Raw genomic sequence first — 144,179 nt, forward strand, 5'->3', positions numbered from 1 at the left:
ACAATGCTGAATAAAGTCGTAGTTTTTGTATGAGGGTGAGTCATTAATGACATAATCTTCATTTTTGGGTGAACTAACCCTTTAACTGATTGGTACGCTGTAAAAAATTATATGACCAATAAGTTATGCCAACATATATTTCTACATTGCTTTAATTCATCAAAACTAGTTAAATAATTTTCAACTTCTAGTACATTTTTAGTACATGTTGTTAATTAATATTACTTAGTACTTTATTGGTGATAAGTAAGTTAATTGATGGTATTTGCTTCTGTTGAAGACGTCAGCCCGCTCTATTTAAACTTTTTTTTAAATAATAGTGTGTAACAGCAGAATTTGTGGTGAAAATCTACATTGCCCATGATGCTGTATAGAAAATTACACCAATCAGAGAGTCGCGACAAGCAAAATGTGCCAACATAGCTCTTTAGCTCCGCCCACTTCCTTCCATCATTAAAGCCGTTGACAGGCTTACCTTTGTATTTTTGTCCTATTTTTAAAAACTTTTTTGCCCTAAAATCAAAGTTTGTATGTTGTGATTCACTTCGTAGCTGGTTGGCTTGATTCATGGCTTATAATGAAGACTTTTTTAAATACTTCTGGAACCAGCAGCGATGAAAAAAATGGGCGGGCACTGTTGCACTGCAGTGACGAGCATGAGGCGTCACAATGGAAATAATAAGGTAATACATTCTAAAATAACAGTCCCCTTAAAAAGAAACTCACACTGGGTGCTCAGCCGCAATATTTAAAATGTCTGCGTGAAAGGGTTAAAAAAAACTATAATTAAGAAATGAGAAATGTGTGAGTTTGTAAACCCTTTGTTATGGTGACAAAATGTCCCCACAAAGATGGCAATATCTAAAATTCTTGTCCTTTTGGGAGACATTTTTTTGGTTCCCATAAGAAAAACGGCATAATAAATCATACAGAATGATTTTTTTTTTTTTTTAAATGTAAAAATGCAGAAAGTTTTCTGTGATAGGGTTAGGGGATAAAATATATACTTTGTACAGCATAAAAACCATTATCTCCATGGAAAGTCCCCATAAAAAATGAGAACCCAACGCGTGTGTGTGAGAGAGAGAGAGAGAGAGAGAGAGAGAGAGAGAGAGAGAGAGAGAGAGAGAGAGAGAGAGAGAGAGAGAGAGAGAGAGAGAGAGAGAGAGAGAGAGAGAGAGAGAGAGAGAGAGAGAGAGAGAGAGAGAGAGAGAGAGAGAGAGAGCGAGCCAGTCAACTCACTTAACAATGTTCCGGTGAATGAAGTGAAACCTGGTAAAGTCACTTCTCCCTTATTAAGACCAATTTTAACATTCCAAAGAGTTTTCAAACCACAGTTTAGACATAATTGATTACTTTTGATTGATTCCATATTAACTATTTTATTCATAATCTATGAACTCAAAATGTTTGGCACTTTTAATGAAACTCAATGCATTGCTCTTGTGGCATCATCCAATGACCTATTGATGCCACTGAACAACGAACAGCACAGAAACGGCTGAACTTTAGGATGACTTGTGTGAATACATGACATTATGTATCCCACACCAATCTGTAAATCAGTAAGAAGCTCTAAAGATGGCATATGAGTGCTTCATGTTTCTGTTGTGTCTGGGGAAGTGTGTTTTGAGTAAACAGATACTTCTGAATATGGACCACAAAAGACCGGCGTTTCTGCTATTTACCGCTATTACTGCTATTCTGCAGTGTTTATGCTGCAGGTCTACTCATATCTTAATCTGTATTTTAGTTTAATTTATTCGGGAATCTGTCAGGAATATGTCCAGGTCATATTTCACAAAAAAAATAAATATATATATATATCAACTATAATTACATAAACAAAGAAAAAATGAATAAAGACTCTAACAACTATGTAAGTAATGTTCCAAGAACAACACAGGTTGAGCTTGTCATGAAAATGCAAAAAAAAAAATTAAAAAAAAATGCTACATTGTCATCAACCAGATGTTATAGTCTTGATTTACTTTGCGCAAAACATTATTGTTTGTTTGGGGGGTGAAATATGATGTGTTCGAATTTAAAACATGGCATCTTGTAATGCTGTCCTGTGTTTTGAGTTATTTTGATGCTTGCATTTAGTCAACATCAACAACATTCATATGTATTTATTTCCCTGACTGTGTGCAGACAGACAGTCTATAAGTGATATGCACACATCAGTAGCACTGAACCTTTGTGATGTTGATCTGGCAGTGTCTCTCACTACACAGGTATTGTTCTGTTGTTCAGAGACAGGATCTCACCTTAACCTTTTACAAGCTGAATATAACATGACAAGAGTCATCAGGACATTCAATGGAAGAAGGTTTGTGGTGCATTGAGTCTCTGTGGAGATGCAGAAAGAGGTTGTGGGAAAGTGGATGTGAAACACCTGGTAAATCAGGTTCACCAGAACAAACACGGATTTGCAGTTTCACATTTACAAGCTTTACCGTTAGTGAGTATTAAAGATCACACAAAATCCTCCTGCTGTACAGATGGTGTCACGTGTTCCTTGACATATAGCTGTCATAATCTGTTATAACATACCTGTGTGAGGAAGAAACCATAATTTGGAAACCAATATTTTGGTCAGCTATTTTACTACATCCTGATATGAACAAGCCATGTTTAGGCAACACACTGGAAAAACATGCCCCACAAAACCCTTTGTTGGAAACTCAGAAGCGAAGACCAGGAGATGTGGTTGTTTCTTCAGCAGGATTCTTTATTGAGAACACGAGCTGTCGGTAGCTGCAGTCATCAAGTCTAACTAGGGGGACTTTACATTGTAGTTTATATACCTTTAAAGGGGGAGGGATTTACATACAGGTGGCACGTAAATTAAGTACAGGAGTCAGCTCGTTACCTGATCTCATCAGCATAACAGTTTCATTCAAATGCATAGATGCTAATCCAATCAGCCTGACAACCATACCTTCACATTAGCAGAGCTTAACTTGGGACAATGACACTGTTCAGGAGGTGCATACAGACAAAAGGTTAATGTCAGACACCTGGGTTGGTTGACTTGATCTTCTTTGAATCTCATCATCTATGCCTCAAAATGTAAAACAGTGTACAGAACCTTCTCAGTTTATGTACTATTGTATTGGAACCTAGATGTAACATTTTATAAATTTGTAATACAACACCTTAAAATATACCTATATACACAATTTACAGTTTCCATCTGAAATAAACACTATAGAGGCAGTCAAAAATATGATTACACGAGGCAGATTATTGATTAGTAAATACTTTCACTCAGTTCTTTGCACAATTCTGTTATGACCCCAAAACACTTAGTGCATGATCTATAAACATTATGACGTTTGTATCTCATAAGAAGCTACATATATTTGGTATTTCTGACGTGGTAAACTTGTTCGGAAGCTCATCTGGAACAGCATTGCACGGCTTTAAGCAGTTGATTGAAACTAAGGAAACTACCGGGTGAGGGTAGAAAGCTGCTAGTGCTATAAGATTAACGTGCTGATGCCGTTGTCAAACAACGGTAAACATTTTAGCTCTTGAGGCTAACGTTAGCTAGCATACTGTTAACCGATATTAAAATTGGCTGTTAAATCTCTGGCATGTTAATCTTAATAACATATTGTATGTAATGCAACAAGATTTTCAAAATTTGTTGATGGTGCATGTTTGAGATTTGAGAGAAGACAATCTGTAAAGATTCTCCTTATGTGCGTGATGCAACCAGATTTCATAAATGGTTGGAATTTAAAAACTCCATGTCTTTGAATCTATATTTAATAAATAAACTTTGACAAAATCCTTATCACGAGTGGGTGTAGAGATGCGCACAACGAAGGTACATCATCGTGCCATAACTGACCAACTGAGGAGGGAGGGTATGGGCTCTGCAGGAGGACGAGGGACTGGGGAGGGCCGGAAACCAGTGGAAATAAGAGAGCGAGAGACCAGGGCGGCAATGAAGGTGGGAGGAGCCTGGAGCAGGAGTAGCCAGGCGGGGACCCAGACTGCAGCCAGGACCATAGAGACAGAGCGACACGCGTCATAATGTCGACCCAAAAAAACAAGCGTTAAAAGGACACAAAAGTGGACACATGCAATTAAAACAGAGCGAAAACAGTCATATAATTCTGAGAAACTAACCCCCACTGGAGGGGAAAGTAATTGGCGACAGGGATAGCTTAGCTTACAGAAATCTAATATATAAAACTAACATTTGGATATTTGACTTACGAGTGATAAAATGTTTACTGCACACGTAGTGTATTTTTAGTGCATACTGAGTGTCAGGATCCCACAATTTACTCATTCTTCCAGTTGATGCTTTACGTCTTATTGTCTGTATCCACTTTTGTCTCCTCAAAGGCTGGCTTTTATAGTTCGGTAACTTATAAAAACTTAGTTCTGGGTTTTTTAGCTTGTTTGATGTACACCCTGTCACATAGCAGCTTTTAGACATTGTTTTGTTTTTTGTTATAAGTCAGAAATGACAAGGAGGCAGCTTCACGCAATACAAATTCAATGAAGACTGTTGGATTGTCTCCCCCCCCCCTCCCTTCAGTGTGGGCGTGGCCTAAATGCACTCTGTCTCTATGGCCCACGGTGGAGTCGAGGGAGGGAGTGGCCATTGTAGAGGCGTGGCTGTCGACACCAGCTATCGTCGTCATGTATCGTGTGTCGATGGAAGAAGATGGAGCTGATGGATGTGGAGCCCAGGAGAAGACATAACAGATGTGACTGGGCGACATCCAGGATCTGGGAGTCCTAGGTGGAGCCGCAGTGATGAGCATCCGAGGTGGAGCCAGGATGCCAGAGGACTGAGTAGCTGGTGTACCTGGTGGGACTGAGAACTGAGGTGGAGTCGGAGGGAATGTGGAGCCAGACGGAGCCAAAGCCATGGTGTAGGTAGGGTGACCTCTGACCAAGGCTGAGCCGGAGGGACAAGGCAGCCCGGTGAAGCCATAAGGATGATGGTCCCAGGTGGAGCCGAAGGGAAGGAGGAGCCAAGTTGGAGCAGACATGTCGACATGCCAAGGTGAAGAAACCGGATTAGCGGCTGGAGGTGGATCCTCTTAACTAGGCAGAGCTGAAGACCGGAAGAAAAGAGGCAATTCCACAGCATAGAGTGGCATTAGAGGAGAAGCGGAGGGACTGAAGGTAACAAGCGGAGGTGGGGCTGAGGAACTAGAACTGGATGTCATTGGAATAGGAGGCAGGAGAGGGAGGCTGGTTGGGAACTCTGGAGACAGACAAAACATTGAGGCGCTCGGGCTGACTTTGAGCTGTATGGAACCAGCAGAGGCACAGGAGACTTCGAGCTGGATAGAACCAGCAGGGGCACCGGAGACATCGAGCTGGACAGAACCAGATGGGGCACATGAGACTTTGAGCTGGACGGAACCAGGAGTGGCACAGGAGACTTTGAGCTGGACGGAACCAGGAGGGGCACAGGAGACTTCGAGCTGTATAGAACCAGCAGGGGCACCGGAGACATCGAGCTGGACAGAACCAGATGGGGCACATGAGACTTTGAGCTGGACGGAACCAGGAGTGGCACAGGAGACTTTGAGCTGGACGGAACCAGGAGGGGCACCGGAGACTTCGAGCTGGATGGGACCAGTGGGGGAACAGGAAACTTTGAGCTGGACAGAACTAGGATGGGCACAGGAGACTTTGAGCTGGACGGAACCCGGAGGGACAAAGGAAACTTTGAGCCGTATGGAACCAGGAGGGGCACAGGAGACTTCGATCTGGATAGAACCAGCAGGGGCACAGGAGACTTTGACCTGGACAGAACCAGCGGGGGCACAGGAGACTTCAAGCTGGACAGAACCAGGAGGGGCACAGGAGACTTCGAGCTGGATGGGACCAGCAGGGGAACTGCAGAATTTGAGCTGGACAGAACCAGGAGGGGCACAGGAGACTTTGAGCTGGACGGAACCAGGAGGAGCACAGGAGACTTCGAGCTGGACAGGACCAGCGGGGGATCAGGAGACTTCTAGCTGGACAGAACCAGGAGGGGCACAGGAGATTTTGAGCAGGACGGAACCAGCGGGGGAACAGGAGACTTTGATCTGGACAGAACCAGCGGGGGAACAGGAGACTTCGATCTGGACAGAACCAGCAGGGGCACAGGAAACTTTGACCTGGATAGAACCAGCGGGGGCACAGGAGACTTCGAGCTGGACAGGACCAGCGGGGGATCAGGAGACTTCTAGCTGGACAGAACCAGGAGGGGCACAGGAGATTTTGAGCAGGACGGAACCAGGAGGGGAAAAGGAGACTTTGAGCTGGACTGAACCCGGAGGGGGACAGGAGACTTCGATCTGGATAGAACCAGCAGGGGCACATAAGACTTTGATCTGGATAGAACCAGCAGGGGCACATAAGACTTTGATCTGGACAGAACCAGCAGGGGCACATAAGACTTTGATCTGGATAGAACCAGCAAGGACACAGGAGACTTTGATCTGGACAGAACCAGCGGGGGAATAGGAGACTTCGATCTGGACAGAACCAGCAGGGGCACAGGAGACTTAGATCTGGATGGAACCAGCAGGGGCACAGGAGACTTCGACCTGGACGGAAAGTGCCGGTAAGACCATTTCTACTCAATATGAGGGTCTGGTATTTATGCGTGAGTGTAGAGAAAGGAGTGTCCAAAATAAACAGTTTATTTAATCCACAAAAGAAAACTCAGGAGATCACAGGAGAAATACATACAAAATGTCAAATTAAGACGATACCAGACTATGAAACACAGGAAACAGAGGGCTTAAAAGCACAGAGCAGGAAGTCACAGACAGTTGCACGTCAGGTAGAATTCAGTTTTACAGCACTTCTCATTCATTTCTATGGTATCCACAAACAACAACTGTCTCGCTGACACACAACTCTGACAGAAATTCAATGATGTCAAGGCTCCTGTGATTGGTTATCATGACACAACTTGATGCAAGTTAGCCGTAATGTTTTATCCAATGTTAGAGCCACAGACCCTCGTATCTCCCAATAATAGAGTGCTGCAGGGATGACATATTTTTGTAGGCCACTTCCGGTTCCATCATCATGAAGTCTTTGGTTTTTGGTTAAATGCCTGGTTTACTTGTCTTGAAAAGGGTGGTTGCTAACAAGTGGCTAAATTGGTTGCTATTAAACATCATTCATTTATTTATCATTTATTCACTAGTCGCTTTCGCCTTGTTGTGGTTAGAATTGTGCTCTTGCTAACTATTATAATTCAAACTTTCAGGGAAAATGTTTTTAATAAAGACTCAAAAAGTTGTCGAAGCTTAGTGATGATGACGTCGAAGTCATGTGGCCGAGGTGTTATCATGATGAATAAAACGTGTAAGAATCCTGTTCAATTGAAAAACCAGTCACCTCTCATTTGCATGTTTGACTCTTGGGATTGACATGCATGCAAAAGGTTAAACATTGGGAGAGTAGGAAGACTTATCATCAATAACGCCTGCATGCATCTTTACAATATGGGGATGTCCCAGTACGATTATGTAATTACAAAGACTTGATATGTGGTGGAAAAAAACTACATGAAAAAAGCAGCAACAACTACCATAGGGTTAATCCCTCATCTGCAACAATATGCAATTTTTGATCTACTCATTAGCATTTGGTAGTGTAGCATTTAAGTATTTTTAGATATTTAAAAACAATCAATATTGTGTAGTGCTCAGAAAGTTTCTGTAAAAATGCTTTGTTTCCTGATTAATATTTCTACTGAGCTGTGGGTTGATGCTGCAGACATGAAGAGTGATCACGAGCGTGTTGTGCAACCATTCAGTTTAGTCAACCTTAACAGAGAGAAAAAGGCAGATACTCTATGAGGATTCCCCCTCTGCGCTTTTCAATGGTATTTAAACTTCCTAGAGGAGTAATATTTAAGCACTTTAAACACATACAGTTCGGAGAGAATATATATATATATATATATATATATATATATATATATATATACACTATATAAAATCTATACATTCTCTAAATTATACTCATGATTTATCCATGAAGAATTTGTTTTGATCTTAAAAAAAGTATCTCTTGAGAAATAAGAGGGGTTTGATGATGTCAGCTGAAAAGGAAAATCGCTTCAGAAATGAACAAATATTATATAATTTGCACTGATTAATTGCTTTGAACCCTATCTCCCCCAAAAACAGCAGTTTTAATGTGTGCAATTCAGTCAAATTTCACATATTTCATATAAAAATGTATGATTTGTAGACTGTAAAAAAATATTTTCATGATTTTATCACATCTCTTTTTTTTTCAAATCAACTTAGATCATTAATGTGGCTCAGATAACATAATATTTTCAGTTTCTATTTATTAAACCAATCTCCTTTATTGTATTAACAATTTTTTTTTATTTCAATGAACTCAAAATTTTAAGGCAACCAGCTAACTTGCTTTTTTAAATTAAGCCAACAATATTTTTTTACAGTGTGAAAAAATATAAGTATTGAGTTCTTGCCTAAAACGTAAACAAAGAGAGAATGAAAAGGCGTAGCGCCAAGCACTAGTCCCAAACAGATGAATGAACAAACTTCTTGCGGTGCGTAGATCCAAAAAAAATGGCATGGCATTTGATGAAGGGTCGAACCCAAAAACGTTTTGCGCACTTTTGCACTTTATTTGTGGCCTGTGGACAGTAAAATCTTGTGAGCTTTTTGGCCAATTTTCATGTGCGTATTTTTTTTCTTATTTTTCAAACAAAGACATACAAATGAGGTTGTACAAATTCATACAAGTCTGCACAAAACAAAATAGCAACGAACTGAGGTGAGACTGTGTTGACTGTGATTTTGTACATGAGGAAAGAAAATAGGGACAATTTGGGTTTCAATTTAACCCAAAAAAATGTATTGTAGCTTTTAAATTTGAATGATTTGACATTTCACAATACGCGGCCCATGTCAGAAAACATTAGAAAATGGTGTGAATGGAGACAACAGGATTGTGAATATGAATTTGATTATTCGTGTATAATCCAGATATCTGAAAATGTGAAATAGTCCCCTTCAGGTTGAACTGTTGCCCTCCCTCCTCCCTCTTCCCTCCTCCCTCCAGCCCCCCACCCGCTTCTCTTCGTCTCATTGTTTTTCTTGTGGGCTAGTCTTCCTGTGCACCTGTGAATCAAGCTTCCTGTGTCTTTCTCTCAGTGCTCACACTGTCCCCTAAAACCACTCTGCTCGCGACTGCTATCGCTCAAGCGTAACTAAAAGCCAACTAGTAGTGTGAAAACACAGACGGCAGCACTACAGTTCATATCAACACACAACCGTACAAATATGGTTTTGCATGGGGCGCCAAGTGTGACCTGCCTAATTTTATGGACGAAAATTCATTTTGTGTCACAAAATGCTGTATTTCATGACTTTCATGTTACGCTTTAATGCATTTTACACACAGAAATTCAAACGCCAGTCACATTTTCTCAACTGAAATAATAAAGTTGGGTTATGAAAAAATGCATTTTGTGATCCCCTTTTGTGGATAACATAAATATCACATTTACAGAATGAATATTTTGTGCTGCTGTACATTCACCATTATGTCCACAAAATTCAGAAAATGAATTTTGGAAAAACCGCATTTTTTAATACAGCTTTTTGTGTCAGGAACTGAATATCGTCCATGAAATTAAGCAGGTGACACTTGTATGGTGCTATAAACATTGCCCTATGTGTTTGAGCACCCCGACCATAACAACACTGACTCAGCCAATAGCATGAGTTTGGGGGCACTATGAAAGTGTTTGGGAAACTGGTTTGAAAACAGCTGTTATATTTGCAATTCTTTTTGGTTCCACTGATGGATTAGAAATTATGGAAGCTTTGTTTTCACCCCGGAATGAAAAATAAAAAAGGTAATTGCAACTTTTTTTCGTCACAATTCAGACTTTATAACTCGCAATTGCAAGTTTTCATCTCACAATTCTGGGAAAAAGTCACAATTGCGAGATACAAAGTCAGAATAGTGAGATATAAACTTGAAAAATTATTCCATGCCGGAAACAAGCTTCCATAAGAAATGACACTTTTGCCTTTAAAGCGGTCATAACATGGATTTTTTACATTTATTTTAATATGTTCCTTGAGGTTCACTTATAATGTTAATAAAGTGTTTGCACAAAAACAAATATATATGTGGAAAAATGATTATTTATTAATTGTTAGTAAAAAAAAAACAGTCTTGGAAATGGAAATACTCTTCCATTATTCCTGCTGTCGAGAGACTCAAGCGCGTGGAGTACATCAGAAACTGAACGCGCATCTGTATACTGCATCCAGTGTAGACAGCGTCAGTCATTATAATGGATTATATCTGCTGCACATGTAACATACATGAATTAACCCCCCGACAAAGCAGGAGACAAGACATGAGAAAAGTGCAGAGCCGTTCCCCACACAAACATCTTTCCAGATAAATCCCAGCCACTCTAGATTTTGAGTTTGGAGCACAGTTGTGCAACAGCTGAAAGAGACTATTGCTATACATTGGTAAAGCAACTTTTCACTCTGCACACTTACACAGGTTAATAGAAGAAATAGACAATAAAACCATACACGTGCTTCTGAGTGAGGAAAACAAGCTGCTGCATCGGCATTTATGCATATATTTGTACATATGAATGAACATATGACAGAACGAGATTGAAGTGAAGTGACTTGTAGTGACATGTTTCCCCCCTGAAATCAACCGCACACATTAACATATAGCTGATGAAAACAATGCCCATGGAAATAAATGAACGCGTCATTAGTGTAGCAGCTAAACATGGTAACCCTGTTGAAAGCGCAAATGAAAAAAAACATTTGTGTCATAATTTCTTGAAGTTAAACCAAACTTTTATTGCGACGGTTTGTCGTGAAGATCTTTCAGTTTTAGTTTCAGTTTCAGTGTGTATTTGACAGTAGTTTTTCTCAAATGAAGTTTGTGCTCTGGGGATAAAGTATTAATGTTAAAGTGTTAATGTCCTCATATAAGGAGATGGCAGATGCTGGAAATACTGTGAGATTCACATGTGTGTGAGTTTGAAATCACTTATTAGCTGTTATCCCACTGCGCAATGTGACGTCGGAGTGACATCTTTTCTATGTAATTTTTGGACGTCCAATTTCAGTCCACTGAAGGGGTTGTTTTGTTACGCCAGACGACGCCTTTTGACGTAACACCTCTGTGTAAGGGTTATTTATAGTCCAAATGTGGTCGTTTGTGGACGTCTTTTCAACATCAAATTTAGACTAATTTTAGACGTCTTTATACAACTTCTATAACTGTAGTCCCATGTTTCAAAAGGGTGGAGGATATGTTTTCTGTACCATGTATTTACATTTATGCATTTGGCAGACGCTTTTATCCAAAGTGACTTTTATCCAAATGCAACTAACATTGCATTACACATTTACATTCCTATCAGTTCTTGCTTTAACTAGGAATCGAACCCATGATCTTGGTGTTACAAGCGCCAACGCTCTACTGTTTGAGCTACAGCATTACACCTTTGCATGCATCTCCAGTTATCACCTGCTGCTGAGACAATCAAATGGAGTTTTTGGAAAACAATCTTAAATAATTATAAATAATCTGTATTCATATATATTAATCATGTTAATAACAACAATGTTGATATATGTAAAAAAAAAAAAATTACATTATCATGTAAATTTCCTGCACCTGTCATAGACGTCCAAAAAAATGACCCAGTTCAAAGGTCAAAGGTTGAACGTCAAAATGACGTCCAAGTTGGGTCATGGTTGGACGTCCAAATAGTGGACCTAGTTTGGACGTCAAATAAATGTCCAGAATTGGTCATGGACAGATGAACCCAATATAGACATGATCTGCACGTCTATCGACGTCCAATGTTTATTGTGTAGAGTAATCCATATTGAGAAAAAATCTCCAGAGCTTATCATCGTTATCGGCGTAAATTTGTTCGCAATCTCGATGCAATTTATTGCCTAGTCCTAATGCAGATTAGTCAACTTTTTATAATCTAATTTCACCCTTTTTGAATAATAAGTTTGCTATCATTCATGTGAATGTGACAACGCAAGAAACGTTTTACGCAAGAAACATTTTGCAACGTTTTTCAACTAAAACGAAAAACGGAAAAATTTTGTATGCATTTTGTCCTATTCATTTACACGACAACGCCGTTTTGTGGACCTGAAAACGCAAACTTTCAGTCTATAGGCGCAAAGTGTTTCTTTACAAAGTGACATCGCCAACTACTGACCTGGCATTGATAATACAGCGTTTTCAGTAGTTTTTCGGAAATACTTTTCCGTGTTTACTGCATCGTTGTCGTGTAAACATACCCTAAGATTGAATGTGTGCACTTTAAAATAAAATATTATTTGCAAATAGTTTAAATTGATTTCTTCACAAATACAGTAAGACCTTTCCTTTTTTGTATTCCCTTAAATTGCTTTGAATACTTTTCAGTTTGGGCTAAATACCCAAATATCCACTGTCCCTAGAACCGGCCCTGGATTCTCAAGAAGATTTATTCTTATTAGCGAGCTCATAGATAACCGTGAATGTGTGAAAAAAAAATCTACATTCTGCAAAATTTTTGACGCCAAGAAGAAGCAAACAATATACAGGAGGATAATAAGAAAAATATCTTTATTTGACTTAAAAAAAACATCCAGATTTGAAATCAACTAGACAAAACAACAATAAAAAGACAATAAAAACAGTTAAAGCTGGAAACAAGAAAATTTAAAAGGTTTTTCTCTTCATGCCTCTTTCATTCACATCTGACATCATCACAGTTTTGTGGGCAGTTACCTGCTCTCGTGCGACACACACTCTCTCTCTTTCTCTCACACACACACACATACACAAGCAGATCTTGAATTGATAACATTTGCAACTTAGATCTTTACTCGAAGGCAGATAACAATCACACACACACACACACACACACACACACACAACCACAAACTGTTTCTTAGTATTTAGCATTATATAACTTCTTGTCAGATGCCATTCAGAGAAATAATTACTTTGATTACATTCAAGATATCTATACACCTATACAGTACATTCGGCTTTGCATTTAGACACCTACATGCATGCTATATAAATACTCACATGTTGCCGAGTTAAAAACAATGAGAAAAATAGAGAATTGTGTTAGGAAAGCAGTGTAATACAGACTGGAAAAAGAAAATCTTTGCAAATATACAGCAATTTATCAAAAATATTTGACCCACTAACAAACAATTCTTACTATATTTTGAGAGAAAAATAGTAACATTTGTAGTTGTTACTTTTGGTAAACTTCTTTCTGAAATGTCCATATGAAACATTTAGAAGTCCAGTGGGGTCCAAATGTCTCGAGTCCACTAAAACCTGCTTCAACTTTTCTAATTTAATACAACATGTTTCACTACTAAAGCATGACGATTTGAGTGAAAAGTTGAACTTGTCTTATAGCATTTTGTTGTTTCGCTTTCATAACAGCCGACATGAACAAAACCTGATGATCATATTTTGAACATAAGAAATCTGACCAAGAATCTCATATTTTCCATGCGTTCTCAGACTTTTGGACCGCACAGTATATTGAGACATAATTTACCAGCAACTTCGATCATCATCAAAATTACAATATGTTCATTGTGTCCGAAGAGCTGTTTAGATGCGCATGGTAGCTTTTGGGATGTGAAAGTGGGTACTTGGTCAGGCAATTGCAATACGATTTCAAGTCTTCATTACCATGTTAATGATCCTCCATTTGGCAGGCTCCGGGAACATGAGCTCTTTTATGTGACGGTTACTCTTGCAAGTGTTGGATGCTCCTCTGATACTCTTCTACAGGTAAACCACCTTGACTCTGAAGCTCGTATCCGCGCAAGTAGTGACCGTTGGTCTGGCCTGCAAAATACAGGAGCTGCCTGGCAAACATGGGCTCCACCTGTGAAACAAGACAAGACATGTTCAACAGATCTCATCAGACACGTTGGTTTGGAGTGACACTCTGTCTACACCAGATGGAAAGAATAGCAGATTTCACACCACAACTACTCTTAGTTCTGGCATGAAACTCTAGATGGCGCAGGCTGATAGGTCTTTAACTCATTCGGTAGAGATCACATCATTATCTACATAGCGCAGCTGATTGGTTGCTGTTGTTGCATCAGAGGCCAATGAGCTGCGGGCCAACATTCAAATACTGATGTGTTGCTGGTAGCATTATGCAGTGAGCTTTCAGAAACCCTCCACCTTCCCCAGCTCCACCTGTATAGATCTGCTACGGGGTTATTTCATGTATGTTACATGTGCAAGCATGTCTTACACAATGTCTGTGAATGAGTTGGCAGTAGAAAGTCTCGGTAGCAGATCTATTACGTCAAGACCAAATACATTAACATTGCCATATCCATAACCATGCCAATCTCTATTACCATACCAATCTCCCAAGAGTTGTCATGACAGAATAACCGTAACGTCGCTGAAAAATATAGTTGGAAACGACAAAACTGCAGTGCGCGCTTCTGATCACACCTGACGCGTTTTTTGCAGTGAGAGGTGCCTTTTTTCAATTGGTTTCCTATGGCAGTGAGCGTTCTGCGCGATGTTTATGCGGCCCTCGCCTCGCGTTTTTGCAGTTGAAAAAAAAAAGCAACTCCGAGCAGAAAAATCGCCCGACGTCATCGTGTTTTTTCCCACTGTCCAATCGGATGAATGGAGAGATGGGCCTTCCGTTTTATTGATGAAACTACAGTTGCTTGAACGCCCGGAGATTGCGATGATGGAGGATAAACTTGTGGTGCTCTCGCGGGTTACCAGGAGCTTAACGACTTCACAAACCGTAACTACCACAATGTTAACAGAAAGTAAATAAAGTTTTAATAAAAGGCTGATTTGACGTTTACTTGACTGACAGGACAGCGGTTTCAGTGGTTGCCTAGCAACATAAAAACGACAAAACTGCAGTGTTCGTGTTTTCGAGCCTGAAAAACACGTTAGGTGTGATCGGGGCCTTAGGATAAACAGATTGTTATCGTCCGCTAATGTGGACACTAATACAGATATCATTATATTTATCTTTATTGTTATCGCTCTTAGTGTGAACTGGCTTTAGTGAGGTAAAGAACTACAATCCCCTGAAGTATTGCGAACAGCATAAGAGCTCTTTTGGCCGGTTTGCTTGTCATGACTCTCTGATTGATGGGATTTTCTATACAGCATCATGGCTAATGCAGTTTTCACCACAAATTCTGCTCTTAAACATGATTTTATATATATATATATATATAAAAAGTTGCATTCTATAGTTGCACTCTATTGCAGATCTTCCTTCTCATCAAATTGAGACGTCCTGTAAATCTTATGCATCATAAAGCAATTTTGTTCTCTACAGTTACCAAGATGATGCTGACATTTCATTCTAAACATCACATCTAGGTATTCCTCACTGTTGGTGAATTATGATTATTTCAATCATGACAACTCTCGTAATAGTTTTAGCATGGCAATGTTAATGTATTTGGTCTTGGCAGACTAGATCAGCTGTGCTGTTGATTATTAATAGATACAAAGACACGCTGCTGTGAGCAAGTAAGATAGGATGCTGCTGCTGCTGCTGCATAAATACGCATACATAAATCCCGTAGCAGATCTAGGCAGGTGGAGCTGGGGGAGGTAGAGGGGTTCAGAGGAACTCTGATAAAAGCGCCGCAGGACCAGCTCACAGCAAACACTGAACCAGGCCAGTCTAAGGTAATGATGTGCTTGCAGATTTAATTCAAAGGACCAGCCTGTACCCTCAAGAGTTTCATGACTGAACTAGATATTTATAACACATCTGAATACAGTGTTCGTAGAATATGCATCTACTGTGTTCACACTAATACATCTAAAATCCCAGACCGCAACATAGTGTCGGCCCAGATCCAGCCCACATCTGGTACATGTGGATTCCACGTGTTTCGGATGTGGGCCGGATCTGGGTAGACACTATGTTGCTGTCTGTGATGAATCATGGTACATCAAGCTGCGGACTGGCTAGGATCAGTATGGAGGTGGCTGTTTTTACCTGAGCTGTGATCATTTTGCTCTGCCGCTGGGGGTCCGGGAACTCGTCTCCAAAGCACAGCACCACCTGAGAGCGCGGCATAGGGCGGCCGTGGTGAATGAAACCCTGCAATTCTGTATTGAGGAGAACAACAGATCACATCATCAGTAAACAGATAATAAAGTCGAATTTCACATATTTAAGGGTGACTCTCACACAAAAAAGCTCATCCCACTATCAAAAGAAAAAAAAAATTTATCATGAAGAACATGAAGCCATTTTGGATCATTGAGATTATTGCCTTATTTTGCATTTGAAAAAAATTTTATGTGAAAATTTCCCCACTAAATTATCATTACCGAAATGCATGTTTTGACTATTGTAATTATTTATCAATGGTAGGTTGTTCTCATTATATATTACTATAATACACTGTAAAAAAAAAGTTGTGTAAATAAAACAAACATTATTGGAGTATGTTCAACAATAAAATACTATTTAAAAACTGAATCAATGTGTTACTCGCCATTTCCTTGTAATAATTGTGAAATTTACTAATTGTTTTTACATAAACAAAAATGTCAGCGTTCATTTTTGCATAAATAAAAGGCAGTGCAACAACCATGATGCAAACTTTTTTCATTTAAATAATTTTTCAAATTGCAGTAATGAGAATGAGATTTTTTTTGCCTTTTATTAATCCAGCAATAACAATTGTGATGGGGTGGAATGTGTTTAATATGATTTCGATAATAGAACTGACAGATTGAAAAGATTTCAAATTGATTAAAATTGTAATGCTTAAAATGTAATTTAAGAAACAATAATATTTTATATGCCTTACAAAATATGAAGTGGTACAAAAGTGTTTGAAAAAACTGAAGGGTAATTTTAATGCCATTTGACATCTTTACAGTCATTACTCTTCCCATCAAAGATTAAAAAACTCCTGATGAGCAATAATGTGAACACTAGACCCCCATGTTCACATAAACTGATGACTAGTAGAAAGCTGAAATGCAAATGAACTTTAGCAGGTGCTGATGGAGTCCGAATGAATGTGTGTGATGGCCAGGAGCACTTGGTGGAAAATCCCACAGTGTCAAGCACAGAGTGAAAAGTGTGACATTAGAGACAGACCTAATCATGACATGTGGCAGAGCACACAAAGGTTAATGAACACACCGCTTAACTGCCACAAGTTAAATGACAGGCCTTTCCCCTGATATGATAAAAGAACATGGGCTAAAAGATGCTCACACATCAAAACACTTCTTCAGCATATCTACAGACAGGCAAACATCTCTGAAAGGAGTGCCATCCGATACAGATTATTTATGTTGCACTGTTTCCCATACACTCTTATAAATAAAGGTTCTTTATAGGCATTGGTGGTTCTGTGAAGAACCTTTTCACTGATCAAAAGGTTCTTTATACTGGAAAAAGGTTCTTCATATTATTATTAGAATATTCTCCACACTGTGAAAAGGTTCTTAGAGGAACCAAACTCGGTTCTGGTGGTCCTGCAGAGTTTGGCTCCAACAGTTTCTAGTCTGCCTAGCAAGACCTTGATTAGATGGTTCAGGAGTGTTTAAACTACTCTGAACTCTGCAGGACGGTGGCCCTACAGGAGCACGATTGGACACCCTTGATCTATTGCATTGCAACATTCTTAGAAAAAAAGGTTCAAAAGGGGACCTTGACTCAATTTTAGGCCCCGTTTACACTTGTCCGAAAACGCATGTCACATGAGCATTAATGCACACTGAACAAGCGTAAGCAGTTGCCGATTGCTCTAATAATAGCTAGCCTCTAGAGTCTGCACATGTAGGCAGCTGCAGGATTATTAAATGCAGAGTTTAACTGCACAATGGCTGCTAAAAAGGACAACAAAATCAGCAAAGCTTGCAGTTCCGTCTCCATGTTATTGTTTCCATGGTCGTCGAGGCTGGTCTGTTATTGTCGTGTTGCGGTAGCGTAATGGCCATATGACAGGGGCTTGACGAATCAGGGAAGGATACACAATGATCCGAATGTGGGCAATGGACAGCCATGCTCTCATTTTCATAAGTCTCCGTTTTGGTCCGTCTACACTGAAACACAACTCCAGAGTTTTCAAACTAAAACAGGGTCTGCAGCGTTTCCAAAAGTCGAGTAGTGTGGACGCCAGGCATAACCGTAGCAAAAGTTATGCGTTTTAAAACAGAAATGCACTAGTGCAAACAGAGCCTTAAAGAGCTCTTTATCCCAAAAAGGTTCAATATAACACTATAAAGGTTGTTTTTTTTTGTAGTGATGCCATAGAAGAACCATTTTGGATTCCACAAAGAACCTTTCAATGTACAGCTCTTAAAATAAAAAAAATTGTTCCCCTAGTGTGTCAACATTTCATTCATTGTGAATCATCCACACAGTAGTGATTCCTTAAATGGTTGCATTAAACTGAATGTGATAGCTTGTGTAAGAATGGTTTCGCGAACGAATTACACAGAAATCCGTTCTGCACGATGCATAAATTAGATATGCATGGAAGCATGTGCGCCACATCGCCAACCCAAACAATCACACAAATGCAGCGGATAATTGTGTTCAAAAAGATCTAATCATGCTGCATCTTAATTAAAGGGACTTTAGTCAAACTGGACTGATTCTTGGACTACACACAAAACACCACTGGCCTGAGATCTTCAAAATACACCATGAACTCAAGTCAGAACCAAGCACTTCTCTAGTAATGTAGCAGTGAAGAGTGAAATCTCCTCTAACCTGACAGGAACTGCTGCGTGTCCATCAGCTTGCAGGTCTGCTCTTTCTCCAGCTTGTTTGGCTTGTCTGCATACGGTGCCAGTGGACCTTCCCAATACACCCTGCCTTGGCACAGGCGCTTGGCGTACAGCCCGTCCGGCGCCAGCCACAGCAGGACGCCACGCTCCAAGATGTTGGGCAGCTTCTCGGCCCCGCGCCGCTGGGACTGAGGGTATGGGAAGGGAAAGAGCACGGGCTCTGCCCCACCATAGAGCCTTTCCTCTGGGCAAGGAGAAGAAGGGGACGAAGGGGATCCCGGGGACGAGGAGGACGAGATTCGACAACCTTCAGGGCTGCTGGTGGTCACTTCCTTCACAAGTGACTCCCGATAGTACAGCGAGACGTGCAGGCGACAGTCTACGGAGGACAGAACATAGAATGGTTTAGAGTTTAGTCATGGTGACTGGTTTTACATTTTTAAGCAAAACTTGCTGCAATGCACAATTAAGTGTTTTATGTGGTTTCTAGGTGGTTGCTTACTGGCCCAATACACAGTACCAACCCTTTTATCGCATATAATCCTATAATAACATCATATAATGCTCCCTGTGTGTGTGTGAGAGTCATGTTCATTTACCTGAAATGGCCATGGCTTCAGCGGATCTCATACTGGGGTCCATTGCCACTGGATGGGTTTCTGTCGGTGAGTAGGTGTAGAAGGAGCCAGATATCTGGTATCCTGGAAAGTGTACCAGCATTAAAATAGCTGAATTTACCACAGCTGACACTAATCAGAGCACCATCAAAAATAATTATACATTGTGATGCCAAAAGTGCCTACAACGTTAATTATATAAAATATCACAGCTAACAAACATAAGAACCTTTTTCTAAAGTTCCCATTATGAAAACGTTATTTCTGAAAGGTCTCTGAATGTTCATTTTTTAAAAATGTTTTGGTTATGCAAACGTTAAGCATTCTATTTCATCATTTTGCAAACATTATGGGAACGTTACTTTTAAAATACAAAATAAAAAAATAATTAAAAAAAACGGAGACGACCACCCAACTAAAATGTTCAGGAAAAAATAACATTCCATGAACAATGTACATAACGTTTTTTTGTCCTTGCATTTTGAGAACATTATTAAAGACCACATAACTCTAACCAAACATTCTATTAACTTTACCGGACGAATGTTTGTTCATAACTTTGATAGAATATTTGCCAAAATTCTAAGAACATTCCCTGTTATCTGGTTATCTGTTATCCCTGACCTGCTAAGCACAGATGAAGACTAGACCAAGGCCTAAACCAGAAGCCCAGATCAAGACTTGTCAGTCCAAGGACCAGCCATCCTTCATTTTAAAATTTAGAGCCTAAAAATTTAGAGGTTAAGTAGCATTTCAGGACCATGCAGTTCTTGTAAATTCTGTAATGGTGATTACAATTATCAACTTCAGTACAATTATCCCTGAAACAAATAATGATAAAAGCCAGTTCTGGACAAAGACTCTACATTTTGAGATTTGATCAGGGCACTCTTTCCGTCATCTTGAGAGTCCTCAAGACCAAGACTCCCAATACAAAATGAGTTGCAGACAGTCAGAAGACCGTCTGTGATGCAAATTTATTGGTACACCTTGAGTTTGCCGTTTTGCAGAGTGAGAAGAGACATTAATAAATAACCTTTAATACAGACACAGTGTATCATAAATATGGATTTCCTCTTTCTTTTTAAAGTTACAGGAACAAGCGAACAAGAGAGAGCTTCTAGCGCCAAGAATAAGTTCACTAATCATTAATTACTCTCAGGTCTTTCCAAACCTGTAAGACTTTCGTTCATCTTCAGAACACAAATGAAGACATTTTTGATGAAATCCGAGAGATTTCTGTCCCTCCTTTGACAGTCTACGCAACTACCACTTTGACGCTTCAAAAAGTTCATAAAGAGATCGTAAACTAATCCATATGAATTGAGCGATTTAGTCCAAATTTTCTGAAGAGACTCTGTCACTTTAAATGATGAACAGATTTAATTTAGGCTTTTATTCACATATAAACATTGATCAGCGAACTTAAACAGAAGGTCAACTAACACGCGAGAACGAACCTAACGGGTTCTTGCGGAAGATCAAACGTGTGCGTGAACCTCACTGGTTCTCACACGTCAAGCAAACATGCTTGAGCTTCCGTTTTCCACAACTGATGTGTAAGTTGATGAAAATGTTCTGAGAATTTTGGACTAAACCACTTAATTCGTATTAACTTTCGTATTAAAATGTATTACTTTCACAATATCTTTATTAACTTTTTGAAGCATCAAAGTGGTAGTTGTGTAGACTGTCAATGGAGAGCTCTAAGATTTCATCAAAAATATATTCATTTGTGTTCCGAAGATGAACGATAGTCTTATGGGTTTGGAATGACATGAGGGTGAGTGAATGACAGAATTTTCCTTTTTGGTGAACTATCCTTTTGATGTCGTCAACTCATTTTGTAGTATTGTAGAAGCTAGAAGCCGTTACCGTTGTCACAGGGCGATGCATGCCAGGATAAGGAGCGAGTCGAGGGATACGGACACTGGCCGTACGGTAACTCCGCGTGAGGCGTCTGGGCATGAGGCTGGTCTGCACTATATTCCCTCCAATCACGCCTCTCCTGGGGGAGCATATATCCTGGGATCTGCAGGAGACAATGGGGAGGTCTTTATCACTAGACTACTAGAAAAACAACATGGTCACCAGCATAGGTTTAGTTTTGGATACTGGTACCCAGCATGGAATGGCTATTAGAGTTCTTTAACGGGATTTACTTGGACAACCAGCTTTACCAGTCATGTTTCATATGGCTATGCTGGTTCACCAGCAATAACCAGTCTGGGCAGCATTTCCCAAAAGCATCGTAAGCCTAAGTATATCGTAGAATCATTGCCACCAATGGCGTCTCTATGATCAAACTTACAGTAGCTCACGATTCTTTTGAGAAATGCAGCCTTGAACCAGCTGGTCTTTTCAGCAGGGTTGATTGTGCACTTTCACTTCAGGGTTATAATAGTAAAACAAAACTAGAGCTAAAACTAAAACCATTAAAAAACATAACAAAAAATTGGTGCACTAATTTAACTAAAACTACTGCTATAAAAATAGACTTATTATTAAAAAACAAAGAAATTACTAAAATTGTAACTAAAACAATAAAAAAAGAGCTCATTTTAAATATTAACATGAAAACTATAACAGTATCTCAATGATACTAAAATAACTGTTTCACTTGGAAAGCGTCTGCTAGGAAAAAATAAGTAGATGTACATGTAGTTGATGTAGATGCAATGCTAATAGGACACTGAATACGATAGGAAATATCTCTTCACATGAGACGTCTGCCATGGATATTCATAATTTGAGAAAAGTGTGACATCATGGCATCTTACCTGAGGCTGTAGAGGTGGATAAGGAGAATGCATGGGATAACTAATAGGAGTCACGTGTGCCGTGTTGTCCTCCATACTACTGGCCTTAGAGCCTAAAATGCAAAAATAACAGCTCTTCATACCCTTCGCAGAGAATAACTGCACAACAATGTTTATCAATCTCAAGCTGCAAAGCTTGCACGTTATTTTTTCTTTATCTCTCATTGTGATCTTGAATAAGAATAACTTCCCCCCCCTCTTCTCTTCTCTGATGATGAGGGCGGGGCAACCTGTCACTCACATGAGATCAGCCAATAGCAAACCACAACCATCCAATCAATTCCCCACGGACAAAATCAAGCCCTGTCCTACTATCACAACTTCTATTTCATGTTGGGTTTTATTTTGGTTTGCTCGACCAGAAAGCAAGCATAGATTTCGGAAAGCTGTTAAACAGCCAACCCGATCTCATGAGAAAATAATTTTATAAGTTAGCGATTTTGTATGAATTTGAACCAATTCGCCAAGATGTAAAATAGTTACGAATTACCACAAATGCACAATTCCTTCCTGTGTTGATGTATTTCTCGTTTAAACAGAAGCTTTTCTGGACATTGATCTGTACATTTTAAATGTGTATATCTACTTAAGCATTTACTCAAAGATGCACGTTCTCTTCCAGCTCAAATCTTGCCTCTACTTCACAGGTAGTTCACAAGCTCTAAGAATAGCAACTAGGTGTGAATCTATTTTTTATGTCACCTTTTATGAAATTCTTGCTCTTGCACAAAATAGATTAGATATTTCAGGGTCCAACCAGATGTCTTCATGGTCTTGACCCAACCTCTCAAAAGCACAAGCTTGAGTTATGCAAGGTCTGAGGGGTGATTTTGTTGCTTAGCGCTGTGCACTTGGTAACCGAAGCTCTCTATAAAAAGCTTGAGGGATTTTAGCACATGTAGCGGCTTCCTCTTAGCTTCCTGCTACACATACCGAAGGCAAGAAGCAATATTGAATGTGAATGCAGAGCATCCGTGTGGCAAATTAGCTCAGCTCAAAATTGTGCTTACTTTTCAGAAAGAGCTGGTGAGTTTCAATGCATCAAACCAAGACCAAAAACTGCACCCTTTAAATAGGTGACTTCCTATTACCAAAAAGTGCATTAGAAGGCAACCAATAAATTGGTAATAAAAGACCTTCTATTCTTTAAACAAGAGAAAACCAAGCATCCAAGTAAGGAAATTACCTCTCTTTGCTCCTTCTGGTATGATCCTGTAGACCTTGTAAGGATCAGATATGTCTAATTGGCTTCGCTCCACCAGTTCATCAAAGTCATTGCTTTTGTTCAGGGCACAGCGGAGTCTCGTCTTCCATGTTGGAGGGTCTGGTTTGTCCAAGCCTTCCCTGTATTTGCCTTTGAACAGAGCCCATGCCTACAACAAGCATGAAGATAAGATGAGATGAGAAGAAGCCATGAAGAAGGAGAACTTTAATGCTCACATCTACCAATTATGAACAGATAGGAACCCCGTATATAATGTATATAAGAGACGATGAATGTAGGAATGGATAGTCATTACGATTCTTATTAATGATAATAATATAATAAGGAAATTAATAAAATGCTGTATACTTAGTATATTTGATTGATTGAACTGTCAATGCTGTTGTTTCTAAAAAACGCTGTGCCAATCCAGCCATTCAATAGGCTTTTTCAGCTCAGTGCAAAACTAAAGCATCTTCTCTGACTGACATAAATCATCCAACAAAATATGAAGGTTACACTTTATTTTAAGCTGACGTACTTACATAAGTACTGAGTAATATTAATTAACTACATGTACTATAGTTATAGTTACTTGTAATTATGCATAATTTACTGTTATTACTATAGCAAGTACATGTAGTAATGTGTAACTATGTGACCTTGGATTAAAGTTGGACTGAATATGATTTTTTTTTTAAAGTAAGATAAAATAAAAACAGCCTAACATAAAATTTATTACAGACACTGTCAAAACTGTGCCTTTATGTATTTACTATTACAATAATGCCTATACATTATACAGTTGCCCCAGAACGTATGTGGACACTGAAGCCACTTAGAGGTGCATGGTTGCATCACATCAGATAACAAAATATCAAACCATGTGGCTGCAAACAAATGCGTTTTTCTCAGAACAAACGGCACTTTTCTTCAGAAATTTGACTTTGGATCAGATGGTGTTTTTAGTGGACGTATGAAGTCAGTTCTTCTCATGTTCACACAAGTGTCCCATCACATTAACTATAGGCATTATCTAATGTTTGCAACCACTTCTCTCTTCATTTTCAACACTAGATCTATTGTTGCGTATCATTTAGAAGCTAATCAACTTCTGTCGGTATTGTCTTGCTTGGAAAAAAAGTGAGTTTAAAAGACAACTTGGTTTGATAACTACTCAGACTTGAATAAGGTCTAAAACTAAATAAAGCTGCCTTCAATTTTTAAGTACAATCAACTTGGATGTTTAAGTCATTACAGCTTAAATTCGGCTAAAATTAGTTGAATCTTGTATAACTTAAGTTGAAAATTACTCATCTTAATTTGATGAGTTAAAGCAATGCAAAACATATGTTGTCATAACTTATTAATAATGTTTTTTTGTTTTTTTTACAGAGACATCCTCATCATCTTCATCATCAATCACCTTGAAGAGCGCCGCGTCCTCATCGCGATTGTAGTCCTGCTTCCCCGCGTGTTTCCAGGGAATCCTGAAAATACTTTTCTCGTCATTTTCCCAAACCAAGCCGGGATACTCCCCGCTGTCAATCTGATCGATGAGCCACTGTCTAAGTTTGCCATTCCCACAACTGACTGACATGCTGCAGTCCCCATCTAAGTTCATGTCTGTCCGGGAGCAGGTGCACATGCAGTGAGCAGAAGAGTGTTTCAGATGAGTTCATGCATGCATATTCCTTAATAACAAACAAAATAATAACTAATGCAGGCGTTCAGGTGAAGCCACCAGACACTGTTGTAGGCTATAATGAAGCTTCATGCAAATAAATAGGCTACACACATGCATGTGTGTGTGTGTGTGTGTGTGTATGTGTATATATATATATATATATATATATATATATATATATATATATATATATATATATATATATATATATATATATGTGAGTAAGTGTGAAGCATATGCATCATAAATACACAGGCTACATTTTTATAACTGTATTTTTAAAATCAAGTAGCATTCAGCTCATTTAGGCTGATCAAGGCTCAACAAGTCTTACCTTAGTGAATGCAGACAGCTTGACTTCACTTTCACAGCCGACACTTCTCAAGTCATGTCAGAGGAAGGTGTTTAAATAATGTAAAGTGCACTAGGTAGAAGGGGTGGAGCGTTACGTGGAAGCGTTTTTCTCCCTCAGCAACATTAAGAGTTGAAGACTTCAGAGAAACACGACACAACCGCAATAAACATCCAACATACGGGAAATCCCTCGTCCGAGACACACAGATATACACACACACGATGGAACAAAAATAATTTCGATAAAATATGCCAGAAAATCTCCCAGCACTCGTCATCAGAATTATCCTGGTGTTTGATGTTTGTTTATGAAGGTTTCTTTGAGGAAATTCACAGTCGTCGCAGTCACGGAACAAGACCTGTTAAGTTATCTGAGAGAGTGTGTAAAGAGACTAATGGCAAAGTAATTGTGACTTTTCAAAACACTTATAGAAAGACACAGAGTCGTACACTGCTCGAGGTCATTTAAACCCCCAAATAATAGAAGCAAATCATACATACGATATGTAGGCTAGATATGAAGTTCATCAAGCGTTTCATATCAAGTCATTTTAAATCTGCTATCAACGTGTGGCGAGTGTTGAAAATGCCGCCACCTGCTGTCAATGTGTCATTATAGAAAATAAATAGGAACATTTGCCAATTTAGTTGTTACAGCACAAAAATTTAAATATTAAAAGACGGGTAAGATATATGAATGAATGTTTAAATGGCTTTTTATATAATACTTATTAATATTCACACACACACACAATTGACACTTAATTTAGTGTATGTATGTGTTTGTGTGTGTCAATGTAAAATACTAAACCAACTACTCTATTTAAAATGTTATTTTGACAATTTAGCTGATAATAATTGAATAACAGATGACAGACAATGCAGAATACCAGTAAAAGAGATTCATTTGTAAGGTAAAATTAGTCTGACATATACAGGCATATGAATATTTACATATTTAATTGCCCATATTGAAGATATGTCATAATAGAACCACTGAAATCAAATTGAATAATTTCACTCAACTTGTAGGTTTTAATGAAAGCAGTGTTTGAAATGTACATAATTTATGGAAATGTTAAATAATAACCCCATTAAGATGAGTACTCTGAATTTGGCTTGAAAAAGCCTTGTTTGAAAGTTTGAAATAACTTTCATAGGCTCAAAGTTTGAATTGAATTGTTGAAATTGAAGTTTGGGACAGCATTGTTTCTAGCATGAATTACCCAAGCGGCAACCTTCAGGGTTCGTGTCTGTCTCTTGAATCCAACACGGAAAGGACTTAAACTGCAATTCGTCGACTGGCTGCTAGAGACAGGCTCCAAAAGAGAGTCAATCCCATATACCCCCCCATGTTAAACATTTTACAGCAGAATTTTTTTTTTTACAGCCTGGTGCAAAAAGTGCTTTTGGTCTATATAGCTAATTTTGCCCTTCATGACAACTGTGAGGGGGGTGCATTTTTTTTAAATAACTTATCCGTTTAAATTATATTAAGCCTTAAAGTTCTGCATAATTAAGGACGTGGATTGCCGCTGCTGTCAGTACTAGCCATTTGTCTGCTGTCTGTTAGGGTTACGTCACGTCAGCTAATCCGCCTCTTTGCCCATTTTCATTTATCCGGGACTGCCAAAATGGCGACGACCAGCTCCGCCCACTTTGGGCTTCAAAAATGCTCTTCAGAAACATACGGGTGACGTCACGGACACTAAGTCCATATTTTTTTACAGTCTATGGAATTACCACATGCTAACATGTTTTATCATGTTCCTAATATGATTTAACAGGATGTTAACATGTTTTGACATGTTGTTAGCATTAATTAGCATTTTGCTAACATGTTTTAACTTGTTAGCATAAATTAGCATGATGCTATCATATTTTAACACGTTGCTAACATGAACTAGCATGTTGCTAACAGGTTTTAGCATGCTGTTAGCATTAATTAGCATGTCACTAGCATTGTTTAACATGGCTGTTTCTCAATATGCGTTCTTCAGCGATCTCGCGTCCTTGTACTTCGTCATCATCAAAGTTCTATTCCAATACTCAAGAACGCAAGTACAGGGGACGCATGAAAGTGCCAGGATGTGTTCTTGGTATCGAGGATGCATCAAATGCAGACTTGAGAGAATCGAACCATTAAAAATCCAAGACGACGCTGCGGGTGGTCGACATACGGAAGCCTGTAAGCTTCAAACTTCTCGTTTCTCACCATAGACTGTGGTTCTCACTTAAGAGATCCCCGCTGCAAGCTCGCAATGCGTGACGGCTCGTGAAAGTAAACATTTGTCCGTCTGTTTTGCTTAATTTTAATAAAGTGATAAAGACCTTAAGAAAGTGGCAGTATTTTTATTGGAATATTAAAAAGAATCGTAACATTGACAAAGCATGGCTACTCTTTTTCATATACACACAGTAAAATAAAAAAAATATATATACATTGATATGAAAACAATGCCTATAATAATATGAAAGAAATGTTTAATAGGTTGTGACATTTGTTTGTGATGTTATGTTGTATTTATTGTGCTTTGGTCATGCTGAGATGGTTAATCAGCAAGATCGTAGCACATCTCAATTCTCACAAAGATGGGTTCTGTGTGCTCGCGTCCTTCCAAGTTCGTTCTTTTTAGGTTGTCTGGCAAGACCGGTCTCAACGAGAACGCAAATCCGTTCCTTGTGTTCTTGGAATTGAGAAACAGCCGTCGTTTACATTAATTAGCATGTTTCTTACATTATTTAACACTCTTTTAGCATGCATTAACATGTCACTAACATGAATTTACATGTTGCTAGCATTAATTAGCATGTCGCTAGCATGATTTAACATGTGGTTTACATGAATTACCATCCTGCTAACATGAATTAACATGTTGCTAGCATGAATTAACATGTCACTAGCATTATTTAGGATTAGCATGTTGGCTAACATGATTTAACATGTTTTAACATATTTTAACATATTGCTAACATCAATTACTATTTTGCTAACATGATTAATCATGCTGTTAACATGAATTAGCATGTTGCTAGCATGATTTAACAAGTTTGCTAACATGTCCTAAACTAGTTGCTAGGCTTTAGCCCTATTCGGACGGGACTAGTTTCACAGGGGAACGTTAGAGAAATTTCTGTTTCACAGACGTACGTTGAGATTTTAATCCTGTCCGAATCTGCCATGTCTGTCTTTTTCTCACACGACCTCTGTAAAAATTCCAGAGCAAATTACCTACTGTTTTTCATCAAACTCGGCGGTCCTCAGAGAAATCTAATCCCGTCCGAATGCGAATGGCTGTGATTGCCGAAAATGTTGTTTTTTTCCAAAACGCTTTTTCTTGTGTGTTTTGGTCAACGTGAACTACCGTACAATCTCTCGCTATCGCGCCGGTATTCAAGTTTCTGCTTTTTGCGCACCGATAATGGATGTGTTCGGTACACTGCGAATAAATAAAAAAATGAAATCAACAAGAAGAGCCAAATCACGTAAACTGATAAGACTGGCTACTGTAATATCAGTTTCAGGTAAGATTACTTTCATTTCTGCACTTAATTACATAACGTGTAAATTATATAAGTTAAAACTTTTTATTCCAGCGGGTTTATTATAAGAACCCAGTTCTATAAAATCATGATGCAAATAGGGCTTTTGTTAACGATAGATACATAGTGGACAAAGCTTAAATGCTTTATTAGAGTTATGAAGGTCGGACCCGAGTCTGGTGGTTGTAGCTTTAAAGCTGTAGGAGGAGATACAGTCTAAACTTTTGGTTTAAAGTAAAAACTGTAACTTTTACTCCACAAATCCCCCAAAAATTTGATGCGTCCACAAATCCCTCATTAACAGACACTAGGGCTGTCAAAAGATTAATCGCGATTAATCGCATCCAAAATAAAAGTTTGTTTAAATAATATATGTGTGTGTACTGTGTATAATTAAATTTGTATATATAAATACACACACATTCTTGTATATATTTAAAAAAAACGTGTAATTTATATATATAAAAAAATATTTATATATAATATAAATATATACAGTATATGTATGCAAATATTTCTTAAATATATACATGCATGTGTGTGTATTTATATATACAAATTTAATTATACACAGTACACACACATATATTATTTAAACAAACTTTTATTTTGGATGCGATTAATCGCGATGAATCTTTTGACAGCCCTAACAGACAAGCAAACCTTTGACATTCAACATCATAGATCATTATTTTCCAGAGATCAATTCATCATAAAACTGTTTCAACTGACTAGATCTGTAGATATTCAGATGAAATGACAAAATTAAAAAAAAATATCGTAGTAGCCATTCATTAAAAGTGCTGAGATGAGATTGTGTCTCATCTATGGTCAGGAGAAAAAAATAAAATAAGGCTCATCTTATCCCATGTTACCCTTCCACTACAAAAATACCCGTACATTGATATTAAACAACATGTGCAGATATTATTATTTAATTACTATTTCTACTCTTTCCTTAAATGACTTCAGCATTAAAACAGCGCCTCGGCCAGCTTTGGTAATCCAGCTTCGCACATTCCCAGCAAGTGTAGAGGAAAAATACAAACAGTCAGTAAGAGACCATAGTATAAATCAAAATTTATAATAAATCTGTGAATAATTATTTGTCTTTAACATCAGTAGTAATCATTAAAACCTTGCATATTTACACGAAGAGTCCTTAAGTAAAACAGTGCTGTGCCGTAATAAACACCATGAGCTGTGGCATTGAGACGAGAGTCTTGAGGAGTGAGGTCAGGCGTCCTGAAGCTCGTCCTCCTCGGGAGTCTGAGCGAGAAGAGTGCGGATCTCCTCCTCGTCGTTCAGGGGGTTTTCCTTGTACTCCTCCTTCAGCCACTCTCTGAACTGAACACACACATGAACAACTATCATCCAGCACTTCATTCACACATGCACAGAAAGTTGAGTGATTCTGATTAATGCAACCATATCCCAGCTGTGTTCATATAGAAATCGCCATTTGGATCACGCATTTACATTAAAACAAACATATTAACCCTATAAAGCTACTGTATTTGATATGCAAATTTTGGTGACACTTTATTTTAAGGTGTCTTTGATAGTGTAATTATATATTTAAGTACTGAGTAATAATAATTAACTACATGTACTTACAGGGTTAGGATTAGGTCTAGGTTGAGAGTTAGTTGCATGCAATTATGCATAATTTATAGTTAAAACTATAGTTACTACATGTAATGTAACAATGACACTGTAAAATAAAGTGTTACCCAAATTTCCAAGGCCTCTAAATGATTAACACGATGAAATCTTTGCTGAAAACCCTGTTGCTAACATGTTTTAGCATGAAATAGCAGGATTTGAACATGTTGTTAGCATGAATTAGCATTTTGCTAACATGTTGACAACATGAATTAACATGTCATTAACATTTAATATGCTGTTAACATTAATTAGCACGTTGCTAGCATTGTTTAACATGTCGCTAGCATGATTTAGCATGTTAACATGTTGCTAACATGAATTGCCATGTCACTAGCATTATTTAGAATAAGCATGTTTGCTAGCATGACAATGTAACATGTAACAATGACACTGTAAAATAAAGTGTTACCCAAATTTCCAAGGCCTCTAAATGATTAACACGATGAAATCTTTGCTGAAAACCCTGTTGCTAACATGTTTTAGCATGAAATAGCATGTCATTAACATTTAATATGTTGTTAACATTAATTAGCACGTTGCTAGCATGATTTAACATGTTGCTAGCAAGATTTTAGCATGTTAACATGTTGCTAACATGAATTGCCATGTCACTAGCATTATTTAGAATAAGCATGTTTGCTAGCATGATAATGTAACATGTAACAATGACACTGTAAAATAAAGTTAGCCAAATTTCTAAGGCCTCTAAATTTTCAACACAATAAAAACTTTGCTGAAAAACCCTAATGCACACAATCTACTACAGTCCTTCTGTCGTCTGATTGAGAGTTTAGACTTTTTTAACATGTAAAAGGTCTTTCAGTATAATTGTACAAAAATTCAGCTCCAGCTTATGCTTCACGTGTCTTTTTGCAGTGATCTCTTCACAGTTTTAATAAAATAAAGGTAAGAATCACTTATAATTTCAGTAATATTTCAAGATGAACACTTACTGGACTGAAGCAACTTAGCTTTACTTGATTATCCATAAATTATTTTGTTTTAGAAAAATCATGTTCAAATGTGAGTCTCAAATATGATCCATCAGGCTTTTGGGGAAGGTTTATTTGTTCATCTCTCAATCATCATTGCATTATAAATTTTAAAACTACAGAGCTTTGATCATAAAACTAAGCATTTAAATTAGGGCTGTCAAACGATTAATCGCGATTAATCGCATCCAAAATAAAAGTTTGTTTTTACATAATATATGTGTGTGTACGGTGTATAATTATTTTCTATATATAAATACACACACATGCATGTATATATTTAAGAAATATTTGCATGTATATACTGTGTATATATATTTATATTATATATAATTTATATTATATATAAATATGTTATATATAAATAACACATTTTTCTTAAATATATATGCATGTGTGTGTATTTATATATAGAAAATAATTATACTCCATACACACACATATATTATGTAAACACAAACTTTTATTTTGGATGCGATTAATCGCGATTAATCGTTTGACAGCCCTAATTTAAATATCATCTTACGAAGATATTATTGGAAGATATAGAGTGACGACTGATATTTATATGATTTTATGCAAGTAGTCACTATACACTTATAAAGATCTCATTGATTTACATGACAAACTATCAGACTTTTTTATCCATATACATATCAGCATTTTCACCAAATTGCATATTTTTGCTCAGTTTGGGCAACTGAGCTCCCTAAGTATGAGTTTCATACTCTCACTATATTAACTTTGAGCCATAAAAGCCTGATGTACCAAATATATATGCCAATTTTAGATTTTTCGGACTATTATTTAATGTCTGGCTTTACAGGTGTAGCATCTGGACCAATCAGACACACACACATTATTCATTATATTTAATGAATAATCCAGCAAACTCACTCTCCCAACAAAGGCCTGTGAAACTTCCCCCAAAACTAACATCACAAATGAAGCTAACACACTGGCAGAACCCGGTGTCCTGTTATAGGACACATTGTGACTGATAAGAGTTTTACGACCCCAAAAGGAATTTCCAGAGAGTTGTGACACTCACTTAATTCTTGCAGAGGAGGAGACATAAACCATTTTAATCCTATATATAACCACTTGAGAAATGTGTAAACATGTGTCTAAATTTCCCATCTCATGATTTTCCTTTTATGTGGTTTGGCCTATGTATTCATTCTCAATTTTAAACTCTTTTGGATTAATATTTCAGACTTGCATACTATGGTTTACCAAAATCATATGTGTGGCATGTTTAGTCTCTATAAACTCCAATCTTCGTCCGCCATTTGATAATTAACATTACATTTTGCTAACTTTGTGACACATTAGTATTATAAGCATCTTGAAGATTCTTGTGTTAAACACCCAATCAAATTACATGTTCAAATGCCCTGCTAGAACAAAAGGTCGTAAATAAATTCCCTCCAATGGGAACAACTTCTTATTGGCTCACACACCTCCAGAGGGTGTGACATCTTCACGCTTTAAAAATCACTGATCACAAGATCACACCTCTTACTCTCTTAGTCCCTTTCTGAAATGCTGACGTGAAGATGATGCTGAACTAGAAGTTCCTAAGGACCCCCAAGCTTGTGCCAGGCTGTGGCCTTGTCTTTCCATTCACAAAAGATCCTCTGACTCCCACTGGTTCTCTCTCATCAAGAACACATCAGCAAAGATCAACTGGAGCCTCAACAAATTGCATCAGGACAGTTTAATTCAAATGGTACTTAGTCTCATTATTTGATACATTAAGTATCCTTACCCCTTTTAAAGAAGGGCGTGTTAGAACTAAACTGATGGTTTGCTCAAGGCTGTTGATCTGCTGAATTTCAACAATGCTATAACTTCTTGCTTTCCTGTATTCTGCTTCAGCTCTCTTTCCCTTGGTATACATGCATGTATGTGTATGTTAGAGTAATAAAGTCGTGTTCATGTCACACGTAAAGTTGTCCGTGTCTCAAGCTCATACTGGAGTCCCTAATCATGCAGATTACAGGCTCTTAGTAGTACTGTACAGTAAGAAAGACATTTCCCATACCCAGGAAAAGTACATTTTTATTAGAATTAATAAACAATTAACACTGTGTTCACGGCACAAACAGGTTAATTGATTGTAATATTAATTTTACTACATTAAGTTAATTCTATTAACTACGGAAGCCCTGAACCACAACGTAAAAAAAAAAAAAAAAAAAAAAAGAATTCTAGCATTTCGAGAATAAAGTCGAAATATTTCAACTTTATTCTTCAAAGTCTCTACACGATCCCAGTCGAGGAATAAGAGTCTTATCTAGAGAAACCATAGCTCATTTTATAAGTTTTCAGCTGCACTGAAACTCACATTTGGACCTTCAACCCGTTGGACCCCACTGAAGTCACTATATGGAGAAAAATCCTGGAATGTTTTCCTCAAAAATCGTAATTTCTTTTCGAAAGACATAAAGATCTTGGATGACATGGGGGTGAGTAAATTATCAGTAAATTTTTATTCTGAAGTGAACTAATCATTTAATACCCTTTCTGGACGAATGCCGCATGCAATGTGTTCACATAAAGGCTCTCGCATTGCAATCCTCATATTATATATTGCCGACTCACTGTAGTGTTAGGTTTATTAGGCTTAACAAAACCAGCCCAACTGCTGTTCAAAACCCGCCCAATCACGGCAAAAACTAGCCCAAAACTAACCCACTTTACACATGTAAAACGTTCCTTAACCTCGGGTTAGAAGCAGGGTGTAGAACGACGATAACCCGGGGTTGCACATAAACATGGCCATTGACATAATTCCAGGTCAATGTTTAAGTGGTCAGGTTTGTAAAGATACTGCCACAATAACAGCAAACCTATTTGATTAGGATCATCCACCTTCAAACATGAACTCATGAGGTTCAAAAGGCACTGTTGGCTTAAGCTGAACTCACATCTTCGTTTTGGTGCTGTTAGCCACTGACAATGTCATTTCATTCATCACATGTGGAGGAATCACCTGCTGTAGTTGAGTGCTCTCAAACTCCTTCAGCTGGGTCTGGAAGCCCACATTAGGTGAAGCACAGGGTCTCGCCAGCTTCACCGCGGCCAGAGCGTCCTCCCATCCCAGAGTAGTGACGGTCATAACGTACGCCACCACCAGCGTCACGCTGCGCGACACGCCAGCAAGACTGGATCACAGGAAATCAAAAATCAGCCAGTCACTAACACCATGTCCACACTAATACGTTTTTGTTTGAAAACGCATCTTTTTCTCTCCGTTTTGGCCTTCCGTCCACACAGAGACGGCGTTTTTATTAAAGGAGTGGTATAATGCCCTTTTCACAAGATGTAAAATAAGTATTTTATGATCCCAGAGTGTGTATGTGAAGTTTTAGCTCAAAATACCCCAGATATTTTTATATAACATGTTAAAGTTGTCACTTTTTGAAGGTGAGCAAAAACACACCGTTTTGTGTCCGTTCCTTTAAATGCAAATGAGCTGCTGCTCCCAGCATAGAGGGCGGAGCTTCAACAGCTTGCACTCACACAGACATTCACGCTAATTAGCTGAAAACGCTAGTGTGGACAGAGAGTGTATTTAAAGGATAAAAGCTGTTTTCAAATGTATCCGGATTAATGTAGCCTAAGTTTCTTTTACTGATTTGATTCTATATTTTCACAAAATGTTGACATTAAAATAACTACAGGACGATGTGACAATGATTACTGCCGTTTGTTTAGGTTAGGGATTAGAACGAGCCCCAAACCCTAAGCATTCAACTTCGTTGGCGTTGCAAGAGGTTCACATTTCAAAGCTCAAACCTCATTATGTTTTCCAGAATGAAGCACTCTACACCAAGGTTATAATCGTTAACGAAAACTAACGAAAAAACGAAAACTAGGTGGGAAAAAACATTGTCGTTAACTGAAATAAAAATAAAAACGAGGCATTACAAAAAAACTGTAATGTGTGTTTGGCAAAACTAACTAAAATAAAATAAAATTATAGAGTAAATGTCCTTAGTTTTCGTCTTTGTCAAGGTCTTTCATTTTTTAACGCTATTTAAAACACGCAGCGTATTCGTTCAGCTGCATTTCCTTTCCCTGCTCTCCCTCGTCTCTCTGTCACTCATGCGTCTCTCACTTGCGCGCGCGCACACACACACACAGCCCCTCCCCTCCGTGCACACCGCGTCTCCATGAGAACGAGTGTTCGTTCGACGTTGAAAGCAAGTTCGCTAAAGGTTAGTATCTCTATCTCGTGAACACCTTACAATCACACATTAAAAAGTGGTATCAAAATATTTTAAATTCTGAATATAATTTTGTCAGTGTGTTAATGTCAACCCGAGAAGCGATTGCGCCTTTTTTAGAAAGTTAACTAGTCGCAAGTTTGAGGTAAAATGCACTTTTTGGTTGTCGTTGTCGATGTCAAAACACTATAAAAGCTTTGATTCAAATATTAAATAATATTATGTCATTTTTTTACTTTTACACTTTATGTTTGCTGCTTCAATCCAGATGAGTAGGCTATTTGACTGTAGGGAAAGTGGGGTGAGTTGTGCCAGTTTTTACTCAAAGTGACTTTAAAGTGAGGCCATGGCAGTAATTCCTTCAACTTAACGATGTACATATATTTCAGGATGTGGTGCATCCCTGAGAACAATAACTGATCTGAAATAAATTGTTTCAGAAATATAGCTTTTGGGGAAAAAGTGGTCTCATGGCACAACTTGCCCCGATGCGGGGGAAGTTGTGCCTTTAGGGGAATACATTGGGGTAAATTGTGCCAGTGATTTCTGAAGTAAAACATAACATTTTAATGTTATGAACTGTAATACTATATGAAAGCAAGACAAATTCAATACAAAATTACTCATTTAAGGTTTATTTAGATATTGTCACCCTGGAATACCATAGCATGCGTTTTTCCTACTATGGTCAATTGCATAGGGATATTGTATTGAACATAACTCTGGATCACAGTGTCATAGAGACAAGGGGGCGGGCTCATTTTACTCAGACGACCAATCAGTCTCTCAGGATCATTGTGAAGCTATCAAGCTACGCCCTAGCAACCATTTAGAGCACCATAGCAACACAATATATGATATTTGTGACTCATTTCAGGCAAAAAGGCTTTGGCAATAGATGCCTGTTGACATAGCGCTGTCTGTCAATTATGTAACATATAAGAATAAAGTGACTAGGCTAATTTCTAAACATCCTATTGTGACATAGGCCACTTAAAAACGGAATAAAACTTCTCTTTAATAACATAGTGCAAACTCAAAACTGAAATCAGTGTTAGCTAAATTAAACAAATAGCAGGCAGGCCTAAGTCAAACAATGATGAGGCATGCCCATCTCCTCACTTCTCAAGATTATCTCCTGTGAGAATGTAGGTCTAGGTGGTCTGGATCTGGCACAACTTAACCCAGGCCCTTTGGCACAAATCACCCCAGACCCACAAGTTTGAAAAACTAGCATGATCCAGCAGTTAAGAGCTAACATCATGCTAACTGTAGAGACTCATTGTGTAGCCTACTAAAGCACTAAAACATGTGTGAAATGTTTTCAAACTTGTCTATAATTGTTCAGACACTACAATCAAAAAACCTTAATCATAGAAATTTTACTTTGAAAGGGAAAAAACAGTTTTTTTGCACTAAAATGTGCTTAACTCTCATGCCATGTGTCTCTCTTCTTTGGAGGATGAGTAAAAGTGATTGCTTTTCAAAATTATGTGGTCACATGACCAATTTCTTCTATGGTTTTCCAGAAACAAGGGGTGGAACTACTTCCCCCCTGGCACAAATCACCCCACTCTCCCCATAGGGTAAATTTAGTATAGGGTGTGAAAATTGTACAGCTGTGGTATTTGTATAGGGTGTGAATTCTGTGTAGAAGATGTGTAGATTTTTGGTACAGCGTGTGGATTTTGTAAGAGGTAAAGGAATTTCAATGGGGTGTGAATTTCTTTCTAAAATTGTATTATGTTTTTATTATTACACAATACTTTTTCTGACTTTTTTTAATCTTGCCCCTGACAAATAACCCAAATTACAAAAAAAGACTAAAACTAACACTAAAACTAATAAAAACTAAACTAAAACTAAGCATTTTCAAAAAATAAAAACTAAACTAAACTAGCAAACCCACTTTAAAAACTAATTAAAACTAAACTGAATTTGAAAACAAAAAGTCAAAACGAAATAAAAATTAAAACTAATGAAAAATATAAAACTATAATAACCCTGCTCTACACATATGCTGCATTATATTCTCATATCAAACAGAGAGGCCTGTGTTTACTGTTGTTTTTGGGAAGTTCAAAAATAGCCCACCCCCCTTGACACCTAGTTATCAGCTGTTCACATTATCACACTGTGCTCGATTAGGGCTGGTATCTTGGTTGTGTGCACATTTTGCTTCCTCTTAAGGTAGGCTCTTGTATCTTGGTGCATGCAACCATAAGGGTCTACTAACATCAGTTCATTTACAGTGTAGATCTCAATTGTTAGAGGACATACAGTACAAACAGGGCTTGACATAACTTTTTTGCTCACCAGCAACTGTGGCCACTCAGCATTTTCACTGGCCAACAATTTGGCATCGATACCATGGGGGAAAACTGCATATAGATATCTTTAATATTATCTCATAATTTGGCAGCAGGATTATGAGGCTGCTGTCATGGACCCATTATACTGTTACACATGCATTTTCTTTCTCAACCGTTTACGTTCTCTTAAAACATAACAGACTGTGTTTACGTGAATACTCGCCAAGACTGGCATTTTGCCATTCTTTTGTGCGTATTTGACCGTTTAAGCGCAATACGCAGCAAAAATAACTCAATTTAGTACTGAGAGGCGGCTTTATGTTTGCGCCCTTTAGGTGTGAGCCCAAAATCTGCGGAAAATGAGTATTGGAAGCATTTCAGATATTTCATTATCGATAAGTATCGTAAAAACAATATTTTTGACAACACTACATTGCACTTAATTATTTCAGATGCCCTTTTAAAAGACTACAATTGAAAAATGTATATACTATATATAAAATTAAACACGCCAAAGTGGCTAGTAGGAGTGAAATGTCAATGTCAAGCCCTACATACAAACCCCTCACTTACCAGTGAACTAGACAGCCCTCCCCTTTCAATCGGGACTCGTGCATGAACATAATGCTCTTCTTAAAATGCTGAATGCTGTGGAAGGGAAAGAGACCAATTTTTTCAACCACATGTAGGTCTATACAGAGGTGACACAAATGTGAAGGATGCTGAAATGAAATAACTTCTTTTAATGCAGTAATGTCATATTTGGACACTGAAGACACACTTAATGTATGAATGTCAAAGATTTGTTTTGACATTTTGTTATCTAATGCTTTGACATTCAGGCAGTAAGTGTGGCTTAAAAAGATTTCACCAAAAGATATTTTGAAGAAATGTTTTTTTGTTTTTTTAACAATGAAAGTCAATGGGGTCCAAAACAACTTTTGCTGTATGAGGGGGAAAAAACACTGATGCATTTTTCCAAATATCTTCTTTTGTGTTAGACAGAAGAAGAAAAATCATACAGGTTTGGAACAACATGAGGGTGAGTAAATTATATAAATGTTTGGGTTATATTTTGTCAGTTTTGGTTCATCTACATGTCGTTGAGGTCTGAGTTCACACGACGACGCTGACAGCGCTGTTCCTCCAGTGGCGGGAAGGTCGTAACAGTAAACACAGAATTACGAGACATCCAGTATAAATGATGTTTTCCAGATCCAGATTGCTCAAAGCGGCTGGCCGGTCTACAATACATTTTATTTATTTTTAAACTTGAATTTTTACTCCCTTCACAGTTCCAGTCAAAGTTTATGTAGGCTTGATACTGACACTCAAATGAGTATGTATTGAAATGCTCAAAACATTTCAGTGATGAGTTCAAGCTGAGTCAGTATTGTATGTGAAACAGCATTAAAACACTGGCTGAAATATAAAAATTGTTAATTAGAAATTATAAAATGTATCGTTCTGGTCCTTGATTTTGATTGGTTGTCGCATTTGAAGACACTGTAAATTACTCTACAAACATACACCCAAATAAATATTCAGTGGAATTAAGTATTTGAGTAAAGGTAATTAGTTACTGTACTTTTTGTCTACCTTGTAGTCTTTACTCCAGTACATGTGTGATATTACCAAGGGGCAACATTCTAATCTGAAAAATGAAGCCTACCCGGAAGTGCGAAAAACTGCAATACATTGAAAATCCGCTAGGGGAAGGTCCCAAAAGGGAGCAAATGTCCATAGACCCCATGTTAAAATGTCTGTTTTCACAGCATAAATTCATGTTTTTACAGGTTGGTCCCATGGACTTTTATTGTATTTTTCGATAGGTTCCGAATGCCTGACAACTGTGAGGGGGGTGAATTTTTTTCTAACTCGTTAGTTTAGATCGTATTTAGATATAAAATGTATGACAAATAAGGGCGTGGTTAACTTTGATTGACAGCTGATAACGAGCATAGGCTGCGCCAAGGAGAATGACAACATAAGAAGCGCCATTTTTTTAATATACAGTTGAAATATAATACTACTGTTTCTGTATCATGAAATGTAGTTTTAAGAGTTTTTCAGGCGAGAAAGTAGTTGTTTAAAGCTCAAATCTGTGGTTTATTTAAAGATTTATGAAAATTTTATCCAGTTGTGAGATCCAGCGATGACCGGGCGCTCGGCGCTCATGTACCCCGCCTGGAACAGCCTTTCCTCTCTGTACTGTAGTGGTTAAACATGAGATATAATTCGTCTTGTGTATATCTAATGGGCGATTTTTGTTCTCGTGAATCTATAATTTGTTCCCTGGGCAATCGTTTTGGCTGAGGGGAAGTTTCATAACTTTATAAGCTATTTAACTTTACCGTTGTATGGTTAGACTAGAGCGCTGACTTTTTATGTTTGACTGAATTGTTTGCTTTATTTGTATAGCTTCTTGTACCTTTTACTTATACTTTTATAATGGCTAATATTGATAAAACTGAAATTTAACAAAAAGAGACTGGGTTGAGTTTTGTCATTTTAAATTTTAATACAACGAAGATGATCTGTAATGTTGTTTACTGCAACATCTGTTGTTTAGTACAAATCCACATATTGCCTGGACCATATTAAAATGTTTAATATCTTTATATTATATTTAAACGAAAAGAAGCAGGGTTGTGTTTTATATCTCGTTTTGTTATAAATAGGCTAACGTTATATGCAGTGAATGTAATCAATACGTGTTGCCTGAACCACATTTGTGTGGCTATAATGTTTAAGATTTCTTTAAATGAAAACGAAAAGAGGCAGTGTATTGTTGCCTAAAATATACATACAGAGATAACTGGAGTAGCAGATCGAGCTGAGTGACGCGCGCTGTTCCATTTGCAGAATAACCGGACTCGTGTCCTTTACCCATATATGGATTGGCCAGAAGGTGGGCGGGGTTAGGATTTCCCGAGATTTTCAAAGATGGCGCCGCCCATACCCCCCATAAACGGCTTCAAAACCGTTCTTCAGAAAGTCTATGGGTGACGTCACAGACGCTTTGTCCATATTTTTTACAGTCTATGGATATTACATTACTCGTTACATTTTGCATGGCACCTAACGTTTTCTGAATTTTTTTTCTACGTTTATTTCAGCTACAAAATAAGTGATATCGCCATCTACAGGGCATTGGAGGTCCTTTATCGTGTGCATTTTGCCTTCACTCACATTTACTCACCCAAACTTGTCAACAAGGCTACGTTACGTGGATGCGAGTGCATTAGCAGATAGTTGTGAATCACAGGTGTTTGATATATGAGATGAGAGCATGACTACTTATGGCCTCTTTGAGCACTTGAGCTTAACAAGAGACTTGAGTGTTTGTAGACTTTAAGAGGCTGTTGTGTCGACCTTTATTTATTGCAATATTGTGGTGTTCAGATTTCTTTTAATTTTAGAAAATAAACATGATTGCTCTCCTCACAAATGAACTTGGCATGTCTCTTACATTCAGACAAGGCTTAAGTCTAGTCCCAGACTAAAATGCAAGTTTGAGTTGTTTAAACTGAAAGCAAATTGGACTGACATTCCTTAAAATATGTCAGTGCCACTGTTTTGTCTCAAGATCAGTAATGTGCTTTTTTTTAAAGGCATGTTTATTTAAGATACTTAAATGCCCTAATTGAACGAATCCTGGCTTAATCTCAGCCCTGTCTTTGAAACCGGGCTATCAGTTTCAGTGCTCTACTTGTTCTTGGTCCCACACTGTTTGACCAATGAAATTCCAATACTTAAAAAAAAAAAAAAAAAGACACTGGTATTTCCATTTTTATGTAGGGTACCAATCTTTTGATTTGATATTTTTAAGTGATTATGCTTTTTAATGCACAAAATGAGCCAGATGGACAGAATGATGGACAAGTTCTGCTCTACACAAGCACTCGCAAAGATAATTTAGAGCAGAGCAAAACTGGAAAATCAGATTCAATACAGATATGTTCACAACTTGTTTAATTATAAAATTCCCTGGTACAATTTATTTACAGAATTTACAGGTTATTTACAGGCATGATCTGGACAGGTTGGTCAAGTCTCCACAACATTATGCCATGACTGATAAAGAGGATTATGTGGTGAAGTAAATACTACAGATAACACAAATGTCATTTTTCTAAGTTAGTTCAGGCAAGAAATTTTTTTCCAATTATTGTTCAATTATTCAATGGCCCAGAGTCAATTACTCCGCTTATACTACGGTGACCACATCTCAAAACATTGTCCAGATGATGCATTTCAAGACGTTTGTCAGGTTTTTGTCCTTAAAATGCTCTTGTGTGTGGGACTAATTTCTTACGCATCTCATCCCAAGCCTCATTCCAAAACGTCATTTTAGAGCTCGTTACCCAATGATAGCAGTGTAATGCAGTTATTAATGCAGTTATTAATGTAGTTATTAGAGAGAAAGAGAGATTAAGCATGTGAATTACCTTAGTCTGTGCGTCTCTCAACAGTGTTTGGCACCAGCGTCTATTAATAGCAAAACTATGTTTATCTGCACCTCGCTAGTAAAAAACGTCTTTTAAGTTGCTAAAGTATTTTAATGATAAAATTGTCAGAGCAGCGCTGACAACACGCGAGAGTGTGTGTCTGTACTGTATGTGTGTGTGTGTTTGACTGGAAGAGAGAGCAATGAAGAGCGATGTGCTTTTCCATAATAACTAACAAATGCAAAATACATAATACAATTTTTTGGAAAAATAAAATATAGAATATGGAAATAATTGGTCTTTTTTTATCCTATTGTTTACTATATTTATTTGCTCGGTCAGCGTCGTTGTGGGTTTAGGTTCTGTGGGCTGTAAAGACTTTTGAAATAACTGAAATCATTTGGCGAAGTGATATGGGCCTGTAATGCGGTCGAGACCTGCTGGAACTACTTTAGCCGTGCGTTTCCCTGAAAATAATTGCACACCTTAGAATGTTTGTCAACCAATCAGAATCAAGCATTCAACAGCCCCGTAGTATAAGTAAGGGTTAATGCCCGACGAGGTGTCCATTGTCAGGTATTAATGGACGACGGCGAGGCGTGAACCGTCCGACGTGCAGCGGAGGTCCATTAATACCTGACAATGGACACCTCGAAGGGCATTAACCTGCTTATACCATGGTCACTTGCCAAATAACACATTTTTAAAACATTAGTTTATATTTTAATTAGATTTACAATCGAAATCTAAAGTTTTTACAAACAATAACTTGGTTTCCCTGGTTACGCCTGATGGTTTATTTACTAGGTGTCCTCTATCACTTTTTAATGGACACCCTGCAGCCAATCAGAATCGAGTATTCACCCAGACCATGGTATAAAGTCTAATTATCAACATTATAACATTAAGCAAAAGCTACTCAACTTTCTGATACTGGTGTTCCCATCATGCACTGGGGCATGCATAATTAATAAGGTTGCATTTTCTATGTTTTCCACTGTTTTATAATTTGTTGTTAAGTTTAGTAACATCTGGAGTTAATTATCTCCTCAAAATGACACATTCATCCTCAAAAATGATCCAACGAACGTTACTGTTATTGTCTAATGTGTACCAAGCATTGAGATCTCTGTGTTCGGGTAGGTACCACATTACTTCTATAATGTGAATATCTTCTCTATGCAATTTATTTATTAAGATGTTCTAAGTAAAGCTTACACTTTAAAAGCATGGCTTAATTCAGTGTTATATTGTTTTGTATTGCAAAGTAAACTTCAACTAAGTACAAATTACTCAACAAACTTTAACTGGACAAGTTAAAGTTACTGGTAACACTTTACAATAAGGTTCATTAGTTAACATGAACTAAGAATGAACACTACTTCTACAGCATTAATTAACATTGATTTAAACATTTACTAATACTCTATTAAAATCAAAGGTTGTATTTGTTAACATTAGTTAATGCACTGAACTAACATGAACAACTGTATTTTTATAAACTAATATTAACAAAGATTAATACAGGAACAAGTGTATTGCTCATGGTTAGTTCATGTCAGTTAATACATTAACTAATGAACCTTATTTTAAAGTGTATCCAAGTTATTTTCTTTGTTAATTTTCTGAACTTACTCCATATGTGAAATTTATTTAAAAAATGAAGCACATTTTACTTATTGTTCTTTTTTTCAGTGTACGAGGGGTTTGGAGGACATGTTGGGTATCTTCTTCCTAAAACCTTATGTGTGTTTAAGAATACATATTGTCCCTAACATAATAAAACCTTTTTGCATTGTCTAACTATTTGAATATCCTACTAGCAACAAAACACAGACATTGTTCTGCTTGAAACTGTCCAGTTAGTGTCTGTCAAGAGATCCAGAAATCTGACTGTGGTTTCTCTTAAGCATCAACAACACGGTAAGGTACGGTAGCGTTTCCTCCAGAACATCCATCCTTTTGACAGGACCAGGATGAGAAAGGGTTGGGTTTGTCCAGTTTGGTTAAAGAGGGTCAGTTTCACATTACGCATGGCTGGGTTTCGCAGGCTCGTAAGGGTGACAAGAGGGCTGATGGTAAAGGGGTGATATAAATAAAGGCGTAGTGAGACCAAGGCATCACTGCAGAACCCAGCTCATAACTTCCTTCCTGAACCAAGAGAGCCACAAGAGGAAGTGTGCGTATGTGCGGGTCCCTACGTGCTTGTGTGTGTGTGTGTGTGCGCTCAAGGGTGAAACTAGTTTGATATGGCATGTAAAAACCAACATCACAGACTGAGTGTAATGAAGGGAACTGCATGTGTAAATGCAGAACTTATGAAAAGCATTGACATCTTCAGGTTGCCACAGTTACTCGCGCTGCCCACTGGCGGCCAGCTATTAGCAAACATGCCCGCCAGAAATGCACGAAGCTATACTTACAGGTTTTGCGTGGGCGAATCTGCTGCTGGGATACAAAGATAAGTCATCTCCTAAAGAAATGGAGGAAAGGCATGGATGTGCTTTAATATGTCTCTGAATCACATGTGATGGAGCAAAACACAAGTATGAAACAATTTTGGTTGCACATGCCCACAATGTGGTCATTTTCAATAATAAACCCAAAACACAGCACTCTCACAGCTCATGCATAAATGCTGCAGCTTATTTTATTGTTTTATTTGCCTTCATGCAAGAGCATGTCGAAATGTGCACAATGTCAAAAAATCTCAACTCATATTGATTCTTTTTTTGCATGGCAGTTTTACTTACTTCCAAAACTTTAGATAACTTTGACAAAATATATATATATTTTTAAAACAATTCAAATACATTGGAAAAATGCAGTAAATTGAGTTTAGTTTACTAAAATCAAAATAGAAATGCTTTCGTCAGCTTATTTTCCTGTAAGAGTCAGAATTAAAGTTTCCTTATAATTTACTCTCCCCCATGTCATCCAAGATGATCATGTCTTTCTTTCTTCAGTGGAAAAGAAATGAAGGTTTTTGAGGAAAACATTCCAGGATTTTTCTCCATATAGTGACTTCAATGGGGTCCAAATGTGAGTTTCAGTGCAGCTTCAGAGTCTCGACACGATCCAGCCGAGGAATAAGAGTCTTATCTACACAAACCATCTGCCAATTTATAAAAAAAATAAACATTTATATACTTTTTAACCACAAATGCTCGTCTTGCACTAGCTCTGTGATGCGCCACACATTACGTGTGTTTCCGGGTTAAAAAAATGTAGAGTATAGGGCGAAAAACATCTCATTTTCTCCTCCAACTTCAAAATCGTCAGATATTGTTGTTTTACCTTTTATTTATTTTTTGCACGTTCCCTTTGTAAGCACTGGGTCTGCCCTTCTGCCTTCGTCACGCGTGACCTTTCAACGTGATTACGTAATGTGTGAAGTCGTGGACATGCAAGATGAGCATTTGTGGTAATAAAGTTTTTTATAAAATGTTTTTTTTTTGTTTTTTTTAAAATGAGCGATGGTTTGTGTAGATAAGACTCTTATTCCTCGGCTGGATCGTGTCGAGACTTTGAAGCTGCACTGAAACTCACATTTGGACCCCATTGAAGTCACTATATGGAGAAAAATCCTGGAATGTTTTCCTCAAAAACCTTCATTTCTTTTCAACTGAAGAAAGAAAGACATGGACATCTTGGATGACGTGGAGGTGAGTAAATTATCAGGAAGAAATTTTAATTCTGAAGTGAACTACTCCTTTACTTAAACAGGCTGCAACACACATTCAGCTGCTAAACAGGGTAAAATACTGAGAATGTAGTATGTCGTCATTTAGCTGACTTGACACTGTGATCGTATGTGTGCATCAAAAGCTTCTTTATATTTTGAAGACATGAAGTAATGAGTCGAACTACCTGTAAAATGGGAGCGGCGGTGTCATGGATGGAGAGGATGTGCGTGATGTTGTTTCTCGCTAATTGCTCCCTGTCTCTGGCATCTGTAAAAAAGAAAAATATAAAAATAAACACATTTATCATCTTTTCTAAGCATGCACCTTATTGAAAATGGTGTTTTCGCTTCCAGTGTTGCCCATTCTTACCTTTGAAGTTACCCAAGTACAGGTCTGACAGAACCTGGGACGACACAAGCAGGTTAGTTCAGTCACAACCACACCAAAATAACACAAAACCACATCTTTACAGCACTCAAAAAAAAAAATAGATAACTGATGTGTTTAAAGTCACCATAAAATCAAAATGGAATATTCTTGTTTTTTACTTGGAATATTTCAGTATTTATTCTGTTCACTCAATAGTGGGGAAAAGACTCTCAACTTCCAGTTCATGTTGCCTTTAAAGTCCCCACGAAACCAAAAACATTAACATGCCCTGTATACTTTTTTTTAATATAAAACACGGTTTATTAATTTTAATTTAATTTAATTACGATTTTAATTTGACACATCAGGGATGAAAACATGGTCACAAATTACAACTATTCTGATTCTGATTTTGCAGAATCTTTTTTGCTATGAGCGATTTTTTGCACAATGCTGTGCAGATGATTCGAGTCGCTGTCTGGGTGTTGTGTGCTGTTGCCAGAGCATTGCTATGTGGTTGCTAAGGTGGTCTAGTTGTTAGCACACTGCTAAGTGGTTGCTATGGTGCTCTGGGTGGTTGCCAGCACGTTGCTATGCAGTTGCTAAGGTGTTCCAAGTGGTTCCTAGCAGTTGGTGGTTGCTAGCGTGTTGTTGCTGGCTTATAGGCAGTTGCTTACTGGCCTAAGTAAAAAAAAAAAGAGTCCATCTTCAAGTGATAGCCCATTATCTGTGTGATATAGATATATTTTTTTCATCCGTTTTAATTGTCAAAACAAAGCAACCGCACATCTCAACAAAACACATAGCCTAACGTTAGTTTGAGGAATCATTCAAGGGGCACAACCGGCACAAAGTTTCATACTTATTGGTTTGTTCAAATCTCTAGCCCAAAGTATGAGCAACAGTAACGCTTTCCTCAGCCAACACCACTAATAAACACAAACACTTGAAAGGCAGCGTCGTGTTTTGTTCGTGTTGAAGGCGCATCGATTCATCTCACATCCATCGATCGATAATCCCTCTCAAACTCACAGACGTAAAGCACTACAGAAGAAGGAGATGAGGGAAGCATGTCCATATACCTTATTTATTCCGTTTCCCATGCCACGGTGTTTGTTGCAGTGGCTAGTATTTCAGGAGTCCGCTTGAACGAGGCTTGTATCACTATCAACAGTTTTTAATCGCTATAAGCGCTCACAACACAAGCCTAACAACCAACTTGTCGTGTTACACTCAAATCTGTGTCGAGTTCCTGGACGAGGCTCTCTTAAAGGCACAGTACACAAATAACAGACACCAATTCTGTCCATGTACTTCATGCTGTCAGGACTGTTTTAAAGTGAAATAACTCTATTTCACATCAAATTTAGTAAATAGTAAGTTTAAAAACACACAGTTGTCTTTTAAATGAGGTTATTGTAGTCTAAGTGTCATCAATGTGACTTCTCTGCAAAATGGTAAATATATGAATACATTATGGAGAACGATAACAAAGAGAACATTTTTTAAAAAAAATTATAACCGTTTTCTGCAAGCTTATACGTTATACGTTATAAGCCAATAAAATAATTCAAATTCATTTATTTAAATATATTTCACATCTTGGAGTACGATAAAAAAAAGAGACAATTTTCTATAACAGTTTTCTGGAAAGCTTGATTCTGATGGGTCAATCCATTGTAAATCAGTGCTGTAAATGTCACTCCACTGTCTCTACAAGTAAGCCCATAAAATGTATTTATTTATTTATTTATTTATTTATATTCCATTTACCCCATCACCCTACAAAAACCTTTGATTTGAACATTTATTTTGACATTGATGCATCATTTTTTAAAGTTTACAAACATTCGTTGTTATTTACTTATAACAATAAGCTAATAAATGTTGAATTGGTGAACATCAGTTACGTTAATGAGCTGACATCACTAGAGTGGTCTCGTGATCTGCTTTTCTGCTGTTGATTATGTTTGTCTGCCTGAATTTTACTTTCACTTTGTAAACTAATATCCCGGAAGCAAAGGAAAAGAGAAGAGAATTGGCGTTATTTCACTCGGTGTGTTTTACTATCGTGTTTCTGGTCAGTGTTAAACGTGTTTTTTCGGTAGTTGGTGAAGTCTAATGGTTGAAGACAACAAAGGAACAGAGCAAAAGTTGCGTCGATCTGACTTGTATTGTTAACTAACTAATGGAAAAGTTTTGCCAAAGGGGAATGTACAGCGCAGAAAAAAGCAACATTTCGCGCAGTGACGTTTATTATTATTATTTTGTTTTTAATATTTTTCTCTGATCTACTTTTTTTCTGTGGCTTTTCATTTCAATTCTCACTTTTGAGCGTCGGGAAATAGCGATTTGTTAGACTTAATGTTCGCCACTTCCGCAATGCTCCAGACAGAGTTATAAAGTAGCCAATATTTCTGTTGTTCTATGGGAAGTGGTCTTTAAGAATAGAGGAACTATGGCTACAGCATCGAGCCTGAGTGTCATGAAGCCAACAGATCTGATCAAGAAAATGCCTCTGGATTATGGAGGTTTTGGGGAGGTTTACCTGTGTTACCACAAAACACTAGGCCAGGTGGTGTTAAAGACAGTCTACACTGGACCGCCACGCAACGGGTGAGTAACAGCCATGTCTGAGCATGGACTCGATTCTTAATGCTTTGCTGACTTTAATAAATTCAATTTAAAGGCTTAGTTTGAAAATGAAAATTAAAACCATCCCATAATTTACTAATGTATGCCATTGTCATATACTCCTAGAATGGCTTAAAGGGATAGTTCACCCAAAAATGAAAATTCTCTCATAGTTTACTCACCCTCAAGTTGTTCCAAACCTGTGTGAGTTCCTTTGTTCTGCTGAACACAGAAGAAGAGATTATGAAGAATGTTTGTAACCAAACAGATCTACAATGGACATTGCAGATCACTACATCGACTTCCATAGTAGGAAAAAAAAAATACTATGGTAGTCAATGGTGCCCGAGATCTGTTTGGTTACAAACATTCTTCCAAATATCTTCCTTTGAGTTCAGCAGAACAAAGAAACTCACACAGGTTTTGAACAGCTTGAGGGTGAGTAAGCGATGATAGAATTTTCATTTTTGGGTGAACTTTCAATTTAAGGGTGAGTAAATTAAGGGATAATTTTTTGTGTGAACTAACTCACTTTAATATGACTGTGTCAGGCGGCAGAAGCAGTCTCTGCTGGATGAAGGCAGTCTGATGAGCAGACTAAACCATCAGCGAGTGGTCAAGCTGCTGGGTGTTATTCTGGAAGATGGAGACTATTCTTTAGTAATGGAGCTCATTCCCAATGGAAACCTGCTCAGCATGCTGGAGACGGTGAGACTTGCAGACTCTGCTGTTGCACTTTTACGCTAAAATGTACATCAAGTTTAGCGTTTTTATTCGAATGGGACCAGTGTGACATTGAGTGTCCAAAGACAGTCTGAATGTACTTGTAATTTTACAATGAAATGGACGCTCAACATCTGTAAAGTTATTGGTACTTTGATATAAAATGCAGCATCAGTTAATGTTCCTTTAACTTGCAAAATGAACATTATTACTATCTGAGTTGAATTCTTTAAAGTCGCATGAAAGTTGCGCTAGTGTCTTCTTCCCTGACTAGGGTTGCAACATTCCTGGAATTTCCAAAGTTGGAAACTTTCTGGAATTAACGGGAATGTATATGTGTGTGTGTGTGTGTGTATATATACAAATACAATTATGCTTTTTTTTTTTTGTTCAATTAAACAATCGATTAAAGTTCTACTCACAAAACATCATTTTTAAAATTTGTATTAGTTTGCATGCATAACTGCTTATGACCAAACAAAATGTTTATATTTATGTTTGTTTAAATGATCCCAAATTTCCAATTGAGGATATGTGTGTGACGTCACCGTCGGCCGGAGCGACTGCGGTTACACACACTGAGTGGCAGCGTTTGTTTTCAGCGTGAAAAACACACAAAACACATCTAAAACAGGAAAGAGCTTTGAGATTGACTGTACAACTAGATTTGACAAGAAATCTGAGTATACACCTCACAACAGAGAAATAAATTAATCGCTCCAATTCATAGAAACAACTGGAGAGCGAAGGGTGGATTTGCAGTTTTGTGTCAATATGCTGAATTTAGGGGTAAAATCATACCCTATACATATTGTATTGACAACTCGTCAATTAAATAATTACCTTTTGTATATTCTGCATGATTGAATGTTTTTAAATAAACATTGACAAAAAAACTCCACAAGTTTTAGGGCTGGACGATATGATGATATAACATTGATATGAGGGATCACATAGATTTAGACCTATATTGTATTTATATAAAGCGTTCACAGGCAAATTTGCTTTATGTATTTCCCCGGCGTGGCACATATAAATGTTAGGAAACACGAGCCCTGTCGCAGTTTCCCCTATTAACTCCAGTCATGCAGCAGCTCTTCTGCCACTCATTCCGGCTGAGGGAGTGTGTTCCCGCGGGAAAGTGACGTCAATGCATACCCTCTATTAATTCCCATAAATTCCCATTAAGTTTCCAACTTGGACTATTTCCAAAATTCCCCAGCTCAACTTCCCATTCCCTAACTGTGACATATATCCAGGGTGGGATTTGCTTCCCCTCCTCTGCTCTAAATATCCCTGCCTCATTCCCCTGAATTATTTTTAGCCTCGGTTGGGATAACATTCATCCCATACATTGAACATTCTTTGAAGTTTATAAATAAGTGTGTTGGCACACCTGGCACGAGTGGCGCTATGCATTGTTCTAAAATCAGGTTCATTCTGGCATGTTAAATTAGCGTTCGATGAACGCGCTGGGATTTTTTCTCATAAAAAACTTGGTGTAAATGTGCCTCAGTCACGATAAGAATTATATCTATTAATTATGTAATCCATATGAAAGCAACGAGAGGTACAGTGCTTCGATGAGGAAAGGAAAAGGCATAAGAGGGGAAATTTCACTACACTTGATGAATTAAAGTGTAAAAATGGATTCAAATTTTACTTTTTCAAAAATGTTCCGGTTTTTTTTCATTAAAGTTCATAATTATTCTATAAATGTTACTTTAACAGCTGCATGAAATACCCACACTGTGGTTCGTGATTTTATTTTCAAAACTTTTGCTTTTTTCACAAATCTGAAAAAGTTTAGCATTTTTCCCTGCGTATATCCGTGTAAAAGCTTCTTAAACTAGAACAAAAGTAGGCCTCGTCATCAGGGAAGAGAAGAGATGCTGCGAGAGAGGAAGCGGAAGTTATTACGAGGCACATGGATAAACAAAAAAATAATGATGTGCACGGATAAATCATTTATAATAAATACTGCAATATTTCATAAAAAAAAGAAAAGGGATTTGTCCATTTTTGATTTCATCGTGACTGTTTCTGTCCTCGTATTTTAGTCGAGTCAAATATTGTTTGCTTCATTACCTGATTTGCATAATTCCTTTAGTTTACTGGGCAATTAGGAAACCAAAGACAGTGCATGAAAATAAACAGTTCATCAGTTAATGCAGTTCATTTGAAGTTTTCCTCAGTTTTGAAGTGGTGCACTTAATAATTTCCTCATATTTTTATGTTCCAGGTGACGGTTCCAATATCTGTGAAAGGAAGGATCATTCTGGAAATCTTGGAGGGAATGGTTTATCTCATGGAGAACCAAGTTATTCACAAAGATCTAAAACCCGAGAACATCCTGGTGGACAAGCATTTCCATATAAAAGTATAAAACTTCTCTCTTAATTCCCCAATGAACACCCTTTTGTAAAAAAAAAAAGTTTTGCAATAGTTAAATATTTAGACCTGTTTCATATTAAGGCAAGACACTACAGGCACATTTTTTTTCTTCTTCTTCTTCTTCATGCACTGGTCAATTTTGCATCTTAAATGTTGGTTTAATCATTCTGAAATTACTGAGCCAAAGGCTGAATCCGAAATCGCCCTATACCCTCAAGTAGGGCGTTATTTGAGGGGACAGCCATTTGAATTGATGTCCGAAACCAAAGTGAACGTTATTGAGTGCACTTATTCAATCCCAATTATTATTCAATTATTATACAGTCGATGTACGCTCAACGGCTGTGCGTTTTCACTCACTCGTTTTCATTCACTCCTTCAAGTGGACTAACGTAGGGAATAGTAAATGAGGGTTTAGGGGGCGATTTCGGATTCAGCCAAAGTCTGTCACCAAAATGGTTCGGTATAATGATCTCTCAGAATGTATTACATTTTTCAAAAGAAATTTGAGATTTGCTCTGCAAGTCCGTCTGGCCAAGAGCCCATTCAAGCCCATTTCCAATTTTTCCACATCGAGGCAACAATCACAAACGTTGAGGCGGGCTTTACACGATGATAGCGCAGCGACGCTGAAGCAGATTTTGTACATAACAAAGATGGCTGCCGCCGTGGAACATCTGGAACATCACTCGTTCGAATCAGCTATCGCGTCTGTTTTAAGCGATTTGAAAGTTTCCTTTTTGTTAAAAATCGAGCTAAAAACAGACGTCGCTCAGCATTTGTCATCTCCTTCATCGCTCTGATTGGTTTTAGGTCTATCCAATTGCGCCCAGAGGCATTTGAGCGACATCTGTTGGTGACGCCCCTTTGGAAATGGGCTGTGAATGAACCTTCTCCAGACCCACTCTTAGTTACAACTGTCAACCAGGCTAGCAACTTCCATTTTTATTATAGATATTTTACACTGATTTCCCAAGAAGTGACTGTTTTGTTCTCGTAAAGTCCCCCGTGGTGAAAATCCAGCTTTTAATGTTGTTTATATGTTTATGTGGTGTTTTTTAATATTCTTTAAGACAAACCATGTGTAAATTCATAAGTCAACTCCATTACTGAGTATTTTCTCCTTAAAACTGCAGTGAACCAAAGACAGTCTCAAAAACACGCTTTGAAATCGCTGGTGTTTCTGATGTCACAAACGACCTTGTAACCAATCAGATCAACGTGTGATCGTCAACGAGTGGATCTCTGAGCTGAGTGAGTGAGTGGAGGCGGGGCACATTTGCATATTCATAGAACCGTGTATACTAAATGAAGCAGGGGTGTAGAGTTACATTCAAGCTATTTTAAAGCATGAATAACTTTTTTTCAAGGAAAAAAAAACGTCAGGAACTATAGCGTGATATCAGGTCTCGCGATGTAACGAATTGCTTTATGGCACTGCACAGATACATTTATATGCTAGCCTCTGTGTATCATACATACCTCAGTGGACATGGCTCTGTGCGTTCGCCGGCTTCTGTGAAAACAAATGCACATGACCAGAGGGAGAAGATGGGAGGGGGGAGAGTCGCCAACGAGTTTTTACGACAGTGTTGTCAAATATCTATTCCGAAGCTGTAGGGGGAGCTCTATAGAGAAACCTGCGAGAAAACAGCGAAGAAATTGCCAAAACTGCATAGCGCCGCTTTAAGGGATAAAATGATTGACTACAGGGGGACTTTAAACACATAGGACTTTAGGACTTTATTCACAAATATTTTATGCGATAATCCAATTTGATTTGACTTTTACCCAAAAACAGGAGAAATTTCATGCATCCTCTGCACTGGTTCTGTTTGTTTTGCATCAGATTGCAGATCTCGGTCTGGCCACATCTGAGGCGTGGAGCAAGCTGACAAAAGAGGAATCTCGCAGACAAAGTCGTCTGGGAAAGAAGTCGTGTTTGCGCGGCGCTGGCACGCTGTGTTATATGGCCCCGGAGCACCTCGGGAGCATCCACACCCGCTCCACCGAAAAATCTGACGTCTACAGTTTTGCCATTGTAGTTTGGGTCATCCTCACGGGCCATGAGCCGTATGAAAGTGAGTCTCGTTTCAGAAACACTTCCTTCTGTGGAAGGACAATGTTAACATGGCTCTTTTATATATGCAAGAGTCTTTTTCAGGGTAGGAAAAGGTCTTAATAAAATAAAATTACAAATGAATTTTCATTATTGCTGTCAGTTTAAACAGCACAGTTCCTTATTCTCAATGGGAAAAAAGGGGGTCCCTGATATAACACTTAGAAAAAAATTCTATTAACCTCATGTAGATTTATTTGAACCAAAACAACCATGATATAGTTTAACATGACCATTTCCTTCAATAAAGTAGTCATTTTTTGCCATTGTGCTTTTAAGGCTTTGTAAATGCATGGAAACCCTCTTTAATATTTGCCCTATAACAAGCTCAAGACCAGTATTTAACCAGAAAGTGTTTTTTCTGTTACTTCAGATGCCAGAAGTGAGGATCACATCTGCCACTGTGTGTGTCAGGGGCAACGGCCCGATGAAGCACTAATCCCAAGTGACACACCTCAAGAGATCATAGACCTCATGAAGACATGCTGGAATAAGGAGTGTAAAGACCGCCCCACATTTAAAGGTAGAAGCACTGAAGGTTTATCCTCAAATTAATGTTTTGTCACACGTGCCAATCCGAGTGAATTGAGAATATTTACCAACCACAAATCTTCCTCACCAGACAAGTTTTGCATTACTTCTGTCAATTTAGCACATTCATTTACAATCTTAAAAATAGAGGTATTGGCATCAATGGTTCCAATAACCTTAAACATATATGGAACCTTTCCATTACATTAAAGTTCCTCAATTGTGGAAAGCGGTTCTTTAGATTATTCAAATGTGATCAGTTCCCTGGGGAGCCAAAAGGATCTATAATGCCCTTTTTTTAAAGTATCGATTTTGTTTTTGGACTCTACTAGAACAGGTTCCATTTTGAACTGGAAAGCCAATAATCATTAGCAGATGGCAGTTCATGGCGTCACACACGAAGCGTCTGTGAGAATAAAAGGGCGTTGAGTTACACGTCATCAACTTTTTTGTCTTCAGGAGCCACGTGTAAGATAAGAGCCTGTTGTAGCGTTCAACTCATGAGGGAGCTGGGTGCGCTCATTACGTTGCATTCGCAGTGAGAAGCTCTGTTCTTACTTGATTTTCTCTAGCGTTTGCACTGAGTGCGTATGGCTCTCGAAGGAGTTAAAGGCACTCATGCCGATGCATTCGCAGTAAGAGGCTCTGTTATTGCTTGATTCTTTCTAGAAAGATAAGAATCTAGCACTTTTACTGAGCATGTTTGGCTCTTTAGGGAGCATTCATTGTGGTGTGTTCGTGTTGGGAAGCTGCACCCATGCTTGACTCATGGTTTTGTTCCTGCGGTTGCCAAGGCAGAAGGGTGGGATAAGTCACTGGGAATGTAGGGAGGAGCCTAAAGGGAGTTTTCTCTTTTTGGGCTTCTCCTGCTTTGGTGTTTTCATGTCGGTTCAGGAAGAAGATCTGTGGTCGCTTCCGACCTGAATGATTAATGTTACGTTTCTAATTCTGAGGAATGAGATGCAGAGAGAATTGAGTCATGTGTTATTAATAATCCGCCTCCTCTGGTGCCCCGTATACACGTTTGTGAGCCTTTTATTCCTTCTATATCTCCACATCAAGGTGTCAACATATTGGAGGAATTCAAGCTTGTATAGTCTCTCCCATGCATTCGAATTATTCGCATGTGAAGAGACTGTGTGAGCATAGATATGTGAGAATACCCCCAGTTGAAGAGAAGCTTGCTAGCTATCTCTCCCCTGGTGCTGTATCCTCTTAGAAGGCTTAGAAATTGTTTGTCCTCTGCTTTGATCTCACACTCTGACCTCTTCAGTCTGCCGATGGTGCAGACGTAGAGAAGTTTATATAGCTGTTTATATGGAGTCTAAGACAACATTTGCACTGGATTAGTATTATCCGGGGACCTTGTGTGATTTAGAAATTACCGCATTCGCACGGGATAAGCGAAGCCTGTGATTTTACTCGAATTTACTGACTTATCTCCCGGATATGATGTCAATAGGCAATTGCTTGTCGTTATTATAGGTGTAGCTGTATGATATATCATAAACAGAATGATGTTCTTTACCGCATGCTGCTATACATGTCATCCATCTCCATCTAATCATTCTTTTTGTTTTCACTCTTCTGATGATTTTCAGATTTCTCTTTCTGTAAATTGTATAGTTGTATGGTGAGGGTATAATGATATGACCCAGCACCCAAAATACTATCAAAACAGCCCAATGCAGCCTCCATTCTTCGTGAAAGATTGATAAAAAGGCGCACAGGAAACAAGAACCATGAAAAAATTATATGCAACCCAGCCAAATCACAGAAATGCCGATTCGCAAGGGACTAATATTATCACAGGACCTCGGTGTTCAGAGAAATATGGTAGGTCATCTGTGGGGGAATTTTTACTTTACAAATTACAGACATGGCCGATTCGCACGGGATTAAGATCACAGACAACCTCCCCAATTATTGCAAATTACTAGAGGTCACCAGGTAATACTAATCCAGTGCAAATAGGGTTTAAGACAGCAGCTTTCAGGAGATATATCCATCTCTGGGGGTCCGTGAGGGCTGATGAAGAGTGAATGGAGTTATGTAGGGCAGTATAGATTCACTCTACTTTGTTTACCTCCCTCCCAAACTACTGTTGGGTTCTGAAGTAGGGATGTATGTTCCCCTTTGGATGGGTGCTTTGATGGGTGTTCTACTATAGCCCTGGTTCGACAATGCTAATGAGTATAGGAAGTTCACCAATGGGGTGTTCCTCCTTATTATCTGTTGCTTACTGTGGTTCAGCACTAAAGATTAAGCACTAGCTATTGCGGATCCTTGACTCAAGGCAGGGTATGGGCTGCCCTCCCCCAGTTACATTGGGGTCTTTATGTAGGTCCTTGGCTTCCATGTGGCTTCCTTAGCATTTAGAGCATTGATAATGAAAGTTATTGGGCAAACTGCATTATGTCCTGCTCTCGTTTGCCTGGTGTAACAGCCAGGACTTCCCTTGCTGTAGAACATAGAAGCTTGTGGATCTTTCCTAGTATATTGGCTTAGGTAGTAACACCACTATAGTCACATGGGGTTGACATGCTTTTGACTCCGGCTGGGTATTTCGTAGAGCATATTTATTCTTTGCCCACTATGTTTATGCATATTCACAGCCTTGTGAGGCAGCCATTCCCTCAGCATGGCATAGTGGGTTTTACTTCCCCATAGCATCAATACCAAATGCAGACTCTCGGACTTTACTGTCATCAATGCCGTCTGCCAATGATTATTGGCTTTTGTTTACACACTGGTGGCGTTCCCCATAGTGTCAATACCAGATGTAGTGTCTTGTTTACCTTCTCAGGCAACTGGGTTGCATACGTAACCCAAGCTGTTTTCATGCTTGAATGTTCAGAAACACATTATTTTTCACAAATTTGACATTGCAGGACCTCTCTTTCCAGTCTGTCAGTAATGCTCTGTTTAGTTCCTGTCTCCATGAAGTCCCTTCTTCCGAAAAAGCGCAATGTGCTCTGATTGGTCAACCACTTCCAGCATGTCCCGCCCCTTACCAAAAATGCAAGTTTCAACACGCTACACTACTAACTAACTCAACCAGGCTCCGACTCTTTATTTTGCATATGCCTTGGGCGGGAATTATTTAAATGAGGAATATTGTGATGTCTTCGTTCCCGGAAGAAATATCAAGACTACAATGGGGGTGTTTTAGGGAGTTCAGAAACAAACAGCAATATTACAATTAGAATGTTGAACATGTATAAAAGCAAAATAGGTCTTCATCAAGAGTGTAGCACGATTTGTGAATGGAACAGGATGCAGATTAACTCGTTTTAACTTGATACGGCATCCTTAAAAAACGCAGCACTCACTTAGGGAATGGTCATTTAGAGGGGTTTAGCAAATTCTGATACGTGGGATTAATTGCTATGGAATAAATAGCGTAGCATATAATTCATTTGATTTAAAATTTTTAATTGATTGACAGTTTTGGTTTATTTGTGACAAACAGCACAGCTCATCATGTGCAGTAACTATTGTGTGCCTCTCTCCTCTGCTTCATCTGTCCTGGAAAACAAGTTTTATTTGCTTGCCAAAGCCGGTTTGTAGTTGACTGTTCATTTTGGGCCTGGATTACATCGGAATCCTTTTGTATCCAAAAACCAGTTCAGTTCAGTTTAGTAGTTGTAATCTACTGAACTGATTATCAGTTTGTTTGTTTGTTTTATTTATTTTTACAGATAGCTATGAGAGCTTTTTACCATTTTACCAAGAAAAGCTGGAACCAAATGTAAAAGCGGATTTGGAAAGTCTGATGGTAAGTTTTTGTTGTTGCTGTTTTGTCAGGTGAATCTGTCAGTGTTGGAATGTCCAAAGAAATGTACTCATTTATTATTTTAAAGGTTGCTAGCCCTAAGTATAATAAATACTTAAATATATTTACACTTCAAAATTATAAAACATTTTAATAGTATATTATTATTTTCTATCCTGTGCAAGATTTGTTTTATGATCGTTATGTGATGGTGGTGGAAAAATATGGAAAATATATTTCAATGCTTGTGTATTTTCTCTCAAAACTTTTGCGTTCCCCCGAGAAACTTTGCTTTTGCTCACAAAGAACTCAACGTAGAAGCATTAAAGGGATAGTTCACCCAAAAATGAAAATTATCCCATGATTTACTCACCCTCAAGCCATCCTAGGTGTATACTGTATGACTTTCTTCTTTCAGACGAATACTATTAGTTATATTTAAAAATATCCTGGCTCATCCAAAGCTTTACAATGGCAGTGAATGGGTGTTGATATTTTGAAGCCCAAAAAAGTGCATCCATCCATGATAAAAGTGCTCCACGGCTCCGGGGGTTAATAAAGGCCTTCTGAAGTGAAGCGATGCGTCTGTGTAAGAAAAATATCCATATCTAAAATTTTTTAACCTAAAATAACTAGCTTCCGGCAGACGGCCGTACGCATCGATTTACGGCGAAAGAGGAACACTTGAACGACGCATGACGTAATGACGAACGCGGAAGCGCAGAGGATAGAGCAAAACAAAACACCGATCGAAATTATAAGAATACAATAAGCTCATTTTAAGCAATTCATCTTTTCATAGAAGCCATATTTATATTTAACCTAGACATTATTTTGTTTTTGGTTTTTGTACAAATACAATACTCTCTGATGCAAGACTATGTCTACAAAGTCTATTAATTTTAAACTTTTTTTAATTTTTTGGTACACTGACAAAACTGTCATATGATATATATGATAAAACATGTTGATGATTAAATCAGAATCGATTTTTTTTATTTATTTTTTTATTTACAGAGTTTCCCGCTGTTAATACATACTAACCATTCTTCTAAATTGCTTCTTTTCCTTGTTTTAAAGAGCAGACTTTATATTTATCTATTCCGGGTGCTAATTTAGGAAACGACGAGCACATAAAGCTTTGTGCCGTGCAGCTTATATTTATCAAGCAGTAAAAACGCCAACACAAGCAGTGGATGAGAGTCCGAAGCAAGGGCTGATGGGACGATGTTGTCCTGCTCCACTTCACAGACGCACAGACGAGTGGAAGGAGCATTTGTTGCAAACTTCTTTCAATGGAAAGTAGCTAAAGCCTACTCGAAAAGTTGCTAGATGGTGTCATACACTAATTAGCATATTAAAATGTAATTGCGTAGTATTTGCATTAAAGACATGTTAACCAGCTCTTCCTTCCAAACTGTTAATCTGCACTAAAATCCTGATTAATCCTGTTGTCTGATTAAAATCTCCATACACATAAGATAAAGAGAATGGCTGTGTTCAGGGTAGAAGCAACAGATTATCTATTTTAACTGTATGCACTGCTCCTCTCTCTTAACAGAGTAGACACAGAGAGACAAAGTCGCTCAGTTGGCAACACTTGACGGTCATTTATGACACTTCATTCAACAACAACAATAGCTCGTTCTGTGCGTTATACGTTGTTACGCCATTTCTACTTCATTGCCCATGTGTAGTACTTTCCTGTACTACGTGTTTACATGTCCTCTTGTTCTGATTGGAAAAGGTTTAAACGACCCTTTATAAATGAATTTTTTATAGATTTGGCCAATTCATTCCAATTGACATGGTTAAAAAAAAAATTATTCCGATTACAACTGGATTATTAGGGTCCGTGTAAACACAGCTATTGAAAAGAACAGACTCCGTATGATTCAGCTGTGAGTTGGTCGTTACCAGACCATATTTCTTGCATTCTTCTTGAACTCATGTTGTGCATGTTTTGAAACCAGTCACATAATAATGACTGCATTTGTGGTAGAGATGCAGTCAGGAAGTGAAACATAGGACAGTCGTGCTAGTATTATTTATTTCATTACATTGCTTTGTTTTGCACAGAGATTGTATCAGGGCCCTGAGGAGCTTGTAGAAAAAATGAAATCCCTCACAACAGACTCACTCACTCCTGAAGGTAAGCAAATGTATTCATAAAATGATATCAATAGCTGTATTTGTATCAATGATACTGACCTTCATTCATAAAAAGATGCCATAAAACAAGTAATTAAAATATACTGTCTTTATGTTGTCTTAAAAATGATTACTTTATAAAATATCTAAACTAATATAAACCTATAAAAATATAAATGTTTTTAATTGCAATTAATCACGATAAATATATATATAGGCCTAAGCAGCAGTTTTCTGTAATTTAATGCCAAGGTAATGCATCATCACAGTCTTTTAAACTGTTCCATTACTGAACGTAATAATGAAATGTGGTTTATACACTCTGATTATTATTATTTTTTTATTAATCATAACTAACATTTATTTTCCTCGCAAGAATAACATTTATATGCTTTTGAAACCTAAATGTTTCCAAACACTTTGGTAAAAGTCAGTCAGTGTGTGTCTGAATCAACTCCAAATATAACAAAAGGGGAAATTAAACTAAATTTATAAACTCATGATTTTGAGTAACAAAGTAAAGCTTCTACCTAGTAACAGAAGGGTTTGCTGAATTATGCATATGAAGAACCAATAATATTGGAGAAAAATTATTTAATGAACCCTGTCCCCTTTGCCATGCTCCTATTCTATAAAACTGTTGTACTCTTTTTGCTGGTGGGATTCTCTAACTTGTCTGAGATCCTCCGGCCGTGATTAAAGCATATTCTAAGGCATTGTCTGGAGTCTGTCTAGTTAATGCAGCGCAGCAGGTCATAGGACTCTAGAGATCTTATTCCCGAGTACTAGTGTAAAAAGGGACAAGACGTCGTCCGACTCGAAGCCAGTTGTCGACTGTAGACGCAGTGCTAGAGTATAAATATTATTAAGTGTCGACTGGAGACGTATTTATATTACATGGTTCATGTGCCACAATTCCGTGTCTCAGATTGGATCTGACCCACGGACGTATAAGCAGGAAAAAAGCTAATGGATTCCGATATTCTCAGATTGTTTTTAGATCTCATTCATATGTGGAAATAAATCTGATATGAATTGGATTCGTGCAAAAATCGGCGGCGATTGACGTCAACTTAGTTGGACACCAACCGTGATCACATGACTCTTTTCAATTTGTCCATTGCAAATCATGCCGTTTTTACTTCCTTTTTCGCCTAAGCTTTTTTGGGTCAGTACGTCTACCTTGGGTTGTATCGGCAAGTGAATAATATGAATGCAGATACTGAATGGGATATGGGTCACTTTTAAAAGCAGGTCGTAAAAACGGATATAGCCAACATATCGGAATTGGGGATCAAGACCTTGGGCCCTATTTTAAGGATCTAAGCGCACGGCGTAAGTGCACTTAGGGCGTGTCCAAATCCACTTTTGCTAGTTTAACGACGGGAAAAATGGTCGGCGCGTCCGGCGCATGGTCTAAAAGGGTTGTCCCTAATGGGTGTGTTTTGGGCGTAACGTGCAATAAACCAATCAGAGTCTCATCTCCCATTCCCTTTAAAAGCCAGTTGCGCTCGCGGCATGGCGGATTTGCTATTTACATGACGGAATTTGCAAGCAGAAAGACTGAACGTGTCTCCAGAGAGGAAACAGATCTGTTCGTGCGTGAGGTTAAAGCGCAAGCAGACCATCTACAGGACAAGGTGTCATACGTTGTAAACCAGCCTATAGGCGCACATTACTAACGCGCCACTTTAGACCTGGTTTTTGTTGGTCAATGGTGGAATATTTTTCAGTTGCTTCAAAGTAGCAACAGGCCAAAAATGTGCCTGAACACACCTCATTTTCAGACCAGCCGCCCATGGGCGCAAATACATTTGCTATTTAAACAATGTGTTGCAGAACGTGAAAATGATAACTGCGTCGGGCTGAAACTAGCAAAAAACACTTGCATCGCGCCTGGTGACGCATTGCGCCGTGTGTATGATCGGGCCCTTAAGTGTAAATGCGGCTAAGAGTGACAACACTGACTGAATTTGATTAATTTGATTATTTGCAACAATGTTCATTGTACGTGAGGCACATCAGATGCTCATATATGCAACGTTTCTTGTGTTTCCGCAGACCCTTCGCCATCTTCCAGAGACTCTCCAGCACCCTTGAGGAGCTCAGATATCGGGCCGGTGGAGGCCAGCATCGAAGACCTCAGCTTCAAGACGGCTGAAGAGTCTCTGGAGGTCGACGCAGCTCCTCCCATCTCTCCACATCTGGAGCTGAAACTGGCGCAAGAGTACAACTATCACAAATATGGTAGTCGAATAGTTGATCAGCCAGACTTGGCATCGCACAGCGTCTATAATCTGCTCCCACAGCAACCGGCCAATAGCAGGTGGCCCGGAGATGTGTCTTCTCAGATGTCTTCTGTGAAACCCACCACTTACCCAACCCCACAGGACAATCTCTATCTGAGACCGGCTGCTGCGAGTTCATTAGACGGTTCTCACAGGCAAGACTTGGCAAGTCACCTCTCGATGCCGTATTCTGAGGTGGACAGACTTAATCATCCAACATACAATCGTTTCAAGTCCTGCCCAGATAGTGGATCTGCAGCAGAGTCTCTCATATCAGATTCAAACCCTGGCCAGCGTTTGAACTCACAATTCATATGTCCTCCGTCTGACTCGGGTACAGTTAACAGTGAACAGTGAACAGCTCATACCTGCAAACTCGGCAGCTTGCGGTGAAATTCACCGTTCTGACATTAAAACGGGTCATTTGTGTGATTCGTGCAAATCAAAGTTATTTTAGCATTAGTGATATAATATTATTGATTTTGTTAATAATTATTTTATATTTTTTGTTTTCACTTTAATTTTAGTTCAAGTTTTAGTAATTTTAATAAAAGGAAAAGTCTGTCTTCATAAAAGTTTTGATTGCATTTTCTTTTTATCTTACATCCATATGATGCCTAATAAAGTAGAGTTTATAAGCCCAGCGCTGCTTTTTTTAACAGGGGTAATCGCTTTATTTATGCTTGTCCATAAACGCCATCTACTGTCAGAGAGTGAATTTTCATTTTTGAAAATTGCCGTTTTTGTTCAGACCAGTTATATGTAACATACATAACCATTTATTTGGTTGAAATCTGAGGTTTATCATTTTATTTTAATTATTAGAACTGTAATGTTGTTTTCATCATCACCTTTCCCGCTGGTTCTGAGTTTGCAGGCATGAGAAGCTACTGAGTTGTTTTTTCTTGGAATCGCGTGCCGTACTGGGATCGTACTTTTAACTTTTCTCCTTCTTTGTTTGCTTTTTCTTTAGGGTGGCCTGTGAACATCTCGAATGCCAAAGCAATTCAAATCGGGAATTGCAACACGATGAATTTGCGATTGACTGATAGCAGCCCATTCAGCTCATTATCCACTGGATCTGTCATTGGAACCAGATATAATGAGCTTCTATCGAAGTACGGTAAGACGTTCTCATGCTGCTTCATACCTAGTGAATGCTGTGGAAAGTTCAGGGTTACTTTTAAACAGTGATGGGAATAATGGCGTTATAAATAAACCGCGTTATCTTTTTCAGTAACGAGTAATCAAACGAATTACTGTTTCCCCCGTTACAACGCCGTTACCGTTACTGACAATAAAATGCAGCGTTACTATAATTGAGCTCACTGAAGCGGTTTTCATCCGAGTAGGCTCTCTCTCAGCCATAGGACCTGCAAAGTTTTTTCTCTGGTGTGTGTTAGTGTGTCTATGAGACGCCGGACTGGACAAAAGCGAAGCGAATGCCGAGAGTGCGCTCGACAGTGCGTGTCCGAGCTTTATATAGTATGTGTTTATAAATAAATTACACATTTCAGCATTAGAATAATCTCCGTAGCCTATTGGTATCATCTGCAACGTTTTAATTAGTCTACATGAGCCTCGTTTCCACCGAAATTACCTGGAACAATTTGTCCCAGGAACTTTTTTAACAGGAACTTTTTTTCCCCCAGACCTGTTGCTCTCCGCATTTCCACCGCGGTCTAAAGTACCGTGAAGATTAGGCAAATAGTCCGGTGATGACGTACGACTGCGCGCGACTTTACAGTTCCCACTGGATTTCATCCTCTGAATTTAAGCTTAATAAAGCCTGAACCTCGTCATCGGTCGTATTTTTTAAACTTCATTGTTGATTTGAATAGCAAACAACTGTTTCTGCACGCAACAGATGGTGGTTGCATAAAATGCTGTGTGGAGTCAACCAATCAAAATGCGGCATGAACTCAACCAGTCAGCATGTTCAGCGCCCAAGTCCCACCCCAGAAAGTTCCTGAACTTTGAAAAAGCACTACCTCACGACACGAGCAGGGACTTTCGGAGGGGGAAATATTTACCCTGAACTTCATTTAGACCCTGATTCGTGCGGTGTAAACACACCGAGTACCACCCCAAAGTTCCAAGTTCCTGGGGAAAGTTCCTGCGGTGGAAACACGGCTTATGGTTATAAAAATAAAATCTGATAATAACCTGCTGGGAACGTTCTGTGAATGTTCTGTTTAGGTTATTAAAATAAAACCTAAAAATAACAGGGAACATTCTCTTTAAGTTATAAAATAAAACCCCAATATAACCTGCAGGGTACGTTCCCAGAAAGCATCTTTGTTTGACACGTGTGGCAAACACGACTAGAATTTGGCTTAAATAACTTATGATGATGACGTTCTCTGTAGGTTGTAAAAATTAAACCCAAAAATATTATATTTTATTATTATTATTTATTTTTGGTACATTGTTCAGTATTATATTGAGAGCACTTCTTGTTAAACTGTTTACTGTGTGAGGAAGAAAATACTTCACGTAGGCTACAGTCTACCAGTCGTGAAGTTGTGTGACAGTTTATCATTTTAATTTGCACTACAAAGAGTGTATATTTTTTTGGTACATTTCTTAAGAAGCATACTTTATTTGTAGACTTATTTGTTGGCCAGTTGTGGTCTGTGCAATAAATATTAAAAGTTCTAAACCTATTGTGTTTTATTGTTCCACTAATGATAATATTTACAATAATATATTGAATTTAATAGGAGTCTCTCACATTGTCCCACTGCAACATTAAAATAGTGTAGATTAGTGTACAATGTTTTATAATAATAATTTATTCTATTTAGTGTCCATTTCATTCATTTAACATATTTAATATTGGGGGCATCCAAGTTATTTGATATATTTTAAATTATTTTTTAAAAGTAACGCAATAGTTACTTTCCCTGGTAATTAGTTACTTTTTTAATGATGTAACTCAGTTACTAACTCAGTTTCTATTTATGAGATGTAACTATAACTCATTTTTTTAATTAACATGCCCAACACTGCTTTTAAAACATATTCCACTACATATTCCACAATAACTGCTATAAAATGTAATCTGTAACATATTTCAGTAGATAGTTCCAGTCCTTGATTCTGATTGGTTGAGCCGAGTTCGAAGCCGTTGTGAATGACTCAACAAACACACACCTGTGTCCGCATTACATTAGTGTTACTGCGCAACTGCCCTTTGTGATGCTTTGTTGCTGCATGTGTTGCTTGGCAACCTCTTTGGAACTACATTGCGTGCCGGAGGAATAAATGTGTTATAACGTTATACTTTTTTGTTGCTGGTGTTTAGTTAATGAATAAAATAAATATCAAAATGAATAGTTTTTGAAGTAAACATTTTATAAAAGCAGTAAGCCCCTTGAAGCCGTGTTTTACAGAGGATTTAGAACAGCTAAGGGGCGTCCACTGTAAATCCACTGTTAAACACGGCTTTGCGGGGCTTACTGCTTTATTCTAAGGTAATAAAAACATAACGGTTCATTATGTAAGGTCTTTATACACCACTGAAAACATAGTTATGTATATGATATTGCATTTCTGTCAACAAATCCTCTTGAATATTACACAATGCAATTCAAGGACCTTGTTCGAACCCTGTAACAATTCTATTAATATTTTTATTATAACTTGTAATATTAAAATATAGTATTGTTATTATGATTATTAAACACTTTTAAATTTGAAGTACAGCAGTGTATTATTTCAATAGTAACATGTTTCTTTATTAATATAATAAAATACAGATATCTTTAGTAATTGTGGGGTTGGGGGTCAGGTCAGGTTTTTCTTCTTTTTTTCTAATTTACATGCCTGAATCCTATTGCTTCATATGTCTTTTGTTACAATTTTAATAAATGATTTTATTAAACTTTTGTGAATTCAATTAACTAGACATCCTTTTCGATGATTAAAACCATCATCAAAAACACATTCCAGAAAAATTGAAACGGAAAACACAGATTTTGGGAAACAAATAAAAGAGATAACTGTGCCACATCTGATGAATGTCTCTGTCATGTGATTGTGTTGTCGTGAACAGAGGACCAGACCGTCACCGAGGTTCACCTGGACCTTGTGCGGCAGAACGTCGGTGGAAACTGGAAGCAAGTGGCTCGTAAACTGGGTCTGCGCGAAATCGACGTGGACACCATCGAGCACGACTATGACCGCGACGGCCTGGCGGAGAAGGTGCACCAGATGCTGGAGCGCTGGAAGATGAAGGAGGGTCTGCTGGGCATCACCGTGGGTAAACTGTGCCGTGCGCTGGAAGGCTACATCAAATCCAACGCCCTCCTAAAGCTGCTGGAGTCCTGAAACACCACCGTAGTCATACGTTAGTGTCATGATCACGTGATCACGGGGTGAAACCGGCTGTCTGTAGTGTACAACTCTCTCCACCTTCATCTAAAGGTGAACCTTTACAAGGCTGGCAGAAAAACATCCATCACTGTTACACAGTGTATTTTGCACTGGATTGGACGCGTGTTGAACACTTCAGCATAATGATTGCAATTCTTTCTAATACTGTAAATGCATCATAGCATGTCTTGAGTAGGGATGGGCATGATTAATCAACGATCGATAATTGATCATTAAGAATTTCGTCGATCACGTTAATTTGTTATCGATTAAACTAATGCAGGTTGCGTTGCGTAGTGTGAGTCTTGAAGCAATGAAATGAATTTCACTGTGTGGCAGCAATTAAACATTTTACCACCCGGGGGCAGGGTTGGGGAGTGACGGAATACATGTAACGGCGTTATGTAATCAGGATACAAAAATCCAGTAACTATAATCCGTTATAGTTACGTCAAAAAACGATTTTTTCAAATACATTTTGAAAAAAGGGGGAATACTTTCAGGATTACAATGGTTTCATTTAAAACTAAATAAATAAGTATTTTGGCATAATAACACTATATTAAGCGCTGCTTGATTATACAGTAGTTCCTGGTTCTGTTGCCAGTAATGACTCACGTGTGCCACGCGCTGGTGCATGTGCAAATAACAGCTTTCTACAATCTCCTCAGACGCAGATTGAATCACTGCTGCTAGTAGAAACGACGCTGCCTGCGGGTAAAATCGCTTTTAATTCATGGAAATTCCGCTGCTATTTTGTAGAAATTAGGTATCTTTTTTAGTACCCAAAATGTCCTTTCTTAATCTTTTCTCGCATAACGGGATGTTCGCTGTCTAGGTAACGTAGGGGAACTCCCACTGCCAACGCCCCAAGTTCAGTCAGGCAAATTAAGAAAGATCACAGCTTTAGTCAACATGTAGGCCTATTTTAAAATAAACTAATATGTAGATTGTGTATAAATGTTAAATGTTGTGTTTTTATTTTTTAGTTAAAAAATAGTTAAAAATAAAACAAAATAATCTGTAATACCATACATTAGCCACTAGATGTCTGTATAGCCCTTTACATAAATATTCAGGCCTATGTGTATATTTTGCAAATATTGTACACTGCACCAAATTCTTAATGTTTTTTTTGTTTTTATTTTTATAATATTTCTTCTTGCTTGACTTTATTTATATACGTGACCTTGAAGTAATCCAAAAGTAATCAGTTACATTACTTTCATATTATAGTACTTGGATTACTTTACTGAATACTTTTTTTATGAAGTAATTTGTAACTGTAACGGAATACAGTTTTAAAGTAACCCTCCCAAGCCTGCCCGGGGGCAGTATTTGACTCCATACTCCGTTACCTGCAAGTTTCCGTTTTGATTTCAAAAGAAGAGTCATGAAGAGGTCACGGCGAAGTGTGGCGTGGGACCATTTTGATTTAAAAAACGACTTGGCTCACTGCAGACACTGCGATGCCATGTATAAGTACAACACGGCCACGACTCAAATGATGTACCACTTAAACAAAGTACATCCGACCCTGGTTAATGTCGTTGAATCCTGCTCTCACGGAGGACGAGGTTCCCCGGGCTGGCCAAGTTAGCGCGGAGGTACCTGTGCATCCCGGCAACGTCAGTCCCCTCAGAGCGGGTGTTTTCGGCGGCTGGACTGACGGTCACCAGGTTGCGTTTGCGCCTGGTGACCGTCAGTCATGTCAACATACTTATCTTTCTCAACAAAAATCAGTAGACTGGTGCAGAAGTTGTATGTTGTGAGTTACTAGTTATTTTTTATGAGGCTTTGTTAAGTAGCCTAATTTGTTAAGTAGCCTAATTAATTGTTAGGTAGGCTAATCTCTCTCACCCTCTTTCTCGACTCCGTGCCTTGGATAGTTTTAAATTACATTTTGACAAAACCTGTCAGCTCTAAGTATTATTATGTTTTTGGTTAAGTTATTGTTTAACAGGAATCTTTTTTTTAATTATTATTATTTTGGAACAAACAAGGGTCTCTGTTTGAGAACGCCGGCTCTGCACGTTTAGCCTAACCGAACGTCCAGTTTAACTGCCACAAGTTGATCATCTTCTAATAAAGATCTGTATTTTTGTATTTTCATTGCATTTTTAATTTATAAAAAATATAAATATAAAATATAAATATTAATGAATTTTAATATTAAAATATGTCGATCGTTAGTTCTAAATTTAATCGAATGCCCATCCCTAGTCTTGAGTTAATTATTGACCGTTTTTGGCCACTGCCATTTTCCATTTCCGTTGAATCAACTTTTTTTTCCAAGGAACACATGTATGATTTTCTGTTTAATGATTTGTTTTAAATGAAATGCAGGTATACAGATGGGTTACAAATGACCAACACACAGGTAGTGTAGTGTTGGGTTTGCACGTGTCGCCAGAAGACCTTCAGATGAAACGCCTTCCTTCAAAACGATATTCCCTCACTTGGTGTTTTGATGGGGAGCATGTCTGTGTTCGGATGGAGATCTGGGGCCTGGTGTGTAAACGTTGTGTACGCACAAAATGGGCATTGAAACATATGGGGATTTATAAAAAATAAACTTAGCACAAATATGTGCACACTGTCCGCACACTAGATTATGCAAATGCACTTGTTAACTGATACGAGCTTTCAACTCTCTTTTCCTTTTGATACACATTTATATAAATTATGCCACTCTCGTTAATGGAGTTAAGCACTCAAATTACAATGAATCATTATCCAGGGCCCAGTTGTTCAAAAAGTTTCATCTGGAATTATTAAGATTTAGAAATCCCATGTTTTGCTATCCAGGATAGGTTTGGATCAGCCTGATCCTGATAGACACTTTTTCAGATGACCAAATCTGGATTAGCAGAGCTCCAAATTGGGTTACATTTCACAATGTGGCTGCTAGTGTATGAAGAACAACAGGTAGAGGAGTCAGTGTGGGTCAACCCTCTGGTGCTCTTCGCGTCAGTGTGGGTCAACCCTCTGGTGCTCTTCGCGTCAGTGTGGGTCAACCCTCTGGTGCGCGTCATGTCAGTGTGGGTCAACCCTCTGGTGCGCGTCATGTCAGTGTGGGTCAACCCTCTGGTGCGCGTCATGTCAGTGTGGGTCAACCCTCTGGTGCGCGTCATGTCAGTGTGGGTCAACCCTCTGGTGCTCTTCGCGTCAGTGTGGGTCAACCCTCTGGTGCGCGTCATGTCAGTGTGGGTCAACCCTCTGGTGCTCTTCGCGTCAGTGTGGGTCAACCCTCTGGTGCTCTTCGCGTCAGTGTGGGTCAACCCTCTGGTCCTCTTCGCGTCAGTGTGGGTCAACCCTCTGGTGCGCTTCATGTCAGTGTGGGTCAACCCTCTGGTGCTCTTTGCGTCAGTGTGGGTCAACCCTCTGGTCCTCTTCGCGTCAGTGTGGGTCAACCCTCTGGTGCGCTTCATGTCAGTGTGGGTCAACCCTCTGGTGCTCTTCACGTGACAGTCAAATGACCGAATTTATTTTTTATTTCAATTACATGAATGTACTATATTTTAGTTTGATAATGTTTTTTATTTCATATTTTGTATTTTTAGGGGATTTTATGTCACTAAGTTACATTTACGCTGTATTTATAATCCATGTATTAACTTTTTGAGCATAGCTCTGAAAAATGTAACTTAAACTGCTGTAAATCTTGAATGCTTTAAAGCACAGACTTAAGTTTGATTTCTTTTCAAAGACGACACTTGGCAGATTATTGCTGAAGTGAAAAAAGTGAATTTAAAAAAAGTTACAGAATTGTACGTTTATTGTTATGAAAAATGCACAAAAATACTATTTTCAATCTTTATATGAAATATAATATGCTTGGGTCAGGATAATTCTGTTTTTTTTTTTTTTTTTTTTTTTTTAACTAAAAAACTAAAACGTTTTGAACACAAACTGATGATTTGATCCAGAGCAAAACCAAGATTGGATTTTTTTTTTTTTTTTACTAATCTGATGTAAGAATCATTTTATTTTTTATTTTGAACAACCCATTTTCAAGATTTGATCCAATCCGATCGCTGAAATCCGATCAGATTACTGTTGAACAACTGGCCCCTGGTGACTGGAAGAAAAATCTTCCATCTGGATAGAAATGCTTCATCATGGGATAAAGCTGATCAGTGTTGTATTGGTTTGCCGTGACCCAAACCATGCCAGCAAAATGCATTACAGCCACCGGATTCTCTTCAGATTTGTCACCCATCTGTATATCTAAACGTTTTTAAAAATGTTTGAGTTTTTGAATTGATATCAATCCAAACTGTTTTATTAAAAATATTTTTCTTTTCCTGTGATGAAATCATTTTCTGTCTGTTATCTTTCTAGTTCTACATATAAAAAGTGCACTTCTTCCATTTATCAGTATAGCTATTCACAATATAGGGAATATATACAGAGTACAAGACTAAGTGCCCTAATTCAGTGATATATATTTAGATTAGGCTCTCACTATTAATTAAATATTAACTACAACTTTCCCCTTAATAAACTCCTAATTACTGCTTATTAATAGTTACTAAGGTAGTCGTTTTGGTATTGGTTAGGATTATCACTGAACTCAAGAATAGTGTTACCATATATACATATATATATATATATATATATATATATATATATATATATATATACAGTGAGGAAAATAAGTATTTGAACACCCTGCTATTTTGCAAGTTCTCCCACTTGGAAATCATGGAGGGGTCTGAAATTGCCATCGTAGGTGCATGTCCACTGTGAGAGACATAATCTAAAAAAAAAAATCCAGAAATCACAATATATGATTTTTTAACTATTCATTTGTATGATACAGCTGCAAATAAGTATTTGAACACCTGTCTATCAGCTAGAATTCTGACCCTCAAAGACCTGTTAGTCTGCCTTTAAAATGTCCACCTCCACTCCATTTATTATCCTAAATTAGATGCACCTGTTTGAGGTCGTTAGCTGCATGACTGTCAATCTCCCTCGGACTGGGGCTCCATGCAAGATCTCACCTAGTGGGGTCTCAATGATCCTAAGAAAGGTGAGAAATCAGCCCAGAACTACACGGGAGGAGCTGGTCAATGACCTGAAAAGAGCTGGGACCACCGTTTCCAAGGTTACTGTTGGTAACACTAAGACGTCATGGTTTGAAATCATGCATGGCACGGAAGGTTCCCCTGCTTAAACCAGCACATGTCAAGGCCCGTCTTAAGTTTGCCAATGACCATTTGGATGATCCAGAGGAGTCATGGGAGAAAGTCATGTGGTCAGATGAGACCAAAATATAACTTTTTGGTCATAATTCCACTAAACGTGTTTGGAGGAAGAAGAATGATGAGTACCATCCCAAGAACACCATCCCTACTGTGAAGCATGGGGGTGGTAGCATCATGCTTTGGGGGTGTTTTTCTGCACATGGGACAGGGCGACTGCACTGTATTAAGGAGAGGATGACCGGGGCCATGTATTGCGAGATTTTGGGGAACAACCTCCTTCCCTCAGTTAGAGCATTGAAGATGGGTCGAGGCTGGGTCTTCCAACATGACAATGACCCGAAGCACACAGCCAGGATAACTAAGGAGTGGCTCTGTAAGAAGCATATCAAGGTTCTGGCGTGGCCTAGCCAGTCTCCAGACCTAAACCCAATAGAGAATCTTTGGAGGGAGCTCAAACTCCGTGTTTCTCAGCGACAGCCCAGAAACCTGACTGATCTAGAGAAGATCTGTGTGGAGGAGTGGGCCAAAATCCCTCCTGCAGTGTGTGCAAACCTGGTGAAAAACTACAGGAAACGTTTGACCTCTGTAATTGCAAACAAAGGCTACTGTACCAAATATTAACATTGATTTTCTCAGGTGTTCAAATACTTATTTGCAGCTGTATCATACAAATAAATAGTTAAAAAATCATACATTGTGATCTGGATTTTTTTTTTTAGATTATGTCTCTCACAGTGGACATGCACCTACGATGACAATTTCAGACCCCTCCATGATTTCTAAGTGGGAGAACTTGCAAAATAGCAGGGTGTTCAAATACTTATTTTCCTCACTGTATAATGCACGTTGGCCAACCACGGCCCATTATATGATTTCTAGCAGAGGCTGTCAAGTTTTGATTTTTATATCTGCTAGTATTTCCATGATGCCATGAATCTGAACAAGAAAACACACCCACAACATTAAAGATCCAGCAGTATATTTAATCATACACACGACTTGTGGTACTCTTTATCCCTGTGTGCACCAAACCCATCTCAGACAACAATCCTTTGCTTTTTGTTAATTATTAAATAAAAAATAAACACATATCAATAAATATAAATAAACTATCATTTAAATGTAAAATGCCTGGTGAGGCAGTGCACGGTCCAGAATGAGTGTGTGACGCCATCAATCGTCTCTATGCCAGTGTATGAATCTGGACATTCATGAGCTGGTGCTGATGAACACGCAGTGTAAAGCTGAGAGACTAATCTAAATCTGTGAAGACACAAAACCAAGCCTGTGAAACGGCTGATCTCTGCTGGACTCTCTTCAATGCATGTGAAGACCTTTAGTTTAATCATGTGTTCAGGTTCATTGTTTTGTAGTCTTTTGCATAAACTAACAAATTTCTTTTATTTACGGTGCTTTTCACCCATTTAGATAAAAGTAAAAACAGCATAAATTGACATTTCTTGTTGTTAAAGTCCCCCTGTGGTGAAAATCAAGCTTTTAATGTTGTTTATATGTCTATGTGGTGTTTTTAAAATGCTTTAAGACAAACTGTGTGCAAATTCTTAAGTCGACACCATTGCTGAGTATTTTCTCCTTAAAACTGCAGTGAACCAAAGGCCCTGTCCACATGAACACGGGTATTTTCAAAACCGCAGCTTTTTCTATGAGGTTTGGCCGTTCGTCCACACGCAAACGCAGTATTCGATCACTGAAACCGCACTTTTTTGAAAACTCCTGCCAGGGTGAAGATTTTCAGAGACTCCGGTTGCAGTGTTGTCGTGTGGACAATGAAACCGGAGATTTTGGCATGTGGCGCCAGAACCGGAACCGGTAAAACCGGCCAACATGGCTTTACGGTTAGGGTTATATCGTCACCTGTTGGTTTGGAATGCTCAACGCTCATAGTGTGTTTTTGTGGGGGGGGGGTTTCAGAACGAAAGAGGAAAAATTCAGTTTATAAAAATACCCGTGTACTTGTGGACTAGGCCAAAGACAGTCTCAAGAAACACGGTTAGAAATCGCTGGTGTTTCTGACGTCACAAACTACCTTGTAACCAATCAGATCAACGTGTGATCGTCAACGAGTGGATCTCTGAGCTGAGTGAGTGAGTGGAGGCAGGGCTCATTTGCATATTCATAGAACTGCGTATACTAACAAAATTATTGACTACAGGAGGACTTTAAAATGCTTCTTCTTAAAGGAGAACTCCGGTCAATTTTAACATTGAGCTCATTTTTTTGTAAATTTGGAGTGCTGTCAGTACAGAGAACAACGACAAAAATCGGTGTTGCCTACACCGTGTTATCCTCTTTTTAAAATTTGCACCCTGTTGACTTCAATGGGGCAAGTTTTAAACCTGCTTTTAGCCTCTTAACATCCTTGATGTGTCATTACAAGTGCCCAGCCAATGTGAGTGATTCCTTCAGAGTCAACACGCGGTGAATCTGACTGCAGTAGATGTGAAAGATATGAATAAAAATGATGCTAATTCAGCCAGCGCACATACCTGTATTTTCTTCCTGTTTTCGGTCGAAGTCCACAGTAGTCGATTGTCGAGTTCACGTGCGTGATATGCCCCTTCACACCCTGATTGATAAATACATCAACCAAAACAAAGATTTCCAGAAGGCCTTCTTTCTAAACTTCTAGAATCAGGTATCGGGGGCAAAACATACAACATTATAAAAAAAAAAAATTACTCAAACAATCAATGCACTATTAAAATTGGCAATAAACAGACAGAGATCTTCACTCAGGGGCGGGGTGTGAGACAGGGCTGCCCACTATCACCGATCCTCTTCAATATTTACATTAATGAATTGGTGAAACTCCTAGAAGAATCAGCCGCTCCTGGCCTCACACCACATGACTCCTCTATAAAGTTCCTGCTGTGTGCAGATGATCTGGTCCTGCTTTCTCCAGCAGAAGAACCTGGACACCCTGCATCAGTTCTGTCGGACCTGGGCCCTGACCATTAACCCAACTAAAACAAAAGTACTAACGTTTCAGAAAAGACCCTGATGTCAGGGAAAGAGACACAACTTCACTCTTGGTATGACCAAAATTGATCATATCACAAGCTACACACACCTCGGGCTGAAAATAAGTGCAACTGGAAACCTAAATTTGGCCGTGAATGAACTGAAAGAGAGAGCAAGGAGAGCCTTCTATGCCATCAACAAATCTATCCAAATTGAAATACCAATCAGAATCTGGCTCAAAATTTTTCAAGTTATAGAACCGATTGCATTATATGGCGGTGAAGTTTTGGGTCCTCTCCTAAATCATGAATAATGTTGAATATTAAGTGTCTCCAACTAAACAAGCCAGAGGAGACAGTGGCAAGGAACCCAAACTCCATCAGTGGGTTTAAGGCACCATGGAAGTGGCTCAGCTTTTAGCGTTGTTCATCGTATCTTGTGCTCTACGGCTGTTCTAGATCTCAAACCGGAACTGGACCAATCAGCTGTGAGCAAAGTGACACATGACTGATGCAATAAAGCCACTCCCCCAGTTTCTCTTAATCCAAATTAAAGAAGTAACATAGTAACAGATTTTTAAGATTTTTTTTTTATTATTATTTGTTAAAATGACATTATAACCATAATCCATTACACTTGAGCAATTCTAGTTAAAAGCATTTAGTTTAAATGAATGTAAATGTAATATAAATAAGATTTGAAATCGGTAGATAAAGCTTTAAAAAATCTCTTTATACCTATTATCAACTATAAACTTAACTTCACTTGCACTTATGTATCAAGATATTTTCTTCTTGATGTGCAAATGCATTTATATACTTCATTTTCTTCAATCTCGGCAGAACAGAGAATTGAATCACACCAACTCTCTAGCGAGAATTGAATCACAGTATGTCACACTTTCACGTGCACACGCTCCATGACCTCAGGATGAAAGCCTGAGTTTGCAGAGGAATACCATCATGGAGCCCCAGTGTGGTTTAATCCCAGGCATTGATATCATTCAGAATATTTCATCCAGTTCCTTCTGCTTAAAAAACAGGATACATTATAAATGATTAACTTTACAGTTATTGAACTGAATCTACGCTGAACTGATTTCAACTGAATATCAACTTTTTACAGTAGAATTTAATTCTGTTTGCATCATTATCTATGTCTCCATTCAAAGTTGCGAATTTAACTTGTGCGCAAAATTGAAAATTCCCTTAAATTATTCGCATATAAAGCCGTTTCCAAGCCGTTTTGTGTTCGAAAGAACAAAATGGTCATTTCCTGGGGAATCGGCACAAAATATCAGCAACTTTGACTATTTTCCTCCGTCATAAATGCCTGTGGCTTCTCAGAGCGCGCAGATGAAACGCAATAAACGCTGTTGTGTTCTCTTGCGTTCAGACACTGGTGTTCGGGAACACAATCGTGTGAGACGCTTCTGGAGGGAAATAAACCAAATCATTCTGACTTTGGCTCAGACATTTCAAAATGACCAAACCAACATTTGAGATGCTGAGTGATGCGATTGGTCCGCTGGATACTCCAGTTATCCAATCACAGCCTCTGTTGAGGCAAAGACATGTGAGTTTTGAAACATCATAGTTTATGCGCATTTCTCCTTATCGATAAAAAAAAAAAACATCCTCAATTGAGTGCATACCTTTTTATGCACATTTTTTATTTATGCACATCTTGGCATTTACATCCATCGTGTTTTTTAAGCGATATCCCAAAATCCGTAAAAAAAAAATATAAAAAATAAGTGGATGGAATAGCTATTGAATTAATTTTCCTTTTATCTCTGTAAAGCTGCTTTTAAACTATCTGTATTGTATAAAGCACTACATAAATAACTTGACTAGTGTCTTGATTTGTTAAAGTCCCCCTGTAGTCAATAATTGTATCCCTTAAACTCATATTTATTATTTATATATTTATAAAATACATATTTAAACGTTTTTCCTTGAAAAAAAATTCTTCATGCCTTAAAATAGCTTGAATGTAACTCTACACCCTTGCCTCATTTAGTATACGCGTTTCTATGAATATGCAAATGAGCCCCGCCTCCACTCACTCACTCACACAGCTCAGAGATCCACTGGTTGACGATCACACGTTGATCTGATTGGTTACAAGGTAGTTTGTGACGTCAGAAACATCAGCGATTTCAAAGCGTGTTTTTGAGACTGTCTTTGCTTCACTGCAGTTTTAAGGAGATAATACTCAGCAATGGTGTCGACTTATGAATTTACACATGGTTTGTCTTAAAACATATTAAAAACACAACATAGACATATAAACAACATTAAAAGCTGGATTTTCAAGACAGGGGGGCTTTAAAAGTGTCAATGATCATGAAGTTGTTTCATCCATCAATGTATCTGTTGACTAGCAATAACATTTATCAAAATTAGATTTAATTAATCAGGCTACTCATGCTAATTCCTTCACGAGTTTAATCAGAAATAATCAAGAACATGTAATCAGAAATATAAAACGATGTCACCTCATTGGCTTGACTAATGGCATATCTGGAGTTTTACCAGAGAATGTCTAATAGGAAGAGAATTGGCACTCTCTGGTTACTTCCGGTTTCTGGACTGGCTGCAGTAACACGTCTCTGTCCATGCGGGGGCGCTCACAGGACGAGTGCAGAATGAATGGAGGTCTATGGCAAAATACCCATCAAAATCCACTTTTCTCAGGATATAGTTTTTTTGTCTAGTAATTTAAATGTTGTATTCGAAAGGAGATGCAAAGATATTACACACTGCTGGGTGTTAGATTTTAGAGTCACTTATTTGCTTTAAAAAGTCTTTTAAAGTGTCAATGACGTCATACACATCGTACGACCAGAGATACTGCTTTACGGCAATCCTTCAGTCACTTTGGTGCTTTCGCACTCTGCACTTTCTTTTCTCTCGAGGCATCGACAACACAGCTGACACAGGTAAATACACGTGCTAGACGAGTTTTTGTTTCGTTTGTTTCTGGTCCCGCTTCGGATGCCACGATGCCATCAAGCGGCATCTTTGGTCGTAATCAGTCCTTCACTGACCAATCAGCGTTCATTAGCAGAATGCTAGCGTGTTATGGGCAACAACAACTCAACCTGTAAGAAATCGAAAGGACATAAGTACTCATTCATTCGACTTTTGGACTATAATCTATATTGAACTTGCGGAATCAACAATAAAATCTACGTTGATTCAACGACAAGCAGGAGAAAGAGACACATTTGGCCGTCTAGCTCCATTCAGTCTGCGCTCGCCCGCGATCGCCTCCAGTGGAACTCTAATGGAACTGCAACCAAGATCGATACAATGGGGCTAATAGGAAGTGCCAAGGCTCTCCGTAGACGGGCTCTGGTTTTACAGTTTGTGATTCTTGTAAGTCTTTCTGAATTTCACTATTTACAGCTGGTCCTCGTCGGCAGGGTGATCAGCGTGACTTTGGGCAGTGTCTCTTGACGTGGGTCAGTAGATTGCTGGACTGTGTGAACTTCCTCCCGCAGAGCGGACAGTGGTACGGCCTCTCTCCGGTGTGCACTCGCTCGTGTCTCTTCAGGGCTCCCGAGTGACTGAAGCTCCTGCCGCAGTGGGAACACTTGTAGGGCTTCTCTCCGGTGTGAACCCGCTGGTGCATCTTCAGCGCGTTGGCCGTGACGAAGGCGCTGCCGCACTCGGTGCACACGTGATCTCTCACACCCGTGTGTATGTTCTCGTGATCTTTGAAAGTGCAGAGGCGCGAGAAACTCTTGCCGCAGATGGAGCACAGGAACGGCTTCTCGTTCGAGTGAATCGACAGGTGCGTTTTCAAGTGCGACGCCAGGATGAATTTCTTCCCGCACTGATCGCAGGTGAACGGCCGTTCGCCGGAGTGATAGCGCAGGTGACCTTTGACATCCGTGGCCCGTTTGAAAGTCTTCCCGCACTGAAGGCACGTGAACGGCCTTGCTTCGGTTCCCTTAGTTCTGTCTTGGTCAACGTCCTGTGACGGACTGAATGATTTTTCTCCAGCTATGAAGTGCGTAGGTTTCTGATACTGATGGTCCGATTCATGGTTACACGCCACTTCATTGGGTTCTTGACTCTCCTCTGTTACTTCTGCCGAGTCTAAAATGAACACATGATATTGTCAAAATTCAATTCAAGAGGGATACGTCTGAGGAGAAAGTAAACTCCAGGTGGTAAAAACTGTCAGTAAGGCACAGATGTTAGGTAAGCATTTCGATCTACTTGGTAATGATAACACATTTATCAGCACTAACTTGAAGCAATTTTCATTATACGTGCATTTTGATTTCTTGGCAACACTTTACAATAAGATTTCATTAGTTAACTTTAGTTAAAGCCCCCTGTAGTCAATCATTTTATCCCTTAAAACTCACCTTAAATCACCAAAATGACATATTTAAACGTTTTTTCCTTGAAATATTTTTTTTGTGATGCCTTAAAATAGCTTGAATGTAACTCTACACCCTTGACTCATTTAGTATACACGGTTCTTTGAATATGCAAATGAGCCCTGCCTCCACTCACTCACTCAGCTCAGAGATCACACGTTGATCTGATTGGTTACAAGGTAGTTTGTGACGTCAGAAACACCAGCGATTTCTAACCGTGTTTTTGAGACTGTCTTTGGTTCACTGCAGTTTTAAGGAGAAAATACTCAGCAATGGAGTTGACTTATGAATTTACACATGGTTTGTCTTAAAGCACATCAAAAACACCACATAGACATATAAACAACATTAAAAGCTGGATTTTCACCACAGGGAGACTTTAACTACATTAGTTAACATGTAGTTAAAGCATTTATAAATCTCAGTTAATGTTATTCTCAACATTTACTAATACATGATTAAAATCAAGTCGTAACATTAGTTAATGAACCTGAACTGACATGAACTAACAATGTATTTTTAATAATTAATGTTAAAAAGATAAACAAGTACTGTAAAGAAAGTATTGCTCATTGTTTAACTAAACTTAACTAATGAAACCTTATTGTAAAGTCTTACCGATTTCTTTTTTTCCTGTCACAACATCTGCATTCCTCTACAAATGAATCAAGATTGGACACAAACCTTTTTGTTCCTCATCGTCATCTTTGTTTTCTATTTGCGATGGCTCTGGATCGCTCATGTCTTCCTCTTTAATAAACAACAACTTTACAGTATTATGCTATGAAGATCTCCGTTGTTACACCTAGTTTTTCCTGGTTGACTGGATACACTTCTTCATGTGGATGGTAGAACTATTCAGCATTTATTGGTGAATTGCCCTAAAGGTGCCAGATCTAAGGAAAACACACAAAAAGAAGTTATTGAATTTAATAGGCAAGCATACCGTTATTTACACTACCTGGTTTTATTTCGATAGAGTAGCAATCTTTACGCATTTACATTTATATTTTTTAATAACATACTTTACTAAATTAAATGAGACACAGATACAACAAAATATTTATACAAAACAAAAATATTAAGTAAAAATATGGGTAACACTTTATTTCAATGTGTTCTTGTTACACGTTACATATTTACTATACGAATTACTATAAATTAGTATAGTAAGTACATGTAGTTAGTTAATATTACTCAGTCCTTAAATGTATAATTACACTGTAACAATGACACCTTCAAATAAAGTGCAACCAAAGTATGTGTAAGTAAATGTAAGAACAGAAACAAATGTTCATAAAACAAAATCGGTATAAAGACATTTTCTCATGCAACATTAAATTCATAACATCTCATCTCATCACAATGTAATCTTGACATTTTGTGTGAGCAGTCTTCTTTGTTTAGCCTAAATTGTTAACAACTTACTTTTAAACTCATACATGTGTCTTCTTCAGGGACTTGCTCTTTTTATTGGTTTGTTTGAGAATTACTGTGCACTTTGTCTGATACTGTCAGTTTATTAATATCAAATGTAAGTCTGAGACCCTTGGTGCTCGGCAGAGACGGTCATATGGTTACTGAATTACCTCTTTATTTACTCCTGGCAAAATCATGCGTTTATTGAAGATAAAGCGCTGCTGGTTATACCGAAAGTCTACACAGTAACAACTCGCGCGCGCGTCAGCTACTTACGACAGTTGTTACTGGGGCGTCAGTTTTTACGTGACAACTTAGTCCAATGCAATAAAAAAAATATGTTTATTACATAAAACAAACAAAGTATCCGCAAGGAAACCCTCTTTTATGGCCTTTCACTAGATTACTGTTGTTTTGGCGTAAACTCCTCCCAGTGTCCGCGTTTGTAGTGACTGAATCATGTGATCAATCGTCCAGCTCACGTGACGCATCTCTCGCGTTATTTCGGGTTTCTTCTTCTCACTGCACAGGCTTGTTTCTCCGCATTTCATTCATTCATCTTGTATTTTAAAGCATGTATCAATCTTCGTTAATGATGTTTGTGTACTGATATAGTAGGCGCGGTCACCTAACGCGGGGATAGTGAACTGGATCCACTGAACCCTAAGTGGATTTACACAAGCTGAGAAAGTCAAAGTGTTAGGTTGTGTTTCAAGTGTAATGTCACATTCATGATCACCTGCTTGATGGAAAATAATTTTAGTAGACTATTTAAGGTGCACACAATAATTTACTATAAACACATTATAAAAATGCAAATGTATATTGTTCCGATATAGATTAAATATTACCTTCTTGTAAATCGTTTATCTTATAAACCTTTAAAGCATGATTCACAGTCACAGAATTTACTCAACTATGAAACAAAGGCTATCACTGAAACCAATACTACACCTGATGGATGTTTTCCATCAATTTATGAAGATTAAATAAAACCACCAGAAACACAGCAGACTCGGAGACAGGGATAGGCCTATTGTCAAACCCAAACAGGTAGCCTATATTGAACAGATGAAACAGGCGAGTAATAGTGTTATTGATCACTGATGAATAGTGAAAAACAAAGTCCTTTCCTTTTTACCAGGTAGCTTGAGATGAGGCGATAACTGTGGGATTATGGAAATATGTTAATTATCCTATAATATAAAAGTTATAACACAAAATGGCATGTTAGTGCCATTTCCCCCATAAGTGTTTACATGATCAGTAAACCAAACATATGCAGGGATGGGCAGTATTTCAGATATGCATTTAAAATACGTATTTGAAATACAAAATACTATTTTGTATTTTAAAGCCTTTGGAAAAAATCTAATGTAATTTGTATTTAAATACATTTTAGAAGAGTATTTTTGTATTTTCAAAATACATAAAATACTTTTTTGCCAGTCAACTTCATTTAATCAATTATATATAGTACGGGAAGTACAGTAACGTTAGATGAATGAAGACCACAAATCGAGGTTTCAATCAATCGAAGAATGTTTTATTTAAAAGAAAGTTGTTTGCAATATCAAGAGCAGGAATCAGCTTCACTCATCAAGGGGTTTGTTGGCCGTTTCTGCTTGACAATTGAATAAAGTAAACCGCTATCAGCGTTTGACGCAAGTGAACACAGGATTCTGATTGGTTTACACATAGATAAACTTGGAAAATCTCCAACATGGCCTTCATGTATGTACATCAATTATAATTCTGTATAAGACGGTCTCGACCCGGGGAATGTTATGCAACAGCATATTCGTAGTTCAGTATGGGCCTTTTGACCCCTCCAGAGTTGTTTCTTCTCCCACCTTGCTTAAGCCAGTCCAGATCCTATCCTGAAGGACAGAGAAAGAGACAGAAGAAACACACACACACACCTCATCCTCAAGTTGCAGTTAACTGTCTTTTTCCTGAAACAGTAGAAGTTTGAACAACATTCTTCATTTTTAGTCAAATATGAATCTAAGAGACTATAAGAGGAGACGGGCCTCCATGATCATGTGACCAAAATAAACTAATATTACGCTATTAGAAGTCATTTATAAATGTGGTTTACAAAGTTCCCATTTTGTTGTTGATGTATGCACTTTTCTCATTAAAATATATAAAGTATATTTCACACTTTTGAATATCTTTAAACAATGTTCTATGTTCCTAATATCTTTATTTCTTCAATTTTATACATCTTTAACATGAAAAAATACATCAAATACACAAGTCTTTATCAAACATGTTTCCACGTCCTTCCAAGGCAATCTGAATCTGAACAGTATACACTACTACATTAGTGAGCTTAGAGGCTATAAAATGATGATGATAATAATAAACATTATTACTGACATGTAATGCACCTATAATAACTAGCACATGCCTGAACAAGACTGCTTGTTGCACAGCAAGAATACTGCAACATCCTCTTCACTTCCATTAAGGGCGGGACACACCGAGGCCACGGTTTCTGAGCGTCGGTTGGCTTAGGGGCTGTTTACACGACAACTTTTTATGCGTTTTGGCCGTTCGTTTAAAACAGTGGTCTCAAACCGGTTCCACGGAGGGCCTAGTGTATGCAGGTTTTCTCTTTTACCTTGAACCAAACTGATTGAGTAGGTCACTAATTGGTTAAGATCTCCCCTCACCTGGTAGTCTAGGTCTTAATTGGGCACTAATTGAAGGGAAAGACCAAAAGCATGCATACACTAGGCCCTCCGTGGAACCGGTTTGAGAACTCTGGTTTAAAACGATAACGTTGTTTTGGGTGCCTGAAAACAGTTTTCAAAGTGCAAGTTTTTGTGAACAACAAAAATGCGAATTTCTGAAGACGATGACGTCAAGCACATGCGTATTACACATTCAGTCTATAGTGTTTCATCGCCATCTACTGGCCTGGCAGCAGAATACAGCGTTTTTAGTCGTTTTCGCAGATCTGTGTGAATGGGGATCGTTTTGACAATGGTGTCGTCTGAACACGGGAAACTCAAATGAAAAACGTTTTAAGCATATCGTTGTCGTGTAAACGTACCCTTAGTTGGTTCGATGTGTTACGTTCGTCTGTTTTGTGGGCTGATTCAGCATGTTGAATTGGCGTCGGGCCGTCAGTGAGAGAGAGAACTCTGATTGGCTGTTCAGCTTATCGAAAGACTCGAGAATAAAAGCAAAAGTGATGAAAGCAAGCAAAGAAGTCAAGACGGTACAGACAGAAGACTGTTATAATTGTATGTCATCTTTCCTGAGCATTCGAATGCACAAATATTTTTATAACAACATGAGCCGACTAGAATGATAGTTTTGGTTTCCCTTTTTGAATGATGAAAATAGACTATTGAAACCTGCTGATATAGACAGTTATTTCCGTACACGCAGGCGCAGAACGCACATGATAGTTGACAGTCGCCTTTAGTCCTTTTGGTGTGTTCAAGCGCAGCCTTTTCTTCGAAACGCAGCCAACGAGAGGCAACAACACAGTCAGCTTTCGTCACCGCTAGTTCTTTGACGTCGGCTAGGTGTGTCCCGGGCTTAAGAGTAATTAGTTAAACAAGCGAATAACTAATTACTCAATATACTAAATATATCAACAGAAAGTATAATCTCTTTAATTCTCAATATATCCCTTGTCAACAGCTAAGACTTACAAAATGGTATGGATTGCAAATAACAACAAACAGATATCAATGCCATTGTTAATTAAATTGGTACTATTGCTCCTCAAACATATTCATATAAAAACATTACAATTTAGGCCCCAATTTTAAGATTTATGTATTTCAATTGCAAATAAAACATCCATCCAATAAGCTTAATGTGATGCATATTTGTCAGTCATACATGAACGAATGAAACCGGCACAATGTCTGTAATGGTACTAATAAACTAAATGTGCTTTAAATACACAGTAACCAAGCTTATATATTCATCATCAATAAATCCAATTTCTTTCAATATCAAACATTTTAACTAATTGAATATTGCTCGTTTCACAGCTAGTTTTAAACATGTTCATACTTTTCCACTGAATACATTTAACTGTTTTCACAATAAACAGATTTATGCTGATTCTAAGCAATTTGAACACAAATAGTTAATTAAGCTATGCCATTTATTATTATTTTTATTTATTTATACAAGACTGACAAATATACATTATATAAAATCAAAATGGATGGAAATTTTAAATCTTAAATTTAGTCCTAAATATTTTTTGAGTGTAGAAAATAGTAGCATTTTCATTTTATGAACCAATAATCTGCTTACTTTATTACTGCCCCTCATTTTTGGGTCTTTGGTGTTTTTTTTAAATGTCATACCATTTACACCGTCTCCATTTCTTTGCCTAGTGAGCAGAGTATTTTGCCATGAGTCCGCAGATTTCTGGAAGAGCTGAAACTCTTCCCACATGAAAGGCAGTGGTACGGCTTCTCTCGCTCGAGTGTTTCCAGGGATCCCGAGCACTCGTAGGCTTGTTCTTCTTTGTGATTTCTTTGGTGCATTTTCAATTCACGAGCTCTAGTGAAAGCGTCACCACACTCGGAGCACTCATGAGCGTTTACACCGTCAAGCGTCTCCTGGTGCTTCTCATTCGCATTCGTCTTCGGTTGTTTTTTATGGACTGATGGTGATTTAAAGCACAGATGAGATTTGAGACTGACCTCCTGTATGAAACTCTTCCCGCACTGATCACACGTGTAAGGCCGCTCTCCAGTGTGAATTCGCATGTGCACGTTAAAGCTTTCTTTACGTTTAAAACCTCTCCCGCAGTGCTGGCACGTGAAGGGCTTCTCTCCGGTGTGGACTACCATGTGAATCTTCAGGTGCGATTTCTGCGAAAAACATTTTCCACACTGAAGGCACGTGAACGGTTTCTCCTGAGTGTGAATTCGCATGTGCAAATTAAAGCTCCCTTTACATTTGAAGGTGTTTCCACACTGATGGCACGTGAAAGGCTTCTCTCGCGTGTGAACTCTCATGTGAATCCTCAGGTTGCCTTTCTGGGTGCAAGCCTTTCCACACTGAAGGCATGTGAAGGGCTTCTCTCCGGTGTGAATTCGTATGTGATTCCTAAGGATTTTCCTCTCTGTGAAACTCACTCCACACTGCTGACATTTGAAAGGCTTCACTCCGGAGTGAATTCGCATGTGCATATTAAGGTTTCCTTTGCTTGCGAAGCTCCTTCCACACTGATGGCACGCGAAAGGCTTCTCTCCAGTGTGAATTCTCATGTGAGTTTTCAGGTTTACTTTCTGTGTGAAACTCTTTCCGCACTGACGACACGTGAACGGCTTTTCTCCAGTGTGAATTCGTATGTGATTTTGAAGGATTCTTTTCTCTCTGAAACTCTTCCCGCACTGAGGGCATGTGAACGGCTTCACTCCGGTGTGAATTCTCATGTGCATATGAAGCCTTTCTTTACGGGTGAAACTTTTCCGACACTGAACGCACGTGAAGGGTTTCTCTCCGGTGTGAACTCTTAAGTGCCTCGTCAGGAACCTTTTTTGAGTGAAAACCCTTCCACACTCTGAACAGGTGAAAGACCTTTTGGCTCCTTTTCGTTTGGCCTTTTCTTGGTTCAAATCTGTGTCAGTCTGTAAGCAACTCAAAGATTCGTCTTCAGTATTGAAATTCTGATTGAAGCAATGGTGCTTCTCATCAAGGTCATTCAGTTCTTCATTTTCTTCTTTCACTTCCACTAAACCTAAAGTGAGAACAAACAAAAAGTCAAAATTCATTCCAAGATAGGGACAGGCTATTTTTTAAGGCCCTGATATTCTCATGACAAAGTTCTTTTCTATTCTCCGCTAAGAAGTTGGAAATACCTTGCATACTATAGTATCTTCATCTTTTACTCTGCACGGCTCAGGATAACTCATGTCTTCACTCTCCTCTTTAATAAACTCAATCATTATCAAGTCACCAATGCTGCTAAAGGCGATGTTTAGATGAATATGTAAATATGTGTCAGTTCTGCAATTCCGCTATCCAGTCGAGTCAGGTCATGTTTATTTAGCAATTTATACCAGAGGTCTTTAGGATCGCTTGAAAAATTACAGGTTGGAAATAAACTTTGCAGGACTGTGGGTCTCCAGGAGCAGGGTTGAAGATGTCTGCTTTATATATACACAATCAGTGACGCTTTCAATTAGAATTAAAACTTAAATTTCTACTAAAGCAGCTCTCCATTGTGTTAATCTTTTTACTCACGCTGGGAAACACCATTGAACTACCATTGGTCCCTGGCAATGACTCTAGATAGGTGTGGTCTGAGGCTACGCCTTCTTTAAAGTGGAAATCTTCTGTTTAGAGATGCACCGATCGACCGGCTAGGGACCAAATTTTCTAGGGCTAGTGACTGGCCGATCATACTCAAGTCTTTCTGATTCAGAGCCGGTCTGTTTTGTTGCCAGCGGCACAGGCAATAACGTCAGCTGCGCATTCTCGCTCTCTTCTCTCTGACCGCGAAGTGACACAGACCCGCCTCCTCTCATTCGCTCCTGTTAAATAGTGCTTGTGTTGCGCATAATTTTGCTCAATCCCGCAGGTTTCACACTTGCACCAAAAGCGCTCACACCACTGATCTATACAAGTGGCGCTCTCATAAAGCCGCCTCTCAAGCAGCTTGGAAGTACCGAATTGTCTTCTTTTTCAGAGCTCATTGCTCTTAAACGGACAAATACATGTAAAAAATGTGACATTTTCACATTATTTTTTGCGTATTTGGTACTTGCAACTGCTTGAGAGGAGGCGGGTGTGTGTCAATTCGCCATCAGAGAGAAGAGAACGAGAACGCGCACATATCGTTTCTGCAGTATCGATAGTCCTCAGATGCCAAGGGCGTAAATTATAGCAAAATATCTGGCATTAATTTGATCTCATGATGTTATTACTCCACTACCTGCGTGACATCATTAACCAGCATGGCTGAACGACAAATTTACGACTAGCTAGTTCATTTCTTCAATGATGCATCGTACTATGGTAGATATGCAGTGAGTTTCAAATAAACAAAAACATAAAAAAGCTAAATACACCTGATGCACGTTCTTAGATTTCTTGAAGTAGAGTTTAAAAAACATGCTGTATTTTGTCTAGTTAATTACGAAAAGATACACCACCATTTTGCTCTACCAAAAACAAAAACAAGCACACAAGCACAAAAACAAGCACACACAACTTCCCAAATCGTAAATGGGTCAATGACTTTAAAACTTAATGCTTAAAAACGGGTTTAAATGCTTAAAAGATACCATATATATTTTGTACCTCTCCCATGTACAGTATGTACTCACTTTAACTTTTCAAAAACCTTTAGTTATTTATAATTTTTCTGTTATTTAAAGTGTCAAAATATCATGTGGTGCGACCGCCCGGCCATAGCTGCTGTTTTGGAAACGTCTTTGAAATTGCTCTAAATTTATTTTCTGCACTATTTGGCATGATTTTCAAAGTGTTTTTTTAATCCTTTACAAAATTGCAAAACATTTGTATTTATATTTCCATCATAATATGTACACAAACTTTGTCCGATGATGTCCATCGGTGCAACCATCAAGAAACTACCACTTTGGGACTTTTATGTTGAAATCCATTCAAACACAGGAAGTTGCATCATATATCAATTTGCCAAGGACCCATGGAAGCAGCAAGCAGGTTTGGAACTCTCTCTTAAATTTGGAAACAAATAACCTTTTTAATGGCTGGTATGCAGTTACCACGTTTGGATATCATGTGGTATGACCTCAAAAAAACAATGAATATTAAGTTATTTCCACAAACATATATTTTTATTATGGATTTCATAATGACCTTTTGTGGGAAGCTAGCTTGTTTTGTTTAGGTGGCCAATTCTGTGCCAGTAAATTTTGACTGAATTTGAAAATATCATGTGGTGCGACCAATGCAGAGTGTTTTCCATGATACACATGTCCTAAATTGGCAGTTTTTGTGCTTTTATATTCAACTGATGGTTTATATAGATAAAGTGCTTTATTTTAGTATAATTTGGAATAGATTTGTATGCAATTTGGGTCATCTTTGTACAATATGAGAAAAATGCAAAAACATAATTTAGAGCATGTAATTTCAGTTAGGTAATTATGTATTTATTAGTAATTTATTATGTATTCATTTAAATTACTCATAAACAATTTTAATTATTTTACCAGATGCCACTGCAGAGCAAAATAAAAACCGCTCGCCATAGGCAGCGTGTCAATTCTGACCCTGCAGCAAGAGAGAAGTACCTCGCTAGGAGAAGAGAAAGGTATGTTAAAATAAAAAATGAAAACTATAAATAAAGCAACATGGAGTTTGGACAACTTATGTGTTTTGCATTACCTGGAAGAAATTATTTTTTTCATTAATATGTTCTTCTGCTGTCATCTATCATTGGTCCAAAGTTAAGCAGACTATACACCATAGATTTATGACATGATGCTATATTACATCGGGTGAAAAGAACCTATTCACGTGGCCACAAATTCAAGATGTCATTTTCTACTATACGAAAGACGTTCATGCTGTCATCTCAGATCCTGAGCCAGCAACCTCTCGCTACTCTGAATTGAGCAGCCAAGATTGGGCAAAGTTCAGAAATAACTGGGGTTAAACAAAATGCCCGCAGTTAACACAATGTGCCGTTAACACCCATCAGCAGCAATCAGATGATTGTCAAGTTCAATTAAATGTTTGTTCACAAGGCCACTAACTGTTTGTGATGAGGCATGATTACATGATTATACATGGTTCTGATCAAAATGTATTAATTCCAATGTCATCGTCAAGTTATGTTTGTGATGATTTTCATAACAAATGTTTATAAAATGTTTGTTCATAAAAAATATGAAATTTTAATAAAATCTGGCTTAAATCTATTCTTTGTATGAAATGTATTGTTTACTGTTTACTGATCTCTTTAGATTTTTAACAATATAAGGTCTTTGTATCATTTGGAGGGACCACTCATCATGTGGTGTGACCAAAAATAGCAATAGCCTAAGTGTATTAAATTAAAAAATAAAATATCTAATATCTGTGGCTGAAATATAAATGACTGATACATTATGCTTAAGTGAATGGTATTTTTGAAACATTTTTATCAGTTTCATGCGATTTACAGGGAAAAATAAATCTGTTAACTAGATAAGGCGGCGACTGAAATTGCAGAACAAAAATATGAGATCATTATACAAAAACTCAAAAGAAAAGCAAATACTTTGTTTTAAACACTTTAACGCAGCACACACAAAAGAAACTCAGTTAACTACATAATGCCTATAAAAATGTGGAGTTTTCATATTTTTAACATATGATGCAGTTAAGCAACCTCACACGACGAGTGATGTTTTCCTGAATACCATCATGATTGAAAATGTGACATTGATTTCAAACAACAGTTCAATTAACAGTTAAAATGAAGACGTTTTGAACAAATCAGTTCAGTCAAAGATTTAATGACCTATTCATAAACAACTGTCTCATTCATGAATGAATCAGTCACTTTAATTAATCGTTTGAATTAATGAATCAATGATCAAATTTAAGAATTTAAAATTAAAGAGTAATACATACATTTAATAAGATTTTTTTTTTTTGGGGGGGGGGGGGGTATTTTTATTAAATACATCAAAGCTGATTGAACACTGATGAGAATATTGCTTCAGAATAAATTATATTTATGCAAGTACAATGCAAAAAAAAAAAAAAAAAAAAAAAAAAACATGAATACAGAATAAGTGCATTGTATCAAATGATCCATTTAAATGTTAATATAAAGTGGGACCTGATACAATATGATCACTTAAATGTGTATGTATAACTAAAGCCAACTTTGTTATCTTATTGTTCCGTAGCAGTTATGAATGAATGAATGAATGGACACCAACCTATTTGTTCCTCAGTGTCTTCATCTTTCACTCTGCATGGCTCAGGATAACTCATGTCTTCACTCTCCTCTTTAATAAACTGCATCGTTATAACAGTATGTCTGCACACTTATTTACTACACAGATCTCCGTTGCTTCATGGAGTCACTCCTGCTCGCTAAACGCATCTTCGCCACATTATTATAATGATGAGATTATACGCAATGAATCTATACTCGCACACGTCTTCAACCTAGTAAAAGTGCTTATACCGAACTAGTTAAACTTTAAAGTACACTCGTTACATGTGGTAGATATGTGACACGCTGTACAAACAACTTTAAAGCCTATGTTGTTGTTGTTCTTATTCTTCTTCGGTTTATTGGCGGTTCGCGTTACAGAGTGTCTGCCGCCGCCTACTGGGCTGTAAGAACGATCTTGTTCTTCTGAAATTCTGTTCAGGTTGCATTGGCCAGTAGCCAATGAGCATTGTATGTTTGCTAAGTTAAACAAAGATTTGATGGCTAGCCACATTTCTAGTTTTAGCATGCTTAGTTTGTTAAATTCTTACCGACATTCTTCAAAATTATGCTCTTATAATAATGTTTACTTTTTGTTTATCATAGGATGCCTGTGTCCATAAAAATGCAATGTCCACATTTCTGTGGCTTGCAAAATCTGCAAACACTGCGAACAAAAGCAGGATATGAAAAAAGCTGTAAAGCTGCCAAACAAAAAACAAATGAGCGATGGGTTGAAAATATGAAAAGTGGAAATAATTACTGTATATGTAGTAATTCACTAAAAAGTCACTATAATAAATACATTCGCATGTTAAAGTTGGCCTTTGCAGCATGAAGCATGATGAACTGTATTAAGTGTGTGTGTGTGTGTGTGAGAGAGAGAGACGTTTTACTAATGTTTATTAAAACATGTACTAAAACCACTCAAATAAAATATATTTCACCCATGCAGACACAGGCACATGCGAAAAACAAATAAATATAAGAAAAATTTAAATTAAAAATAGAAATTGACCATCAAACATCACCAATTAAACACTCTAGTTTCATCTTCACATATTGACAATAAAGCAACATTCACACACCATTTAATCTCAAGTTTTTTGTGATTTGATAGAATTTGTGTTCCACTCTGATTCTCGATTCAACCAATCTTCTGCAAACGTTGCAATAGAAATTTTGGTGGATCAAGTTCATTTAAACGATGCCACAGCATAGATCCATTAATCCATCAAGTTATTAATTATAAGTACTATACAACAATCCACCTCCACCTTTGTAAAAGGCCAGACACTTTATCAAAAATACCTTCCCAGTTATTCTCCATATATTGATCTACCCCCATAAAAAGCCCAAGCACTTTAAACCCTTCCAAGCTCCAAGCCGAGGAAGTGCTGGAGGGCCTCCGTTCTCCCATTTGCCCAGCAAAAAAGATACACTCTTCTGCCAATTTATTCTTGAGGAAGATGCTCTCTGATAGACATCCAGAGATGCTACCAATTTCTAAACATCTTCATCTGACCTTATTACCACTGTGACATCATCAGCATATGCACTTAGTCTAGCTGTTACCAAATCTGTACTAAAAGGACACACTGTAGAAATCCCACTTAACTGACGTCTCAGAACTGTCAAGAGTGGTTCAATAACAATAGCATATAAAATACCTGAGAGGCCGCACCCTTGTCATATACCTCTGCCAACTAAAAATGGTCTTAAAAGGGTGCCGTTTATTTTTCATATACTATATACATCTGTGTACAACAGCTTGACATAATAAATAAATGATGGACCAAAACCATTTAAAAAGAAAGCCATGATCAACTTGATCAAAGGCTTTCTCCTGGTCCAAAGAAACCAAACCCTACATTGAGTTTATACACCTTGGTGAAGGAAATCAAGTCTCAAACCAGAAAAAGATGACAGACCTGCCAACCTGTACGCATTTTGCGTAGCGGATACGCATTTTGACTTCAAAGTACACTGCTACGATTTGTCACTCTAAACTACGCAAAAACCTGGTGACGCCTCTGTGCACGCGCTGTCCTCAAATCAAGCGACAGCAAAAGAAGAAAAGTTCGACCAATCATAGCGCTGGGTTCATTCATAGCAAGCGGGGATGATTGACAAATGCGTAAGGCCTATCTATCATTAAAAAGAGACTGAAAATCGACACCAATAAAGATTCCCGCCCGATCCCCCTTCCACTCCCGCGGCCGCCGTCTGACTGATTTCATAAGCGAGGGCAGTACAGTACGGTACTTCTGATTCCTGATTCTGAAGGTAAACGGCCTGGGCTCGATGTGGAAAGTTGATTGTTGAGTTAACTTAACTTAATCTTATGGATTCGATGATCACACAGATCGCATGGATTATCTTAAAATACTCCGTTAAATTATTCATGGTCACTCAGAAAAGAGGAAGACATCATTCAGTCATGCAAATATTAAAATGCTCAAGTAATGCTGAACTATAAATCTTGAAATCGCTATGGCTTAACGTTAGTGATTATGAAAGTGCTGTGATTTGTGGATTAGCCTAATAAGCGCGAGTCTGGAGAAACAGGCGTTAATTTATTCATTCATTCTCAGTGTTGAGAAACGTAGCCTTCATGTGTTACGTTATTGTGTTAATTATAACTAAAGTACCTAATTATGTTACATATTTATTTTGTATGAAAACTAGTGCGTTAATTACTTATGGATTAAAAAGTACCGTTGTATCAGTGCTGCGCGAGCTCTCTCACAAACGCGACGCGAGAGAGAAGATCATTGTAAAATGATAATTGACGGGCTAAGTTTAAATTTTGTTCTTGTTTTTTTTTTCAGTCAAAAATCATTTTGTATTATCCATCCGTGCTTTTAAAATTCGTTAAATGGCGGACGTTTTACTGTTAACACCGGATTCTTTTTAGAATAAGTGATTGGTTATGCTATTATTGGACTCCTGTCTATTCTTGTCAACTGTTTTCTATAAATATGTTTGTATTGGCTAACATTTATTCAGCTAATGCGTGCATGTCCTGTTTAAAATGTCCCTATACTGTGTTCTAGGGGTTTCTTAATTTTAGACTAATTGACCAGCACACATTATATGCAGTGCAATTATATAATGCATGTGTGTCATCGTCCAAACCGCCCATACAATAACCCCAACTGTTAGGTGTCTGCCTCCTCTTGACTTGTCTGTAGGTCTTTGAGTTCCAGTATCTCAAGGTTAGTATAGCTCACATTCATCTTAATTTCGTGACACTTGCTTCCATGTGCAACAATGATGGTTATATTGTCAATTATATTCTTTGCAGATGTTGGAAGAAATACTTCAGTAAGTATTCTTTATTTTGGCCACATGCCAGGAATTTTTTCCTACTGCTTTAGGGTTTTTTGGTCATCTCCATATATTTAGATTTTTTCAAAAATGTTCCTGTTCTGCGCGCCGACTACGCTCAGTTTTTTTTATGCTCAGGTCGCTGTATGTGTCGCATACAAAATGAAGCTCTGTTGACTTGGTTGCCTTAGCTGAGTGAACTAATGTCCTCAGTACATGATCAGCATACAACCCAAATGTTGGCTGTGGCTTTAGTTGTTGCACCAGAGCCATAGCATCCCAAATCCAAACTGAGCCATCAGGAATGTCACTCACTGATGCAGGGGGGTTGATCTCATCGAGCAAGATGTGCATCAGCTTAGCTTTGTTGGTTTTGACCAGAGAGCCATCAAAGTAGGAAATTGACTGTGGAAAAGGACCCAAACTGTAAGTGAGCATTTCATTGATGTTAATTTGCCTAACGCTGCCCACAACAATTAGCCTTGCAAACAAGTTGCGATGTGATGTTAGGGTGATTTCTTTTCCTCTAATTTTTGAGACTGTACTTTGGCCAGTGTCTTTGAATGTTTTGATTTTCATTTTCTTTATAGGGTCATGGAATGATGCCATTGACGATCCTTTTTTCACAGAATTCAGTGAGTGCCTTTACACCTCTTTGTTTAGCCCCTAGTAAGTCTGTGGAAACATTTTCTGATGCCTGTTGGCCAGAAGAGATTTGACAAAGAGACTCTCGTTGAAGTTGAAGTTGAAGGATTGGGGCAAAACTTCTTCAGAGCCCTGGGCATCTTGGAAGGGGTAGGCTCACGATCTCTTCTCTCTGAAGCCTCAGATGAACACGCTTCTTCTGCCTTGTCTCTTTCGTCGTCTTTCCATTTTTTTAAATCAGTCAAGTCGCGTTGCAACTGTGTTATAAAGTTGAGACAGGGCCAACAAATGTGAGAAGATTTATTTGCTTTATTGTCGAGATCTAATCCTAAACGGAGAACTTGTTCGTATATACATAAACCTTTTGTATTTCTCTCAAAAATGCTATTTGTGCTTGTAAGTACTCCGCAAATTCTTAAATTCTTTTTACAACAACGGCAAAGATCGTTTACACTCATTACTTTACTACTTCTTCCAGCGTGCTTGCAGTTGAGCTCTGTTGACAACTATGCGTCGCTCTGATTGGTTGTAGGTCTATCCAATTGAGTGCAGAGTTTTTTTTTTCCCTGGTTCGGTTAAGACACGCCTCATAATCAAAGCCTTATGGAGCAGTATCAGACTCACATTCTGCCTAGAATATGAGTATGACGAAGTCAGGCTATCTCCATCCAACAATGGGTCAAAAAGATTAACCATATTTTGGATAGTGGCCACAGTGTTCATCACATCAGCCTGATCTCTCTGCATTCTGGTGTTGTCTAGCTCCGAGTTAAGATGTCCTACCGGGCACTTTCCTGCCATTGTTTTGCATTTAAAAGTGATTGCTGCCCGCTCATGTTGTGTTAGGGTTCAGCGGTGAACTGCACCCTTGTTCAGAGAGAACCCACTGATGCCTCCCTTTGTCTTTGAGTCACAATTAGCTGTTTGCTCAATGACTTGATCACATGCAGTGCCGGCGAAACCATGACTTTGATGTCTTTGTGCCACAAAGTCACCTGAAATAAGCTACTGGTGTGCTTAAGGGTGTGTGTCTTCCAGGTTGGTCATTTCAGCCCAATATGCCGTCAAATACCTGGCTTAATTTACTTTGTCACAGGCAAAAAACCAGGGCAGCATACTTTGCACCAGGGGCGTAGCCAGAATTTTATTTTTGGGGGTTCCCATCTTAAAATGAGGGGGCAACTCATTATATATATATATATATATATATATATATATATATAGCTTAACACCTATAAATAAAACAGTTTAACACCTGTACACATTTAAAACAGCATATTTACTTAGCCCACAACATAGCTCGGTGATTATTACCTTTTACATGAGTCTACGAGGGCGATTATGAAAAGACAATGCTGTCATTATACTCAGTCCAGAAAATCCACGAATTTACGTTCGAAAAACAGCAGGGAAAGATTTAAAAGCAAATATATACAGCATAAAATCACAGCATATTTACTTAACTGTTTCAGCAGCATAACAGCATACAACATAGCTCAGCGGCTATAATTCAAACCATGGGATTACCTTTTACATGACAAGGCGGAGTCTACGGGGGCGGTTATTAAAAATGTCAATGATGTCATCATAGTCCAAAGAATCCACCAGTTCCCGTTCAAAAGACAGCAGGGAAAGATGATTTAAACGCGAAGTTGTCATGTGTGATCTCAAAGATGATTTGACTCTTCCAACTGTTGAGAAAAGTCTTTCGACACTACAAGAAGTCATTGGCAGTGTGACCATTATCTTTAAGAGTCTATTTATGTTTGGGAAGACATCAGAGGGGCAGGTGTCCAAAACCTCCATGAGGGAAGAGAAAGAGTGGCCATCGTCTATTTTCCTGCACATAAGTTGAAAGAAAATGCTTAGTTCGGCTTCTTCAAATGAAACGCCATAGTGTTCGCAGGGCATCCTCAGTAGCTCGCCTTTTGAAAAAAAATCAGAGCCGGGCAAACACGCAGCTGCTGCACTAGAGGTGGGCGATATATCGTTTAGACAATAATATCCAAATTGTTGTCTGGACGATATGCAAAATTGGGATATCGAATATTTCTTATTTGTACAATCCAACCCCCCAAACATGAAAAGAGCTGAAGGAAGTTAAAGAGAAAACAAATAACGCACACTATAACCTTCTAAACAATTATATGTAGCGATTTTATCAATCCAAAAACATAAAGAGTAAAACCGATGTACGATTAATAAAATAGCTGCTAGAAAAGGCAAAATATGCGTTGTTTGAGGAAAACTGAAGTCTGAAGTTAAAAAGTTTTTCTTAAATGTCTGTGGCGTCCTCAAGTGGCGAGCTTCGTGATTGCATCATTAGAAAATTGCGTTGTATAATGATGAGTCCAAATGATGGAATACATTTTCCCAAGAGATCCACCGGAATAGCCTCCGAACAGGGCTTCTAGAAAAAACTGTTTTTTAGTACAAACTAAAACATTTTTATTAATATGGGGAACTGCCCATAATGCCTCAGTGCCCCTGAGGTCTTACGTCATTACAGCGTGCCGTGCGTATGTTACTCATCAATCACTTGTTATCTAGCTTCGAGCGCAACAACACAAAAATGAGCGAAGAAAGCGAAAATACATAGTCATCCTCAGAACCAGTGCCAGAAGAGCTAACAGCGAGACGTGGGTCAGCTTCTTTAGCCTGGAGATGGTTTGGTTTTGACAAAAAAGACGAGCAACAAACGTCGCCCATCTGTGGAATTTGTTGCAAGCAGATCGCCATAAAGCAGAGCGCCACTTCTTCCATCATCTCCGTACCACGCACAAAACACAGTTTGAAGAGTATGAAAGGCTTTGTGCTGAACAAAACAGCACTGCTGCTACAAACACGGTACAAAAAAACACAAAACAGACCTTGGCAGAAACATTCACAAAGAAAACACCATATGACAAAAAAAGCGAAAAGTGGAAAACGATTACAAACTCTTTTACTAATAGAGAACTGTTTGCAAAGCACAAAGTAATTATTTTACGTACATATATTGTACTGAAAAAGCACTGTTCTTGTATTACAATAAATATTTAGTATTTATAATATTTAGTCAATAATGTCTCATATCTTTATGTAGGCCTACTAGTAATTCTATACAATAATAGGTCAAATGCAGCAAGTCAAATGACCAACTGGACCTTCTTTGCCAGTTTGCACACATTTCTTTGAAGGACTGCAAAAATATCGTCTGAATATCGATATCGAGATATTGAAAAAAAATATCGAAATATTCATTTTTGTCAATATCTCCCACCCACATGCTGCACACATTAATCCGCATTTATCCTCTTGAAAGTGGCTGTTCAGTTCAGTGATTTGTCGGCCTAAAATATCAATCCATAGTTTGTTGAGATCAGCATTGTCCTTTATGGCTGTGGATTTGCCTAAACTACATGAAACCAGAGACTCTTTCAGTCGGGCCGGTAGCTTTCTTACTCTGGTGCTGGTGACATCCCAGTTGGAAATGGAATTCTTTTCCATCAGTTCATCAGTCAACTTTAAAACTTTGTCGAAATCATTTTGCACATTTTCTCGGAACTGTACATACATATCCCTTAGATTTTTGATCAGCGATAGGCAGTCGGTGACTGATATTGTGCTGCCTGTAAACCCCTGGTAGCAACATCACTGGTCTCAAATAATTTCCCAAATGTCACCAACAGAAATTTTTTTGTCTGAATTTGATGCATGAGTGAATCAGCTTCCAGTTTCGTTTGGCCACTTGTTTCGGAGAACTCTGCCAGCGTTTCTAAAATTACATCAAATAACGTCAGTACTTTGCCGATGGAGCCAGATTTCGAGCTCCACCTTGTATCTGTAGATCGTTCAAGTTCAAGACACCTTCTGTGAGGATAAAGCTCCTTCTGGATCTCTAAAAAACGGGCATGCCTGTGCGCACCAGTCATGAAAGTGTGCAAAGAGTTCACAGTATCAAAAAAAGTATTGACATGGCCAGATACCTTCATTGCGGTGCAGAGAACTAAATTCAGCCTGTGTGAGTTGCAATGCACGTACAAGGCATTTGGAAAAGTACGCTTTAGAATCAAGTGCACCCCACCCTTGTTACCTGACATAACAGAAGCCCCATCAAAGCCAAAACCAACGCAAAGAGACGGATCCAACTGTAATGGCTCAATGACTTGCAAAATCTTAGCAGAAATCCCATTAGCATTCATATCTCCCGTTTCAACGAATCCAACCGCTCTCTCTTTAACTTTGCCTGCATGAACATATCTTACACACACAGCCACCAGCTCACGTTTTGAAATGTCCTTGCATTCATCCGCCATAATTGCGTAGTAGGTGTATGATGTCTCATGCAACTCAGACTTGATCTTTCGTAGAAGTAGCGAGGCTGCACATTCAAGTAACTCGTTCTGAATTTCTGCACTCATTAGTCTGGCGTTTTTTGGTATCTCCTGGAGACGATTTTGCACGTTTGGTTCATGCTTGGCAATTAAGCTAAACAGTTCCAAAAAATTGCCCTTATTTAAGGCCTTACATTCAGTTTGAAAACAGCCGCATTTTACCGCGCAGCATTTTGATTGGTAAATCTATCAATCAGACTAACAAATCAACATTTTCTTATTTTATTTATTTTATTTTAAGCAATCGGAAATCTGAGGGGGCCGGACATGTAAATGAGGGGGCCAAGGCCCACCCAGGCCCCCTCGTGGCTACGCCACTGCTTTGCACAGTGGACAAATGGAGAGCCCAGTTTCCCTCTCTTGTTGCCCTGATGAAAAGAAGCTAATCTTCCATCATGTCAAGGTATCTGCTCCAAAATGCGAATGTGTGGTTACAGTTGTTTTTCACCACAAATTATTCATAACCTTACAGTAACTGTTGAAATGTGTCTGATGTTAGCATGACCTTGAACTCTTCACAGAGAAAACACTCCTGCAGATCTGTTGCCACTTTTAAAGCAGCTGCGTTTTGTTGTTGTGCGAGTTTGTCCAAGTATGCCCACCAGCGCAGTTTCTGGAGTGCTTCCATCAGGAGTTTGTGAGACCGTATGCTCCTGTTGTAGTGATGGCCGGAGATCACTCCATCGATTGAGCCTGCGGCCACCAGGTCAGACTCAATCAAGATGTCCTGAAAGCCAGCATCACCATACAACTTTCCTATGCATGACATATATGCCATTGCTGTGTGGAACTCTCCAATCCTCACTACAATTCTCTCAGAGTAAGAATTTGTTTGCCAACGGATTTCTTGGGCCTTGGCATATATGGATTGATCCATAACTAAAACAACTTATTTTTGTTCCAAGCTGTCAGCAATGGCAATGGAGCTGCTCAGGTTGGTGTGGACAGTGTTGAGATCAGTCGGGCTGGCATCAATCACTGGTAGGCAGCCAAAATATGTAGATGGTAGGACTGTGTCTTCCTTCAACATGATATTAAACCCTGTCCATCCAGGAAGGACTTTGCCCTGGGCCTCAGGTACTCAGGTAAAAAGGATGCAGCATCAATTCTTCTACCGGTAGTTTGGGCATATCTGTATTGGTCCTCCTTAGAGATCTGTCTTCAATGCAACATTCTGTGGACCAGACCGCTTTCCTCTTGTGTAGGTTTAAAGATTCAGTGGAGGAGGATGAACAGACCGCTCTCGTGTTCTCTGTCTGGGTAATGTGTCTGGTAAGGATGCTGTATAACTGTTTATGGCCCTCTGAATTATTATACCATTGGTGTTATGTGTTGTCCCTTTACCTGAAAGAGTCTCCTCTCCAAAGTCATTATTATCCCAGACAAGTGTCACAGGCACTTCAGCACTGATGTTTTCAGGGATGTATATTTCTCCTCTCTCCATTTGTAGGTGAGCAAGGCAAGTATCATGCTCAAGGACCTTGGAATTGGATGAGCAGTGACCCGAAACATTTAACAACCCTATAAGCTGTGCAGAGCCAGTCATATGCCGAACTGACATTGCAAGTGAGCACTGTTTTGGCATGAGCCACCGTCCTCTGGTTGCCAGGGTAATAATGTCCTGACAAGTGGACACTATCTTTCTGCTGTCCTCTGAAGTGACACCAACACGTTCATCTGATGGTTGTGATGACATTCCTGATGTCCATGCAATGAAGTTAAAAAGTTGGTGAGGCACTACACTCAGGGTATTTTCTAGTGTGAGGTCACCTGCTGTGGGAGGCCATGGAAGATTTGGTGATCTTTTTGATGTCTTTTAAATTATTTATTTAAGTGTCATTGCTGCATGATATAACACCCGAGAATCATCCGTGTTGATGGTGGCATTTTCAATATCTCCGTGACTTGTCATTTCTCCTTCACTTTCTTCAGGTGAGAAGCAATTTCCTGGCATGGAGTTTTTCACACTGTGTTAGTTTTTCTTTTACCCTTTTCCTGCTGTGTGTCTGAACCTTGTACTTCTCATGTTTGCAAATAATGCATTGTACTGGAAGCAGGTGTGGGGCCCGCTTGGACATGTAGAGATCACAGGCGTAAGACCTCAGAGCCCGTGTTTTTACTGGAGTTGCCTCACCATCCTCTGCCTCTACCACTAAAAAAAGTGCAAAACAATAGATTTAGGTTCTGCACCCTTCCCCACATCACTGATTAAAGAAAAATGGCTTGTAACTTTCAGCAGGGGAAAACTCATGCTCCATATATTGGTTCCACCTGTTCCCTTAACATGGGTAATAGACCAGTTTCACAGCGTTCAGGTGTCCGGCCTTGTTGATGTTAATGATGCCATAATTGGAAGGGTACATTTTTCCAGGGTGTTTTTATTATATTACTGTTAATACACTGTATATATCTATATTTTTTGTACTATTCTTATTCTGTTATTGTTATACTGCACATATCTGTATATGTTGTTCATACTGCATATCCATATCCATATCCATATCTATTCTGCTCGTATAAGGCTACTGCTAATACATTGCACATTTATATTTAATTTATATTACTGTAAACCATACTACTTTCTTAACTGTAACCTACTGTCTACACTGCACTGTATGTCTTATACTACACCGCCTGTATATACAATATAATACCAACCTTCCTTTGCAATTTTTTCAACTAATACTGCCTTATCTCTTCTCTTTTGTGCTCGTTTTATCTTCGTGATATTTGTGAAATGGCTGTAGCACTCCCTGTGGTTTTCACTCACAGTGTTAGGTGGTTTGACTAACTGGTTTGTAGGTTCCTGGCTTTGTATCTTGTATGCCTGTACTGCCTCTTCTGCTATAATACTTTCTCTGCACTCAAGGTCTTTCCACAGAAACACTGATTTAATGAATTTCTCCCAACTTGTGTCTGTGAAGGGAATGGTGTGTCCACTTCCCTCAAATATATGCATGCAGCACTTCATGTTTTGCCATTTCTTCCCAGTAAACATGTGTGGGAAAAGAGTATGGTCTGGCTCGTTTTTATGACGTTGTGTTTCCAAGCAATACCATGGATCAAATGTGTGAAATCAGAACACTGTATTTATTAAAGATTACAAAGAAATGATAGGACATCGTATGACAAAAGATGGTTACATAAAAACAGTAAGAATGGATGACTTTACCTCTACATTCACATTTTGTGTCAAACTGAATATGTAGCATAATTGGGTAAAATGAGTTAACAAGTTCAATCTTTCCTGGGCGTGGAGCGCGCCAGTGTGTTGACAAACGCGTCACCAACACTGACACTTTCCCACTCACTCTATTGGATGAAGGCAACAAATACGTCATGCCTGCTCTATTTGCCGGGAAAATAACCAGGAGAAAGTTACCGATATTATAGTAATGGACAAAGTATGTGAGTGGCAACAATTTTTATTTGCTTTGTTGAAAAGCGTGGCGGTTACATATAAAAAACTGGGTTATCCATTACCACAGATCATCTGAAAACACGAAATCTCCCCTCGGCCCACCGTCTATTTGGGGCGTACACATTAAAAAGTGAAAGATTGAGTCCATGAACCGTTACATCAACATGCACCATTCGACCAGGAACCAATTCAAAAACACTCACAGGTTGCTCCTTATATTCTGGCCCAAAGAGAATTGCAACCCCTGAGCTAACACTAGAACCATGAACCATGAACCACGTCGCATCTGAACGCGTTGTTTGTGTTTGGAGCTCTATCGATTTGATTCATAATCCGTGATTTTTTCTCTTTAAACTCACTTACAACGAACATTTTCTACTTTTCTTCACTGAGAAGCACTGCTGCTCAAACCTCATAGTTACAACGCGGACTGTTGAGCAGACGCGTCTCAAGCTGATTTGTGACTCAACACCGGTTTTCACCTGTGGGTCACGGCTGAGCGTGTCTTCTTTACACTCACTTACAAAAGAACATTTTCTCGCCTATCGTGCGTCTACATTACACCCGTACCACTAAAAAGACGGATTATATCCAAGACTTCAGTCATAAATTAGTATTAATATTGATAGCATCACTGGTAGCGTCGTTGCTAACTTACTGTCCATCTGTTAAAATGGCGAATATATCAGATGTATGTTGTCTACCTTTTGGTGCAGGTGAGGACACATTCGAGCTGCACGTGGTGCTGTCTGAGCTGGAAGCTGTAGAGAAGCAGATCCGCGACCTTTTAGAGAGACAAGCCGAGCTGATAGACCGGCGTTTAGCTCTTGAATCAGCACGCGCCGATGCGTCGATTAGAGACCGGCGTTTAGCTCTTGAAACATCACGTGCCGATGCACACAAATCAGTGACTAACATTAGTAATCCGCTGACCCCGACCTCGTCTACTCCGTGCGTTTCTTAGCATTGGTCCCGAGCGCCCAGGTCACGATCAGCCATGGTTTCATTCACTCCGGCTCCGACACACCACCACGAAGCCTGGGTGGTTCCGCAGCAGAAGACGCAAGCCAGGACCAGAGCAAGAATCTCTCCGCCCCTCCCGGTTTTCTAGATCTCCACCCAGAACCGCTTCTCCCCTCTTCGTGAAACGGAACGCGATGCTGTCATCATCGGCGATTCCATCATCCGGCACGTCCACGCTACATTAGGTAAAAGTAAGGTGCGCAGTCACTGCTTTCCTGGTGCTCGTGTTTTCGATATCGCTGCGCGGGTACCCGAGATCTTGAACGGTGACGAGCGTGTCGGAGCCGTCGTGTTGCACGCAGGAGTGAACGATATCAGGCTGCGGCAGACGGAGGTTCTGAAGAAAGACTTCAGGAGCCTGATCGAGACGGTACGCAGCACATCGCCTGAAATAACGATCATTGTGTCTGGACCGCTTCCCACGTACCGACAAGGGCATGAAAAGTTCAGTAGATTATTCGCGCTAAATGAATGGTTAATGTCATGGTGCAATGATCAGAAACTGCTCTTTGTAAATAATTGGAATCTGTTTTGGGAGCGTCCTAGGCTCTTCCACGCTGATGGCTTACACCCAAGTAGAATCGGAGCAGATCTTCTGTCTGATAACATCTCCAAGATGTTAAATACCGTTTGACTAGTAACCAAAAGTCCAAATTACAGTCTCTGCTGCACCAACTTAATTGATATAAATACTAGTGTAGAACATTGCATAGAAACTGTGTCTATTCCTCGTTTAGTGAGATCAAATAATAAATCTACTGCAGGATCTAGAAAAAATCTAATTGTTATTAAAACAGAAAATCTCGCTATTAGTGAACAAAAACAATTTCTAAAGCTAGGTCTTCTAAACATTAGATCACTCACACAGGCAGTTATTGTAAATGAAATAGTCACAGATAATAGCATCGATGTACTTTGCCTTACTGAAACCTGGCTTAAACCAAATGATTCTTTCGGTCTAAATGAGTCTACTCCATCAGGATACACGATACAAGCATGAGCCCTGTCTGATTGGTCGTGGCGGCGGTGTTGCAACAATCTATAGAGATATTCTTAATGTTACCCAGAAAACAGGTGACAAGTTTAATTCGTTTGAAGTACTTGTACTAAATGTTATGCTCTCAGATGTAAGAAAAAAATCCCTATTATCTTTAGCTTTGGCTACCGTATATAGACCGCCAGGGCCTTACGCTGATTTCCTAAAAGAGTTTGCAGATTTTCTCTCAGATCTATTGGTCAACGTCGATAAAGCATTAATTGTTGGAGATATTAACATAAACGTAGATAATTCAAATGATGCGTTAGGGGCTGCGTTTACAGATTTATTAAATTCCTTTGGGGTCAAGCAAAACGTCACTGGTCCCACTCATCGTCTAAATCATACACTCGATTTAATTATATCATATGGAACCGATCCAACCGATATAGATATCATTCCACAAAGTGATGATGTCACTGACCATTACATGGTAACTTGCATATTACGTACTGCTGTAATATGTCATGCGGCGCCGCGTTATCGACCAGGCAGAACAATCCTTCCATCCACCATAGATAATTTCTCAAATTGCTTATCTGATCTGTCTCAGCTGCTGCCTGAACCCAAACAAACAGATGAACTAGAAGAACTAACTAGCACTATGAGCACCATTCTCTCTAGAACATTGGATATTGTTGCACCCATTAAATTAAAAAAGGTCAGAGAGATAATTAAAGCACCATGGTACAACAATACTACACATGTTCTAAAGAGAGAAACCCGTAATTTAGAGCGTAAATGGAAACAAACTAATTTAGAGGTCTTTAGAATCGCGTGGAAAGACAGTATGTCACGTTATAAAAAGGCCCTAAAAGTGGCCAGGGCTGAGCACCTCCGCAAACTAATAGAAAATAACCAAAATAATCCAAGGTTTTTATTTAACACCGTGGTTAGACTAACAAATAAACAGACGTCACCTGAACAAAATATCCCGTTACAGTTTAGTAGTAATGATTTCATGAACTTCTTCACTGAGAAAATAGAAAGCATCAGAACCACAATTGTAAACGTTCAATCTTCAATCGCGCCTTATAATTCAGCCTCAATTATCACCCCGCAAGAACAATTACAGTGCTTTACAACTATAGAACAAAAATAAACTTATCACTTCATCTAAAACAACAACATGTTTTATTAGATCCTATACCAACTAAACTATTGAAAGAAGTGTTACCTGTAGTGGAAGAGCCTCTCCTCAATATTATTAACTCATCTTTATCTTTAGGTCATGTTCCAAGAACATTTAAATTGGCAGTTATAAAACCTCTCATTAAGAAACCACAATTAGATCATAATAACCTAGCAAATTATAGACCCATTTCAAATCTTCCATTTATGTCTAAAATATTAGAAAAAGTGGTGTCCGCTCAGCTAGGCTCTTTCTTGCAAGAAAATGACATCTATGAAAAGTTTCAGTCTGGATTCAGGCCGCACCATAGCACTGAAACTGCGCTCGTTAAAATCACAAATTATTTACTTTTAGCTTCTGACCAAGGCTGTATCTCAATACTAGTTTTATTTGATCTTAGTGCTGCGTTCGATACTATAGATCACACAATACTCTTAGATTGACTACAAAATTATACTGGTGTTCAAGGACAAGCATTAAGCTGGTTCAAATCATACCTATCTGACCGCTACTGTTGGTGATTTTAATATACACATCGATAATGAAAAAGATGCATTTGGTTTGGCATTTAAAGACATTGTAAACTCAATTGGAGTTAGACAACACGTGTCAGGACCTACTCATCGTCGTAATCATACTCTAGATTTAATATTATCACATGGAATAGATGTTGATGCCGTTGAAATGCTGCAGCAGAGCGATGACATCTCAGATCATAATCTAGTCTCGTGTAAATTACATTTAGCCAAGGCTGCAAAGCCGACTCCGTGTTTCAAATATGTTAGACCTATCACTTCTGCCACTAAAGATTGCTTTATTAATAATCTTCCTGATCAGTTTCATCATCTTAGCATCCCGGATAGCTTAGAAGAACTTGATATTGCAACAGAAATGTTTAACTCTCTCTTTTCCAGCACTTTAGACAGTTGCTCCTTTGCGCTTAAAGAAGATTAAAGGGACTGTGTGTAACTTTTTAGGTATTTTATTATCTAAAATCAATATTTTTATTAATAAATATGCCCTCAATGATGTACAAATACCTATGCCAATGATCAGACTAATCCTCGTAAACGAAGAATTTATTATCTTTATATACATGGGACGGGTAAGTCCACGGAGGCTTCCATGTAGTTCCGCCATCTTGAAAAACTATAATAGCAGAGAGGGACAAAAAGTACTAGGCCAACGCGTTTCCACAACGCTCTTTGATGAATAGCAGCTATTGAGTAAAGTAACATTAGAGAAGTTTTTTATTATATAGACAGAAAAAAAACTATATAAGTTTTTTATTATATTGAGAAGTACTTTATTATATAGACAGAAGAACATTTATAGTAAAAGTTAAACAGGCTTTTAAGGCTTTGATGAATAGCAGCTTTGATGAATAGCAGCTATTGAGTAAAGTAACATTAGAGAAAGGCTCTGATGATGATGATATCTAACAATGCAAGTAATTCAAAAAATATAACGAGTAAAGAAGGCTTTATTACTACCTTATTTAATGTTTTTCACAGTCAGTAATTCATACTGTAACATTCTTTTTTCGTTGTTTCAAGTTTCAGTTTGTTTTAAATAACAAACCTGTTCACCCGAAGAAAAACTCGAAGTGCTATTATAAGACATCCTGTCATAGCTTTTTGGTACATAACGGCCACCGTAGATGCAACGCGCATTTGAAAAAGTGAGGCGCTGGAGAGCATTATTCGTTTGAATGCAAAATATAATTTCACCACTAGATGGGAGAAATTCCTACTTACAGTCCCTTTAAAGAAAATAATCCAACGCCGTGGTACAACGAGCACACTCAGGCCCTTAAGAGAGCAGCCAGAAAAATGGAACGCAACTGGAAGAAAACAAAACTAGAGGTATTTCGCATCTCATGGAAAGAGAGCTCGATTGCATACAGAGAGGCTTTAAAAGCTGCTAGATCTGCTTATTTTTCAACCCTATTAGAAGAAAATAAACATAATCCTAGGTATTTATTTGAAACAGTGGCTAAACTAACGAAAAAGAAAGCTTCAAACACAGAAGTTTCCAAGCAGCACAGCAGTAATGACTTTATGAACTTCTTCACTTATAAAATTGATAATATCAGGGACAAAATTATAACTATGCAACCGTCTACTACAGTATCGCATCAGGCAGTGCATTGTAGTCTCCCTGAGGAAAAATTTGATTCATTCGTTGCTATAGGAGAGGAAGAATTTACTAAACTCGTTAAATCATCTAAATCGACAACATGTATGTTAGACCCTATACCGACTAAGCTACTGAAAGAGATGCTTCCAGAGGTCATAGATCCTCTTTTTAATATCATTAATTCGTCTTTGTCTCTAGGATACGTACCAAAAAACTTTAAGCTGGCTATGATTAAACCGCTTGTTAAAAAAACGCAACTTGATCCTACAGAATTAGTCAATTACAGGCTGATCTCGAATCTACCTTTTCTGTCAAAGATACTAGAAAAGGCAGTACCTTCACAACTGTGTTCCTTTTTAGAAAGAAATGATATCTGCGAGGATTTTCAGTCCGGATTTAGACCGTACCATAGTACTGAGACAGCTCTCGTTAGAGTCACAAATGATTTGCTCTTATCATCCGATCGTGGTTGTATCTCTCTATTAGTGTTACTCGATCTTAGTGCTGCGTTTGACACCATTGACCACAACATTCTTTTAAATAGACTAGAAAACTATGTTGGCATTAGTGGAATTGCACTAGCATGGTTTAAATCATAATTATCTGACCGTTATCAATTTGTATCAGTAAATGAAGAGATGTCTCATCGATCACAAGTTCAGTATGGTGTACCACAAGGTGGTCTATAAGCTCTATATTTCTTCAAAACCTAACGAAACTTACCAATTCACTAAATTAACAGAATGCATAGCTGATATAAAAAATTGGATGATTTGTAATTTCCTACTTCTAAATTCTGAAAAAACAGAGATTCTAATTATTGGACAAAAAACTTCCTCACGTAATAACCTAGAATACTGTCTAACACTTGATGGCTGCTCTGTTAAGTCTTCGTCGTCGGTTAGGAACCTGGGTGTGCTCTTGATACCAATCTTTCATTTGAAAGTCATGTTTCTAGTATCTATAAAACTGCATTTTTCCATCTTAAAAATATATCTAAATTACGTCATATGCTCTCATTGACAAATGCGGAACAATTAGTTCATGCTTTCATGACATCAAGGCTAGATTATTGTAATGCTCTACTGGGTGGTTACCCTGCACGCTTAATAAACAAACTACAGCTAGTTCAAAACGCAGCAGCTCGAGTTCTTACCAGAACCAGGAAGTATGACCATATTAGCCCAGTTCTGTCAAAACTGCATTGGCTCCCTATTAAACATTGCATCAATTTTAAAACATTGCTGATTACTTACAAAGCACTAAATGGTTTAGCTCCGCAGTACTTGAACGAGCTCTTAACGCATTATAGTCCTTCACGTCTATTGCGATCTCAAAATTCCGGCCAGTTGATAATACCTAGAATATCAAAATCGACTGCTGGCGGTAGATCCTTTTCCTATTTAGCACCAAAACTTTGGAACAATCTTCCTAACATTGTCCAGGAAGCAGACACACTCTGTCAGTTTAAAGCTAGATTAAAGACACATCTCTTTGACATAGCATTCACATAATACATTATAGACTTCTATAATTCAATATTAGGCTGCATAGATTAGGTCAGCTGGAACCGGGAACACTTCCCATAAATCCTGGTGTACTTGTTACATCATAAGAAGAATGGCATCTACGCTAATTTAAGGTCTTTGTTTATCCCGAGGTCTTCCCGCAGCCTGCCGGATCCAGGCCGTATCCAGATCTGACGAAGGACCTTCGCCTGGACCTGATGTCAACGCAGTGCTGAAGTGCCAACTAGTCTCTCCCTATGGAGGATCCATTTACCACTCTACAGATAAAGCGTCGTCGGGAAAACTCAATTTGCGTATCTACCCCGAATTGATCAAATAAAATAAAATAAAATTCTGAATCAAAACTATAAGGAAACATCAGTAATTTGTTTAGGCTTAGTTTGTAGGGAATTTCCAAACCTGCACACATATATTCAAACGCACATAACTATAGAACCAATTCTTAATGCGCATCTGAACGCCATCAGCGTTTCTCACAGGATCGCGTTTAAAGTTTGTGTAGAGAGAATGGTGTCGTCTTGGCGGCCCCTAATTTAATAACAAATGATCGTTGCGACGGAAGCGAATCAATCAAAACTAACTTTAGCTGGAAAATAACTTTATTAAAGAACCGCTATAAAGCCAAAACAATCTTACCTTAAACTATACGTTTATCTCTGTAAAGCTGCTTTGAGACAATCTACATTGTTAAAAGCGCTATATAAATGAAGATGACTTGACTTGACTTGGCTACCATTTTGTCTATTTAAATGGAGAAAAATCGATCATAACTTCAGTAAACTATGGAGTGCCGCAGGGATCTGTGTTGGGCCCTCTATTATTCTCAATATATATGATGCCACTTGGAAATATTATAAGGAAACATGGAATTAGTTTCCATTGTTATGCTGATGACACTCAAATATATATTTCATCACGGCCGGATGAAAACGCTAAATTATCCAAATTGACAGAGTGTGTTAAAGATATAAAAGATTGGATGACGCATAATTTTCTTTTATTAAATCCAGACAAGACAGAGGTACTACTTATCGGTTCAAAAAACTGCCCACAAAACCTCTCACAATACAACCTTAACATAGTAGGATGTCCTGTCACTTTATCATCTACAGTAAAAGACCTGGGTGTTATACTAGATTGCAACCTGTCTTTTGAAAATCATATTTCATGTTACAAAAACAGCCTTTTCCACCTTAGAAACATTGCTAAGCTACGTAATATGCTATCAGTTTCTGATACTCAGAAACTAGCTGTTCGTTGCTCAGCTACGTAATATGCTATCAGTTTCTGATACTCAGAAACTAGCTGTTCGTTGCTCAGACTCGCTCTCCCAGTTTAAAACTAGATTAAAGACGCATCTCTTCAGCCAGGCATTCATATAATATTTTTAATCTTACAGTTCAAACTACAATCCGGCCTCTAGTTCATAAACGCCAGAGGAGAACTGGCCCCCGACTGAGCCTGGGTTCTCCCAAGGTTTTTTTTTTTTCTCCATTAGGTCACCTGATGGAGTTTCAGGTCACCATTAGGTCACTTGATGGAGTTTTTCGGTTCCTTGCCACTGTTGCCTTTGGCTTGCTCAGTTGGGGATATTTTGGGGATATTTAATTTAATTTTATCAATCAATAAATTCCACTAGAAACAAACCTTGTTGTATTATTTTAATTTAATACTGTGAAGCTGCTTTGATACAATCTGTATTGTGAAAAGCGCTATACAAATATACTTGACTTGACTTGACTAGAACCATGACTTAATATAGCCTGCCCCTTCCATTCATACTTTGAATGGCCCCTGCCATTGTACTTGATTATTTGAATCTGTATTGCAGTTGTTTTACAATTGAGTTTCTTGAAGAAAAACTAGACCTCTGTATCATAATATAATCAAAAAGACTAAACCTTTTAACAGCATCACGACACCCATTGATATTTAAAGTGCCAGATCGCAAGGATGTCATGATTAGAAAAAGTACCAATAAAAATGCATGCAAGCCATATCACTTTTTGCCTTGTGAATGCAGTATACTTCTTAAATTATAAAGAAAGTTTCTTAAGGCAGTACCGTTTTGGTCTATCGAGCTCATCAAAGGTTGCCTTTCGCATAGCTACAGTACAAGATATCAGGAAAATTTTGAAGTCAGGACAGTACAACTCAAAACTGGGCTTGTGAAGCCCTTTTGTATTGTCAATGAAAGTATTTATCTGCTGTACCGAGTAAAGTTTAGTCCTACCTCTAAGAAGTATACTCCAAGTCCATCACGTCATTCCCATCATATAGTTCCTCGTCATCCTTATCGAAATCCTCCATCTGTAGCCTGAAATCCATCACTTCTTGCAAAACATTATCTCCTTGACTCTGATCAATCGATTCGTCAGTACTTATTTTAATATCACTTACTTCAGATTGTGTTTGTTTTTCATCCTCGGGTGAGTCGGCCTCATGCGCATCTTTTGCATGTACCTGTTCCAAACTCAACTCTGGCTGTGTGACTATGGGCATGTCATCAGCTACCTGAGCAACCTGAGCTATACGCACGGCACTATGCTGGAATTAGCCGACAGGGATCTTTCCTCATGCTCCTCGAGCGAGCCACTCGGCGCTGACTCCGCTTCGGCCTGTGGAAGTAGTTACGGCGCAGCATCCACAACGTCAGAACCTCGCGCCCTATCATCCACCATATTATATGCCAAAACTTCATTAACGCCATTATTTCTATTACGATTCGGGTAAGTCTGCCTAACGTGTCCAAATTCGCCACAAATAAAGCATTACATGGACTCAGAACTAATAAAAATTGTGTAATCCTTGGTTTTTGCATCCGAGCGTATTCATCTTAATGGGAATCACTAATTTACCATATCTCAATAGTATTTCCTCTAGCTTCTCATTTTTGACAAATGGAGGTACATTTGACAAGTCATTCTTCTTTGATGGGCTCGTCAGAGGCAAAAAGGGGCACAAACATTTAATTTATCGTTAATCCGCTCTCTATTAAATCATTGACCAGTTGACTCAGGACTTGCAGGGTAAAAAGTAACACAGACTTTTTAGATAGTTGCACAGGGTTAACCATGACGTGCTTCCGGGCTTTTCACCACACTGTCGGCAGACATCTTCCCGCCATCTTTCGAGAAAGTTTGGCGAAGTTTGGATGAAAACCATAGGAGAAACTCTTTCATCAGCATGTAAGTATTGTTTTTTATAGTAGTTGTTTTACGATTTTCGAAGAATGTGTGAAAGTATGTTAGTCCAATCTTATATTGTTGTGATTACTGTCTTCTTGGCTAAAAGATGTTACCATTTTGAAAGATGTGAAAAACGCATAGTGACTGCTAGTTTTGTTCACAGGGTGAGAAATAGTAGAAGGTCCACAACTAGGGGAGTGACTAGGGAAGTTTTGAGTTTGGCGGCCAGGGAGATGGAGAGAGGCAGGTCCTTACAGAGCGTGGCAGATACTTACGGCATCTGCCATGTAACTCTACACAGCTTTATCAGTCGTAAACGCAAACTGCAGGAGCAGGGTATTCACCTTATTTTCCATGACAACAAGGGCGGCGCCATTACGCTCATTTTGTCATCTTACTTCCGGCTGAGCGGGACTTCAACTTCCGGCTGAAAGGACCTACGCTAGTTTCTAGCATAATTCTATAGTTGTAACGGTAAAATATGTAAAGTATTATATGCTCAGTTAGGGGCTGACATAACAATTGGATTAAGAGGATAGATTAATTTAACCAACAGTGTTACGAACACAATGTAGGCTAAAGCGATCGGAATGTTGTGGTGTACTTTACGATTTACACGAGGAGCACCTGAGGCAATGGCGGAAGGCGCTAAACTTGAAGTGCTCACCCAAGCGCTGTGTGTTCGTACCATGTGTGTTGTGTGTGTTCGTACCATTTTATGGACGGGGAGCAGACTGACGAACGAACACCCTTTTACCCCGAGTAAAGGCTCGGCTACGATGTTCTGGTAAAGAAGTCCCGCCGGGTGCTGAACAGGTTGTCAGATTCAGGTAAGCTACCTAACTGTTGTTACCTAACTTACCTATCTATGTGCTTGTTAGCCTAACGTTAGATGAAGTCCGTTCTATGAATACATTAAGATTAGTAACGAGCCGTTCACAAAATACAACAAATCTTGCATGATTACCATTGGCCACCTATATGTCATATTTCTTATATCTCGTTTACTTTGTTATATGGACCTAAGGGTCTGAAATAAAGGATGAATGAATATTCACGATAGTACACTATATTATGGTACATTACAGTCTTACAATAGCTCACATTATTCCTGTAAGGAGGCCAGCTAGCTTCATCTCTCATTCAGATATTGATATTGACCTACATAGATTTAGGAGATTGTGTGTATACTGTCTCGTTTTTAATGCATCTCTCTTTTTCACACTGTTGTAAGTATGAGTGCCATCATAAATTAATTAATTCTCATGATCTATTTTAAGTACTAATGTAAAAATGTTTATGGTTATATTACTTCCATAGAACATCGATGAGCGTCAGTGTTGCAGTGGACAACTGTGAGGATGATCACAGCCACATGCCCCAGACCTGTGATGCAGACTCACAATGGGAGGATCCATCTGTCTCTGACCACAACTACGCTTCAAAATCTCAACTCAACCTGAAGCCACCTACATCTGAAATGGGAACACAATGCGTTGAGCCAGTGCCATAGTACATAACTCTGCTGAGAAACAACCACCTTTGTCAGCTCTACACAGGGTCGACATTGATGCATTCCACTCAGTTGCTGAGCACCTTACCAGTTCACACACCACCAGCTTTCAGCTACACACTTGGTATCAGCTCCTGATGACTCTGATGAAGCTGCGTCTTAAAGGGTTAGTTCACCCAAAAATGAAAATTCTGTTAGTAATTACTCTCCCTCATGTTGTTCCAACCCTGTAAGACCTTCGTTCATCTTCGGAACACAAATTAAGATATTTTTGATTAAACTGAGAGCTGTCTCACTCACTTTTTTTCTTAATTAACGAGTTTGCTTGCCCATAAAATCTTTCAGATATTAGGTTCAACTTATTTGGCTTGCTGTCCACTGAAGAGGGGCTCGATGAAGCAGCTTCAACTCGAGCTCTGATATACCCCCCCGTGGCTAAATGTAGGATATGATAATTGAAGGGCAAGGTACCGGAGATGAAGGTGGAGTTTGGGGAGGTGGAGGGATACTGGAACAGCTTGATGCTAGAGAGAGGTAAGCGGCTGCTTATATACTCAGGCTGTTGATTGAAAGATTAGATGGGCTCACTCCTCCCTAACTTGCGTTTAGGAACTTCATTTTGTGTTCCGAAGATGAACGAAGGTCTTACGGGGTTGGAACAACATGAGGGTGAGTAATTACTGACAGAATTTTCATTTTTGGGTGAACTAACCCTTTAATTTATTGCAGGGTGATCTTGCTGAAAGGTTTGGTGTCTCTCAGTCCACTGTAAGCAAGGTGATTTCGCGTTGGCTTGACATCATGGAGTAGGCCGGGAGCCAGGTCCACTCCTCAGGATGTTTTTGCTACCTTTTTTTCACTATTATTTCCTATTATCTTATACCTTGGGCCATCACAAGTTGATAATGACCACCCCCAACTCGGCCCCGTTTGGTCTCAGGGGCCAAAAAACACCCTTTTTGGAAAAAGCTTTTTGGCGGAATGATGTAATTGTGAATATAAAGGTACTGCAGCTACATAAATGGCCATATAACCCTAAAATTTTGCATGGTGTATCCTGACACATAGGGGATACTAGCAGAAAAAGATTCTGGGCATTGCTGCCTTTTTTCTGTCAAATATCACCCTCAACATACCCCAAAAGACTAAAAAATGGCTGTCCGCCTGACAAATTGTCATCAAAAGTAATCATTTTCAAGCATTTTATTACATATATCACTGCCTCAAATGTATATGAAAAACTTCCCAAGTTTATAAGCTTCAATTTAAGTCCAAGATGACCATTCTATCTAGAGGATTATAGCTGGTGTAACCAAAGTTCTCCACTGTACCTCAAATCGGAGAAAACAGTATTTTCAAGCATTACCATTCCATATGGGTTCCATAAGTCCACAAAGTCCTCGCAACACAAGGAATAAAGATGACTCTAGTGTGTAGTCTGTTATCAAAAAACCTTCAATAGAGTAAACGTTAGTAACCTTCTGTACAGGTAAACATTCTTTACAGCCAAATGGCGAAACTAAAATACAGCTCAAACATAAAATAGAAAACATTTATTTGGTTATTAGATATTTTTGCTGCTTATCCATGCTGTACTTTGATGACTGGTCATGTTAGTGTGTTGTATTAGTGTAGAATATAAACTCTTAATCATCATTTTCCTCATCTTCATCTATATTTATATGGATTTCATCAGTTTTTGGAGCCAAGCACTTCGATGTGTTCTACATACCTTCAAGGAGATTGTGAAACTGAGTGAGCTTCTTCTTCTTCGGACCTCTCCACACTGGTGCGGGTGACAGCACAGCAGCGCGAGCGGTCTTTATTCTCTCACTTTCTTTTTTTTTTTGCTTTTGTTTTGACTTGAGCAAACAAAAGCTGTTCTCACAGCTGGTAAGGTGCGCTTGAGAGCACTCAAAGGCAAGGTGGTCGAGAACTTTGCCCAGCAGAAACTGGCTGAAAAGCAGACTGAGACCATCAAGCACATCCTGCTGCGGCGGTCAGCTGCTGCCTCCACCCCATTGCCCGCAGCCCCTCAGTCTGCTCGTCGCCGGGGCGGCCTTCTGTGTCTGCCCTCGCTCCCGCGCTGCAGCAGCAGCCTCCACCTAAGTGGAGCCAAGGAGCCAGTCGCAGGCAGGCAACCCCCTACCCGTCCAGGCCCCTGCCAAGCAGGGCGGTAAAGCCAAGAGCAAGCAGCCCTAGGACGGGCGACCCGGAGATGGATTGGGCCATTCACTCCACTACAGTGAGAGCAGCCGATGCCCATGTCTTGCGAGCAGAGATCCCAGTCCTACTAGGATGCGATAGAGCCAGTCCCTCCAGCCGATAGGAGGTCAGGGCACTACAGTTCCTCAGCCAGTTGCGTCTTCCGGCCAACTGGGAGAAGAGCAAACTCACCCCCAGAGGATCTCTTTTCTCGGTATGGAGTTGGATTCGATCACACAGACAGCACGCCTCACAGAGCAAACGCGCTCAGTCGGTGCTGAACTGCTTGAACACCTTCAAAGGTAGGACCCTGTGCAAAGTCAGGGAGGACGAGGAGCAGGTCCTTCTGGTGGCCCCCTATTGGCCCACCCAGACCTGGTTCCCAGAAATCATGCTCCTCGTGACAGTCCCTCCCATTCCTCTGAGGAAGGATCTTCTGACTCAGAGACAGGGCACCCTATGGCACCAGCGTCCGGACCTCTGGAAACTCAATCTCTGGTTCTAGGTGACTTACCCCCATAGGTACTTAACACCATCACTTCTGCACAGACGCCGTCCACGAGACGTGTGCCTTGAAGTGGAACCTGTTCGTCAAGTAGTTTTCTTCTCGCCGAGAGGACCCCCGAAGATGTTCAATAGGGTCCGTGCTTTCCTTTTTGCAGCAAGGGTTGGAGCGAAGGCTGTCTCTATCCACCCTCAAAGTACATACTGCTGCCATTTTAGCTTATCACGACCACATAGATGGCAAATCAGTTGCCATCTATGTGCCATCTATGGAAAGCACAAACTGGTCGTCAGGTTCCTTAGGGGGGCGAGAAGGTTAAACCCTCCTTGTCCCGCCTCCATAATCTCTTGGGACCTTTCCCTGGTGCTTCAAGCTCTTCAGGATGCTCCCTTTGAGCTTTTGAAGTCAGCAGACTTAAAGCTTCTCTCTTTGAAGATTTTGCTGCTGATTGCACTGGCCTCTATCAAGAGGGTAAAATTACTTAAGTATACTTCATAAAATGAACATGAAGACATGCACTTTTATGATGAAGAGATGCACTTTTATGATGGAGAGATGCACTTTTATAATGGATAGATGCACTTTTATGATGGATAGATGCACTTTTATGATGGATAGATGCACTTTTATGATGGATAGATGCACTTTTATGATGGATAGATGCACTTTTATAATGGATAGATGCACTTTTATAATGGATAGATGCACTTTTATAATGGATAGATGCACTTTTATGATGAGAGATGCACTTTTATGATGGAGAGATGCACTTTAATAATGGAGAGATGCACTTTTATGATGGAGAGATGTACTTTTATGATGGATTGATGCACTTTTATAACGGATAGATGCACTTTTATAATGGATAGATGCACTTTTATGATGAGAGATGCACTTTTATGATGGAGAGATGCACTTTAATAATGGAGAGATGCACTTTTATGATGGAGAGATGTACTTTTATGATGGATTGATGCACTTTTATAACGGATAGATGCACTAATATGATGGACAGATGCACATTTATGATGGAGAGATGCACTTTTATGATGGATAGATGCACTTTTATAATGGATAGATGCTCTTTTATAATGGATAGATGCACTTTTATAATGGATAGATGCATTTTATGATGGAGAGATGCACTTTTATGATGGAGAGATGCACTTTTATGATGGAGAGATGCACTTTTATAATGGATAGATGCACTTTTATGATGGATAGATGCACTTTTATGATGGATAGATGCACTTTTATGATGGATAGATGCACTTTTATGATGGATAGATGCACTTTTATGATGGATAGATGCACTTTTATAATGGATAGATGCACTTTTATAATGGATAGATGCACTTTTATAATGGATAGATGCACTTTTATGATGAGAGATGCACTTTTATGATGGAGAGATGCACTTTAATAATGGAGAGATGCACTTTTATGATGGAGAGATGTACTTTTATGATGGATTGATGCACTTTTATAACGGATAGATGCACTAATATGATGGACAGATGCACATTTATGATGGAGAGATGCACTTTTATGATGGATAGATGCACTTTTATAATGGATAGATGCTCTTTTATAATGGATAGATGCACTTTTATAATGGATAGATGCATTTTATGATGGAGAGATGCACTTTTATGATGGAGAGATGCTCTTTTATAATGGATAGAGACACTTTTAAGATGGATAGATGCACTTTTATGATGGACAGATGCTCTTTTATAATGGATAGATGCACTTTTATAATGGATAGATGCACTTTTATAATGGATAGATGCACTTTTATAATGGATAGATGCACTTTTATGATGGATAGATGCACTTTTATAATGGATAGATGGACTTTTATAATGGATAGATGCACTTTTATGATGGATAGATGCACTTTTATGATGGATAGATGCACTTTTATAATGGATAGATGGACTTTTATAATGGATAGATGCACTTTTATGATGGATAGATGCACTTTTATGATGGATAGATGCACTTTTATAATGGATAGATGGACTTTTATAATGGATAGATGCACTTTTATGATGGATAGATGCACTTTTATGATGGATAGATGCACTTTTATGATGGATAGATGCACTTTTATAATGGATAGATGGACTTTTATAATATCCATTATAAATAGATGGACTTTTATAATATCCATTATAAAAACTTTTATAATGGATAGATGGACTTTTATAATGGATAGATGCACTTTTATGATGGATAGATGCACTTTTATGATGGATAGATGCACTTGATCCAATGATAGAAACATTTTGTTAAACCACTTACAAGTGTTATGTTTACAACACCATTGACTACACTATTGAAACAATTACTTTTTATTACAACTGAACATGAATAAATAGGCCATTTGGCCCTGGACTAATAGGGTATTCTATTTGTTCATTCTATTTGCTCTATTCTATTTTGAAGACTTGTGCTGGCTGCACAAGTCTAATTTAAGGCTCTCACAAATAAATAGTATGGGTATATTATACATTTTTCTGAGTAATCAGAGTGCCTTGAGTATTGAAGTTGTTGAGTTTTGTGTCCGTGGTGTTCTTTCATGCAACAGGGATAAAAGAAAGCATACAGTTTAGGCGGAAATTGTGAAAAAATGTGTGTTATTTCTGGTTTAAAGAAGTCATGTGACCTCTGTGTTTGTCAGACAGATTCAGTACTGGGCTTAAATGAAAGCCTAAAAGGTCCCCTTTCCAACGATACCAAGCACCATATTATAGAATATTGATAATATCCCTAGCATGAGCCTAAACCAGATATACACCAGATTTCAAAAACGGAATTTATTTTAGGGGGTTAGTAACTTCATGAGCTCAAAAAAGTGATTTCGCTACCACCGCTGCACTGCTATCGTGATTTTTCTAATACTAGGGGTGTATACCTTGCCAAAAAACAATGATAGCATTTGCCCCCCCATTGATACCAATGGACCCCCCTGGCTCATGGACTATATGTTTCAATAAGTAATAAATAATGTTTCAATAAATAAGCTAAACCCACCGGCCCTTCTCAACATTTCGATTTAAAGGGGGGGTGAAAGGGGGGGTTTTCAGTCAATCTCATGTTAATCTTGAGTACCTATAGAGTAGTATTGCATCCTTCAAATCTCCAAAAAGTCTTTAGTTTTATTATATTTATAAAAAATAAAGATAGGCTGTACCGAGTCTTTCTGGATAAAAACGAGCGGCTGGAGGCGTGCCGTGCAGTCAAATTACGCCCCAGCTGACGTCACACTGGCCCATACTCGGAAAAAAAAACTTTCCGAAACTTGTGACAAACCGGAAGGAGCATTTTTGGCACAGAAATACTCCTTCAAACATACAATTTAATTTTTGAAACATTGTCCATGTTTAGCATGGGAATCCAACTCTTTAACAGTGTAAAAAACTCAGTATGCATGAAATAGCATTTCACCCCCCCTTTAATAATCCGGCCCTTAAATGATGCTAATTGAATAGCCCTGACCTAGGGGCATAACATTGCTCACTTTTCATGCAATTCATTTAATATAACATAGCTCATAAGTCAAGTCTCAACTCTTGTTTAAGACATTGTTCATATGTATAAAATATGCTTAATCCAATATAGAATGGTAATGCTTGAAATTTCTGTTTTCTCCGATTTGAGGTACAGTGGAGAACTTTGGTTATACCAGCTATAATCCTCTAGATAGAAAGGTCATCTTGGACTTAAATTGAAGCTTATAAACTTGGGAAGTTTTTCATGTACATTTGAGGCAGTGATATATATAATAAAATGCTTGAAAATGATCACTTTTGATGACAATTTGTCAGGCGGACAGCCATTTTTTAGTCTTTTGGGGTATGTTGAGGGTGATATTTGACAGAAAAAAGGCAGCAATGCCCAGAATCTTTTTCTGCTAGTTTCCCCTATGTGTCAGGATACACCATGCAAAATTTTAGGGTTATATGGCCATTTATGTCGCTGCAGTATCTTTATATTCACAATTACATCATTCCGCCACAAGCTTTTCCCCAAAAAGGGTGTTTTATGGCCCCTGAGACCAAACGGGGCCGAGTTGGGGGTGGTCATTATCAACTTGTGATGGCCCAAGGTATGAGATAATAGGAAATAATAGTGAAAAAAAGGTAGTAAAAAACATCCTGAGGAGTGGACCTGGCTCCCGGCCTAGAGGAGAAGTGTTTCAGAGAGCAGTTTCCAAACACATGTAGAGCACAATATATCAAAATATCGCAAATGTATATATTGCAATATGCATATTTTTTTTTTTGCTTTAATAAGCTTTAATCAGTTTATATAATTCATACAGTGAAAAACTATGCAGTGTTTTACTTTTACATTTGATTATTCAGTTTCTGTTGTTAAATAGACCTAATGTAGGATAACCTGAACCCCGTGGTTTACACTGATGTTAAAATAACACATCTTATATACAGTAAAACACTGATGTTCACTTTCACAAGTTGAAGGGATGTTTTCTTGTTACAAAAAGAATGTGAAACACATATGTAGGTTATATAATTTTAAATCTAATTTAAGTTAATTTTATATACTTTAAGCATTATCGTATCGCATATCGAATATTGCATTGTTTAATGAGTTATCGCATATCGCATTTTTCTTTCAATAACTTAATAACTTCGTCCAGGTGATGAATAATGGCAGACAGAGGCTTCACCATTACCGATCTCCTCTATGAAAGGAAGGTGAAACTTGTCCTCCTTGTGAATCTTGTAAAACAGATGTTACCTGTTGTGAATAGTTATTTTTATAAACCTTTACAATGTGCCCAGATGTTACCTGTTATGAATCGTTATTTTTATAAACCTTTACAATGTGCCCAGATGTTACCTGTTATGAAGTTTTTTTTATAAACCTTTACAATGTGCCCAGATGTTACCTGTTGTGAATAGTTATTTTTATAAACCTTTACAATGTGACCAGATGTTACCTGTTATGAAGTTTTTTTTTTATAAACCTTTACAATGTGACCAGATTTTACCTGTCAGTCATTTATTATAAAACTATAATGTGAGCTCTGTAGATTCCCCTTAAAACTTAAATGAATTAAGTCTTCTAGTTAGAAGGAATAAGTCACGTCAAGTTTGCAAATTAATACCATCTTGGTTTATTACTTATGAAATTTAAATGGTGAAATGTTTCTACATGAAGGTCAGTAGAAGGTGTCTCTAGCTTCCTGAAAACATCAAACACTTCTTACAACTGATTTTATACAACTTATTTAATCGTTCATATAACCAATTACCTAATCTCCTATCCTTAACCCTAAATATTCTAATTCCTTATTATTTACAAATAATTTTGTATTGCTGCTCCATCAACTCCTTCTGACAGGAGGACGTAGTTAAATATTCCCATAGGTTAACGTTACCTCTGGCCACGTTAACAATGACGAAGGATGAGACAATGTGAGACGAACTGATAGTCGTATGAAGTTTTCTCCGTGCTCCCAATTTAAAACATTTATGGTATTAACGTTATTTGTCATTTTGATAAAGTTTCGGCTAACTATAAACAATCTTCTAACGACTGAAATAGCTACCGGATGTGCAGTGTCAATTTAGCGGAAGTCGGATGACAAAATGCGGAAGCGCGAAGTATTAAAAGTGGGCGGGGCGGAATAAGGTGAATAAAATCACCACTACCTCCAGTGGGCTACTCATCGCACAAAAAAGTTTTTACATCAGAGCAGGAGGAGCATCTTGTTGCTTATTTGACCCGTGCGGCAAATAAGCAACTAAGATATGTTATGGACTGAGCCCCAAAGAGGTAGGCTGGTTAAACTAGGATAAGTTAGGAAATAAGATTAATATAAGAAAAAATATTGCTCTGTTCTGTTGAATTCTGTTCACATTCAAGTGCCTGTTTCTGTTATAAATGGTAGGTCCGTTTGTTTGAATGCTTAGAAAGAATAAATAAATTAATACATAGGCCTACACTCTCTCTCTCACACACACACACACACACACACACATAAATACATACATAGGCTACATACATGCATACAATTATGCATATATATTTACACAAATAAGCAATTTTAGGATGCCTTGTGTGATGTATGTAAAAGCAATTCATGTAGTTGACATTATTCCCCCCCCCCCCCCCCCCCTCCAGTTCTTGTGCTGTCCAGTTCCACTGCACATTCCCGGAATCCTGGTCTAAAACACAAATGGCGGGCAAAGACTGGTTCACTGCTTTCCTCAAAAGGAACCAATCTCTTTCGATCAGAAAACCACAGGCCACTAGTATGGCGAGAGCTACTAGTTTTAATGTTCACAATGTGGGAATTTTTTCCAACAATTTACACACTACAATACGCACAATTTCACCCCAAATGATATATAGAACATGGATGAAACCGGTGTGACCACAGTGCAGGCCCCAGAGAAGATAATAGCCACAAAAGAAGTCCGCCAGATTGGAGCAATGACCTCTGGAGAAAAGGGTACGCTTGTGACAGTTGCAGTGGCCATTAATGCCCTGGGGAATTCGATGCTTCCGTTTTTTGTTTTTCCCCGCAAACGATTTTACTCTCACTTCACCCACGAAGGGCCGCCTGCATCAGCTGGAGCAGCAAATGGGTCTGGTTGGATGCAAGCAGAGGAATTTTTGCAGTTCCTTCGCCACTTTGCCAACCATATGAAACCCTTGCTGGAATTGAAGGTACTTCTCTTGCTGGACAATCACGTGTCCCACCTGTCTGTGTTAGCCATGGATTTCTGTAGGGAATGAGGCATCGCTCTACTTACTTTCCCGCCACACTGCACTCATAAGCTCTGTCCCCTGGACAGAACAGTTTTTCGCTCTTTCAAAGGGAAGGTCAACACGCACCTGGACGCCTGGATGAAAGCTCACCCTGGCAAGAACGCCACAATATACGACCTCCCTGGGATTGTCGCAAAAGCGTTGCCACAGGCAGCAACACCTGAGAACATCATGTCGAGTTTCAGGTATCTATCTATTAAATAAAAAAAGGTGAGATTTTTATTTTTCCACCAGCCACACACTTTCCTCCACGAAAAAAGAAGTTGCCAGGCCCAGAAAGAGGATAACAAGTGCCATCCACTCCAGTCGTTGCAGAAGAAGAGGTAAGAAAGAGCAAAAAGACAGCCCCCAAGAAAAGAAGCCTTGGTGTGAAAAAGCAAAGTAAAGCAAGTAACTAGTCGACTGCCTTGTGTGCGGGGAGGAATTTACATCCTCTGCACCTGGAGAGAAATGGGTTAAATGTGTCTTTTGTGATGGGTGGGCACATGAGTTATGCACCGAGGGAAATGAACATTATGTTTGTCACGTCTGTGATGAAGAGTAAGTTGTATTAAAGGGATAGTTCACCCAAAAATGAAAATTAGCCCATGATTTACTCACCCTGAAGCCATCCTAGGTGTATATGATATTCTTCTTTCAGACGAATACAATCTGAGTTTTATTAAAAAATGTCCTGGCTCTTCCAAGCTTTATAATGGGAGTGAATGAGTATATTTTTTATATTGATGGAAAATATACCCATTCACTCCCATTATAAAGCTTGGAAGAGCCAGGACATTTTTTAATAAAACTAAAGACAAAAAGATAAACTCCAGCTCAACAGAGAATGTGCATGTGTGTTTGGACTCATGTAAAGCTGAAATGTGGTGTAACCACTTTTTTGTCAAAAAGATTCCAGAAATCACCCATGTCTTCCATTGGTTATATAATCACAAAGTTGTGTCTGGCTCTGGCTCAATGGATTGATCAAACAATTTGAAGAAAATTTCAATAGTGCCACTAGAGTGTTGTGTGTATCAATGTTTTATTAACTTTTCAGTGATAATTTCCAACAATATTTATAGCATATATAGACGGGTGAGAGATAATACAAATACAACTTCTTTACATTTAGCTTACAATTGCTTCTGCAAAAAAGATTTACAGTGCCTTATTAATTTTATCAAAAGTGACGTTTAACATTAAGCATTTTCCTATTAATGTCAGACTAATGTTTTCTCCCTTGTGATTACAGATGCACAAATTTCAAGCATTGGGAATATATCCACTTCTTCTCCTGGGGAAAAGGAATGTATCGGGATGTTTCACAACTGAACTAATCACAAATGATTCCTTTTCATCCCCACAGGAGAAGGTGTCCATAGACACAATCAAGAATATTTTTTCAAGTGTTCTAAAAGGTAACTGTACTGCTACAGATTTTCCTTGTTGCAGTTTTAACCATACCTTAGCGAAACCAATTTAATGCCAGTCAATGTACGGTAGTGAAATTTTATTTTGCCTGTAGGCATCACATTTGAAGCAATGGCTCCTTCTTTCTTACTGAGCAGCCTTACAGGTCATATCAATATAAGGCTTGTTTTAATGTAGAAATAGAGATGTTTCCTCTGGTATCTACACAAGGTCCTTGCTGGCATCCAACCTGCAATTGTTCTGGAATTGATTTGCACTTTGTGCACAAAATCAGGAAGTTGTTACACATACAGTGTGTGTTTGTCAGTTAAAGATATGATTGAAATTGATGTGACAGCTCCTGCTCTGCTAATTTTATAGTGAAATATTCTGCCCTGGACACTGTAGTTGAGAGTAACCACAGCATGTCGTCCAGTGGGGAAGATGATTGTGAAGATGATTGTGAAAAGAAGATGTTGTTACTTTGATCCTTACTCCACACTCTAAAAAGTGCATATGGCTTGTCATTAGTTTAAAGAACTTTTTATACTTGATCTGACTCAATACATTCACTTTTCTGGCTTGTCGTTGGTCTAATGTAATTGAGTTTATTTGTCTTGAAGTAAAACAATTTGTTTGGGTGTAATTTAAAATAATTGCTTTAAATCAAATTACAATTTTACGTCCACGTCCAAACCACGTGACTACTGACGTCATCAAGCTTGGGTCGAGAATTTTCTGTTCGGCCGCCATCTTGTTTTGCTGTATGAAGACCGTTGCGGATCCACAGTATTGGTGAGTAATCCTAAGTTTTATCGCCGTTGATATACATTTGTATAATATTAAAGTAGAATTCAATGCATTCATGCATGTGTTTGGTTGAATATCTGTTTTATTTTGGTCAGAGTCATCTGATATTTTAAGTGTAGGCTACAGTTAATGTTAGCTATAACTGTTAGGCCTGGTAACGATGGATAGCCATAATAGATACTTAAGTAACGTTAGTTACGTTAGATAATTTGTGGACTTTTAATTACATTATTTATTTGGGTTTTTCCTGCATTGAGAATTACAAGGTGACCGCCTCCGTCAAATGGCGTGCCCTATCTGGCTGTCCTCAAAACTCAGACAGGCTTAGATTAGGCCTGTCGCGATAAATAATCAGAAATATTGTTACTCAATCATTCACAAATTATAATATAATGATTTAAGTGGTGTAAAGCCATTTCATATCTTGTTGTGAGGGACAGAAGAAATTTTACATCGTTAAATTAAAGTTTGCGCTAACTCGTCTTCCCTCCGTTGCAGCTGTCAATCATTTGATCCATTCAGCATTCAAACAGCGCGTCGCGGTAAAACTCCTCGTCTACCAAATTTAATAATCGTGACAGCCCAAGTTCAGATACCTATTTTCCAAGCAGGATTTTACCACCTTCAACTCATTTTGATACAGGAAAAACCCTAAAATAGTATAATTGTTACTATCGGTAGAGATTGTAACGTTATAATACATTGCGTATCTACATTTCGTTCATTGAGTGGATTGCATAAGTTTCTGACATTTGATTGATGTAGAAACATTGGTGAATGAGAAAAAATAAAGTAGCAATAGTGGTTAATACTTTAAAATGAGTCAAGCAACAGTTAAGTTGGTGTGATTATGCTTCAAATCAAATGACAAGTTTGCATTCTGTTTAAGCCACGTGAGTGACCACGCACGGACACAATTCTTCTCGACCATCATCTTCTTCTGCTGCAGGATAACCTCATGGTGGACACACAATTACATATGGTGAGTAATCTTACAAATTAAGTTAAGTTTGTTTCTATCATACATTTATAATCACATGAGGATCAGTTAACTGATTAATGCAAACGTGTTTTATCAAATAATTCAAAGTTTGAATTCAAAGTGGACATCAGAGAATTTACACTTTATCAATATATTGCACAGCACTGAATTGAGTTCTTTTTAGTGCCATATGGCGTTTGAATGGTCAGATATTTTATTTTAATTGAAAATGTCTACCTAGTCAAGTATTCACTTTAACACATTTGGTTGTGTCTTAAACATTTGCCAAAAAATCGAGTTTGTCTTTGTTGGTATGTGTGTTAATTCTTAAAGTGACAGTAGCCTCATATATACATACTACTGTATAACCTTAAAAGAATAAATATATGGTAAATACTTGATTGATCAATTACGTTGTTGAAGTTTTAACACACTGCAGTAGGTTCCGATTACGTCATAAAAGTTTAAACATGCATACACGCACGCAATGACCTATTACATAATACGTTACACAAAATACATTATTTTATGAAGTCTGTATGACATGATGACATCTTTGCAACTTTGAAAATAATTATTGATAAACGTTCAAATTACACCAACTTATTTAACGTATTATTTATAAATATCTAAACTTGCAAAATTTTTGGCTCTTAGGTGCAAAAGCATATCCATGCATTTTAATATTCTTTATGAAAGTTGGTGATTGCTGTGTTTCTCTTTTTTAAGATACAGATGTTGAAAGACAACAGTTTGGAGTCATTGTAGTCCAGTCAGAAGATAACGGTAAGTAATTGGTCTCTTTTTGGTAAGAGCAGTTGAATTTATCAATTAGCTCTCTGAGTAAGAATTGTTTCCTTTTTTTTTTTTTGCTTGTGTGTCTTTCAGATTGGCCAGAAAGATGAAGCACAGGGAGAACTTGGACAGTTTTTGTGCTCTGTGAAAGTGATGGTCTAAGCACTCCCCTGGACATCAGCATTGTCATTGATGGTACTGAGGTTTTACATGAGTTGTCCTCAGTTGCATCTGCTTGTGCCATGATGTTTGGAATCACGTACTGAGAACTTGAGGTATCCTGAAGTACTTAAACATACCTTTGAGGCCTTTCAAAAAATTGTCATGGACATAGCGAAGATGCAAATGGATTTTAAAGGGTTAATTCATCCAAAAATGAAAATTCTGTCAGTATTTACTCACCCTCAAGTTGTTCCATCCCTGTAAGACTTTCGTTCATCTTCTTGACGTGTTCACAAAAGCAACACAACGCATGCGCAAGAACTGAGAAAATGCCGCAGATGGGTCTCGATGTAGTGTTTAAAATGGTTCTAAAGTGTGCATTTACTGGATGTCCGAATCGTGAAAAACCAACGAGAAAACGTACAAGTTCCTTGCCAATGCTGCTAAATGAATGGCTTACCTTTCAGCCTTTCCCATCAAATGATCGTGAGCGTCATCTTTTCAGTTCTCGCGCATGTGTCGTGGTGCTCTCGTGAGCTCACTCAAGACCCAAACTCAAGAAAATTAATAGTTGAATAAAGTCAAAATTTTTGTTTGTTTTTTGTCGGCAGAATGAAATTGCATAGCAACCTCTGAAGGAGTGACAGCTCTCAGATCTCATTGAAAATATTTTAATTTGGTGAACTAACCCTTTAAATGTTCCTGCATGTCATGTCTTTTAAGGAGCTTTCAATGTTGATTTGTTTCAATGTTTTTTTTTTTTTTCAATGAATTGATGTTACACTGGATGATTTATCAATGCCATATTAAGGGCTTTTCAATGTTTTCTGTTATATTCCTAAATTTAATGCAAGATAATCTGAAATGTCAAGTGACAATTTTACTATAGCAAATGGAATTGATGTATACATTTATTGATGGATGTTTTTTTTGTTGTTGTACAAAATTACATTGTTGACGGTTTTATTATTGAATGTATTTTTTTATTTATTTATTAAGTCATGCACTAAAACGGTTTCAGTATTGACGTTTGTAAATCAAATGCATCACATGTGTTAACAAGTGGAAATTCTGGTTTCTGTGAGTTTGTTGGAAGATTGCACTAAATAAACAGTTAAATGTTTGATTCCAGAGTGTAAAAGGCTTATTTTTTCAGACAAAAATTTGGTGATATTTCATGTTTGTAATTTTGTTTTGTTTATTTTGATATTTAATATATAAAAGTTTTAAAAATTAAGTTAATCCAAATAATAATTTTTAATTTAATGCTAATTAAACAAATCTCTTTGGTTGAAAGAGTATTTTACTTTAAGTTGACTATGGAAATGTGATTTGAGTAAATGAATTTTTTTAAGTTGAGATAAAGTAAACCGATTACTTGTAACAAGTTGAAGTAATTTTTTTACTTTGATCCAACGACTCATTTTTTTCAGTGCAGTGGATCTCCCATCTAAACCCTCTTACACATTCCAGCCACCCATAAAAAAGAGGATCCTTGAGAAGTCTAAAAGTAATTATGTATAATCTATTTGGTTGAGAAACAAAATTTTCTAACTATATACCAAATATACACATGCATCTAATGAATTATTAAGTACTACACTTTCTAACTCTGACACAAACTGTTGATGTCACTGGCACTGATATAAATTTAATATAAATTTAAGGAATATGTTGTTTCACACAATAACTCAAAAGGCTGCTTTACCTGTTTCAGGAGTTAGTGCTTCACCTCCAAAAGCCATCACACCTATTCCGCCGACAAATGTCCCTTTTCCAAACTCAAAGTTCATTGCTCCACCCACAAAGGTATGCTCTTCCACATATAAACATTGTTTTCACCTGATGTTAACATGCCTTTCCTATATTCTAAGTTCAATGAACTCTTGATTTAGCACGTTTGATCTAGATGAATAATCACATATACTAATATCTTTACATATGTTTGACTACTGATCTCTGAATTTGTGATCCAGTTAATGCTGTAAATTATACAATTATTACTACATTATTATACAATTAATGGAGCCAGTCACCATTTAACTGAATGTGTAACGTTATTCAAAACGTTATTAGAACGTTCAATGGGCTACTTGCACTGAGCCTCGTGACGCACTTCCGCTTTATAGTAATACATATCACTTATTTCCGGTATCACCGGCGCCACTGTTTCTTGATCCAGACGAGCCATGTAAAATGTGCGCAAAACAAACCGTTTTTAGATTTCAGAAACAGCAGAAGAAAACCACTGAATTTTGTTGTGTTCCACTATGTACTGCTTGTTCAAAGTTCAACACAACTTTAAGTTTTCACAGCTTACTTGTCGATGTCGAACTTAGAAAACGGTGGCTCGCGAACATACGCCGAGATTGTTTTTCTGGTTCCAGTCGCACGAAGGTCTGTAGCAGACATTTTACCAGTGATCAGCTTATTGAACCTCAGACAACAAATGGTAAGAGAAAGTTAGTACCTGATACGGTGCCAGTACTTTTTGCCTGGAATGAATACACAATTCAACGACCGCGGCCCAGTGTGTGGGAGAGGAGAGAGAGACCTGTTGATGTTGTTGACGCTGAGCCCGTGCCTATCGATATATAACGATGGATCATGATTACTGTGACGTTCCTGAGCCATCATCATTAGACTTGGCTTGTGCTAAAATAGAAGATCTCTCCCATGAAGTCGAGGAGCTGAAGAAGCAGCTACAGGAGGTACAGATTCAGCGCGATTTCGGATTGCAGAGGTTTGCTGGCTCCGACGAGGACATTAGATTTTACACCAAGTAACGTTAAGCCTTATGTTTGCTATAGATAAAACTTATAATCAGAGGTGGGTAGAGTACCCAAAAACTGTACTCAAGTAAAAGTACAAGTACTTATAGAAATATTTACTCAAAGTAAAAGTAATAATCTTAATAGCTACTTGAGTAAGAGTAAAAAAGTATCCAATGAAAAAACTACTCAAGTAGCGAGTAACTTACTTCGGATCATATAGGCCTATATATATATATATATATATATATATATATATATATATATATATGAAGACTTCAGATGCAAAAGCCTCTGAGTGCCATCTGAAACTTTCTTCTAAAACAAGCATTTTTATCAAGCTTGTATATTTAAGTTCAGTAATTTCACTTTAATGACAATTAATAGGTACTTTTCATTGCCGTTTAAGTGAAATAACTGAACATAAACATACAAGCTTGACAAAAATGCTCTTTTAGAAGAAAATTTCAGATGGTACTTAGAGGCTTTTGCATCTGAAGTCATCATATATATAAAATGATATTATTTAGATTTTTTTTTATTATTATTATTTAAATGACTATTATTTTCATAAGTAGATTGGCTCTCATTGCAACAAAAAGCATTATTTCTGCCATCTGTAGCCCGAAAATCATTGCCTGTCCTTTGGTTTGTATAATAGTAACTTATACAACTACATTTGGATTATTAGACAATGTCGAAATAGTGAATCTGCAGAGTGTTGCATTCAAAGCCATGTAATTGACCTTTCGCCGGCCCCTCCCCCAAAACGGCCATTGTCCAATCACACATCATAGCAACCGTTACTATGTGAGCAGGTCCGACAAACATTAGCAAGATGGTGAAGCGTGCGCCCATGGCGTTTGTAAATCGGACACTACATACCCCGAGAGATTGTCTGGAGGAGTTATGTTCTTTCCATTCCCAAAGCCGAAAACACAACGTGAGCGGTGCCTACAATGGATAAAACAGTGTGGACGGCCCCAATCCCAGTTAACTGTGTCGAACATTACGAGGCATAAATAAGTTACGTCTGCTGGCTGTGGTATCGATGGCTACTTAAAGTTTTTTTTTGTTTTGTTTTTCTGATCTGAAAAACTCCTATCTGTAACTCAAAAAACATAATATTGTCTGAACCGCGAGTTTTATGATCCGTTGCCCCACTAATAAATATTATGGTCTCAACCGCGATTTTTGTGATCTGTTGTCCCCCTAATAAATATTATGGTAACTTAAGTGCATTATGAAAGACAATCAATGAAAGTTATTTAGATGCAAATTAAGGCTATGTCTGGTTAAACAGTTATTGTGTGATTTCGTTTATTGTGCTTTGTCAACTTGAAGCATGAATTTGAGAAAGAAAATCATTTTTGGAAGAAAATGCACCACATACTTTTGTCAATGATATAGGCCTAAGTTATAGCTAAAAGATTGTAAACGCTTTCAGTTCACCTGCCTAATTGTAGTTGAAAAGTCAAATTAAGCTTGATTAATGATATACTGTGACTGATCAAATAAACTACAGCATCGGGAATATAACTCCCATGTGTTTTGCAGCATTTAAAATTTTAGTCGTGTTATGCGAAAAAACACACATAAGAAATTGTTGCTGACAGCACATTTATTTTCAGAGACAGTTTTTTCTTTCACACAAAAACACAACAGTAACGTTAAGTGTCTTACAATGCTTTTAAACACTTGTTTCCTTGTTCTTTGTCATAATCACAAATGATGTGTATGAACACCGGTAACGTTAAGCATTAACCTCGATAGAGACGTAACGTTAGATAGTAGTCGTGTCTCCTTCATTGCGTATTTTTATATTATAATATATCCCTCCACTGCATACTGTAACCCTTTTTGCCTCAATCTGGAGGATATCGCGGAGGTATTGCTCCAAAAAAGGTCACTGACACGCACGGGTATACCTCTTTCCGTCATGGCAATCTGTCGCGCTGGTCGTGTTTGACCATTTGTTTGTCGGACGTAGCAACAGTAACTAAGGGGGGCGGGACTCGGCGAAAGGTCAATTGACACAGAGAAGAAAGAGTTAAAACTCTTCACATGTGCTCACGCTCATGACTGCAACTGAACATCTGAACACACACACACACACAAAAAAAGTACATCGACGGATCTTCTTCTGTCGGTTCTCCAAAATATAATCAAATGTATATTTCTACAAGCATGTTTAAACTGGTTAACTGTGCGGCAGGCAAAGGCATTCGTTTTCAAGTCGAGTTCGCACGCCACTGCGCAACAATACACACAATACCGCGGGATGGCGGGTGTTAAACTGTGAACAATGGTAGCTTATTTAATGTATAAATAAATGTATATGTCCAAAAAACGGGTAATATCATACTTTCTAGTAGTGCTATCATGGCGTAATAATCTGTTTGGTTGTAAAATGTATTACCTGAGTGAAATGAAATCGAATATATCGTCCTGTGGAATCATTCATTCACAGACAGCTTACGAAGATGTTCAACTAATAAAGATCTTCATCGCTGGCAAATATATGATGCATTTGAAGATTTGCTCTCACTTGACTGTACTGCACGGTCCACTGCCACTTCATCTAACGCTCTTGATGTCCTTAAATCTTCCTGTTACGACTCCGAGTCGAGTGTGAATTGAAATCGCTTCAGACGATTCAGTGCGTGCAGAGAACTGAACAGATCATTCAAACTGATTCGCGAACCGATTTAGACAGATCTGCCAACTAGTTTGATGAAGTCTGAACAGAATCGACTCAAAAGAGTGATTCATTTGTGAATTGAGCATCGCTCAAGCCCAGAAAAAAGATACATCGCACTTACGCATTTAACAACACATATTGCATTAAAATAAAGTAACGAGAGGAACGTCGCCCAACGTAACGAAGTAAAAGTACAGTTTTTTCATTAGAAATGTACTCGAGTAAAAGTAATAAGTACCCACATTCAAATCTACTCTTAAAAGTACAATTTTTCCACCTCTGCTTATAATGATTAGAAAACAGTCTAGGCTAAATAAATATTGACTACATACTCATATAGTGTAAATGTGTGTGTGTATGTGTGTGTATATATATATATATATATATATATATATATATATATATATATATATATATATGTATGTATAGGAAATATCAGTTTACATTTCCAAACATTCTTTTTGCCATTAATTGTAATAATTCAGTGAAATTTGTGTATGCACAAGGAGTCTGACAACAGCCGGTATGATCTGATCTCACCATCATCAAGTCTGTCTGTGATTACATGAAGAAACAGAAAAAACTGAGACAAACTAAATCCAGAAGAACTGCGGGAACGTATCCGAAGCATCTCGGAGATGTTCCTGCAGTTCTTCTGGATTTTAGATATTAACATGCTGGATTTTAGATATTAGATATTAACAGGGATATTAACATGCCTAAGACTTTTGCACAGTACTGTGTATACACCCCATCTGGTTTGGACAGTTGATACTGTGTGCTGTATGTGTGGGTAACACACCTGCTTCAAAACTGTGTGGGATGGCCTCTCCAGAGAGGTGGCATATACAGCATGCATTTTTGACGCTGTAATTCTTCCGCTTCTGTAATCATACCACGCAGATGGCAGATGTTGTTGCCTGGTGTACTCTTCTACAGCTGCTGCCTGTTCGTCAGTCACACTTACAGCATTCATGTGCTTGTCACAGGCCAGCAGGACAGCAGACAGGTCACTGGCATCTATGCTTTCATCATACAGGGATTTTGCCAGGCATTGAGGTAAAGCAGACGATGATGCAGCAGCTGTGTGTTGTGTGTATTGTGCATAGTACTTCTCTATCCCTGACAAACCAACGGCCTTGCTATGGTGCAGTAACGTATCAAGTAGCGGTGATAAATCTTCAAGATTACCTGGAGGAGTTTTAAGTTTCTGTGCCCAACTCCTTATGGCTGGTGCTGTGGACTGCGTATTTATTCGCTGGTCTAATGTCTTCTTTTGTGCAACTGAGGAGGTGTAGTTGATCCTATATCCCAGTTCTGGTTGAACCTTGCTCAAGTTACTGGGCAAAACCCAGTATGCTGGCACATCAGTGACCGTCTTTGTGCCACGAATTCGAACTGTTGCCTCCAACTTAAACAAGAGAGCACCTACATGAGTACAGGTCTCAGCTATCCCTGCCATGCAGGTACAATGGGCACACTCCACCTTCCCAGCTCTGCTCACAATGACCCAGGGCTTTACAGGAGGCTCATTCAATCTCTGCGAGTGCATAACCTGTGTACATACAGAACAACAGTAATGAAAAGAGCAGTGGGCACAAGTATAATAATAATAATTATATATATATATATATATATATATATATATATATATATATATATATCCTCCTGACTACCAGGGAAAAAAACTTTTGTGAATTTAGTATTTTGGCATGCCATTACATTGTTTAGAGCAAGAGAATAATTTTGAAAAATATTTATTTTTCAAATTAGTCAAATTGAAATGATAAGTACAAAATATTACCATATTTCCATTAGGGTGTTAAACTTGATCACTAAATAATGTCAGCCATTTTTAAAGACCAAGGAGAGGGAGTGGTCATGGTGAAACATCCAATCATTTGGTATCTCTGAAAAGCCCTGAATGTGCTCTGTACAGGACATGTAATGACTCAGAGAAATCGCTAAAACATAATGTCCTCTACAGAGGACAAAATACTATAGCAGGTAGTCAGGAGTTTTACTAATCACAGCTAGGTAAGCAAGATGATACGCACCTTTGTACGAACAACCGTGTTTTCACAACTCGGAGGTTTGTAGGCTTCCAAGTCATGGACCCAGCCATTTGTGAACTGAACGTGGGCTTCCATAGATTTATAATTACGAAACTGAGCCTCGGAATAAGCACTCACACCACAGACTAAATATACAAAAATATCTGGTAATGTCAGAGGAGGCAAATCGTCGGGGTCTCGAGTATATTCTCTTGCAGGCACCTCATACAGCTCCATATTTCCGATCAATGACATCTTTTCCATGTACCTTTTTCTTGCGTCAGGTAGAAGTTTGTCTCTGTATAGTACATTTCGTTCTTTTAATCGACTTTTCAACATTGTTTTCATGTAGTAAGTGGTTGTTTTTAGTCTCGCCCCGATGTGGCCTCACATAATGGCAGTGCCCTCTTGTTTACGTCCCAGAATGCAGTGACGTCGGTTGCCAAGCCCTATAGCAGCACCACAATGAGAAATCATATCAAGTTCAAACACAAATCAGTCAGTATTATTATTGACTGACGAATGCGGAAAGTCAGCTGCCCATCACTACATTCACCACTGCCTTGCGGAATCAAAGTCTTTCATTTTCATATACAGTACGCTTCAGTTATTGATCACAGATGAAGCAAAGATGTAATATTTCATACTAAATTTATTGAATGAGGAAAAACTAATGTAACCTCAAAATGTGTTTATACTGTAATTTTTATTTGACAATAATTATTAATTACCCTTTTTTAGTCTTTTCGCTCCATGCTGTGCAATAAAGGCATAAGCACACATATCCTGTTTTGTAGGGTAGACAAGCCACTTTACGGTGTATTTCTTCAACTTCAAGAAGCCTGCGATTTTTCCGGACTCTCTCCAAGTTTCTGACGAATGCAATGTTAATAAGCTTGGAGTCACAAGGCACAGTAAAAAAGCTTTCCAGGTTTTTTTTGGGATATGACATCACATAACAAAATACCATCCTCTCGTTTGTCTTTAACAAAGGCAAAGTCTTCATTGTGCAAGAGGAAACATCCATTTATTTCCTTTACTGAAACAAAATGCCAATTTTTGTTTGATATCTTGTTTCTGTAGCTTCCTGCCGTCTCTTGATCACAAAGTCTCTTTGCAACTTGGCTGATGGGATTTTTTGCGTTTCTCACTAATTTCTTCAGAATAGAGGAAATGCAGATATACAGGAAATGCCCTTCTTAGAGGAAATGCAGATATTTCATTGAGAGAACACTGGAAATGTCTAGAATCATCTGACAGATGTTTCAAGTTATGAACATTATAGACCAAAAAAAAAGTGATGTGTATATATGCTTACATTTGTCAACAAAATAGTCGAAAAGTTGTTTAGCATAGTCCATGTAAGCAGAACGCTTCTTCTCACAGGAGTCCAGAAGGATTGATACAGCAACTGTTAGGCAGAGAAAGTGTTCATATACATCCCTGCGCAACACCTTTTTCAAAACTACAGGTCCAGTGTATAGAAGGAATTGCTGAAACTCTGTGGCTTTCCACCGATCCAATTCTGCTAAGGGTCTTGGTTGGCGAGCAAATTCACTAGGCAGCTTCCCAGATAAAGACACAAGAAGCGTTGAAATCTCCCCAACTTTTCTATGTGACAGTCTACATTCAGGTGGTCCTTTTTTATAAAAAAAAAGCACAGCAGACATTTTACAACTCCAAGACATATTAAATGTATATAGTCAAGAGGAAAACTTGTTACACATCTTATTCCTACATAAGCCCCTTTCACACAGCGCATTGAACCCGGGAAATTGCCGGCAAATTGCCGGAACGCCTTCTGTGTGAACGCAAACACGACCCGGGATTGATGCCGGCATCGATGCCGGGTTGGGGACCTAGTAACATTGCCGTGTTCAGTCCCGGAACGCGCGCTGTGTGAACAAAAGCCGTAATAATGCCGTGTCGCAGTGATGACGCTGAAGGGCGGGATAGTTCGCCAGCTGTGAAGCGGTATGTAATGCGCAAGTTTATGATCGAAGCAGAGAAATAAATGCACAAGCGTGGTTTCTCGAGAGAGAAATCGCAGCTCATAAGCAAACTGAAGACGCTGCTGAGACATTACAAGTCACATCGATGTCACGTGTCTTTCCGGGACATACACGGGTTGTGTGTGAACGCGCTCTCTGATTCCGGAAAATCACTGGCAGTGTGAATGAACCAAAATCAAACGAACCCGGGTCAAATCCCGGGTCACTTTATCCGTGTATTTTCCGGAATCTCTGTGTGAAAGAGGCTATTGAGTAAAGGGGATTCTCCAACCTGATGATTAACATAAAGTCCATTAGAGAAATCTCTATCAGTTCTTAATGGGTAGTCTCCCAGGAACACAACTCTTCTGTTATACTCTCCCTTAAATGTGCATCTTTCACAACTGTCATATCCAATGTGTCCTTTAATACACTTTAAGAATGCTCGAGCTGGAGCGTCACAAACAAAGGCTTTGATGCGCACATGGATTTTGTGGCCATTCACAGTGATTTGCTTTCTCTGTAGTTCTGAGTATTCTGCTAAAAAGTCTTCAAGACAATCATCAACAGAGTTAGGTTTATGTACACCACAAAAAAACTGCAACTATAAATGGTTCAAAGTCACTGAAACGACAGATGATTGACCATAATTGGGCATTAAATGACTTGAAAAGAGGAACTCCATCAATGTTCACTAATAGGTCCACAGAGTGTGAACTTTACAAAAACTCGATGTTCCGGGCAAGAATTTTCACAACAGAGCATTCAATACCAAAGTAAACATACTGTCCACCACACTTGTCTTCTGTCTGGATTTTTACGAGGTGTTATCAATAAATCCTAGAATCCTTCGGTACTTCTAAACCTTCATCCTTCAAAATACCAAGCAATTCATTAATTTGGCTTCTTTCACATTTACTTCTTGTAGCCCAGGAAGCAAGCTTTCCTTGAAAGGTCTTCTTGAAATCTTCCTTTTGCAAATTCTGTGCCTTCTTTAGAATCAGATGACACATATTCTTTGTATCCAAAATCTGAATCTGTATCGCCAAGTTCAGCCGATTCATGTAAAGTACTGTTTTCCTCTGCTGCTAAATTTTCACCTCCATGCTCCATCTACATCACACTGATTGGGATGATCCAAAATTTCAGGGCAATCATCTTCGCTACAACATTCCAATGCAATTTCTGCAGCTTCTGAGTGGATTTTTCTCCAGCGTTTAAGATAAGACATGCCATGTTCTACACAAAAGACAAACCTAACAGTTAGGACTATATCAATGCAATAATTTTCAAATTCTGAGGGTGGTAAAAGTTTTCTACCACCAAAAACGTCAGAGGTTATTAATTTCATGAAAAAAAAAACATCCATTATTGGCTAGCTAGCAACTGCATTCTAAAGTGCAAATCTATTCAATGTAGGGAAAAGCTGTGAATCTCACTTAAATTCTGGCAGAGGAGGAGAAATAAACCCTGTAATCCTATATATTCTACATAATATAACCACTTGAGAAATGTGTAAACATGTATCTAATTTTCCCATCCATCCATCCATCTCCATCCATCCCTCTTCCTCCGCTTATCCGGGGCCGGGTCGCGGGGGCAGCAGTCTAAGCAGAGATGCCCAGACTTCCCTCTCCCCGGACACTTCCTCCAGCTCTTCCGGGGGGACACCGAGGCGTTCCCAGGCCAGCCGGGAGACATAGTCTCTCCAGTGTGACCTAGGTCTTCCCCGGGGTCTCCACCCAGTGGGACGCGCCCGGAACACCTTCCCGGGAAGGCGTCCAGGAGGCATCCGAAACAGATGCCCGAGCCACATCAGCTGACCCCTCTCGATGTGGAGGAGCAGCGGCTCTACTCTGAGCTCCTCCCGAGTGACCGAGCTTCTCACCCTATCTTTAAGGGATCGCCCAGCCACCCTGCGGAGAAAGCTCAGTTCGGCCGCCTGTATCCGGGATCTTGTCCTTTCGGTCATGACCCAAAGCTCATGACCATAGGTGAGAGTAGGAACGTAGATTGACCGGTAAATCGAGAGCTTCGCCTTGCGGCTCAGCTCTTTCTTCACCACGACAGACTGGTACATCGACCGCATTACTGCAGAAGCTGCACCGATCCGTCTGTCAATCTCCCGTTCCATCCTTCCCTCACTCGTGAACAAAACCCCAAGATACTTAAACTCCTCCACTTGAGGCAGGAACTCTCCACCAACCTGAAGTGAGCAAGCCACCCTTTTCCGACTGAGGACCATGGCCTCGGATTTGGAGGTGCTGATTCTCATCCCAGCCGCTTCACACTCAGCTGCAAACCGTCCCAGTGCATGCTGAAGGTCCTGATTTGATGAGGCCAACACGACAACATCATCCGCAAAGAGCAGAGATGAAATCGTGTTGTCACCAAACCTGACACCCTCCGGCCCCTGGCTGCGCCTAGAAATTCTGTCCATAAAAATTATGAACAGAACCGGTGACAAAGGGCAGCCCTGCCGGAGTCCAACATGCACCGGGAAGAAGTCTGACTTACTGCCGGCAATGCGAACCAAGCTCCTGCTTCGGGCATACAGGGACCGGACAGCCCTTAGCAAAGGACCCCGGACCCCATACTCCCGGAGCACCCTCCACAGGCCGCCGCGAGGGACACAGTCGAATGCCTTCTCCAAATCCACGAAGCACATGTGGACTGGTTGGGCAAACTCCCATGAACCCTCCAGCACCCTGTAGAGGGTATAGAGCTGGTCCAGTGTTCCACGGCCCGGACGAAAACCACACTGTTCCTCCTGAATCCGAGGTTCTCCGTATTCTCCTCTCCAGTACCCTGGCATAGACTTTCCCAGGGAGGCTGAGAAGTGTGATCCCCTTATAGTTGGAACACACCCTCCGGTCCCCCTTCTTAAAAAGAGGGACCACCACCCCGGTCTGCCATCCCAGAGGCACTGTCCCCGACCGCCACGCGATGCTGCAGAGACGTGTCAGCCAAGACAGCCCCACAACATCCAGAGACTTGAGGTACTCAGGGCGGATCTCATCCACCCCCGGTGCCTTGCCACAGAGGAGTTTCTTGACTACCTCGGTGACTTCAGCCCGGGTGATGGACGAGTCCACCTCTGAGCCCTCAGCCTCTGCTTCCTCAATGGAAGAAGTGACGGCGGGATTGAGGAGATCCTCGAAGTATTCCTTCCACCGTCCAACGACATCCCAGTTGAGGTCAACAGCTCCCCACCTCTACTGTAAACAGCGTTGGTAGGGCACTGCTTCCCTCTCCTGAGGCGCCGAACGGTTTGCCAGAATCTCTTCGAGGCCAGCCGATAGTCCTTCTCCATGGCCTCACCGAACTCCTCCCAGGCCAGAGTTTTTGCCTCCACAACCACCCGGGCTGCAGTTCGCTTGGCCTGCCGGTACCCGTCAGCTGCCTCAGGAGTCCCGCAAGCCAACCAGGCCCGATAGGACTCCTTCTTCAGCTTGACGGCATCCCTTACTTCCGGTGTCCACCACCGGGTTCTGGGATTGCCGCCTCGACAGGCACCAGAGACCTTACGGCCACAGCTCCGAGCGGCCGCTTCGACAATGGAGGTGGAGAACATGGTTCACTCGGACTCAATATCTCCAGCCTCCCTCGGGATCTGGTCGAAGCTCCGCCGGAGGTGGGAGTTGAAGATTTCTCTGACAGCAGACTCGGCCAAACGTTCCCAGCAGACCCTCACAGTACGCTTGGGTCTGCCGAGTCTGTCCAGCTTCCTCCCTCGCCATCGGATCCAACTCACCACCAGGTGGTGATCAGTTGACAGCTCTGCCCCTCTCTTTACCCGAGTGTCCAAGACATACGGCCGCAGGTCAGATGAAACGACCACAAAGTCGATCATCGACCTACAGCCTAGGGTGTCCTGGTGCCACGTGCACTGATGGACACCCTTATGCTTGAACATAGTGTGCGTTATGGACAAACTGTAACTAGCACAGAAGTCCAATAACAGAACACCACTCGGGTTCAGATCAGGGGGGCCGTTCCTCCCAATCACGCCCCTCCAGGTGTCACTGTCGTTGCCCACGTGGGCATTGAAGTCCCCCAGTAGAACGACGGAGTCCCCAGTTGGAGCACTTTCCAGCACCCCTCCCAGAGACCCCAACAAGGCCGGGTACTCTGCACTGCCGTTTGGCCCGTAGGCACACACGACAGTGAGAGACCTATCCCCGACCCGTAGGCGCAGGGAAACGACCCTCTCGTTCACCGGGGTGAACTCCAACACATGGCGGCTGAGCTGGGGGGCTATAAGCAAACCCACACCAGCCCGCCGCCTCTCACCATGGGCAACTCCAGAGTAGTGAAGAGTCCATCCTCTCTCGAGGAGTGTGGTTCCAGAGCCCAAGCCGTGCGTAGAGGTGATCCCAACTATCTTTAGTCGGAACCTCTCAATCTCACGCACAATCTCAGGCTCCTTCCCCGCCAGCGAGGTGACGTTCCACGTCCCTAGAGCTAGCTTCCGTGTCCAGGGATCAGGTTGCCGAGGTCCCTGCCTTCGACTGCCGCCCGATCCTCTCAGCACCGGCCCCTTACGGTCCCTCCTGCAGGTGGTGAGCCCACGGGAAGGCGGCCCCACGTCGCTCCTTCGGGCTGAGCCCGCCCGGACCCTGTGGGGGGAGGCCCGGCCACCAGGCGCTCGCATACGAGCCCCAACCCCAGGCCTGGCTCCAGGGTGGGGCCCCGGCTATGCCATACCGGGCGACATCACGGTCCTCTATATAATTTTTCTCATAAAGGGCTTTTGAACCGCTCTTAGTCTGACCCATCACCTAGGACCTGTTTGCCTTGGGAGACCCTACCAGGGGCATATAGCCCCGGACAACATAGCTCCTAGGGTCATTCGGGTACTCAAACCCCTCCACCACATTAAGGTGGCAGTTCAAGGAGGGGTCTAATTTTCCCATCTCATGACTTTTCTTTTATGTGGCGTGGCTTTTGTATTCTTGTAAACTCTATTGGGTTAATGTTTCAGACTTTGCATATTATGGTTAACCAAAATCATATGTGTGGCATATTTTGTCTCTATAAAATCCAATCTTCATCTCCGATTTGTTAAATTACATTACATTTGGCTAACTTTGTGACGCATTAGTATTATAAGAATCTTAAAGATTCTTTTCTTAAACACCCAATGAAAGTACATATTCAAATGCCCTGCTAGTACACATTGGGTCGTAAAATTTCCCTCCAAAGGGAAATCTTCTCATTGGCTCACACACCTCCAGAGGTTGTGCCATCTTCACGCTTTAAAGTCACTGATCAGCTCTTAGCTCTCGTTTAGTCCCTTTTCTGGAATCCTGACGTGAAGAAGATGCTGAACTAGAAGTTTCTAAGGACCACCAAGCTTGCTTTCCATTCACCAAAGATCCTCTGACTCCCACTGGTTCTCTCTCATCAAGACCACATCAGCAAACATCAACTGGAGCCTCAACAGATTGCATCAGGACAGTTTAATTCAAATGGGCGAGACATGCAAGTATCAAACATAGTCTCATTATTTGATACATTAAGTAGCCTATCCTTACCCCTTTTAAGGAAGGGCGTGTTAGAACTAAACTGATGGTTTGCTCAAGGCTCTTGATCTGCTGAATTTCAAACAATGCTATAATTTCTTGCTTTCCTCTATTCTGCTTCAGCTCTCTTTCCCTTGGTAAACTGTATGCATGTATGAGTGTGTATGTTAGAGTAGTTTAAGTGTTTAGACTAGTTAATAAAATCTTGTTCATGTCACACGTAAAGTTGTCCGTGTCTCAAGCTCATAACTGGAGTCACTAATCATTTAGATTTCGGCTACTGCTCTTAGTAGTACTGTAAATTAAGAAAGACATTTCCCATGCCCCGGAAATGTACATTTCTTAGAGTTAATAAACAATTAATCCTGAGTGTTCACGGGACAAACAGGTTAATTGATTGTAATATTAATTCACGACAGTAAGTTAATTATATTACCTGATCCAAA

General features: G+C 38.8%; 5 protein-coding genes across 8 annotated transcripts; 1 reads left to right on the top strand and 4 right to left on the bottom strand.

Moving 5' to 3' along the window:
- Positions 1–12,643: 12,643 nt before the first annotated feature.
- irf4a (interferon regulatory factor 4a) lies at positions 12,644–26,089 on the bottom strand. The gene is made up of 9 exons (XM_079877561.1): positions 25,502–26,089; positions 24,907–25,106; positions 23,463–23,649; positions 22,238–22,329; positions 21,333–21,489; positions 19,440–19,541; positions 18,824–19,219; positions 16,079–16,191; positions 12,644–13,954 (listed from the first exon to the last, which is right to left on the bottom strand). The coding sequence occupies exons 2-9, from the start codon at positions 25,102–25,104 to the stop codon at positions 13,814–13,816; spliced, it is 1,386 nt and encodes a 461-aa protein (XP_079733687.1). The 5' UTR covers positions 25,105–25,106; positions 25,502–26,089; the 3' UTR covers positions 12,644–13,813.
- Positions 26,090–28,147: 2,058 nt separating this feature from the next.
- On the bottom strand, positions 28,148–48,035 carry dusp22b (dual specificity phosphatase 22b). Its single transcript, XM_079877790.1, has 8 exons — positions 47,860–48,035; positions 46,778–46,811; positions 46,593–46,675; positions 45,146–45,195; positions 38,845–38,919; positions 34,723–34,894; positions 29,642–30,411; positions 28,148–29,488 (listed from the first exon to the last, which is right to left on the bottom strand). Exons 1-7 carry the CDS (start codon positions 47,878–47,880, stop codon positions 30,301–30,303), a joined length of 546 nt encoding a protein of 181 aa, XP_079733916.1. The 5' UTR covers positions 47,881–48,035; the 3' UTR covers positions 28,148–29,488; positions 29,642–30,300.
- A 718-nt stretch (positions 48,036–48,753) lies between these two features.
- On the top strand, positions 48,754–69,975 carry ripk1l (receptor (TNFRSF)-interacting serine-threonine kinase 1, like). Of its 2 annotated transcripts, none has more exons than XM_079875243.1 (10): positions 48,754–49,393; positions 49,963–50,119; positions 52,377–52,514; positions 54,378–54,609; positions 55,021–55,170; positions 58,880–58,956; positions 61,033–61,105; positions 63,166–63,726; positions 64,366–64,515; positions 67,450–69,975. In XM_079875243.1, the coding sequence occupies exons 1-10, from the start codon at positions 49,236–49,238 to the stop codon at positions 67,722–67,724; spliced, it is 1,971 nt and encodes a 656-aa protein (XP_079731369.1). In that variant the 5' UTR covers positions 48,754–49,235; the 3' UTR covers positions 67,725–69,975. The 2 variants fall into 2 exon arrangements, with proteins under 2 accessions (XP_079731369.1, XP_079731370.1); XM_079875244.1 differs by having other exon boundaries at positions 64,366–64,510; positions 67,450–67,630.
- An 8,304-nt stretch (positions 69,976–78,279) lies between these two features.
- On the bottom strand, positions 78,280–82,232 carry LOC307162138 (uncharacterized protein). 3 transcript variants are annotated; one of them, XM_079877237.1, is made up of 3 exons: positions 81,953–82,232; positions 81,048–81,259; positions 78,280–80,073 (listed from the first exon to the last, which is right to left on the bottom strand). In XM_079877237.1, exons 2-3 carry the CDS (start codon positions 81,103–81,105, stop codon positions 79,400–79,402), a joined length of 732 nt encoding a protein of 243 aa, XP_079733363.1. In that variant the 5' UTR covers positions 81,106–81,259; positions 81,953–82,232; the 3' UTR covers positions 78,280–79,399. The 3 variants fall into 3 exon arrangements, with proteins under 3 accessions (XP_079733363.1, XP_079733362.1, XP_079733364.1); XM_079877236.1 differs by having other exon boundaries at positions 81,792–82,232; XM_079877238.1 differs by having other exon boundaries at positions 78,400–80,073; positions 82,059–82,232.
- Positions 82,233–83,310: 1,078 nt separating this feature from the next.
- Positions 83,311–92,059, bottom strand: LOC307162254 (uncharacterized protein). The gene is made up of 3 exons (XM_079877465.1): positions 91,700–92,059; positions 84,567–87,513; positions 83,311–84,384 (listed from the first exon to the last, which is right to left on the bottom strand). Exons 1-2 carry the CDS (start codon positions 91,782–91,784, stop codon positions 86,132–86,134), a joined length of 1,467 nt encoding a protein of 488 aa, XP_079733591.1. The 5' UTR covers positions 91,785–92,059; the 3' UTR covers positions 83,311–84,384; positions 84,567–86,131.
- Positions 92,060–144,179: the final 52,120 nt, after the last annotated feature.

The sequence above is a fragment of the Squalius cephalus genome (genome assembly GCF_949319135.1).
Source record: "Squalius cephalus genome assembly, chromosome: 7".
In the NCBI taxonomy this organism is placed as follows: domain Eukaryota; kingdom Metazoa; phylum Chordata; class Actinopteri; order Cypriniformes; family Leuciscidae; genus Squalius; species Squalius cephalus.

What these genes read in the sequence shown, in the direction of transcription:
- irf4a (XM_079877561.1), bottom strand. Translation starts at nt 25,104, where the DNA reads ATGAACTTAGATGGGGACTGCAGCATGTCAGTCAGTTGTGGGAATGGC. An exon ending in ATCCACCTCTACAGCCTCAG is followed by an intron (nt 21,490 to 22,237) that starts GTAAGATGCCAT and finishes TGTCTCCTGCAG; the next exon opens with ATCCCAGGATATATGCTCCC. An exon ending in TGAAGCCATGGCCATTTCAG is followed by an intron (nt 19,220 to 19,439) that starts GTAAATGAACAT and finishes TGTCCTCCGTAG; the next exon opens with ACTGTCGCCTGCACGTCTCG.
- dusp22b (XM_079877790.1), bottom strand. Translation starts at nt 47,880, where the DNA reads ATGGGAAACGGAATAAATAAG. An exon ending in GTACTTGGGTAACTTCAAAG is followed by an intron (nt 46,676 to 46,777) that starts GTAAGAATGGGC and finishes TCTTTTTTACAG; the next exon opens with ATGCCAGAGACAGGGAGCAA. An exon ending in CCGCCGCTCCCATTTTACAG is followed by an intron (nt 45,196 to 46,592) that starts GTAGTTCGACTC and finishes CCATTTCTTTAG; the next exon opens with GAGATGACTTATCTTTGTAT.
- ripk1l (XM_079875243.1), top strand. Translation starts at nt 49,236, where the DNA reads ATGGCTACAGCATCGAGCCTGAGTGTCATGAAGCCAACAGATCTGATC. An exon ending in ACTGGACCGCCACGCAACGG is followed by an intron (nt 49,394 to 49,962) that starts GTGAGTAACAGC and finishes TGACTGTGTCAG; the next exon opens with GCGGCAGAAGCAGTCTCTGC. An exon ending in AGACTCACTCACTCCTGAAG is followed by an intron (nt 61,106 to 63,165) that starts GTAAGCAAATGT and finishes GTGTTTCCGCAG; the next exon opens with ACCCTTCGCCATCTTCCAGA.
- LOC307162138 (XM_079877237.1), bottom strand. Translation starts at nt 81,105, where the DNA reads ATGAGCGATCCAGAGCCATCGCAAATAGAAAACAAAGATGACGATGAG. An exon ending in TGACGATGAGGAACAAAAAG is followed by an intron (nt 80,074 to 81,047) that starts GTTTGTGTCCAA and finishes TGTTCATTTTAG; the next exon opens with ACTCGGCAGAAGTAACAGAG.
- LOC307162254 (XM_079877465.1), bottom strand. Translation starts at nt 91,784, where the DNA reads ATGCAGTTTATTAAAGAGGAGAGTGAAGACATGAGTTATCCTGAGCCA. An exon ending in AGACACTGAGGAACAAATAG is followed by an intron (nt 87,514 to 91,699) that starts GTTGGTGTCCAT and finishes TTCTCACTTTAG; the next exon opens with GTTTAGTGGAAGTGAAAGAA.